Source organism: Taudactylus pleione, unplaced genomic scaffold, assembly GCF_031769625.1.
Source record: "Taudactylus pleione unplaced genomic scaffold, aTauple2 ptg000556l, whole genome shotgun sequence".
Lineage (NCBI taxonomy): Eukaryota > Metazoa > Chordata > Amphibia > Anura > Myobatrachidae > Taudactylus > Taudactylus pleione.
In genome coordinates this window covers 20,918,045-21,062,223 of record NW_028284958.1, presented here as the reverse complement: position 1 = coordinate 21,062,223, position 144,179 = coordinate 20,918,045, and the positions used below count along the sequence as shown (strand labels likewise).

Below are 144,179 nucleotides of genomic sequence, written 5' to 3'. Positions count from 1 at the left end.
TGCCCCTGCTGCGGCAGCTGCCGGCTCCGTGGGTCGCACGCAGGATCTCGCAATACTTGTGAGATCCCACACATGGTCAGTGGAGTCGGCCGGGAGAGAGAGACAGCGCATCAGCACTGGGCTGCTGCACTGTAGTCTCTAGCGGAGATCGCCAGAGAGAGGAGTTATCACTCCCCCGCTCCGGCCAATGAGATGTTAATACATCTCTTCATTAGTGCTTCCTGCTTGGCCTCAGTAAAGAGGTGAAGCAGGAAGCGTTATAGCTGCACGTTAAGTGCCGCTATAATACATCTCCCCCATAGGGAGATACACCCATCATCTATACCATTAAAACCACTGACAGGTGATGTGAATAAAACTGATTATCTTGTTGCAATGCCACCTGGCAAGGGGTGGGATATATTATTATTAGTTATTAGTGATCACTAAGGCTGCATAGATGTAGGCTGTGTTAGATGAAAAGTGTTAGATTATAAGTATAATTACAATTTGATAACTAAGTTGGAGTTATGCTGTAAATCATATTAGCCATATGTGCACCATGCAAAGACTGATGTGACTTCTCCTTCTCTGAATTTCACAGGTAAATTATCACTACTGCTCCCATCAGTTGCTGTTTTATTGATTGCCTCAGCACAGTTTTGAAAAATTTATACTAGGTAAATTATCACTACTGCTATATTAAGAGCAATTTCTATAAAGGAAGTTAGGAATGTATTGTGAATCTGTGATGGTCCACTGCCTTCACACAAATTGTTTATCTTAGACTTTATTGCGTCCCAATTTAGTGTGTGTTGAGCTCTGGGGGTGGGGTCCCAATCAGTGAGCACACAGAGACATGTTGTAACTTTAGTTATTACAGTAGTTCTCACAGGGCTCTATTTACTACAGTCCGCAGTTGTAATGCAGATTGTAGTGTGCATTGCGAATTCAGGCAATATCACAGGGATTTGGAGCCCCGCCCCCTGCGATTGCGGACCCCCCCGTGACCCTCCCTCCCTTAATAGCACTTACCTGCAGTCATCGGTGCTTCGGTGATGTCTTCCATGCCTCCGGTCAGCTGATATCCCATACTGCACTGGGACTCGATCACCTGATGACCGGGCCGCAGTGCAGCATGGGAGACCAGCTGACTGGAGGGGAGTGATCACCGGAGCCCCGACCACCAGTCCCTGGAGTCAGCGTGTGGTCTGTTTAGACCACACAGCTGATCACTGGGACCGGCTCCGGGCTCTGCTCTGCCTTTTAGAGCAGAGTAGGAGCCCGGTAACCGGGGGAGACCCTGGATAACACCACCTCCAGGTGGCGTTATTATCACAGGGCTTTTCCCAATATTTTTTTACAATTTATTTTTAGTAACTTTGGTCGGATCACATTTCCCATTACAATTATGGGAAATGCGATCTGCTTACTAAAAATAAGTTGGAGTAGAATTTTACGAATTATACTCCAATTGCCCTGTAATAACTATAGCTGATACTAAAATAATGTGAAAAGGGTGTGAAAACACCCTTTTTCACTTTATTTTAGTAAAAATAATGTTAATAAATAGAGCCCCATGGCTGCATGGACGTAGGCTTTGTTAGATGAAAAGTGTTATATTATAAGTGTAATTACAATTTGATAACTAAGTCAGAGTTACATCAGAGTTAAAGTGGAGGAAACTGAGGGAAAACAAACTCAAAACCAGACCACTTTCTGAACGACAACTAGCAACATATTTATGTGAATTACTAAAATCACCATCTTCTGCTTTATGAATATCCAGGAAACTCCTTACTGCACTCACTGCTTGGACATTGCAAGTACTCCCCTATCTGTGTGCTGCTCTTCTTGATTGATCTTTGTTGATCATAACACTTTGGACTGGATCAGCTCGGTACATTGTAATTTTTGTCTTCTTACTACATAAATTCTTGTTTGGATTGCCTTTTCCCATTGCGTCACAACTATCCACTTTAATCATTTGTTTAATAAGTAATTCCTGCACCCACTACTCACACACCTCTCTTAATATATCAGTTTTGGAGCTGCGCTCATACATTAGCAGCGCTGTTCTTTTATCTGTATTTTTGAACATTTAACAACTTTAATCCACACTGTCTCTATATCTCACAGCCTCCACTCCAGTTTACATCTCACTTATTACCTCGTCCACAGCATGAACACCCTTACTTCACACAACCCCCTTATTCTATGTCCACATAATCGTCTACCTTATCCATCCCTCTCCTCCCCTTCCTGTCTCCTCCGCTTGCTGTTCCCCCTTTTTTCTCTCATCAGTCTGCTTTCCAACCCTCTGCTTCTTTCCCCCGCCTTTCCTGTTCCTCCACTCTCAGCCACCTCCCTCCCTCCATGGCCTTGCTACCCCACCACTATGCCAACCTGGTTCTGCCTGTCATCTCCAGGACGGCCAAGAGAAATTCTGGGCCCGGGTACTGCAACATCCTGTGGGACCACAGCATGTTGGGGATGGCTGCACTAATTTGTGGGTGGGTCTAGCATGTGAGATGCACCCACTCATAGGAGCATGGCATAGCACCCAGCAGCTGGGACTAAAGTATTCACTACTGTATTAGGATGGCGGGACAGTCCCATAATATATCCATTTTTATCAGGATGTATTTAGATGCTAAAATGTAACACACAATAATTAAAGTGCTACCAACTGTATTTTGTACATCTCATGTAAATAACACAATCAAAATCTACTGTATTTTCTGTCATAGAGATAGATGTATGAAGGACTTAATTTTGACATAACATCAGGTCATCTTATACACACACATTCTGCAGCATATGTCCTAACCCACTGCTCCATGCTCCTTCCTCACTATCTTTCCCATCTGTATCGCCCCTGTATGTCTGCCCTTCCCCTTTAGAATGGGTGTGACAAAGGAGGAAATCCCGATCGTCCTAAAGGTAAGTATTTACTAACCTAACCTAGCCCCTCTAACCCTCCTTAGTCCCCCGGGGGGGGGTGCCTAATCCTGACCTCCCCCCGGGGGTGCCTAACCCTAACCCTCCCTCCACCTAGCCTAGCCTTAACCTCCCTGGGGGGGGTGCCTAACCCTAAGTCCCCCACAGGAGCCCTAAACCTAAAACACCCCCCCCCCGCGGCTGTCCGCTGCGGCGCCCGGCGTCCGCTTGATCGGGAGGCCGGGCGCCGGTCTCCCGATGTCGGGCAAATGACAGCGTCTAGATTTAGACGCCTGTCATTCGTCCCTAGTCGGGATAAAGCAGTCTGGATGCCGGCGGCTACCATCGGCTTCCAGACTACATCCTTTAGAATGTAAGCTCTTACGAGCAGAGCCATCGTCCCTCACGTTCTTCTCCTCCCCCTACTTATAGTATAATTTACTCCTAACTCCCCACAACGGCACCTAACACCTGGTTGCTCATGTCCTGCTGCTTGTGTTTTGCAGCTGAGTTTATAAACCATGTCCTTGTCCTACATTGTTTTGTATTACTGTTAACTGTTTTTCTTGTGTGCTCATTTATGTACTTTGTAAGGCGCTGCGGAACCTTTGTGGCGCCATATAAATAAAGGATAATAATAATAATTAGGCAGCAAGTGAAAACTCATTTTTGAAGTTGATGTGTGTGAAGCAGGAAAAATGGGCAAGTGTAAGGATCTGAGCCACATTGACAAAGCCCTCTCCAAAACAGCAGGTGGTGGTGTTTCTTGTATACCGTGGTTAGTACCTACCAAAACTTGTCAAAGGAAGGTGAACCAGCAACAGGTTCATGGGCGCATAAGGCTCATTGATGCTCATGAGGAATGAAGGCTAGACTGTCTGGACTAATCCCACAAAAAAGCTACTGTATCACACTGACAAAGTTAATGCTGGCTATAATAAAAATGTGACAGAATGCACAGTGCATTGCAGCTTGCTGCATTTGGGGCTGCGTAGCCACAGACCGATTAGAGTGCCCACGCTGACCCCTGTCCACCTCTGAAAGCTCCTACAATGGGCACGTGAGCATCAGAACTGCACCATGGAGCAATGGAAGGTGATCTCTGATGAATCACATTTTCTGTTACATCATGTGGACGGACGGGTGTGTGTGTGTCGTTTACCTGGGGAAGAGTTGGCACCAGGATGCACTATGGGAAGATGGAATTGGTATGAATCTCGGCAGCAGTGGAAATCCCGATCGTACTCCGGTAAGTATTAGCTAACCCTAAACCTAACCCACCCACCCCAGTGGCTATCCGCGCTCGGGATGCTGGGCCATCGAACTCCCAGCGTATGTCTAATGACAGGTGTCGGCATATCGATGCCTGTCTTTAGACCCTTGCTGGGATATGACAGTTGGGAATCCGGCTGTCTGGATTAGGTCCGCCAGCTTCCCGACTGCATACCGGGAAGATGGCAGCCGGCAGAGGCAGTGTGATGCTCTATGCAATGCTCGGATGGGAAACCTTGGGGCTTGACATTCATGTGGATGTTACTTTGACACATTCCACTGTAATTACACAGACCCAGGATTATCTGTATGGTTCGAGACAGCCATAGAGGTGGTGCAATGCTCCTCCCCTTTGTGCACGCTGCTGCTTTACAGTGGTGTGTACCATCTTCTCAGGGAAGAGTTTGTGAGCAAGTGTGACCAGGCACTTATGATTATCCACACCCCTCATTAGCATTGGGGGCTCGTGAGATGTCTCGGCAGCCCGGTCTGTAAACATTTGCTACTGTATATACACTCTTTATTAGCATGCATATAGCATTTACTCATCCTGTAACTCCTACCAGCTTTGGTGGGTATAAAGTCCTCATTATACTAAAGGCCCTTGCTGACTTCAGAACACACTAACATGCTTCTCGGCAGATGATGTCATCATGTTGATACCACAGTGTCGGTAGTTATGATGTTGGCATTGTTAAATATGGACAGGCAACTGGTTGACTTTCTCAGAGTGTCGACAAATAAAATGCCAACACTGTCAGAATGTCTACATTAGGGTTAGGCTGCGAGTAGGAAGGTTAGGCTGGCCGTACACCTACACGACCAGCATAAGATCTGATTCATCATACGATTTCCCTAGGCACTAGAGGGTGGGATAGTGTTTAGGGATAGTGAAGAAATATTTACTGGAACGCCTGAAGATCTGAGCTCTGACCCAGAAGTGACAGCAGGTACCTGCAAGTTACCGCTGGGCCACCTGGACTAAATGTCGACATTGACAATCCATCACTGTCTATATGACGAATTTCGACATTTTGTATCCAACCTGTGGAAGCTCAAAGAAGATGGCAGGATCTGGAGTATAGGAAAGTGTTATTTAAAATGTACTACAGAGTGTATAAAGCAAATAGTTAGGGTCTATTTTCTATAAACTCTACAAAAAAGAACTCCACACAAATGCCGTTCTCTTTTCTAAGTCTGTGAGTGTCTCCACCAGCATTGCTGCTTGTCTTTCAGAATATCCTTGATGTCTCCCAGAATTTTGATAAATCTACACTTTCACAGTTAAGTTTCCCTATTAACTTGTAATTTCATAGAACAAGACCTGTTTGTCTTCTAAAAACTCTAATAGTTTCAGCATCAGGCAATAATTATAACTCAACACTTTTACTGTAGAAAAATACTTGCACATAGTTTGCTTTATGAAGTTTCTAATGTGGGATTATGTTAGTGAGACATCCATGTTATTTCATACCTCCCAAATGTCTCGCTTCTGGTGGGACAGTCCCGCTATTCAGGCCATGGATGTCGTGAGACATCCATGTTATTCCATACCTCCCAACTGTCTCGCTTCTGGTGGGACTGTCCCGCGTCCCACCTGAGGGCCGCAGTGGGGGGGGAGTTGGGGGAAATTAATCTTGCACGGCATCTCTTCACTGTTCAGGGAGAGCCCTGGGGGCAGCCCAGCATCTCTGTGGATGTTGGTCTCGTCCCGGAGTGACGTAAAGGGGGCGTGTTGTGAGGCCATGCCCCTTTAATTCAAGGCCATGCCCCCTTTTCGGGAGCGCGTGCCAGTCCCCACCCCGGACATTACAAAGTTGGGAGGTATGTTATTCTGTAAGTAACATTAGTAATCCAATGGTGCTGCTTTAATCTCACAGGGTAATGGCAGGTGAATATCACGTGTCCTGTGTATCTCCTTATGGGGATTCTTTCCTATCTGCTGAGTTGAAATCATTCCCATTTTCCTCTCATTTTGACCCATGTAACTAACAGGTCTGCATTAAATACAAGCACAGAATATACAGCAGATTTAGGCACACTGTGGGGTAAATTTACTAAAGTGAGAGGTTTTTAGAAGTGAGTTTTAAAAGTGATGTTGCCCATAGCAACCAATCAAATTCTACTTAACATTTAACTAGCACCTTCTAGAAGATAATAGCTAGAATCTGAGTGGTTGCTATGGGCAACATCACTTTTAAAACTCAACTCTAAAAAAATCTCACTTTAGTAAATTTACCCCTGTGACTCTCCAGCTGTTGTACTACAAATTGCAGCAAAGTGCACACTAAAACCTTCAGTTTTACAATAGCCAGAGGTTGCTAACCTACAGTGAATAATGAAATCTTTTGTTTCTTTCATATTGTCTGCCCTTTTTATTGTTATTAAATAAAAGCTTAATATACATACATTTTAAGTTTACTAAGAAATAAATACAATAAAACAATACAATTTCATAATGCCATTGATTTAGTAGTAGTAAATGCTTTGGTTGACCACTAGATGTCCTTGTTTCTTATTTGTGACTAAAGTGTACTGAAACTTTCAGCCTGATATAGGTCCCGATTTAGCAAGGATCGCAACTATGATCGCTGCTGCGATTACGCACGGTCTCACTGCGATAGTATGCTAATCCATTGCGAATGCTATGCCGTCGCAGCACTACATAAGGACGCCCACCTTACCTTACACACATCCGTAATGTTTAGCAAGACTGCAAAACCATAGAGTACCATTGCAGCCTCACGCACACTTGCACAAGGTCAGACCTTACTCAGAAATTGCTATCTTTATCGCACGCAGTGAGTACACAAGCTGCGTATGGCATCGCAGTGGATAATTTATGCATGCCGCTGTAACAGAGTTCACACGCACTGGCATGCGTGCGTTTCGCCGATCCCCACCATCACCACTGCCAAACGGCACTCCCTGTCAATCACTCTGAGATGGGCCTACGCAGTCACTGCGATCTCTGTCCTGATCGCAGTGGTTGGTTTGCGCACTGCGATGCATACACATGTGCAGAACGCAACAATCGGCCAATTGTGTGCGTAATCGCAGTTGCGATCCTTACTGAGCCAGGCCCATAGCTATTTGTTAGCATCTCCTGGCTGAGGATTTTAGTTTGCAATTGGTTATATTGTTTATTTTCATGAGGAGGTATAATAAATGCTTTCTTTCGATGTCAAGCTGTAAAACCACATAAAAACCTCACCACAAACTAACCTGTCCTTATGGCAAGCCACTACTGTATACTGTGTGTGTACGTGTAAATATATATATATATATATATATACACACACAGCATGATTCCATATAACCTTTACTGAAACACTGGAATTAAGGAGACTAGCTGAAATCTTTGTAAACAACTGGAGTGCTGATATCTATCTATCTATCTATCTATCTATCTATCTATCTATCTATCTATCTATCTATCTATCAGGCTCATCATAATGTATTTTTTCAATGCATTTTTCAGTACTTCATAAAATATTATTTTCAACTACAACAGCCTATTTATTCTTGGGTGTGTCACTTTGGGCCTGATTCAGCATGGATCGCTATTGCCATTGCAGCTGCGATTCCGCACGGAGGTCTGCTGTGAAAATATGCTAATAAATGCAATCGCAAAGATGTCACACAGCCAGCATAGAGGCGCCCACTACCACTACATCCCAAACCCTAATACCTTGCAGCCCTGCGTATACATCGGGAACATCGAGTAACATCGGCCCCTCATGCAGAATTACAGCAGGTCTAACCTGCCACAGAAACTGCAAGTCTTGCTGAACGCAGTGAGTAAACAAGCTGCGCATGCCATCGCAGTGTCTAATTTATGCATGCCCATGCAACGGCGTTCAAACAGACTGACACAGCTGCACTTCTCCGACTACTCCCCCGTCACTCACTCTGCGATGGCTTTCTTTCTGCGTGAGAGATCGCAAAGTGATCGAAATACTGTGCTGCATGCGCAGTACGCATCATCGATCAATCTGCGTACGCGGTTGCAATAGCAATCCATGCTGAATCCGGCCCTTTATCCATTCAGGCATTTCACTTTAAAGAATAGAGTAGGTATAATAATGTATATCAGACAGAATTGTACGTCTCTCCAGCTCTTAATTTGGGCTTAATACCTTACAGCAACATGATATAGGGCCTGATTCACTACGGATCGCAATCCTGCAGTTCAACTGTGATAACAAGCCACGCCTCTGCAATCGCAATGTAAACTTAGCACTACATAAGGACGCCCACTTCACCATACGTACATCTGTAATACTTAGCTGAATAGCAAAACCATCTGTAACATCGAGTACCATCGGACCCATACGCACAGTTGCACAAGCCCTGACCTTACTCAGAAATTGCTAACAGCCACGCACGCTATGAAACCTAGCCATACGCAGTGGATAATTTATGCACTCCCCTGCAACGGTGTTCAAACGCACTGGCAGGCCTGCGTTCCCATGACCACCCCCCGTCACCACCCACAAACGGCACTTCCTGTTAATCACTCTGCTATGGGTCTGCGTAGCCTCTGCGATCGCATGCGCAGTGCGAATTAATCGGCCGATTGTGTGCGTATTAACTGCGATCCTTGCTGAACAGGCGCATAGGCTCCTCAGAAGAAGCTCCAAAAGAAATCCCTCTCGGAACACAAGTTATCTTCCGCACAGGCAGTGCAATTCCTCAAAGTGAAATGGATGATACAAAATTGTAATAATGTAAAACATTTCTATTTATCAACACACACACACACACACACACACACACACACACTGCCCTTACATTAGTACAGGTAAAACATAGCGGTTGGGTATGGATCCCGGCTGTCGTGATGCCAGCTGTCAGAATACCGACACCGGCATCCCAACAGTCACAATCCCGGCACTGAGAGATAAGTTCCCTACACCTAACCCTTACCCCTACCCTAACCCTCCCTCCCCGTACCCTAAACCTAACCCTCCCTCCTTAGTGCCTAATCCCTAACCGTAAAGCTAATCCCCGATATTTACCTTCGGGATGCCGGCAGTCGGGATTCGGGATGCCGGCAGTCGGGATTCCGGAGCCGGCATCTCAAAGCTGTCGGTAGTCTGGCGCTGGTATTTAGACTGTCGGCATCCCGTCTGCCAGGATGCTGACTACATCCCAAATATAGCTTATCTGAAAGGTTAGGGTTAGGCACCCCTAAGTGAGGGTTAGGGTTGGGGAGGGGGAATTAGGTTAGCATACTTACCTTAATAGACGATCAGGATTTCCATCTGTGTCGGGGTGTCACTGTCGGGATTTGAACCGCCGGCCATGTGATGGTAAATCGTATGTATTCCCTCTCCGTAGCCTAACCCTCCCACTGGCATATTAATAATAATCATAAACATAAGTCTGTGCGGATATATTTTTTGTTTTGTTTGAAACTGATGTGAATGTCTAAGGAGCCTATTTACGAAATAGGATTTGTGGGATATCCACAAATATTAAGTATCACCCCAATGTACCATGGAGGGACCACAATAGATATCACCATATCTCCCAGGGACCCTACATTTCCAACAGCAGCCGCAGGATAGGGCTGTAAAGCTGTCAGGTTTACCAAGCTCTAGAGCCCCTGTCTCAGCAACTCAGTAACAATACATTTAGGCGAATAAGTATCTGTTATTGCCGTGAATTACGATAGTAATTAATCTTTATTATTGGGGGGTAGCTGCATCTATTAATAAACATGTCCCATAGTATTCTCTGTAAAGTGCTGTGGACTATGAGGGCCTGATTCAGAGCCGGACGCTATGACAGAGCGCTCGCTCTGAATCAGGGCCGGCCTTCTGTGTTTTTAGAGCGGCCTCCTGGTCGCTCGCATAGCTGTGGGTGACCACCCACAGCTATAGCGAGCGGCCAGGAAGATGGTCGCGATGGTCAAGACCATCGCGACCATCGGGCTTGCGACGAGACCCTTGTGGTACGGTCTCGTTGCCGCAAGCCCTAGAGTGCTTTCGGCTCTAACAGAGCCGAAAGCACTCCCACTGACATCACTTGTGATGTCAGTGGGGCCAGCCCCAGACGGTAGGCGTTCCCATGGGAACGCCTCCATCTGGCCAGCCACGCCCCCGGCCCGTCCACCAAAGGGGGGCGTGCTGTCACTCAACATCGACAGCACACCCCCTTTGGTACGAGACCCGGAGAGACGGCTTGCCCGTCGCTATCCGGGTCTCGTGCATGCGCACAACGGTGCCGGCTCCGTCGTGCGCATGCGCACTGGGCCACCATCGACCCGCTTGCGAGCGGGTCTGAATCAGGCCCTGAGTGTGCTGTATATCGGTGTCCTATCACTGTCCCTTAGGCTGATCTGTTGCTAGAAGTTATTTACATTTCCAGAAAACTTCATCCGTTAGTGTAATCCTCCGAGACATGCAGAATATTGCCGACGTGTCGGAGCTGTCACTCACCTGTCACTTGTAATTACATCTTAGAAGTAGCTAAATCTTAGCAAGTTCTTTTCCTGCCAAAGTAGTCCCAGCAGCTGCTGCAGTGGCACATTATGAAACATGGATGATGTTGGCTCTTACTCAGCTGTAAATCTTTATCTAGTCTCTTAGGGGAAGTATAATCAAATATATTTTAATATATTATGTAAAACTAGATATAATGTGCAACTATTTTTCATTTTAAACACTCAGTTTTGTTTGCATGTGTTGGTTTGCTCCAAGGCATGACCTGGTTGTTATTGCGGCCACACTTCTTTATAGATGAAAACAGAGGTTCCCAAACTTTTTTGAATCACAGTGCTCTAGAGTAACAGCTTTGCTTTCACGGCACCATTAAGCCAAAAGTTTGTTATTGAGAAATTCAGAAAAATTTAGTAGTAAAGTGAAGTAAATTGTACTTACCTGTCATCCTTAGGCTCAGTTATATGGTCGGGGACAGGTTTGTACTTCTGTTTGTCCTCATATTTACATTACTTTGACCATAAATAATTTGCTTTGATTCTGGACCACCAACCTGAGGCACCCCTGTAAGTGTCCCGAGGCACCCCAGGGTGCCACGGCGCAGTTTGGGAGCCACTGGACTAAAGTGCTGCTATCTAATTAACACTTTAATCACTCTTTGGCTGATGCAGTGTAGCTGGTACTCCTGTTTGCGGAGCATATATTGTGTGAATTCAGTGTGCATGCTCCAAAACTGAGCATACGCAGATATAAGCGATGCAAAGTCATACACATGGTGATTGTATCTGCTCTTATGACCCAAGAGGCAGAACTATGGTGCAAAAGGGCGTTTTCAGTGACGGCCTGTTAATGCACATGCAGACCTGCAAGTGTAAATATAGCTCTTTGGGGGTGTATATTTTGCACCTAGTATAGGGCAGATGAAAGTGCATGCTGGAAGTGATAGCTAATAACCTTCCTGGCAAATATGCTACAGACACAGATCCGGGTGCATCTGCAGATACATACATCTCTCCATATGGGTGAATAGATGGCTTTTTGTGTGTGCACCCATTTCTTTTGAGCAATACGTCTCTTAATTTACTTCCAAGCACCAGCCCCTATATGTAAAAATGCATTAACCACAGTATATCACTATGCATAACATTATTTACTTGCAAAATCACTTTCGATGTTTGTCCATTCTTTCTTCCAGATTTGCTTCATTGGTTGGATGATGCTTGTGATTAGATTAAGATCTGGATTGATTTGGCCATTGTAGAATATTCACTTGTTGGTATTGTGCTTGGGATCTATGGCCCTCATTCAGACCCACTCGCAAGCGGGCGCACGTACGTTAGGCGTACGTACAAAAATATTTAAATTCAATGGCTCGCTCGTATTTTCGTTCGCATCTAAAAATCCTCCCCAAACTCAGACGACCCCTCCTCTAACTAACGAGCGTGCGAAATAGCGAGCGTACATCCCCGAAATGGCTTGAAGGGAACGCACGCACAAGTATAAACTGGAAGTGGCCTTGTCAGATGTCGATTACCTGCTCCTTTATTCTGCCTACCTCCCTCAATCGTATCATGCCAATCAATGTATCAATTAGCTTAATTGTTTTTTTTTTTTTTAACACAATGCATGAAACTTTACTCTTGTCCGTGTTTGTGTTTACCCGCAGAATACGTACGGCTTAAACATTCGCTTTTATTGCTCAAAAAACATGTTAGCCACAATTAAACAATTGTTCTATTGCTGTGGATCCCCGCATATTTCCCGGGGTTCATTTCTTTATTTAAATTTGCTTACGCATGTCACTGCATCAAGCCTATCATAACTCTCCAGAGATTTCTGGCCCTGTCGAACACATGACTCATACACTAACCAATAAAATTGCTCCTGTTATTTTCCAAAATACATTAGCCAATCAGAAATTTTTTGCACACTTTATCAAAAATGATTTTGATGAAAAACACCATTGCCATCATGAGAGCCTCCGCATTCACCAGGCGCGAGCTGCTGGTGCTAACGGAGGTGATGGATCGGCGTATCACCAGCCAGCCTCCACCCATCACCAACTGGCAGAATCGTTCCGCGTATGCGGAGGCACGGGCCCACCTGCGCTCCTTCGGCGTGGAGCCCAGGTGGTCTGACCTGCAACGACGAACGCCCCGCTTGCTGGCATGCTTTCGCATGCAGATAGAGGAAAGTAAGTGTTATGTATTGTGGTTTTCATGTTTGTCTTTGTGGGGCAAACTGCGTGTGCATGTTTTCATGTCTGTCCTATTTATTCATTCTCATATCTGCGTGTGCATGTTTTCATGTCTGTCCTATTTATTCATTCTCATATCTGCGTGTGCATGTTTTCATGTCTGTCCTATTTATTCATTCTCCTCATATCTGCATGGCCATGTTTTCCCTCTATTTCTGATTTATTCATTCTACTCATATTTGCATGTTTTTTGTTGGTGGTGGGTGATTTTAAAATGTTTTTTGGCCAGGATTTGGCCAGAAACTAACCACAATTTGTTTGACATCTTTTAGGGGGACAGCCAAGACTACGCCGTCACCGTCCGGACAGACGGTGGTCCCGCCCACTCTCACCAACCCCCAGCCAACACTCCACCCCAAATAATTCCCCTATTCCCCCCTCCTCCCCAGCCTTCCAAGACCCTCTCCCGGAACTGTCGGGCCTCCTTCCCCTCCGTCCCACTTCCCCCTCTCCTCCAACCACCCCTCTTCCAATTACCCCCTCCCCGGAGTCCGTGATAACCCCGCCCCATTCTTTGGGGAATGAAGGCGCCTCCGAGGATGAAGATGGAGGGACTTCCGGCTCTGCCGTTTTGGCTACCGGTATGTTTTTCTTTTGCATTTTTTTTAAGCACAAACTGTTTGTATGTAATCATGTGTCGTTCCTTTATTCGTGCTTTTTGGGTTGATTTTTGGTGATTTAGCAGTTTGCCTTTACCTCTTCCTGCTGATTTCAACATACACATATCACACCTGTGGGAATTTCTACATAGGCCTTGTAATTTTTGCAGAACCCCTTTTTTTTTTTTTTTTTGGTTTAGGAGTGATTTCGTTGTGTTTTTGTTTTTTTTAATGTGGATTCCCTATTGTTTTATTAATCCACACACTTTTCTCACCCACAGAGGAACAGAGGCGTCGGCAAGAGGTCGAAGAATGTGTGGCACACATGCGCCAACATCTAATTGGGGTGCTTGTGGCCCTTGACCGGCTGTCTGGCATCCTTCGGCAGTAGTTTTTTTTTTTTTTTTTCATTTTCAAAATAAATTGTTTATTTCTAATATACGTTCTGCCTCATTCGTTTTTTCAAACCCAAAGATAGTTTACCCTGACATAAGTAGACTGTTCCTGCAAGGATTTCCATTTTTTTAAGTTAGATTGTGTTTTGTATTTGTATGTAAAACACCCTCAAGAAACACATAACAGTAACAATGTAATTTCCCTTTTTGTGTGTAGTGTCAATTAGATATTTCTACATTTTACAGGTTCCTAGTTGGTGTGCAAGCGGCTTAGGCGAATCTTACAAAGCCAAATGATTGGACAGGCTTCCTTTTGGTGTGGGTTGGGAACCTGAAAACATATTTCATTTTTGCTCAACTGGCGTCAGTACTGGATTACCCCTTAGTCAAATGTAAGGTGTGTTAACCTGGTTACACTTGCTGGTAACGTCCAAAAAAAGGAAGAACATTTAACTCTCCAAACATTTATTCACAACATAACTGAGAAATCAAAGTGGTCACTCACAAAAAAAACACACAGTGATTATCTCAAATACAACACATACCAATAAAAAACAAACAAAAATAAACAAATCAAGAACTGGTTGACGAAGGACCATGCCAACATGATTCCACAAACATGGCGTTGCGATATGGGTTCCAGAATATATTCCCAAAATGACCTGATCCAGGTTTGGTAAGGGTAGCATGAAGTAGTGAGCATTGTAGTGCCAAAGATTATGTGAACAAACAGAAGATGGTGAAAAAAAGAAAACAAAATTAGATGTTCGCAAACAAACACAAACACATTAGGTATAAACACTGTTGTTTTGTTAAAACTTACCTAAAAAATCTGGCCACCACATCATCGCGTATGGCCCCCCCACATACTGACCTCCGACCAACCTCGGGGGGGCCATCCTCAGGTAAGGCATCCTCTGGCTGCATTGGGACACCACTCCTTATGGCGATGTTGTGAAATATCCCACACAGGACCACAATTTTCGACACCATATCCGGCAAATACATGAGCTCGCCACCAGAGCGGTGGAGGCATCGGAATCGGCCTTTTAAAAGGCCGATACAGCGCTCCACCACTTGCCTGGTGGCTGTAAGTGCGGAATTAAATGCACTTTGTGGGCCTGGTGTGGGAGCCAAATAAGGAGTGAGCAGCCAGGACATGCAAGGATATCCACTGTCTCCTATGGAAAAGAATAGACAACATCAGGAACACTGTGTATCAAGCTTAACATTGTTATGTACTCAAGGTCTCCACTTACCCAGAAGCCACGCATCACCAGCTTGTAGGTTGGTTAATTTGTGCCATATCCCTGATTGCCGGATGACGAAGGAGTCATGTGCACTTCCGGGTAATTTAGCATTCAGGGACAGGATCTGGAGGGAGGCATCACATACCACCATTACATTCAGGGAGTGATAGTGTTTCCTGTTTCGAAATATGGCCTCCAGCCGTGCTGGAGGCTGAAGTGGTATGTGAGTACCATCCACAACCCCTATGATGTGTGGGAAGGCAGCTATTTGGTAAAAATTGGCCTTGGCCACACTAAGGGCACCCATATCCAAAGGCATTTTAATAAAATGATGGAGGTGCTTGAAAAGTGCCTCCATCACTGCCCTCAGGATCCTGGAAAAGGAGGATTGGGAGATGCCCGCCACTATTCCCACCGTTGTTTGAAACGATCCTGAGGCACAGAAATGTAACACCGCCATAAATTGCGTAAGTGGTGGTATTGCTGTTGGACTGTCAATTTGCCGCTCAAGATCACTTTCTATTAATGAGAGAGTGTCTATGATGATTTTGGGAGGTAGACGGTAGCGTCTTAAAACCTCATCATCGGGCATTCCAAAAAGGGTGACACGTGTTCGAAATATCTGGGGCCTTGCATGCCTACGATGCCTACGCCTGGGACGAGATTGAGGTTGGTCGGCTTCCGGGAGCATGGCCAGAACAATCCGCCCCAGATCTACCTGAAATTCAAAGATTTCAAAGTAAGGCTTTTGAACCACCCCAAAACTATATTAAAACAACTTAGCTTGATGATACCATCCATTGCTGCTTACATGCCGGGGTGTTGTCATGATACGTCCAAACTGAAAATAAACACCAAAATTATTTGACACATTTCACTCTGTGCATTTTTGTTTATAAATTTTGTGCTAGACCAAAGTTAAAATATGCAAAACACCCATTTTGCAAAACAGCAAAACGACATTTCACACAGTACATCAAAATGGGTCGAAATGTTGGCACAAATAGCGAAAGAGAAACCACAAAAAAGTTAGAATGATTATTAAGCAGTTAAAAATGCGCTAATTTGTTCGCTAATACAAGTCACAAGAGTAACTACTAAAAATGCGCTAATTTGTTCGCTAATACAAGTCACAAGAGTAACTACTAAAAATGCGCTAATTTGTTCGCTAATACAAGTCACAAGAGTAACTACTAAAAATGCGCTAATTTGTTCGCTAATACAAGTCACAAGAGTAACTACTAAAAATGCGCTAATTTGTTCGCTAATACAAGTCACAAGAGTAACTACTAAAAATGCACTAATTAGTTTGCAAATACAAGATAAAAAATGGACTTACCAAGAGCAAATATATAAGAGTCAAAATCAAAAGGTCTTTTGGTTCGAAAATAATCAAAATCTAAAATAGAAGAAATTATGGATCCAAAATTTACAAAAAATAAGAAACACACTGAAACAACAATTGAACAAAAGTTAGACTTCACAAAACTTACCAAATCAAGAAACGAGGTCCCAAAAATATAAACCAACAAAGAGAACGGAAAATAAAAACGCGAATCTAACCAACAAACGAATCTCCAACCGCCAACTCCTTTCTACACAATCAATAAACTCCAGCCAAGATAACCTCCAACAATCCAAAAACGCCACCTCGACTTGAGACACACCAAGCCATAAATAGTGTTTTGTTTCCCGCACAAATTAAGGAGGGATCATAGGGCCGCATAATCAATGATGCGGCCGCAAAATAAGGACACATGTATAAATACGTCACGAAAACACATTAAAATTCTGGTGTATTTCTTGTTTGGACCTCAGACATGGCGACAGACCAGGGAAACAATGCCCAAGAGTCAGGCGGTAAGTCTTTCATGCATTTTGTATCAATGATTAATTTGAAACATAAGATTAGGCAAGTTGTGATTTTGTGAATTCTGAAAATTTACACAAATAGGTGAGGAGGATGACATGGAAGAGGCTGCTGGGCCCAGTATTCCGGCCAAAGCGGGCAAAAAAAAAAGGCAGCCACATTTCACAAGAAAGGAGATGGAGGTTTTGATCCAGAAGTGTGTGGACAACCTGCCACAGGCAGACAGGAATATGAGTCTAAGCCAGAAGTGGAGAATGTGGGAAGAGGTAGCCGTTGCTGTCAATAGGGTAGGTGATTATGTCCGTCTAGCCCGGGATGTCAAACGGCTATAAGTAAACCCTTGCCCCCCCTAAAAACAAACCCCATTTTAAACCAAAGGATAATGGCTTCCATTTTTCCCCACAGATGGGGCGACTTCAAATATCGCCTAAAGCAAAAACTCGCGGACAGGGCTAGGCATGCAAGGGGGACAGGTGGGGGTCCCACCCCTGTGTCATTGGAGTTGATGGATTTAGAAGAGCTGGCACAGGGGTGTGTGCAGCCTGTGGAGGTGTTTGGCGTGTCCAACATGGATACGGACATGCCAGACTTTGCGGCTCCTCATGTTGTCCCAAGTAAATCTTTGGATGTCATCAACTCTGAAATGTTATTGTGCCAATATGTAGATTGTAATGTGAGGCTTTTCTCTTTTTTCCTAACAGAGACACAGGCGGATGAGTCTGCTCCAGAGGGGAGCCTTGGCCGCAGAATTTCTGCTGGCTCTGCAGGGGAGGAACCAGTATATCCGGCTGAGGACCCTGCAGAAGCCAGTCCAGGGCAATCCCCCTCGCAGGCAGTGGCCCTCCTCACAGAACTCAATTTCAAATCGGATTCCCATACGGAGATTCTGCAGAGGATGGACGCCAGTCTGCTACGGGTGGCTGAGGCCCTGGAGCAAAATGCTGCGGCCAACGTGACCATTGGTCAGGCCCTGGCGGAAAATACCAGGGCCAACATCCGCATCGCCAATGCCCTGGAGCAGCTCGTTCGCCAGCACATGGTGGAGCTGACCTCCCTTCCTGCCGGAACATCAGGATCCTCCACCTCTGGCACAACATCAGCCAATCCTCCAAATGTGCCTAGCCCTGTGCCTAGTCCAGAGGCCACAACATCTGCCTCTGGACAGGCCATCCCGATGACATCCCGGACCCGGTCTGGCGCCCTCCCTCCCCCATCCAAACGGGTGAAAAAACGGTGACAGCAATGGTGACTTTTCCCACAATCCTTCTGTGCTTGGCTCATATTCCTTTCTGGTCAAAACTTCCCTCTCCTTTCTTGTGAAATGTTTTTATTTTTTTGTTGTATGTTTATGTCAACAGTTATGTTGGGCCAATTTGTTTGATTTTGGAACATTTTAAAATTTTGTTTTTTTGTTTGAGCAATACATTGGAAAATAAAAAATGACATTGGATTGTGAAATTATTGTACAAATGGGTAACATTTAATCCTGGGCCAAAAGGCAAAAACTCGCCCCCCCCAAAAAAAAGGTCTCTTTAAGGAACGTTTAAAAATTCATATAACTAGGCAAATTCAAGAGGCACAAATAAAATGGTGCGAAACTGAAAACATGATGACATTATTGTTACAATAGGCCCTAACCACCAAATTGCGGGCAAAATAAGCCCCCACAAATGTACGCAAATTGATTGTGTCATCCTGACATTAGCAGCTCTGAGTTCCACCTGCGTACGGTTTTGTGCTATCCCAAAAAACTGATTTCAAAACACATACCAAGCCGGTTCTCAATCCAACACTAATTGCTTTTCAGCCCTCCCGCGATTAATCGCAACAACATCGTGGAGTCCCGGGACGGAGGAGAAGGCCATCGCCAATGTGGTCGAGTAATCCAGACCCTAAGCTGTGCGAGCATTTGGAAGGGAAAGAGGATCATCCAGTGACGTAGGAGTCGGTCCGTACACATTTTACGCTCGCATCTGCTAATGTATGTACGCCCCAAAAACGCCTCGCCACGCCTGCGTTTTTCCATCTCCACCCTCGTCAACACCCTAAAACGCCCTGTTCTGTCAATCACATTTGACATGTCACTTCCTGTATGCTATTTTAGGAACGAGTCCAAAAAAACTCGCAATCTGCCGTACGCACATGCGCAGTGTTACACCGACGCATGCGCGGTTAGTCAACATCGGAACGCAACGAGCGTACTGCTGTTAACGAGCGGCTCTGAATGAGGGCCCATGTCTTTCTGAAAAGGGAACTGTCACCCAAGCTCTAGTTTCTAAAATATTTAAAAGGTTGTCTCCCTGTATTTTGCACCATCCATCCCTCCCTCCCTCCCTCATTAAGATTCCTACTCCCTGCTGAGGAAAAGCATCCTCACAATATGATGCTTCCACTCCTATATTTTACTGTTGAAATGGTGTTTGCTAAAGAATCTGCAGTGTGAGGATTGCACAGGGCCTTAACTAGGGGTATATGACTGGTGCCTCCGCACAGAGCGCAGGGCTCTGTGGGCGTTGTCGTCGCTGCCCCATGTCCCTTGCTTCTGGCTAGCAGGGTGTCTGTAATGGCACCCTGCACCAGTAACAATGACACAGCTGCTGCTGCTCTACTCTGTCAGTCCTTACATTGGCTACCTGTGTTTTATCAAATCCAATATAAAATACTTTTGCTAACATACAGGCCATAAACAACACGACTCCAGCATACTGTACACCTCTTCTCTCATCTCAAAATATCTCCCAACTTGATACCTCCATTCTGACCAAGATCTGTATCTCTCATCAACGCGCATTTCCTGCTCCCATTCACACTTACAGGACTTTTTTCAGGCTGCACCCACTCTGTTGAATCTCAACCCACGCATAACAAGACTTACCTCTAGACTCCAAAGGTTTAAGCGTTCCCTGAAAACTCACCTCTTTAAGCAAGCTTATACAAGTCCAGAGCCACCCACATAACCTCCATAGACTGTAACAAAGGTTCCAAAATTCCACCATTGCAGTCCACATTTTAAGGGTATCCATGCTTGAGCACAGGTGACTTAATTAGTACCTCAGTCAATTTGATTTAAACATCTGGACACAATCATGGACATCCTTAAAACCTGGATTGTAATGGCAGAGTTTGGGAACCTCTGGACTATGCTATCCAACAGGGGCGGATTGGACCAACAGGACAGTGGGTAAGTCCCGCTGGGCCGGTCCCATTGTTCCCTCCGCTGGGTCGGTTCACACTCACTGACTCGGCTCAAACTGTTGGCTGGAGCTGCGCTTCCAGTACTTATGTTCCACTGTGGAACACAAACTGGAAGTGGTCATATGCTCCAGATAGCGGGCACTTCCGGGTGCCACTAGCAGGGAGCGTCGGCTGCGTAATATTGTTCAGGGGGTGATAGCCTGATAGGCTAACCAGCCTACCCCCTTGGACAGTACAGCATCCGAAAGCAGGGTAGCCAATAGGACTCTCCTCTCCCCGCCCCCTTCCAGAATCCCCACCCCTTCCCCCCTCTCTCTCTTGTTCTGCCCAGCCGGTCTGTCAATGTCTCCCTTGCAGTGCATGCTGTGGCTGCAGCAGTGTGTCAGGACCATTCTCCCCGCACCCTTCCTGCCCCCAACATTAATATTATGCCCCACAGTGCACCTCTATCTCACACAATGCCTCCATAATAATTCATTATTCCCCCACTATGCTGCAATGCCCCTTATAATTAAATATTATGCCCCACAGTGCCCCTGTATATGGGATGTAGTTATTATACCTTCGCACGGCACCAGAATCCTGAATCCCAACCTGTGGGCAGTGCCGGAATCCAGACATCAGAGCTAATGCCGGAATCCTGACAACCGGCATCACGAACGTAACTATAGCGGGCCGGGTTATCTTATAGCCAAGAGGGGGGGTGTTGGTGGTGGGTTATGGTCAGGCTGCAGGGGGGGGGGGGGAGTTTAGTTTAGGCACCACAGGGGGGGGTGTTAGGGTTAGGCACTATAGGGGACAGGGTTAGGGTTCTGGGTGGGGAGTGTTAAGGTTTTGATGCAGGAAGGGAAGGGTTGGGGGTGTAGGGAGGAGGGTTACGATACTTTTCTAGCCCCTGTTAAGATTCTGAACACCGGAATGCCGCTGACGGTGTTTTGACAGCTGGCATCCCGACTGCTGGTTTCCCATACCCAACCCCTCTATATCACACAATGCCCCCATTTATATTTTCCCCCCACTATGCCGCACTGCCCCTTATTATATATGATGAACCACAGTGCCCACTCCAGTATAAAATATCAAGCCTCACAGTCAGGGCCACTATTGGGGGGACTGCCGGGACTGGAGGCCCAAGCCTGGACAGAGGGGATGGGGGCTGCTTGCCTTATTTGTCAGTCCCTTGCTCAGAAGTGTAACTGAGGGCCCCCCTGATCTGCTACAAGATGTGCGGTGCAGTCCAAATGTGCATGAGCCAAGCATTTCAGCAAGTACTTCAGACAGGTCAGTCTTTTGTGGGGGACTGGGGCAATTATATATGTTTTATTTTTTCCTGTGAGGGGCTAATGTGTTTGTTTTGTTTCTGTCGGGGGTAATGTGATTTTTTTTTTCCTATGTGGGACAATGTGTTTTATTTTTTCCTGTTTGGGGCCATTGTGTTTTATTTTCTTCTTATTGAAGCAATGTGTTTGTTTGTTTTTTTTTCCTGTGGGAGCAAATGTGTTTTATTGTTTTCTGCAGGGTCAAATGTGTTTGTTTTTTTTCCTGATGTTTTTAGTCTACGCATGCGCCTGAGTTGCACCGCGCATGTGTCCGGATGGTGTTCATACAGAGTTGCAGTACAAATTCAAATGGATGTGCCAAGACGTGTATTAGAAACGTGTTGGCCGTTCCTAGGCAATTACAGGAGGTTGGCTAATCAGACCCCAGTGTAACATAGCATGGGCGTGTTATTGGAGTGACATGGGAGTGTTATTGGAGTGACATGGGCATGTTATTGGAGTGACATGGGGGTGTTATTGGAGTGACACGGGCGTGTTATTGGAGTGACAGGGCGTGTTATTGGAGTGACACATGGGCGTGTTATTGGAGTGACCAATGGGCGTGTTATTGGAGTGACATTAGCGTGTTATTGGAGTGACAGGGCGTGTTATTGGAGTGACACATGGGCGTGTTATTGGAGTGACACATGGGCGTGTTATTGGAGTGACCAATGGGCGTGTTATTGGAGTGACCCATGGGCGTGTTATTGGAGTGACCCATGGGCGTGTTATTGGAGTGACGTGGGCATGTTAGTGGATTGACAGGGCGTGTTATTGGAGTGACATGGGCGTGTTATTGGAGTGACACATGGGCGTGTTATTGGAGTGACGTGGGCGTGTTATTGGAGTGACGTGGGCATGTTAGTGGATTGACAGGGTGTGTTATTGGAGTGACATGGGCGTGTTATTGGAGTGACATGGGCATGTTAGCGGAGTGACACATGGGCGTATTATTGGAGTGAAAGGGCGTGTTATTGGAGTGACATGGGCGTGTTATTGGAGTGACATGGGCATGTTAGTGGAGTGACACATGGGCGTGTTATTGGAGTGACACATGGGCGTGTTATTGGAGTGACACATGGGCGTGTTATTGGAGTGACACATGGGCGTGTTTCTGAAAGTGGTTGCTTATAGAGATGCTGAATTGCTCACTTTGGAGGCCTTACTTAAGTGGATGATCGGCACCTATCATAGGGCTGGTGAAAGTTTCAATGGTGCAACTGCTGGTGGCATCTAAACATGCACAAAGCATGATTGCAGCGTACTGGGCCTCTCAGTCCTTGCACATTCGGATGCACAACTGTATACCTGGAAAGGGCATTTTAACGGCATTAGCATAAAGTCGCAGACGCAACTGCAGCAAAAGACGGAAGGAAGGCCACAACTGCGTCCAACTCAGATTTACAGAATCAGGCCCTATTAGGAGGGATCCCACCCCCCTTAACAGACCCCGCCCCCATCAGGGCTGGTTCCATAACTTTCCTGGGCTGGTTTTCTATCCCAATCCAACTAGCTGCCCTTTATACAGCTCACACATAACATATGTCCTCTTCCTATACTCACACAACCAACTGACCCCATGACAAAATTACTGTGTGACTGGATCATAAAACTATCCCAGCAATTTGGTTGGACCATTTGAAATGTGCAGTCATTATCCTTGTGTATCGAATTCTTATTTCCCTATATTTTGTACGTTTGTGAGCAGGGCCCTTGTGCCTCTTTTTCTGTCTGTTATTACCCAGTCATGTCTTATTAATATTTTGTTCCCAATTGTAAAACACAACAGAATATGCTCACGCTATATAAATAACGGTTAATATATATGCAGAGCTCTTAATATGGTTGACTAGTGCCCATTCACTCCAGTCTCTGAGTCACTGAGCTCTGAAGCTCCTTCAAAGTTGGTCCTTCTTCAGCTTCCCTTACAAGTCTCCCTATTGCTCTGAAATTGAGTTTTGAGGGACAGCCTTGTCTAGACAGTGCCTGGGTGTTATGATACAGCATCCATTTCCTCACATTTGATTGAAGAGTGCCAGTGGCTGCGAGGCCATGCCCCTTCCCGAGGTCACGCCCCTTTCCCGAGGATAAGCCTCTTTTTCAGTGGCGCGTGGCACAGCCGCGCGCATGCCATCCCTCCCCGCACCGGGTGTCACTGCGTCGAGGGACGCCACTGAAGAGTGCTCACTGGTATAGCCAAGCACTTGGATATCCCAGCGTCTTGTGCCTTCAGACACCTTCTGAGGCATGAACACATTTTGGCATCACTGTTGCCTCCAAAGACGCAGCAGCGATGTAAACAGTGTACACCTCAGAATCAGGAGCATAGATTGTAATCTCCAGAGCTCTGCGTGCGCTATATTATCTGCAGAGCTCTGCGTGCGCAATATTATCTGCAGAGCTCTGCATGTGCTATATATAACTGTTAATATATAATGGATTGAGCCAATGGTCTAACTCTGCTAATCTAATAACCACAGGCAGGGAAGGGGCTGCTGATTTGTATGTATAAGAATACGCGCTTATGCTGTGCAAAGTTACTTGCCTGCAGCTCTTTGCTTTGATATTTGCTATACTGTGTTTTCTTTCAAATCAGCACCTTGTTTTTAATGATACATTTTACGTACACAATATTACTCTATATGCCTAGTTTTACATGAGGATACATATACATAGATGGCACACAGTCAAGGGTGTAACTAGGTATTTGAAGGCCCCATAGCAAAAGTTTTGTAAGGGCCCCTATGTACCACCGAATGGTGAAAAATGTAAATAACACATGTAACTTTGACTAGTAAGATGGGCTCCCCTCAGCCCTGGGCCCCATAGTAGCTGCACCCCTTACACCTATGGTAGTTACGCCCATGGCGGGAGCAATCCCATTCCTTCAGATGGAGTTTGCTCCTGCTCCCCCACTCTTTCTATATATGAAGGAGTCCCGGGTTGCGAAGAGGGATCCTTTTGGATCCCTCCACTCCTGTCCGGCTCCTTCTTCCGGACACCAGGGCATTGTGCGCCTGTGTGAAGCCCAGTCAGACTCAGCAGTGCTAAGTTTCACTGCTGCTAAAGGAGCAGTGAAGGGGGTCGCGGAGGGAGCTGACTTTCGGATCAGCTGTCTCCTCACCAAAGCAATGTTGAATTGCTCCGGTGAATATGTATTCACCATTGCTACTCGCAGCGAGTTGGATACTTAGTTATCGGGGGTCACCCAACCCGATAATTAACATGATGAAAAGACCCCTTATAACAAATTTTGGCCTGTCACTCTTACCCCTTCAGACCCTCCATTTTATCTGCAGTTTTCCATTAGGAAACAATGGATAATGCAAATTATTAATGTGATATGATGATTCTGTATGACAAGATGGGTACACACTTGTCCAATCCTTCGGGGATCCAACTCCAGACCAGACTGGTGACACAAGCCTACTGGAGACCTGGATGCAGATTCAACACCCAATATATGCCTCCAGCCATACCTGTCCAATTTTACAGCAAATCTCAGATCTGCATCTGCTAAAGCAATCTACTGAAAGAATTGCGTCACCGTACACACACTCTTCAATCTTTGGCAGACCAGCTGCAACTCACAGGCAAGGGCGTAGCTACAATAGGTGCAGAGAATGGGGCTGCCACATGCCCAGTCCTCCTCTGGGGCCTGGCCCTCTCCCTGCACTGTTACACTGCCATCTCCTGAGCCCCGGCTTATCTGTTCTCACCAGAGTGCTGAAGCAGGGCATCTGGGCCCAGAGTTGATCTAAGCTACAGCCATCTCTAGCTGCTGCCTGCATGCATTGTGATGTCACAATGCAGGTCACAGCCCTATATAAAGGATGCCCAGCTACTGGCAGCCATTTTGTGTTGACATTTTGTCCTACATTGATACTCTCTGCTCTGAATAGTTCCAGCTTTATTTAATGACTTCGGATAATGACTACTGATATGGGTTTTGGATTACATCTTCAAATAAGGTCCTGAACAACAACATCTTCAGTAAAAGAATCTGAATAACATCTTCAGGTAAGGACTATAAAACTAATTTTGGCCTGTCACCCTTACCCCTTCAGACAGTTGGGGTGCAGAGAATGGGGCTGCTACAGGCCCAGGCCTCCTCTGGGGCCTGGCCCTCTCCCTGCACCGAGTTACACTGCCATCTCCTGAGCCCTGGCTTATCTGTTCTCAACAGAGTGCTGCTGCAGGGTATCTGGGCCCAGAGCTGATCTAAGCTACAGCCATCTCTAGATGCTGCCTGCATACATTGTGATGTCACAATGCAGGTCACAGCCCTATATAAAGGATGCTCTGCTACTGGCAGCCATTTTGTGTTGACATTTATCCTGCAGTGATACACTCTGAGTAGTTCCTTCTTTATTTAAGGGACTTTGGATAATGACTAATATTATGGACTTTGGATTCCATATTCCAATAAGGTCCTAAACAGCAACATCTTCAGAAAAAGAATCTGAATAACATCGTCAGGTAAGGACTATGGGGACTATTCATCATCACTTAATTTCTGCAAAGGCAGGTGAAAATTAAAATTGGGGCTATTCATTATAAATGTAATGCAGGAGATAATCACTGTAAGTCACTGAGATATCTCCTGCTTACCTTTCAACCCCGATCTGTCCTGCTGTCCCAATACATTAGTATGGGGACCTAAATTCATCAAGCTCCGAAAATATAATATTTTCATAACTCTACTGCCAGGTGCGTAACTAGGTACAGTATTTGAAGGCCCCATAGCAAAAGTTTGTAAGGGCACCTATGTACCACCCAATGGTGAAAAATGTATATAACACATGTAGCTTTGAGAAGTAAGATGGGCCCCCCTCAGCCCTGGGCCCTATAGAAGCTGCATCCCTTGTACCTATGGTAGTTACGCCAGTGGCGGATCCGGGGGGGGGGGCGATTGGGGTGGTCGCCCCCCCCCACCCAGCACGCTGCTAGGGCAACTGACGGGATGCACACACGCACTGTCCCAGCAGTCTGACAGTTTGGGCAACCCCCGCTGAGCCTGCCTGCTGTAGCAGCTCACAGACAGGGCGCTCCGATGGCCTGGGGGGCACCATAGAAACCGGAAGTCTGATACTGTGATCGCGGCCACGATCCCACGATCACATAATTTTTATGGGCAGCTAAACCGTAGTGCTGTCACTCTGTTGTGTTTCCGTGTGTTTGGTCCCTCCCACGGGACCTGCCACCAATCGGCTGCATTCATTTTCAGGCCCACCCTTCCCCTTCTTTCTCCCGACGTTCCTATCTTTTCTCCTCTCTGTCCGGAGGCATTCTGCTTTGTAAAGATCGCGGTCGCCTCTCTCATTCTGCCCAAAAGTGATGGTCATGCCTGGGTTGGGACTGGAGATGGGAGGAGTCGGGACTAAACAATAAACCGCCCTTCCCTAAACGAAAAGTCTAGATCCGCCACTAAGTTACGCCCATGCACACAGTTATACATTGCATAAGCCTATTTCTGTTAATAACCATTTGTTACATGGAGTTTCATTGTACCTGCTGATTTGGTAACTATAAATAGTTTGAACCACTTTCCGTGACCTTTTGGCACCAGATTTGCTTTATAGGTAGGGTATAAATGGATCATATTGCACCGTGTAATTAAACTTGACAAAGAATCCAGTTGGATCCGAACAGTTGCATTAAAATAAAAAATAAAAAAATAAATATATATATATATAAGAAAACATTTTATACAGTATGTACTATTGAATCAGGCTGTAAATAATACAGTACAAACTTCAGTTACCTTATAGGCTGCCAGCCTTCCTTGATACCACTGCTGGAAGACATTTTAACATTAACTTTGCTTTGTTTTCTGTCTTTCATGTATTTGTACAGATTGTACATAAGTATTCTAAAACTTAACGACAAATATAAATAAAGAATTGTGTATATTCATAAAAAAAATACATATTTATGTATAGCCGTGCTTGTCAGCTCCATCACTATCATTTCTGGAGGTCAGACACTTTCAACAGCTGATTAAAAAGATTAGATTAATTCCATTATTTATCATCTTCTCATTTCAAAAATGCGCCCTGGGGAATTTCTGATAGTAAATGGAGAGACATCGTCCCATCTCTGCTGCCTTTTGTCTGAATGTAAAAGAGTATTAGGGCAGCACAGCTTGCTGCTGGCCATGTATGGCTCTGCAGGGGTGCTGTACTTCTACTGTCAGCTCTGATAGAATTAGCTGGGGTCTTACTATAGCCATTGAGCTGCAATAACTAAAACGCACATAAATCTTTTGAAGCATGGCACTGCGATTTATAAGTGCAATTTCCATGGCAAAATATCTTTTATTCAAGCTGAATATTTTCAAGATGATAGAATTGTCAGAGTAGGACAGAACAAATTATAACTAACATTAAAAAGTAAACATGATGCTGAAAATATCACTACAAGCCTTATGCGGGACATAGTATTTCAGAAAATATTGTGCAATTAGGGCCTGATTCAGAGCCGCTAGTAAGCGGCCGCTCGTTCGCTTTGCACATCTGCGCATGCGTATGGGTCGTAATGCGCATGCGCCAACCAGTCATTGCGGTCGGAAATTGAACGCTCGCAAAATAGCGAGCGCCTGCTAATTTGAGTGACAGGATGAGGCGTTTGTGGGTGGTAACAGGGGAAGGTGCTTGAAAACGGGGAGTGGTGATCCGAACGCAGGCGTGCCAAACTGTCAAAACGGGCGTTTTAAGGGTGTGCATAATTAACAAAGCAGCGTCATCGACCACGTCACTTGGTTGTTTCTTAGCCTGAACTGTTCGCATGATTGCGGTAGGATAAACCTACCACAAGCACTGCGAGCAGTTCAGATGCCAGTCGATGTACTCGATTAATCAAATAAATAGCGGAGATGACGTATGATGCGAGTGGCCAGGGGGCGTCTTTGCAAAATAGCGAGCACATGTTTCGTTCGCTCGCTCAGACATAGAGGCGTCAACAGACCGCAAAGAGCGAGCGCTCAATTTAAATAGCCGGCCCCTTTTTCTGAACGAGCGTGCGCAAATAGCGTCCAGCTCTGAATCAGGCCCTTAGTCCCTTATTGAGAGTGGTACCAAACCCCCTACCACAAAATAGCTTATAATGACCAAGTTCAGTGGCATTACTCCAGAAGGCCTAGTAAGTATCTGGGGTGTGCACATAAAGAATACCAGGGCCTGTAGTATCGAGTGCTCAGTTTTTGCAGTCCTGTCTGCATGCTGCATGTAGTTTTAGAGCAGCAGCATGCAGCCATTTACACAGGCTGCACAGCCCCCTTCTGGTGTGGCATGATCAGGTAAGGAACCCTGTGGGTGCAGAGGGGTTGTTGGAGACCTGTGAGGAAGGGACCTGCAATTGGAGACCTTGCCTCCAGGCCTCTATTTTTAAAACCAGTACCGGACTCAAGTCTGCCTGGGGTGTAATGCCACAGCCCGGGGACCCTTTCACTGGGTCTCCCCAACCAAAGCATTATCGCCCCAAGCCGGTCAGCCCAAGCCGTTGATCTCAGGGGAGATGGGGACCCAGGGGTCCTCCGTCTCCTGAGCATCCCAGGCTTAGACTGAAGGTCGGGGCTCTTCCCCGCAACCCTGGAGCGGAGAGGTACGGGGGTAATAGTGTTGAAAATAGTGATAGACTATTCATTTTTTACTGTGGAACTACAGGTGTCAACATGTCTGCCCGTTCCAGGAGGCGGCCGGCACCCATATCCCTGCTGTAAAGAAAATTGTTAAATAATGAAGTTCTGTCACTTACCCAGTCCATTCCATTAAATTAATACTGCTCATTATTGGTCATATTGGGAAATGTGGATGGGTGATTGGAATATTACTGCTTTTGCATAACCTGTTACTGTTGGGCAGTGTGTCACTGCTGCTAGCATGTGGTACATGTCTCTACCACTGTTCAGCGTGGCACTGCATATGTATTTATAAAGGAGGGGAATGCTAGGCATACCCTGGGGAATGTGACCTGACCCATATTCTGTCAGGCTTGCACAAGCCCCCCTTTTGTCAGCGCACAATGGGCCTGATTCAGAGCCACTCGCTGCTGGCGAGCACTCGCTCTGAATCAGGGCATTTTTTTTTTTTCCATGCCACTCGCAAAGCTGTGGGTGACCACCCACAGCTTGTGCGAGCGGCCTGGAGTCCCCCACGATTATCGCTACCATCGGGCTTGCAACGAGACCCTGTGGTTGGGTCTCTGTTCCCGCAAGCCCGAGTGGACTGCCTGCTCTAATAGAGCAGGAAGTCCACTACTGACCTCACTAGTGATGTCAGTAGGTCCACCCTCAAATGGCAGGGAGCGCCTATGTTTGCCTACGTTTGCCCAACCACCACCCCTACCCGCCTACAAAACGGGGCGAGCTGTCACTCACCATCGACAGCTGCCCCATCTTGTAGCGAGCCCCGCAGCGACTGAAGCTCAGTCGCTCATCAGGGCTCACGCATGCGCACGCCGGACGCGGTGAATGCTCAGACCATAAACATTGAGCCGCTTGCGAGCGGCTCTGAATGAGGCCCAATGTTGCTATTCGCAAACAATGTTGGGAGGTACTCTAACTAACAGGGCCTATTGTGTTCTTCCCATGTATGTGGTTAGTGCATGTTAGACACAATCTTGCTGAAATTTGTCAGGAACTTCTGAAATGCAAATGTATTTGATGTTTTTAAAAAGGAGCCTGATACAATAATATTATCTACATATCGGTTGTCTCTACTGAACTGTAGTTATAAAATGGTGTCAGCACCCATTATTCCCCATATACTGTAGCAAACAAAATACAGGTATTTATCTATTTAAATATTTCATTATATTTTTTTCGTAGTATCCTAGCAGAATGTAGACTTTTCTTTAAAAAAACAAGAAAAAACAAAGAAACATTATCAGCTTCACTTTAGTAAACAAACAATGAGGTTATTATTACCAGTGGTGGCTCCAGAGGTGGGGCTGTAGCACAGTCCAAAATTCAAATAGGGGAGCCACACCAACTGCCAGTGAATCCTGGCCAGTGATGTTTGGGGTGGCAGTTGGTGTGGCTTCCCTGTTTGAATTTTGGACTGCTTATCAGTCCCATCTCTGGAGCTGCCACTGGTTATTACTGATAATGCAAAGTTGTCCTAAAGGTGCCTGCACACTTGGCGATGTGGTCACGATGCAATATCGTGTCCGATTTCCCCTTGAACTCTCCCCAGCAGCTCCCCGGAAGTCGTGGGCACAATTTGGTGTTAAAAACTGTCCAATGTGACAAACTGTCCAATGTGACAAAAGTGCATCGTGACTGAGATTGCCAGATCTTGCCTACAGCACGACAGATCTGAAGATGCGATGTACGACCTGCGGGGACGCACATCGACATCGTGATCGTGACTGGACACTCACGATTTGGGCATATTTTACACGATTTGTCTTCACGATGCGTCGGAATCGGGCAAATCGTTAACTTATTCAAGTGAAACTCTGTAGTCATAAATTGAAGTTAAGAGACATTGGGGCAGATGTACAGTATCAAACCTTGGAGAGAGATAAAGAGGAGAGAGATAAAGTACAAACTAATCAGCTCCTAACTGTCATTTTACAGACTGTGGGGTCTATTTACTAAGCCTTGGATGGAGATAAAGTGAATGAAGATGAAGTTCAAACCAATCAGCTCCTAATGGTCATTTTCCACACACAGCCTGTAACATGGCAGTTAGGAGCTGATTGGTTGCGACTTTATCTCCAATCACTTTACGTCCATCCAAGGATTTGAAAAATGCCAGTTAGGAGCTGATTGATTGGTACTTTATCCCTCTCCAAGGTTTGATACATCTTCCCAATTCTATATTAGTTTTTCCCTACTTTAGATTTCTTGGGGTAAATTTACTAAGATTCATGTTGGTCCGAGATTGAAATCTCGGGTGAGTTAAGGCATTTTTTCTACTCGCAAATTTACTAACGGCAAATCTCGGGTGAGATTTCTCTCTTTTCACTGATAAACTCGGGTGAGATTGCAAACTCGAATAAACTCACCATCGGCCGAACTCGGAAGTACTTTTCATGAAAAAGATCCAACTCGGGAATTTACCAAGTTTCAAGATTACAATCTCGGGTGTAATTGTAGCAAACTCGCAGCTAAATTGAAGTTTCAAATAGACCACCTCCTGAGCTGCGAGTTTGGCAGAAACATGTGAGATTTGTGTATGTTTCTGCATGTAAACACTATCTAAAGGGTTAATATTAAATAAAAATGACATAGGGTCCCCCCCCCAAAAAAAGCATAACCAGCCCCGGACTGGTCAGACAGGTCAGACAGTCCTGGTTCCTAAAAATACGGGGAAAAAAACAAGTAGGGTTACCCCATATTTTAGGAACCAGCACTGGGCTGCTGAGCCTGTCCTGGTTTTAAAAATAGGGGAAAAAAATTGCGTAGGGGTCCCCCTATATTTAAAACAAGAACTGGACTCAAATCTGGCCGGGGTTTAATGCCATAGTCAGTGGCACTACCGGGTAGTGACCACATGCATTGCTACAGTCCGTTTGTTATTTTGCCAAGACTCGGGGATGCTACGGAGACCAGTGCAAGGACGGAGGTGAGTATAGGATCTTTTTTCACAGGTAACCCAGTGGATTTCTACATGGACAAGTGGACAGAACATCTGGCAGCAGGTAAGTATGTGTGAGCGTGGTAGGTATGTAATTAAATTGTGCAATCTATGGTGGGTGTGTCTTGTGGTTATTTAACTATTTTTTTATAGCGGGGATATGGGTGCCAGCCGCCTGCTGGCACTTGTAGTTCCACAAGTGCCAAAGGGCAGGTATGCTGGCACCTGTAGTTCCATGGTAAAAATCAATAGTTTATCACTATTTTCAACACTATTACCCCCGTACCCACAGCCCGGGGTGCGGGGAAAAACCCCGGGCTGCAGCCTAAGCCTGGGGTGCTTGAGGTGTGGGGAGACCCCTTTATTGAGGGGGTCCCCACCTCCCCTGAGATCCCCGGCTTCAGCTGACTGGCTTGGAGTGATAATGCTTTGGCTGGGGAGACCTGTTGAAAGGGTCCCCTGGCTGTGGCATTACATCCCGGCCAGATTTGAGTCCGGTGCTGGTTTTGAAAATAGGGGGACCCTACGCAATTTGTTCCCCTTATTTTTAAAACCAAGATAGGCTCAGCAGCCCAGTGCTGTTTCCTAAAATACGGGGTAACCCTTCTAGTTTTTTCCCCTTATTTTTAGGCACCAGAACTGGCTGAGCAGTCGGACTGGTTATGCTTTTTGGGGGGATCCCTACGTCATACTTACCTACCCTCCCGATTCGGCCGGGAGCCTCCCAAAAATCGGGTGCCGCTCCCGGCCCCCCAGAAAGGCAGGCAAGTCTTTCGGCCCCAGCGACTCACCTGCATTAACCCCGGCAGCGGGGGGCCGATGACGTGATTCGTGCTGAATCGCGTCATCGTAGCCCCGCCCCCTGTATCACAATGCCATTAATCTCGGCATTGTGAAGAGGGGGCGGGGCCACGATGACGCGATCGTGCTGTCACGCCCCCAAAAGACGTGTCATCCTCTGAACCACGCCCCCTTTCCCCGCAACACGCCGCCTTTTTGCCTGCTATACTCCCCCGTGTGGTTGCCGGACAGCTCCCTCCCGGAAGGAGGGAGCTCAGTGTCGGCAACCCTGCCCTACGTCATTTTTTCCCCACATTTAACCCTTTTTTTTACAGGTAGAACACACAAGCAGCCTTCACATATTTCACTGAAAACACTGCAAACTCGGATAAGTAATCTCTATCTAGACTTGCTACTCGGGTGAGAAATCTCGATCTGCTTCACCATCGCCCAACTTGATCACAGCTAAACTCACTTCTTAGTAAATTTGTGAGTTTCAGAGGCATCAAAACACCCAAATTTCGGCGATGCAAATCGAGTTTAAAAAAAACCAAACTCGATCAGACTCGATTCTTAGTAAATTTACCCCCTAGTGTCCGTAACAGTACAGGTTTTAAGGATATCTGTGATTGGGAACTGATGCCTTAATTAGTAAAGAGGCATCATGGGGTTTAAAATACAGAATAATAAAAATATCAGTAGCCTTCCCCTTCCCCAAGCTCACTAGGAAACATGTTTAACTACTACAAGCCAATCACTCATTTCTCTATGAATGTGCACTTAGACTGCCATGTTAGTTAGTATTAGCACTACCAGTATCGGACGTGTGGAGTTGAATGCACTGCATCTGCTTTTCACCATGGACACCTGAAAGTAGATTTGTAATTTGCTGCACCCGGTACACAGGTCACTGCGCCCTGTACTGGTTCAATGCGTGATAGGCTGGTTGTGATAAAACTTAGAGAGACATCAGGAAACTGGGGTCGGGTACAATAAAGTTCACATATTTCCCACGGGGAAAATGCAGTTAAGAGTCAGGGACAAGCCATTTAACCCCTGTGGCAAATATGTGAGAGGTCACTAATTTGTCACAGTGGGTTAAATGCAGAGATGCGTTAGGAACAAGCAAATGATCATACACTACAGTAGTCATAGATATGCCTTAGGGATTAATGCAGAAGAAGAGTCAAGATCAAGACAAGCGTTATACACATGAAATAATAAATATAACTGAATCCATTATAGCTGGAGCAAGGCTGTGAGCCTTACACTCTTGCAACGTGCAGCAGCCAGATTGAGGCTTCAGTAGAGAATCCAAATTCAAAAGTGTCGCTTCTCTGACCTCAGCAGTCACATGACCGCAAATTAAAATATTCCCATAGCTGCGCAGCTGTCCTTATAGAAAGAGGGAAGGGTACCAACATCCGAGTTATTGCAGACAGAGCCGACCCTAGCCAAATTAGTGCCCTTGGCAAGATTTTGGGTGGACCTCCCCCCTTGGTCACAGATCACAGCACCCCTCTCCCAGCACAGCACCCTTCATAGCACCCTTACCCCTATCCCAGCACAGCACCCCTTTCCCAGCACAGCACCCCTCTCCCAGCACAGTGCAGATCACAGCACTCATCACCCAACACAGCACACCACGCCTCACCCAACTCCCCAACCCTCTCCCAGCACAGCACCCATCACACCGCCCTTCACCCAGCACAGCACCCGCCTCTGCCAGCACAGCACGGTGTCAGCACCCCTCACCTGACCCAGCACCCCTATACCAGCACAACACCCCACCTCACCCAACACTCTGGCCTTCACCCAGCCCAGCATCTCTCTCCCAGCATATCAGAGATCACAGCACCCATCACCCCTCTCCCAGCACAGCATCTATCACCCAGCAACCCGGCCCTCACCCAGCACAGCATGATGGTACCCCTCACCTGAAACACGCCTGTCCAAGCACAGCATGCCCCCCCCTCACCTAACACCAGTGGCGTAACTAGGGTATTTGGAGCCCAGGGCAAATTTGAAAAGGGAGCCCCCCCCCCTACATCCCGAGATGTGCACGCACCTTCACCGCGCAGAAAAAAAATGGGCGTGGTCGCTTAAAATGGGGCGTGTCAACATGACACACCCCTTTATTTTCATGCTGAACATTCCTATCCATATGCACCTTAACCCCAGTAGTACCCCTTATACAGTACCCCCAGTATGCAGTTGTGGTCCCTCTTATGCAGGCCCATAGTAGTGCCCCTTATACAGTATCCCCAGTAGTGGTCCCCCTTATACAGCCCCCAATTAGTTCCCCTTACTCAGTACCCCCAGTAGTGGCCCCCCAAATGCAGTGCCCCACGTAGTGCTCCCCCTTATGCAGTGCCCCCAGTAGCACTCCCCACAATGCAGTGCGCCCAGTAGCGGTATCCCCTTATGCAGTGCCCTTTATATGGTGCCCCCAGTAGTAGTCCCCCCCTATGCAGTGCCCTTTATATAGTGCCCCCAGCAGTAGTCCCCCCCCCATGCAGTTTTCCCAGTAGTGGTCCCCTTATGCAGGCACCCTGTAGTGATCCCCCCTATAGTGGCCCTTCCTATTATTGCCCCCAGTAGTGGTCCCCCAAGCCCCTTTTATAATGCCCCCAGTGGTAGTTCCCCCCCAAGTAGTAGTCCCCAGTAGAGTAGCCCCCCGCAGTAGAGGTCCTCCCAATGGCGCCCCCAGTAGTAGCCACCCCTCCCCCAGTAGAGGTCCCCCCAGTAGTAGCCATCCCCATCCCCCGTTGTGCAGATAGGTTAAAAAATAAATAAATAAATAAATATATATATATATATATATAAAAATATACTTACCTGAATCTCTGCTCCTGGTCCTGCACGCGACGCCGCTCCCGCCTGGGCTGGCGCACTCAGCATTATGGGACAGACGTCATGACGTCAGTCCCATTACCCACTGCAGGAGCCGGACGGAAGTCTGGCTCTTGCAGTGGGTGCTGCAGCAGTCATTGAGAGTCTATCTGACTCTCATTGGCTGCTGTTTAACACACGAATCACCGCCAGCGCTGCTGGAAGCCTAGCGCCGCCAGTGCCAGAAGTCTAGCGCCGCCAGCGTCAGAAGCCTAGCGCTGCCAGCGGTGCTGGAAGCCTAGCGCCGGTCCTGTGTAAATGTGTAGCGCTGGCCGCACTCATTGCGGTCGGCGCTACACTGGCTAACTAGGGCGGGCCGGTACCGGGGCCGGCGGCGCCCCCCCGTGCCGCCGGTCCAACGGTGCCCAGGGCATGCACCCCGCTCGCCCTGCCCTAGTTACGCCACTGCCTAACACCCGACCCTCACCCAGCACAGTGTCAGCACCCACCATCACCCAGCACCCCTATACCAGCAGAGCACCCTTCTCCCAGCAATGAGCACCCCAGCCCTATCCCAGTTACAGACTTACTTTACTTGAGCGCAGCCTACAGAGCCGCCCAACTCAAGGTACAGCAAGCTGTGGGCAGCAGGCCTTGGGAAGCATACCCACTTTTCCTGCTTAGGATGGCAGGCCGCATCCTTGTGCATGCCACCGCAGAGTTGGCCTGGCACTTTCCACTAGCCGCCACCCAGGTGACCCGCCCCCGCAAACCACCACTGGCTGTCCTTACTGCTGCCCGCTCACTGTTTGCTGCTGCTGAGCCCGATCGGAGCTTTCAGCTGAGCTTCGATCGTGGCCGCTGCACAGCAGTAGTAGCAGCTGCCAGAGTCTCTGCCCAGGTGGCTGCAGGCTACCTGGCCGTGCCTGTCCCAAACCTCCGCCGGCCCTTGGCGGGCTTGGATGCCCTTAGACATTTCAAATGCCCAGGGCATTTGCTTAGTTTGACTATGTCTATTGCCGGCTCTGATTGCAGAGGAAGCCCACTATGAGAAGGGGGTGGAGAGAGCCGCAGGGACCCCCGCTGACAGACCCAGGAAATAACAGCTGGGTGCCATCTGGGATTCATAACAAATATTGCTAAAATATTAGAATAAATTGAAGACATTTAGACATAGTCAACTAATAAGATGTAGCTGCTGGTCATCATTATCATCATCATCATTATCATCATCATTTTGTAACTTGCACCAGAGGCTGAGTACCCACCAGTGATATTCCTACAAACAGATTTGCATCTGTTTGTCTACTTAGCATGGGATGCTTTGTGAGTTACCATACCCTTTATGTACTTTGGCCATGTCTACACAGTGCCTGCCCCCTTTGCAAATGGAGATGTAAATGGTAAATATGACTCAGTCGGCAGGTGTGGCAAAAGGTTGCCAAATTTGTTTAGTCCATAGTTACACTAGCCCTCGTGACTCAACCTGCCCTGCACAAGCATGGATACCCTTAAAACCTAGTATGTTAGGTGAGTTTGATCATTGGACTTGGGAGCACGCAGTGCCCCAAATTGTTGCAGTGGTGATGTCACCCAAAATTATTTTATCAGCGAAATACACAACTGCTGAACTTACAACCTTTGGTGGAAATCTAGTCGCTGTGATTGGGCCATTTATTATTCATATTCAGAATCCATTGACTTTAATGAAGACATACTGTAGGTTTTGTGTTTTTTTTTCTTTTAACTGAATTCATTACCAAGCATCTCTCTGACCCAATCATGCCCAACACGGACATAGACAATATTCTTTTTAAAACAAACAATATTTTTGTGCTAAGTCTTAAATGGTAGCGTGATCACCTCTGGTTGGGAAAGCATTAATAAGTTACAATTTTATTTGTAGCTGCCAGTCTCCATGTATTAACCTCCCCAGGCTTGTGAATATGAAGCATGGAAGAAGTGTAAGGTCAGGTCTGACTCTGCAGTGTCCTGCCAGCGAAGAGGAGAATGCTGAGGTTAGACTTCTGACGGTAACAGAGATATCATCCAGGACATAATTATCAGAGTGCAGATCTCTGCACCATTTCTTTCTGCACTGAGTAAGGGGGAGGGGGTTATAGGAACACTGAGATGAAAGATAACATTTTCTTTCATACGTTTCTGCCAAACATTTGAGAAATACACATATACATACATACATACATACATACGTATATAACTAGTCTAACAAGAAATTGCCTATTGCATTACAAATGAAGAAACAGGATGGATAAGGAGAAGTGGAGACTTGAGAGTGTATAGAGTACAGCTAAGCGTAGCTCCTTTGTCCTTGAGGTTGGGAACACTTTTGGCACAATGCAGAGCAGTAACTGAAATGGCCTTGGACTCAGGAGTTACAGAATGAGAAGTACAGATTTCCTACACAGAAACCGATATCAGGGAAATATGGTCATTTATCACATTCTTCTAAATTACAGAATTTGTAGATATCCAAGTAGCTCTCACGCAGGGGCATTGTAATAGTTTAGCTGCTAAAAAATGGATCAACTCCATCAAAGCCTCAAGAAAGAGACAGTCTTTTGGCTCCCTCTAAACTGAGCAGTGCAGAAAGGACAGAGGCCCTGTTTCAGAGCAGGACGCTCTGACAGAGCGCTCGCTCTGAATCAGGGCCGTTCTTCATTTTTAGAGCGGCCTCCTGGCCGCTCGTATAGCTGTGGGTGACCACCCACAGCTATAGTGAGCGGCCAGGAAGATGGTCACGATGGTCAAGACCATCGCGGTCTCGTTGCCGCAAGCCCTGTAGTGCTTTCGGCTCCATCATAGCCGAGAGCACTCCCACTGACATCACTTGTAATGTCAGTGGGTCCGGCCCCAGACGGTAGGCGTTCCCATGGGAACGCCTCCATTTGGGCAGCCATGCCCCCGGCACGCCCACCATGCCCACCTACTGTATTTTTAGAGCGGCCTCCTGGCCGCTCGAATAGCTGTGGGTGACAGAGCAAGAAGTCCACCCACTGACATCACTTGTGATGTCAGTGGGGCCGGCCCTAGACGGAGGGCGTTCCCATGGGAACACCTCCGTCTGGGCAGCCACGCCCCCTTTGGTAAGCGAGCTGGGAGACTCAACATCAACAGCACACTCCCTTTGTAGCGAGACCCGGAGCAACGGCGTGCCCGTCGCTATCTGGGTCTCGCGCATGCGCACGACGGAGCCGCCTCTGTCGTGCGCATGCGCACTGGGCCAACATCGACCCACTTGCGAGCGCTCAGCGCTCGCGAGCGGGTCTGAATCAGGCCCAGAGTTAAAAGATTGAGCTGTCTATTTACTAAGCCTTGGTTGGAGATAAACAGATATAACGTACCAGTCAATCAGCTCCTAACTGCCATGCCACAGGCTGTGTTTGAATTTGACAGTTTGGAGCTGGTTGGGTGGTACTTTTTCTCTGTCCACTTTATCTCCACCCAAGGCTTAGTAAATAGACTCTTAACCTTATGAGACATCCAACCCTGAAGGACTGCATGCACAATCTGCAGGATGTTTCGCTCATGTTTACAGGGAATTATGGTCAGAATCAGGCTCTAGGCTAGGGTGAACAACAGTTTAGCTGTAATGCACAATAGGGCTAGATGTGGGAAATACATTTGTCTCAGTCATCTATTGCCTTCCCTGCAATCCATAAATTCATCACAAAAGGAGGGTGGTTTCCAAGGCTAATGAGGGTGGCAATTTGGGGTCTCCATACCATAACCATCCTCACTTTAATGGAGCAGCTTTCTGAGCGATCTGGGATCCTTGATAAAATTGCCCAAGTTTCAGGATATTGTCAATCTGTAAATTCAATAGTGAAAAATTCCAAATTAAAGTCACAAGTTTATTTTGTAACAACTGGAACATATGTATACAGTAGCTCCAGGAAACATTATGAAACAGACCATTTCAAGACATAGAATGTATGAGACCGTACATGCACTAGATATCCCCTGAAGAAAATAGGTAGATGATGAGATTAGTCGGTTACATCATGGATGCTGTAGGGTTAAAACACTTCAATGAAAGTGAAAACTGAATTCAATAATTTAGTTATACCTCCCTACCTGATCACTTAATGCTGTTTACTGTCATTCCTGAGAGGACTGCACAGCCTGAAAAGTTTTATTGAAAATAGGTTTTTCATGTCTTCAAAAAAAACCCAAAAACCTTATATTCAGGGCATGTGTTTAATATACCCTATTTGTTCTCAGGCAGAAATAAAATACTAACCGTGAAAATAACGTTATTCTTCACTATGGGGCCTATTCATCATAACTTAACATTCTCTGGAGGTAATTAGGTAGAACTCGCATGGAGTTCTACCTAATTACCGGAGGAAATCATCATTCCTCCTCTCCATAAGTATCTATTCCCGAAAAGCTGTCAGTTTTGTGAAGAAAGCTTTTCTTGAAATAGTTTTCCCTGCATGCTCTAACTTACTGCAGCTGGAATCTGTGCTGCGCATGCTCTTACATTTGTAAAACCAGTGCATGCGCAGCACTACCTACAGCTGTGGTAATTTTGTGTGTGTGTCCCCAACCCCTCCTCCCCCTCTGAACACTTTCCCCCTGTCCAGCACTTACCTGCCCGCTGCAGCACCTCCGGCTTCGGTGGCTGTTCTGACACGTGTTCTCCCAGCAGACCACAGTACAGTTTAGAAAAAAAAAAAAAATTTTATACTGTTTTCTGCTGGGAGAACACATTGTCCGAGCAGCCACCGGAGTCAGAGGACGGACCAGAGCGCTGGAGGAAGAAGCCGAGGGACCTTACCTGCTATTCGCCACCTCACAGTGGCGGATAGTAACTCCATAAATTCTAATTTTGATGAATACCATAATTTCCATATCCCCATACTAATGTATGGGGAGTGTGGAAATTAATGCAGGGGGGACTTAACCAGGAGATATCAGTGATATCTCCTGTGTTAAGATACTTCATGCATACTTACCTACCTTTAAAAATCTCTTCCCGGGAGAAGCCCGGGTAAGAGAAGCAGCAGGGGTCCGATGGGGGCGGGGCCTAACGATTCGCGCCATTAAGCCCCGCCCCCTCATGGTAAAACTGCAGCGATTGGGTAAAATTGACATAGGGGGCGGGGCCAAATGCTGTGATTCATGCAGAATCACATCTTAAGCCCCACCCCCTTCATGGAGACCCGCGATCGTCGCGGGTATTCTCCTCATTCTGCCCACTTCACTAGGAAGTGGGCAGAATGCGGGAGAAATGCCTACCCTTCCGGGGGTGCGGGGGGTTACCCGAAAAATCAGGAGCCTCCCGCGAAAACCGGGAGGGTAGGCATGTATGACTTCATGAATACTAAAATAAAGGTATTTAAGGAAAATGTCCTTAAAAACATAATTTTAGTGTTGATGAATAGGCCCCTGATAGACATAAGAGGGAAGGAGGTAATCAATCAATGCAGTATTGTGTTAGGCTGAGCTCCATAATTACTGTATCTGTCCTTATATTTAATTACACCTTTTACATCCAAACTACTCTTTTGCTATTCAATTCCAGAGATGGTTTTCACCTCATGTTGGGAATGTGTGTGCAGCCTTATTGGTGAGCAGAGTATTGTACACACCAGCGGTTAAATTGTAGACAATGACCACTCAGGTAGCTTAACCAGGCTCTGTGGTTTGTTTTGTAGTAGTGAATTGACAGCCGTACTCACTTTTACAGATATATTTTGTAGCGGACCAGGAGTGCTGACACAGATCACCAGCCGGTGACTGTCCTCTCAGTATGGGTAGCGGTGCAGGGCTCTGGAACAATGAATCAAGTGGTAACGTTGTAGTTCTCTGAAGTTAAGAGCAGGACGCCCATCCTCCATGATATTGCTTATACACAATGGCAAGATGGCGCTGCGCATGCGCAGATACACTATCGGTGGCCATCTTGGGAAGGGAATGAAGTCTCTCTCTCGAGGAGCCATTTTATTGGAGTCTGCGCAGCAGCGCACTCAACTAACAACTGGCAAAATGATAACCCATCAGGTTTCCTCATGAATATAGCTTTTCTTAGGCCTATTACACATATAGAAACCATTGGGCAGCAGGAGGCGTCTTGTGTAAATAGACGCCACTGCTGGCTAATATATGATGTGCAGCTGCGTTCGAAGTTGCAGCATCGGATCACTATCCGTGACCATCAGTCATCTGAGTAATCCCCAGGTTATGTGGGATGGCTGGTGGATTTCACGCAGCTGAAGCCAGTGAAACTGCGTACAGTGACACAGCCACTGGCTTCAGCACATTCAGAAAATGGGGCCACTGCCTGGCGCTGCCCCTGCTCTGTCCCCAAACGGCCGCAGCCTGTCAGACTTCGCCGTGTGGTCACTGCGAGCATGCACACAGACGGAGATCTGCACATGTGCAGTACTGATCCTGCGCTTCGAAGTTATACATAAGCCATCGGGTTTGCATACAACTCTGAATCAGGGCCATTGTTCTCAATTGTAAAGACAATCTCTGTACGCACTGTACAAGACACATTTCAGACTACATTCAGGTGTATCCTGCTCTAAATGAGCACAGAGGCCCTGATTCAGAGCCGGACGCTCTGAAAGAGCGTTCGCTCTGAATCTGGGCATTTGTTTTTGTGCGGACTCCTGGCCGCTTGCATAGCTGTGGGTGACCACCCACAGCTATTGCAAGCGGCCAGGATGATGGTCGCGATGGTTAAGACCATCGCGACCATCGGGCTTGCGACGAGACCCTTGTGGTAGGGTCTCGTGGCCGCAAGCCCCAGAGAGCTTCTGGCTCTAATAAAGCCGGAAGCTCTCTCACTGACATCACTGGAGATGTCAGTTTGGCCGCCCACAAAGGCAGGCGTTCGCTTGGGAACGCCTCCGTTTGTGAAGCCACCCCCCGGCCATGCCTACAAAACGGGGCGAGCTATCGATCAACATCGACAGCCGCCCCTTTTGTAGTGAGCCATGGAGCGAGAGATTTTCACTCTCGCTCTGGGGCTTGCGCACGCGCAGTGCGGCCGCTGCGTGTGTGCAGAGCACACCATCGACCCGCTCGAGCGCATGCGAGCGGGTCTGAATCAGGCCCAGAGGTCACATATGGGTATATCAGGAGCAGTCTGACTTACAGAATGGAGATCAGTATAGCTTCCAATATCATGTGAGTTTCAGAAATCCTTGCAGAACAGAGGGAATGATTCAGCTGCAGACGGATATGCTAACATGTTGGCAGCTGCCTGTGATAGCTGTAATATGGTAATGCAGCAGGAGATGTTACGCCTCCTTTATGCATATAAACCAAAAGGAGAAAAAATTATTTCTTAATGAGGCTCTCACAGACTAGTGATCTGAACTATTTGACAATAATGATGTCAACTGAATTGGGGAATTATCATGCATATTTAAAATATAACTTTTATTAATTGTTTGCAATAAAAATTGTTGTCCGCAAAATATAATGTTATAATACAATCCAAATGTAACAAAAACAAATAATAATAAAATTGTGTTGCCACCGAATTTTCTATGTATGTATTGTATGCAGTTATATTTCCTTGAATTGGTAATATATCTGGGTGTCTGTAAAACAGCGGACATTGGGCCTGATTCAGACCCACTCGCGAGCGGCTGTCCACTCGCAAGTGGGTCGATGGTGTGCACTGCACATGCGCACGACGGAGGGAGCTCCGTCGTGCGAATGCGCGAGATGCGACGAGCGAAGGACTTTCCTTCGCTCGTTGTGTCTGATCAAAGGGGGCGTGCTGTCGATGTTGATTGACACAACGTTCCCAAGGGAACGCCTACCGTCAGAAGCCGGCCCCAATGACATCACTAGTGATGTCAGTGGGAGTGATTTTGGCTCTGATAGAGCCAAAATCACTCCTGGCCTTGCGGTTGAGAAACTCAACCGCAGGCTTCTGCTCGCACTGGCGATGGTCGCGATGGTCAAGATCATCGCGACCATCATCCTGCACGCTCGTATATGCTGTGGGTGGTGACCCACAGCTATATGAGCGTCCAGGAGGACGCTCCATATTTATGGAGGTGGGCCCTGATTCAGAGCGAGCGCTCTGGTCAGAGCGTCCGGCTCTGAATCAGGGCCATAATCACTACTCACTTGTCTTATAATGAATTAAATAACATCCCAAGGATCCATTGAATACTATCACTGTTTATCATAGTCATAATCATTCAAAAGGAATCGGTATGAAATACCGCCGGCCGCGGCAGGCCGACACTGGAACAGATCCCGGCAGCGGCAGACCGACAGCGCTGGAAATCCCGATCGTTCCTAGGTAAGTATTAACTAACCTAACCTACCCCCCTAACCCTCCCTCAGGGGTGCCTAACCTCCCCCCCAAGTGCCTAACCCTAATCCCCCCTCTAAGTGCCTAAACCTAAGTGCCTTCCCCGCTGCCTAAACCTAAGTCCCCCGGGTGGGTGGCTAATCCTAACCTCCCCCCGGGGGTGCCTAACCCTACCCTCCCTCCCCCTAGCCTAACCCTAACCTCCCAGGGGAGGGCCTAATCCTAAATCCCCCCCAGGAGCCCTAAACTAACCCTCCCCCATCGTGGCTGTCCGCTCGCGGCGCCCGGCATCCCTTCGATCGGGATGCTGGGCGCCAGTCTCTCGGCGTCAGGGAAATGAGCGGCGTCTACATCCAGACGCCAGGCATTTCACCCTCGCTGGGATATGACAGTCGGGAAGCCGACTGTCGGTATAAGGTCAGCCGGCTTCCCGATTGCATCCCATTCAAAAACGGGGCAAAAAAATGTATTTTTCACATATTAGTCCAATCTCATCACAAATTTCATAGATTTAGAGCTATACATTGCCCTGATGAGTGACACTTGTGTTTCACCAGAACAGCCCCGAGTAGTACTGATTATCACAGTCCCCTATATATCTGAACTGTCAAATATATATTATTGATGATAGTAATAGACTGCTTCTAATAGGCGTCCATAAGTAAATTCCTAACTCTCCCGTAATAGTCGAACCTCCTGCAGAGGTGGCATTAATAATAATAAGATCCCACTGGTAGACTAGTCTGGTATAGTCACATGATAAGTTCTCACAATTGTCAGACTTAGTTATTATATGATACATTAATGTGGCAAAATAAGCCCAAACTGTTCTGGCAATAAAGAACTGTGTACCAGATATATTAATTCTCCTGCTACTGCCGTCTGGAATCAATGGCTTTTGATGAGTACTTCAATGTGTATTAGGGATCAATTTTAATTATCTCTCATAATCCTCTTATTGTCTTGCATTACTGATCCAAGTTGCATCCATGGATGCAGCATTTGATCATCTGTGATCCCTTCGGCCAGCTAAGTGACCATGGGGTCATGCAAGCTGGCCACTGCAGATGAGTAAAAGAGGCCAGGAATAATCTCAGTCAGCGGACGGAGGTCCTGGCCTCTCCACTCCACCCCAACAGCGGTGACACGTCTCCGTTTTGGCAAACGGAGGCCGTCACTGCCCCCTCCTCACCCAGAAATGGCAGCAGACTATCAATCACTGGTATTCTGCTGCAGAACTGTGTGCGGGATTGCAGACCCGTACTGCAAATGCGCAGTACGGGTCAGGCGCATGCGCAGATTCCCAATAATCAGGAATCTGCATGATCTCTGTTACAGCTTCCGCAGCTGCATCACCTCCTGAAGTCACTCTGTAGACCAACATTGAAGACCATGTCTAGCAGGACTGTCATCAGGGGGTAATGCCAGGACTGGAGTTCCATTCCTGGAGAGAAGGTGGCCCACCTGCAGTGGCACTGTGTGGCTGTGATTAATCTCCCCTGCGGTTTGCTAAGCTTTGCTAGGATCAAAGAATGTGGATTGATTATGCTGTCTGCCACAGTCTGAATGTATCAAGTGCTGAGCGGCTCATTAGCCTGCCAGGCACTCTGCTAAGACCGCCCGGGGTGATTGCTGTAAGATGAGACAGTGAGTGAAATGATAATAATGCACACTGTTTAATGTCAAAATGTACCTTGCAAACACAGAGGGCTGACTCAAGCTGGGTACTCACTAGGAAGACAGACGGTGTAATGGTTAGCGCTACTGCCTCACAGCACTGAGGTCATGGGTTCGATTCCCACTAAGGCCCTAACTGTGTGGAGTTTGTGTATTCTCCCTGTGCATGCATGGGTTTCCTTTGGGTACTCCGGTTTCCTCCCACACTCCAAAAATATACTGGTAGTTTACTTGGCTCCCAACAAAATTGACCATAGTGTGTATGTGTGTGAGCATGTAGATTGTAAGCTCCACTGGGGCAGGGACAGATATGAATGGTAAGAAATTTTCTCTACAGCGCTGCAGAATATGTGTGCGCTATATAAATAACTGGTAATAATAATAAGACAGATCACCCATCCTGCTGATCCACCATCCTGACGATTGGTGCATACACATTTGCCTGATGTGTTGTGACTGATGTCACAACTGGGCTGTTGAACTGTAAGAAACTGACAGCCTCTGCAACAAGTGTTCACAGCACGAAGTCTATCACAGACATTTCATCTGCTCACACTAGCAGATGCACACATGATATATCAGGCGTTCAATTGAACGGCAATGTGTATCCAGCATTACACTGTATTTCATGTATGCGACTTTTGGAAAAGTGATATAACCAGGGCCGGCTCCAGGTGGAGCAGCGCCCTGTGCCAGTATCGGTTGGCGCCCTTAACCCCTGTAAAAGAGTTATGCCCTAATTTCCATAGACCACGCCCCCAGATGATGTTATTTGTGGGCACGCCTGTATGGCATACCATCCGTTTTACGTCAACAGCTGGGTTGCCCCCAGCCATCTCCCTGCACTGAATGGACGCTGCGCGCATGCAAAGCAGAGCTGTCATGGGTGGAACAGCGGGTCAGTGACGAAAAACAGGTCTGTCCCACTGAAATTGGGATGGTTGGGAGGACTGTGCCCTCTATGAGGTGGCACCCCTGTTTGAATGTACTAGTCGAACACCCCTGGAGCCAGCCCTGGATATAACTCAGCAATTTGGCAGAGATAAGAGTGTGACAGTGTGTGTATGAAGCCTGCCCCTCAGCCCCAGAACCTGTGAAATTCAACTCCTAAGGGGGTGAAAAGGGTTAAAATGTTTCCTCCTTCTGTGCAATGTTCTGACTGACTGACTGATCAACGCCCTGCCCAAACCCCTTGACCTAGAAACATGAAATTCGGGGAGTATACTCCTTCCATCTTGTAAGCACCCACTAAGCAGGGATTCTTCATAATTCGACCCCTTAAGGGGGTGAAAAGTGGTAAAATGTTTCCTCTTAAACAAGGTGATTGGATGACAAAGCAACATGTTCCAAGTGCTGTGGGACTGTAAGATCATTGGGGGCTATTCATAAAAGCTTGGAGAGATACAATTGTGAGATAAATTACCAGCCAATCAGCTCCTAACTGTCATTTTACAGGCTGTTTGAAAAATGGCAGTTAGGAGCTGATTGGTTGGTAGTTTATCCCTCACAATTTTATCTCTCTCCAAGCTTTCATGAATAGCCCCCATTGTCTGGGTCGAGTGGTGGCTTCAGAGGTGGAACTGCAGCGCAGTCCAAATTCAAATAGGAGAGCCACACCAACTGTCAGTGATGTTTGGCAGCATTTGGGGTGGCAGTTGGTGTGGCTCCCCTATTTGAATACTGGACTGCGCTGCAGTACCACCTCTGGAGTCGCCACTGCTTAGGACTTAATACTTTGACTAGGTTTCTTCCATTTGGATAATTCACTTACTTTGTATTAGTATTTTTCATTATATCGAACATGATAGGTGTGGCACTGCGTGCACGACCGAAAATGGGTGGGCCCGCTTTAATAGGATAGGCTACATAGCAGTCTGTGCACCGGGCACACAGTGACATTAGTGTGAGTGGTGGTATATATACCCACATATGGATGGATAGATAGATAGATAGATAGATAGATAGATAGATAGATAGATAGATAGATTGATCTTCTGATGTTCCCCACCATAAAACCCTCTTGTACATGACAGTCTACGATCTATATTACAACTGATAGAAGACAAAAAGAAATACAGTTCAGTGACATGTTCAAATAGTTTATGTAAAGTACAATAATATATATAACAAGAATCAAACATCAAAAATCAAAGTAACAAGAGGTGGAGAACAACATGGCATCACTTCTAACTCTGATATGTTTAATATATATATATCAAAAAACAATTTTAGTACCCATTGATTGTGCTTGTTTCTGTGCTCACACTCCATGGTACTTGAAGATATTACATTTTGTGCATGTTGTGAAAGCCCATGTACAGTACATACAGTACCTGTGACACTTGTACAAGTCATTAACTGTGCCATACAATGCCAGCAGTGATTTGTGCTATACAATGCCAGCAGTGATTTGTGCCATACATTGCCAGCAGTGATTTGTGCCATACAATGCCAGCAGTGATTTGTGCCATACATTGCCAGCAGTGATTTGTGCTATACAATGCCAGCAGTGATTTGTGCCATACAATGCCAGCAGTGATTTGTGCCATACAATGCCAGCAGTGATTTGTGCCATACAATGCCAGCAGGGATTTGTGCCATACAATGCCAGCAGGGATTTGTGCCATACAATGCCAGCAGTGATTTGTGCCATACATTGCCAGCAGTGATTTGTGCTATACAATGCCAGCAGTGATTTGTGCTATACAATGCCAGCAGTGATTTGTGCCATACAATGCCAGCAGTGATTTGTGCCATACAATGCCAGCAGGGATTTGTGCCATACAATGCCAGCAGGGATTTGTGCTATACAGAGCAGTGTGTTTTGTTACTGGGGCGTGGTCGCCTATTGTATACATTTGTTCTTTGTGACATCCATGCATAAACCGTTTTAACGTGGATGCAGTATTGTACACAGCTATGTGACAGTCCAAATCCATCCACTTGTGCAAATATACACCCATCACTATCAGAGTGCACTTGCACCAGCCCTATGCTTGGAGATCCATCTGACAGCAAACAGGTTTCTGTGTACACACAACTCTCTTAGCCTATAAGCGAATGCCCTGTTACCATCCAGTTACGCTCATTCAGCCACAAGTAGAGAGGTGACCACGATATGTGAAACTATGAATTGCCCATAGTTGTGTACGCCCGTTTGAGTAGTAATTCTCGTGTGCAGGTTTGATGAGGAAAGACCATTCTGAATAAAGGTTACATAACACCAATATGACCAGAGGTAATTTGCAACACAATAACCAGTGCAATTTTTGCATTTTCATTCTGTGTTGGTCTTGCCGTTAACTTTTTATTTATCTATCTAGATGACTTTGCTATAGTTATTGTTTCCAGAATACATGGAGTTTTTATTCGGAAGTTTCTAATTATATTTTTTTGTGACATACTGTATATATATTTTTTTACAAGGTTTGAAGAAGATATATACGACCAGGAACAAACATATATTTTCTTTATTGTTAAAAAAAACAATTGCTGTAAACAGCTAAAACAAAAGTCACCTAAGAACTACCTAAGAGCAGGGACACCGAGAAGGGGGGGGAGCGAGTACTATTTACCCGGGCTTCCTGAGGGGCCCGGGTCCGGCGCCGCCCCCCCTCCATTCTCTCTCCCTCACAGCAGCCCAGCACACAGCGTGGGCTGAACAGCAGTGGGAGACTGCCTGTGGGGGGGAGCGATCATAATGATCGCGCCCCACCTGGCTTTGCGCCGGGCTGAGGGGTTGACAGCGCCCCCCTCCCCAGCACTGCAAAAGTGTGTTGTTGTTTTTTTTTTGCTCAATGGGGCGTGGTCATGCCTCCCACGATTAGGCCATGCCCCCCTCTTCACCTGGGCCTGGCAGGGCTCTCTACGGCCCTGCCTAAGAGGCATAAAAGGGGGTCATTTATGATTAGAATCACTTCAAAAAAATATATTTATATATATTGTAGACACTATTGTAAAAGCTACAATTTTCCCTCTCTGTAGTGGCAAGGGCATATGAAACAAAGTTTGTAGAGGTCATTTGCAAAGGACAAAAATATCCACATCCATGTGCAGTCTTCGTGCGGGTCCCCTCCTCTCTCGTGGGTGGGTAGACTCTGGCACTGAGACAGAGTCAACTGCACATGTGCAGGAATACTTGCCTACTCTCCCAGAACCTGCAGTATTTTTTGGGTAGCCCCCCCGCACCCCCAGAATAGTAGACACTTCTCCTGCTCACTTCCTAGTGTAGTGGGCAGAATGGGGAGAATCTTACCATGATTCCGCGTTCTGTCTGGAGGGGGCAGGGCTTAATGACACATTTTTATGATATTCACATCATTTGGCCTCGTCCCCTATTCAAATGTAAGCGATTCCCTGCATTTCGGCATGAGGGGGCCTAATGACGCTATAGTCCGGCCCTCTCTCATCACTGCCCACCTGCATCTAGGGATGGAGTCTTCTCCTTGAGAGTAGGGATGGCCATCGGTGGGGTGTCCATCAATGATTGCCATTAATGGGTCCACAAACCATCTATAGTGAACCCCACCGCTGCTGTTAGGAACGGGGACCACGGGCCAATCAAAAAATTGGGCAGGGCTAAGCTCCATCCCGTCCAGACGAAAAAAAAAGTATCGGCTGCTACTCGTACATTAATGGCAAAGAACCATTGGCTCTCTGTCATCGATGTTAAAACTATATTCATCAGCCATAAACAATCAATGATTGTAAATCATTGATGGTTGATGGCCATACCTAATGGAGAGCAGACTTCAAATATCAGTAAGTGCACAGGTCTCCTGGAACATGGCACCCATTTTCTGATGATTTGTGTAGTGCCAAAGCAGGTCTTCAGAGAGAGGAGTATGATATATATATGAGTGCAGGGTGTTTGATGTGGGCCTCCTGGTAGCAGTAGCCGGTGGCGGCGCATGCGCAGTCACACTTTCAGGGTACTTTTTGCCAAAAATACCCTGAGAACTATGAGGAGAGGATACACAGGGACAGAGCTTTCTTGCAAGCTCTGTCCCTGTGTGCGATGTATTCAAATAAAGCATTGCGAACTTTCGGTAATATTATCACATCCCATCCACTTCTGAGATGCGGATTGTTATAAATATGCCCCTTAATCTGTGAATGTGTCTGAGTTGCACGGCGCATGCGACCCAATCTTGCACATACAGAGCCATAAGTACAGATAGGAACATATTTGCAGAAATAGAATGGGCATTCCTGGGAGGTAACAAGGGGGGTGGCTAAAAAGTCACATGGAGCCGTTGCATCTTACTGGAGTGTGGCTGCCATGTTGCACACAGAGATGCTTAACCTCTCACAGAGAAACTGTACCTGCCATACGGTTGGTGCAAGCTTCGATAGTACAACTAAAGACGCACCAGACAGTAATTCAGCATTTATAGACACTGCAAGTGGGCGTCTCAGTCCTTGCACATTCACACACATGAGTACACATCAGGGAAGGATTCTGTAGCGTTATTAGCATAAGGTCACAGACGCAAATGTGGTAAAAGATGTTAGAGAGGAGCTATCTGCCGCAAAGTACTTACTCCCCTAGCCTTCTCATCTCTTTCCCCCGAAAACTTAATTGCATTGTGCAGAGCAAAGGTAAGAGGAAGACACGGCATGCCTCCCAACATTCCCAGTCAGGACAAAGGAGCCGACTATTGAGGCAGTGGGACAGATTGGGACCATCCCACCTAAATCCAGACAGTGGGAGCTATGACTTAAGCGCACTTCTAGTTTCTAGAGCTATCTCCCAAGAATGAAGGGTAGATGTGCATCTTAGTGTACGCCAGGTAGACAACCAGGGAGTTTTCTGGTTTACATCAGGTGCACTTTATAAATGATCTCCTGTTTCTTTTACTGTAAATGACAGTGATAATGTAACTGGAAACCATGGCAATATCACTTGACAGCTTCTGTTCACGTACAGTAGCTCTAATTGGCCGTTCAGTTGTAGCAGCCACAGGTCCCTGCGTCTGCTTATATACAGCAACAGGGATTAACGCGAAATCATGACTACAGCCTATGTACAGAGGGGAACAAGGTGAGCAATAATATACTGTACAGTTAAATCAAACCGCATGAATTTCTGGGCAATCACAGTGTGACATGTCTTGTAGTGAAATAAAAAGCATGCACCAATATCATAAGTATGACTTGAGGAGAAGTCTTGAAAGGTCATGGATATATATAGAAAGCATCAGGAAAATGTTCTGTAGAGAATGGTCTGCAGCTTCCAAATAATTACACTAATGGGACTTTCAGAGAAAGATGTTATTTTCAAAGTCGAGTAACAAGGGTCACTTGTGAAAGTATATAAAGTAAAACAAAACAGCACCTCTTCATTGATGTTCCATCTGTTGCTGATGCTACATTAGCGAGGCTTTATTAAAGGAACATACATCAAAATCTGGAAGATATATAATCATTCCAGAATTGCTTTATGGGCAACCACATAGAGCTATCAAATTAATTTCTAGATGTATTCCGTATTTCTAATGGCTTGTTGGACTGATCGGTAGCAAATGGACAGATGCACATCTGGAGAATTATGGAGACCAGTATCTCTTAACCTATGCATCGGTTATCCAATGTAATTACTGGGTTTAACATATATTTAATAATTTTATGAGGAAAGTGTATTATATCGATTTAGAAGAGTGATTTATAGTGACAGTCTAGAAAAAGTGAGTAGCATTTGCTTCAGAAGACAGACTGTACAGTTGTTCCAGTAGATGTTGGCCCATCCATCGAGGTAAAGTATTTAATATTCATCTCAGAGTCTGCTAGTCGCTTGCTGTTCTTATCTTTCCTTGACAATAGACATCGTACTTTTCGGAGACAGTTACGCATGTCCTCCTTAAAGGATTGGGTGTACAGGCCATATACAAGAGGATCGGTGCATGTGTGAAGGAGACCAAAGAGAAACAAGCTATGATGAACATACTCGGGGGTCAGGAGGATCATTTCTGGCTGGAACCAGTACCATATTCCTAATAGATAATAAGGAGTCCAACAGACCATGAATGAAATGACAATAACCAATGTCATCTTCAATGTTTTCAGCCTTGCTTTTGAGATGAGGTCATTCTTACTCCTTGCAAGTTCTGGAAATAAAAACACATAAATTATAAAGTGTTTGCAGGTCAATGGACATATCATCCAGAGGGACTTAACTGCAGACAAATACATTCCCCATTGCTCCAAACTGATGTAATCACACAGTATGCTTAATAATTTAAAAGAACAGGTACTCCAGAATCACACTGCTGTCGTCTTCTGAACACTAAAATATCAAAAGCTACCGTAGTCTCTATGGATAGCTTTAATCCTTCCCTTAAAGCTCAACATACTCAGTGTTGACAACAGCGCCACCAAATATAATAGAGGCCATGAAAGGTACTGCATCTATTGCCTTCCAAAACAATTTTCATTTTGAAACACTGAGATAATTAATAAAAAGCAATATATGTTACAATACACTAGACCAGTGGTTCCCAAACTGTGCGCAGCGGCACCACTTGCAGGGGTGCCTCAGGTTGTTGGTCCAGCACCAAATCAAATTATTTATGGCCAATGTAATATAAATATGTGGACAAACAGAAGCGCAAACCTGTCATCCACTACATAAATGAACCTAAGGATGACGGGTAAGCACAATTTAATTCACTTTACTACTTCACTACATTTTTTTCTGAATTTCTCAATAACAAACTTTTGGCTTAGGGGTGTCGTGAAAACAATTCTGATGCACTAGGGCGCCATGATTCAAAAAAGTTTGGGAACCACTGTACTAGACCATTTATCTTATGCCAATTATTAGCATTTATTTATACAGTTCCACTGTAAAAAACAGCACTTTCCTGAGAATATTGAATCATTCACATCAGTATCTGCCTCTTTGGGGCTTATAACTGCCACTTTGGGGCATATAACATACTTGTCTACTTTCCCGGAAGTCGTGTGAGGCTCCTGATTTTTCAGGTAGCCCTCCCGCACCCCCGAAAGAGTAGGTATATCTCCCGCAACCTGCCCAATTCCTAGTTATTTTGTGGGTCCGTGAGGTGGGGTTAAATGACCCGAATCATCATTTAGCCCCACCCCCTCATTGCGGACCCACGAATCGCGGGCTTTTCTTGTAAAAGGGGCGGTGCCTAATGACACCTACAGTCTGCCCCCCCCTGAAACTGACAGCAGCTGCTCCCGGAGAGGATGTTAGGAAAGTCAGTAAGAATGGCTTATAGTCTAAGGAGGCTTTCTATAAAATCTGCCTGAATGTAGGCAGCTAAGTGATGCCCAGATCACAGACTGAGAGTAGTCTTAACGCTTTCAAGTGCTGTGCGAGCCAGCTTGCCGACTCCTGCATGCGCACTAGAGACAGAGCCTCAGACTTGGAGTTCCAGTTTCAGATTCAATTAAAAAGATAAAATAAAATAAAGTTATTTTGCTTAAAGAACGGTAATGAATAGGAAAACAAAACTGTAAAGAAAAAAAAAATATGAAAAATATTGTGTCTTCTGGGTACGGCAGTTACTCCGGCGCTGGAGAGGAGGGGGCCCGTGATGGAGACTGCACATGGGCCCCCTCCTCACTAGAGACGCCCCTGGGTATAGTGGTGACATACCAGCACATACCAGGTATGGTTGTTCCAGCAACTCCAGCTGTGTCTTCTGGGTACGGCAGCTATGTTATTATAACTTCCGGCTCATCTTGCAGCAGTTCCGTGGTGGGCTTCACTAACCCTTCCTCTAATGCCTAACGCTAACCTCCCCTCCCAAAGCCTAACCCTCCACCTAGTGCCTAACCCTAACCCTCCTCTCCAACCATCTAACCTTAATGCCGGGTACACACTTGATTGACCGGCAATAGTGTCGCTGTCCAGGGACACCCTGAACATTGCATGATTACCGGTACACATTACAGCGATGTAATGAAGGACTGAACGATCACTCGTTTCGTCCTTCGATAATATGCATGGCACCGCATGCGATATCATCCGGTTAGCCATGCAGCATGTACACTGAGCCATATGCCCGATTTGTCATTACGATATGGCCAAATCGGAACAATGTCGCTCCAGTGTGTACCCAGCTTAACCCTCTGCTGCTGCAGCCTAAACCTCCAGTCCGCGTAGAATGTAGACATCTCACATATTGACATTGTGAACATGTCAATATTCTGTAGATGCTGACACGTCGACGTTTCAACAGTGTCAACATTATGGTGTCGACATTATGATTGTCAACATTGTAAATGTCAACAAACAAGCAGGGGGCTTTCACAAATCGGCTGAAGCCCTAAATACCGCACAAACGTTTCCTTTTTTATACAGGATTTGAAGGCTTTCTGCCTTTGATTAAATACTGCTAAATATTTCCTACATACAGGTATATATTATCAGAAGCCAATTAACCTACCAGTATATTTTTGGTCTGCAAGAGGAAAATGGAGCATACAGAGGAAACCGGAATAAATATGGGAAGATCATACAAACTACACACACACAGACAGGACCTTGGTCAAAATGGAACCCATGCCCTAAGCAGTGTGAGACAACAATGTTAACTACTGTACCACTGCACTTTACAGTTCCAATAAGCCAGATGCTCCCCTATTGATATAAGTGTATATATTGTTTGTTTTTGTGAGTACATCTTCCAATTTCGAAGGGAAGTAAGTAAGCATGATGTGTCTTTCATCTGATGCACTAAGTTTCCTTGACCGACCCATGCGTCTACGGCACTCAACGTTGCCCGTTTCTTTGTGCTTCTTCAAAAGAGCTTGAACAGCACTTTCTTGAAACCCCAGTCTGCTTTGAAATCTTTCCCTGGGAGCGACCTTGCTGATGCAGTATAACTACCTTGTGTCTTGTTGCTGTGCTCAATCTTGCCATGGTGTATGACCTGTGATATGAAATTGTCTTCCACAGTCTCACCTTTGTAGCAGAATCTGGCTGTTCTTCACCCATTTTTAAGCCTCCTACCCAGCTGTTTCTGTATCAGTTAATGACTGTGTTTGAACCTAATGTGAAAATGATGATCATTGACCAAAGAGTGGTCACACCAAATAATGATTTGATTTAGGTTTCTCTTCTGTTTACTCACTATGCATTTTGTTAATTTGCAAAAATAAACACCTCTACTTTTGAAAGCATTCTTACTGTGCAGCAAAATATATTGCACAGCACGATACATACATATATATATATATATATATATATATATATATACATATACCGACCGCGGTCCGGCACTCCCTCTATCTATAATACTTAGCTGGGTGCCTTCACATTGTGGATATCAGCTACTATATATATATATATATATATATATATATACACACACACAAACATAGTGTATATATATTGTGATAGAAGCACTGGTGAAGTGCTAAGTGGAGTGTACATTTGTCCAATGTTTCTGACCTGTGTTTTTTAAACCCCCAGGAAAAGTCTGTGTCTGCTTTGTTGGAGTTTTGGTCTTTAAGTAAAGCCAGATAATGGGTCCTGGGGGGTGTGTATGTGAGAGAAAAGGGAGGGCTCCATCCACAGAGCCGTTTCAGGTGTTTGGGCCTTTCAGCCTGAGAGCAGGCTGATTAGTGATTGCACCTGGAAGAATCTCATATAAGCAGTGTCAGGGTTTGGCTCAGTGTCTCACACCTGGGGAGAACAAGAAGATAGGCTTGTTCAGAGACACTGTGATATACCTATTGTAAGTAATGTGTATATACCTAAGTTTGTGATGAGGGCAGTAGGCCCTACCACTGTTTGAGAGAATGAAGTTATTGTCTAGTTAGTGCCCAGATGGGCTAAGATTTTGGCAGGAAGGCCACGGTGCCACAAGACAGAGGCAATACTCACCACTTGATTACCTGGGTGTAGGTTGGTTGTCAGGTCCAGTCCAGATTTTGCAGTATGCTGGAATTCCCAACCAAGCAATCAGCACCACCTGTGAACTGGGCTTTGCTGCAAGCAGAGAACAGTAATCCTGACTCCGAACAAGCTGACCAGGCGATAGGCTGGGGGTGGTGGTTAGTGTTAGGGGTTCAAGGACTTGGAAGGTCCACAGATCTTATGCATGTTGTCTGTAAGTCAGAGTGGCAATCCTGGTACTGTTACTGCTTCATCTCGTATGATGTTTGTGACCTGCTGTAATTCCAGACATGATGCTTGTTGTGCAGTGGCTGCTAAACTGAAGTGAATAAACAATCCACTGTTTTACCATACTGCTGGATGTGATTCTTCCCGCCTTGTGACATTTGGTGGCTCGTATGGGAACCACACTTGCTGGACGCATCCTGCGCGGTGAGGACCTGCCAATGAATTCAGCACCAGATTCCCAGGGGAGCTGTAGCAGTCTGCTGTTTTCCGGCGCTTAGTGTGGTGCTGGGTGGAAGCCCAAGCTGCACAGCAGCTGGGTGGTCGGTCTTAAAATTTTTAATTTTGTGCTCTTTCCTGCAGTTGCATCAGCAGGGAGGGGTTAAATTATTTGCTTGTTGGAGTAAAATCCTAATTGGTTTGTGTGCTTGGTTAAAGTTGGGAAGGACAGCCCAGCAACAACTTGAGAGATTGTAAAGTGCAATTAAAGGGGAAGGTTTTTTTTTTCTCCTGAAGCACACACAGAAGAGTTCCTGTATAAGTGATTGTTTTAAAGTAACTTAAGAAAGGAGCTGTTTCCATATATCTCTTGTTTTCCCATATTAGTTAATGCATGAATGGGAACAACAACCCATTCAAGCATTAGTTAACAGTAGCTTATGAAAAGGGAAGCTAAGTTTAGATTTACTACAAAACCTGAAAACAGTATGGAAGAAATTCTCAGGGCTATCACAAATGTATAAAGAAAAACCAGATGGGTGCGCTAACTGTTCAATTGCTGTCTAATATAAAAACCTGCAGCTGATACCAAGGGCCTTCTGCATAACGCCCTCAAAACAGTGTAGAAAAAAAGAAATGAGGTATCTGCGCTGGTATTTATATGAATTTATAACACCTTTATGAATCAATTATAAAGTTTATTCAATAGTGAACTGCAGTTTAATAAAACATACACACATGTATCAAGTGTTGTTAAAAATAGTTACCATAAATGGTACAAACAGCCAAATACTTGAGATAATGTTTCAGAGAAATGTATCCAATGTTCCCAACAACTGGTTTATATAACCAGTGGATATATATAGCAATTCACACCATAATGCGTGCATACAGGCTGCCCAATGTTTGGAAATAAGGTTCTGTAGCTGAACAATGTCACAAGTTCCTCTTATATCCAAATAAGTGTATTCCGTATAATGATAATCCTTACCCCACAGAGGCTCACACAATGGAAATAAATGGCAATGATGTCAGCTGATTTGCGCCGTTGTGGTGATGGTTGCCCGCACTCTGGGTGTGAATCGAGGATCCGTTGGTATGTGGGTGCAAAGTAATGCACAAAGGGTGCCAAGGCTGAGCTGGATGTTGCCACCGATGTAACCCCCGCACACACCCCGGGCAAACGGGCAACAGCCCGCACGGAGATGGAAGCCGCAGCACAGGAGCTTCAGGACCCTCTCCTCCTGAGGCTCCTGTGCTGCGGCTTCCATCTCCGTTCGGGCTGTTGCCCGTCTGCCCGGGGTGTGTGCGGGGGTCACATCGGTGGCAACATCCAGCTCAGCCTTGGCACCCTTTGTGCATTACTTTGCACCCACATACCAACGGATCCTCGATTCACACCCAGAGTGCGGGCAACCATCACCACAACGGCGCAAATCAGCTGACATCATTGCCATTTATTTCCATTGTGTGAGCCTCTGTGGGGTAAGGATTATCATTATACGGAATACACTTATTTGGATATAAGAGGAACTTGTGACATTGTTCAGCTACAGAACCTTATTTCCAAACATTGGGCAGCCTGTATGCACGCATTATGGTGTGAATTGCTATATATATCCACTGGTTATATAAACCAGTTGTTGGGAACATTGGATACATTTCTCTGAAACATTATCTCAATTATTTGGCTGTTTGTACCATTTATGGTAACTATTTTTAACAACACTTGATACATGTGTGTATGTTTTATTGAACTGCAGTTCACTATTGAATAAACTTTATAATTGATTCATAAAGGTGTTATAAATTCATATAAATACCAGCGCAGATACCTCATTTCTTTTTTTCTTTTCTTCTATCACAAATGTGGCTGCAGGCCAGCAAGCCCACATACAATTGCTGCAATCCCAAATGCAGACTCAGCTGGAAAATAATAAGCTGATGCATACAGAGTTAGTGCAGCTCAGGAAAGCAGGTCACGAGCCAAAGGTGTTGCAGAAAATGACAGCAACTGATGATGTCGCCTCATATTTGCACATCTTTGAAAGGACTGCAACTCGCCTGGGTTGGCATAGGGAAGAATGGGTCAATAAGTTGACCCCATATTTAACCGGGGAAGCTCAGAAAACATATACTGACCTGCCTGAGCAGCAAGCCACTTCTTATAACCAACTGAAAAAAACTGTACTTGCTAGAATAGGAGTGACAGGAGCGAGCAATGCTCAAAGGTTCTATGTTTGGCAATTTTTCCCTTCAGAAGCACCCAGAATCCAGCTAGCAGAATTGTCCAGGCTGGGCAAGGCATGGTTAAAGCCAGAGGTAAATGTAGTGAGTCGAGTGGTGGAAATAGTAGCCATCGATCACTGTATACAGGGTTTGGATCGAGGAGTACAGAGGTGGGTTCTGCAAGCTGACCCCCATATCTTTGAGGAATTGGCTACAGTTATCGAGCGTTACTTCACACTGGGGAAATGACAAAAGTGCCTGACCGGGAGTCACGACCTGTACCCAAGCCATGCACCTAGGGTCTAACGGAAGCTATCACAAGAAACCCCGTGGGAAGCCTGGGCTTGTCGTCGTGATTGCCCAAAGCAGTCCGAACCGATGGAGTGCACGACAGGTAAAGTGGCTAGACCAGCTATCAGTATGTGCACCAGGCTTTCTTGTGGATACCGGTAGTGAACTTTCCATCATATCAAAAGGGCTAGTACCAAGAGAAGAGGATCAAGTATTACCACCTGTAAGGGTGCTTTGTGTGCATGAGGCCACGGAAGAGTATTCCCAAGTACAATTTCCGCTGATAGTTAACAGATGTGTCGTTCACATTGTGGCTGCAGTGCACTCAAAATCTCCATAACTCCTGATATTGGGATGGAATTTTCCCTTACTAAAAGAGATATTGGCCAGCCGGGCCAATGAAGAGCTACCAGTGACTAACTGTCATCGTGATCCGTCCACAGACCTCAGTCTCTCCCAGCATATTCAAGGCCAAGAGGTAAAAAGACTGAGTAACCGTTCCAGAGATGCAAACTCTGCTGACGTATCGTCTCGCTCCTTGACTAGGAAGATGGTGAAACCAGTAATGGTCACCGAACGAGCAGAGGACAGCTGTCCGGAAGATTTCTGGTTGCCTGTTGACAAGGACGTGTCTTTGCGGAAATTTGCACGAGATCAATTCAATTATAGTAATCTTGTATATGCTTTTCAAGGCATTGTAGGAATAAATGGAAAAATAGAGACTACCTTGCCTCCAGAAGGCACACCATATTTTATATTGAAGAATGATTTGTTGTATCGTGTAGCCTATGTACAAGGCAAAAAGGTGGAACAGTTATTAGTTCCCCCGAGTACAAGTACAATTGGAACTTAAGGCTGCTGACATGCATTTCTGGGGAGGGAATTTAGAGGAGGAGAAAACCCTCCAGTGAATACAATATAGACTCTATTGGCTTGGTATACAACAAAATAATCTATAGTCAGGAATGTCTCATCTGTCAGAAGACAGCTCCCAGACCCCAGTTTAGAGCTCCCTTGGTACCCCTACTGGTATTTTCTGTTCCATTTCAATGGATTAGAATGGATTTGATTGGTCCAATTTTTAAATCAGCTCAGGGTCACCAATACATACTAGTAATATTAGATTACGCTACTAGATATCCTGAAGCAATACCTCTAAGAAACATTTAAACCAGTACTATTGCTCGAGAGCTGGTAATGCTTTATACCCATGTGGGCATACCTAAGGAGGTTCTTTCTCACTGAGAAACCCCTTTTATGTCCAAATTAATTAAAGACCTATGTCGGTTGTTGGGGGTAGAAAGAATAACAACTTCGGTCTATCACCCCCAAACCGATGGTCTGGTAGAGAGATTCAACCAGACTCTCAAACAATTGATTAGAAGGGGCGTCAATCAAGATTGGGATTTACTGTTGCCCTATTTGATGTTTGCAATACGGGAAGTGCCACAGGCTTCTACCGGCTTTAGCCCATTTGAACTCCTGTATGGCAGACAACCCCGGGGAGTGCTAGACCTGTTAAAAGAAGGGTGGGAACAACAACCCATTCAAGAACCTAACGTGGTACAGTTTGTGACACAACTGTACAGCTGGTTAAGACAACTAAGTTAAACAGCATATGGACCAAGCCCAACAGCGACAAAAATGCAACTATATTGTAATTGCCGTAGTTTGGCCCTTCAACCCTTGGGACAAGGTGTTGGTTCTAGTTCCCACTGCTGAAAGCAAACTGTATGCTCATTGGCAGGGACCATATGAGGTTATCGAAAAAGTAGGGCTGGTTAATTATAAGGTCCAACAGGAAGGGAGACAAAAGTCTGAACAGATCTACTATATTAATATTAACCTGTTGAAACCACAGCGAGAGAGTATTATGCAAACATCAGGTGTTGCTATTAAAACTCAGAAATGTATAGTACCTACTGAAGAGAGGTTAAATGCTGACCAAGGGCCTGATTCAGAGCCGCTCGTAAGCGGCCGCTCGTTCGTTCCGACCGATGTTCGCACAACTGCGTATGCGTACGGATTTTAATACGCATGCGCGAACCAGTCAGTGCGGCCGAAAATCGTTTGTTCGCTAAATAGCGAATGCCTGCTGTTTTGAGTGACAGGAGGAGGCGTATGTGGGTGGTAACAGGGGAAGGTGCTTGAAAACTGGGAGTGGAAATCAGAATGCAGGCGTGCTTAAAGGTCAAAACGGACGTTTTATGGGTGTGCATAATTAATACAGCAGCGTCATTGACCACGTCACTTGGTTGATTTATAGTCAGAACTGCTCGCAAGATTGTGGTATGAAAAAACCAACCACAAGAATAGCGAGCAGTTCATACGCTGTTCGATGTTCTCGATTAATCTATTAAATAGCGGACATGACGTATGGTGCGAGCGGCCAGGGGGCGTCTTTTTCAAAATTACGACCGCAAGTTTTGTTCACTCGTTCAGACATAGAGGCGTGAACAGACCGCAAAGTGCGAACGGTTCATTTAAATAGCCACCCCTTTTTAATGAACGAGCGAGCGCAAATAGCGTCCGGCTCTGAATCAAGCCCTAAATCAGCAAGTTCTAGAATGGTTGGTCAAAATCAGGATGTGCTTTCCCCCATTACAGGCAGAACCCAAATCATAAAACATGACATTGTCACCCCACTTGGGGTTATTGTAAATCAAAGGCCTTATCGCATTCTTGAAGCCAGACGAGAAGCCGTAAAGCTAGAGGTAGAAGAAATGCCCCGGTTGGGAGTAATAGAAGAATCCAATAGTGAGTGGAACAATCCCATTGTATTATTGCCTCAGGGGCTTTGAGGTTCTGCAACGATTTTAGAACGTTGAATAAAGTTTCTAATTTGACTCTTATCCAATGCCACGAGTCGACCTAATTAGTTGAGCATTTGGCCAAAAGCCAATACCCGGCTACCTTAGACCTAACAGAGTTATTGGCAAATTCCCTTCACAGAGTCAGCTGTGGCTAAAACAGCGTTTTCAACGCCAGAAGAATTATTCCAATATCAGGCACTACCTTTTTGGCTTACATGGGGCCCCTGCGACCTTTCACCCTGTAATGAATAAGCTGTTAAAACCACATCAAGAGTATGCAGCTGCATACTTGGATGATATCGTGATCTTTAGTCACAGCTCTCAAAAGTAGAAGTCATGCTTAACTCCTTACGGGTTTGTGGGTTTTGCTGCCAATCCCAAGATATGTGCCATTGGTATGACAGAGGCTAAATACCTTGGGTATGTAGTTGGCCATGGGCAGGTACAGCCTCAAATTGATAAAGTGGAGTCTTTATCTTCATGGCCCAAACCAGAGAGGAAAATGCAGCTGAGAACCTTTTTAGGGCTAGTGGGCTATTATCGTAAATTTATTTGTGACTTTGCGCCCAGAACAGCTTCACTAACCGACTGTTTGAGGAAAAAAAGTCCAGATTAGATAGTCTGGACTATCTGATGCAGCTTGAAAAGATTTAAAAAGAGCCTTGGTTTCCGCTCCCGTGCTGCAAACGCCAGACTTAAAAAAAAAGTTTGTCCTTCAAGTTGATGCCTCCGGAACAGGGTTGGGAGCAGTATTGTCGCAGGAGGTAGAAGGAGAGGAGAGACTAATTCTGTACCTGAGCCGAAAAATTTTTTACCATGAGAAAAGACCTATGCGACAGTAGAACAGGAGTGTCTCGCAATTAAGTGGGCCATCGAGTCCCTGCGATCTGTTGGGCAGGGAATTCCTGTTGGTAACAGATCATGCACCTCTTCAGTGGATGCATACCAATAAAGAAGTAAATGCTAGGGTGACTCATTGGTTTCTGGCATTACAGCCATTTCAGTTTAAAGTACAACATAGGTCTGGAAAACTGCAAGGTAATGTTGATGCAGTCTCGAAAGTACACTCCTCAGATTTTCCCAGAGAGGCCCAGGGAAGGGGGAGAGTAGGAAAAGGATAGGAGGTTCGCAAGTACAGGCCCAATGCGAGATGGGCAAACAGGTGACTTCGCGTTGGAAATTGTCAGCTTCACCAAGGGGGTTGTCGCTTAGGTGGAGGGTATGTGGCAGGGAGGCCACGGTGTCACAAGACAGAGGCAATACTCCCCACTTTATTTCCTCTGTGTAGGCTGGATGTTAGGTCCAGTCCAGGATTTGAAGTGTGCTGGGGTTCCCAACCAAGCAATCAGCACCAACTGTGAGCTGGGCTTAAAGCTTTGCTGGAAGCAGAACACAATGCTCCTGATGCCGGACAAGCTGGCCAGGTGATAGGCTGAGGGTGGTGGATAGTGTTAGGATGTCAGGATCGGGAAGATCCACAGATTTTGTGCATGCTGTCTGTAAGTCAGAGTGGCAAACCTGGTACTGTTACTGCTTAATCTTGTATGATATCTGTGACCTGTGATAATTCCAGACTTGATGCTTGTTGTGCAGTGGCTGCTAAGCTGAAGTGACTAAACAAACTATATATATATATATATATATATATATATATAAGTGCGAAAGAATAAGACACTCAGGTATATATAAATTTGAAAAATCCTTTTTACGGGATTCAGTGCAAGAAACAAAATAAAATATATACAAACACTGCTCTTTGCAGTAAAATGTGTATAGGTAAAACACACTTAAGTAAAATTAAATAAAGATAAAAGAGCGCCTACTAGAGTAAAAATCAATTACAAAAGTGCCTAAATAAAGTGCATAAAAGAACAAGAGGATCCAGAGACTTATCTTAAAGGGAATGATCATTTGAATGTATATGAAAAAGAAGAGCATAAAACCTCACATAGTGTATACCGTATATAAAGAATGTCCAGTGGAGAGAATAATATACATATGCAAATAATTTAGGAACACTTAGTTCCCAGACACATATAACCTCCACATTAATTTTAACATGATATATTTAATAAAAAATTCGGACAACAGGCATACGGTAAGTAGCACACGTACAGGAATAAAAATAAAAACATGCTTATCTGTCGATATAGGTGGTCCCAACGTGTTTCATCTCATGACAGAGACTTCACACCAGTGGCGGAACTAGAGAGTGGTGGGCCCAGGTGCAAGAATATGCTTTGGGGCCCCCTATGCAGTGCCCCCAGTAGTGCCTCATAAACAGTGCCCCCAGTAGTGGTCTCACTATGCAGTGCCCCAGTAGTAGTCCCCCCTCTGCATTGCCCCCAGAAGTAGTCCCCCCTATGCAGTGCCCCCAGTAGTGCCCATTATACAGTGGTTCCCCCTACACAGTGCCCCCAGTAGTAGTCCCCCCTATGCATTGCCCCTAGTAGTAGTCCCCCCTATGCATTGCCCCTAGTAGTAGTCCCCCCTATGCATTGCCCCCAGTAGTAGTCCCCCCTATGCAGTGCCCCTAGTAGTCCCCCTATGCAGTGCCCCCAGTAGTAGTCCCCCCTATGCATTGCCCCCAGTAGTAATCCCCCAATGCATTGCCCTCAGTAGTAGTCCCCCCTATGCATTGCCCCCCGTAGTAGTCCCCCCTATACAGTGCCCCCAGTAGCGGGCCACCCCCCCTATACAGTGTCCCCAGTAGCGTCCCCCCATGCTGTGCCAGTGTCAGTTCCCATGCCCCCTTACACACACACATACACAAAAAAAATCAAACTTACCTGAATCCCTGCTCCTGCCGTGACCGCCGCTGTCCGCTCTTCCCGACCCGCTCTTTTGCACTATGGGAGAGACGTCATGACATCTCTCTCATCACCCGCTGCTGGGGGAGCCGGAAGGCGGAGCCAGGCCTGCCAAGAGTCTGGCACTGATGCTAACAGATTGACAGATCAGGCCAGACCAATAAGCATTTTGTAATATAATACATTAAAGCAAACTCAATTCTGTCACTAGATCTTAGTGCCTTGCATTATCATAAATACTTCATCAGCCCAGAAAATGCTTATTTAATTAAAGTAAGCATGTCAGCAAAGGATTAATAGAGCAGCATGTATGTTCTTTGATGACAGAAAAGAGACAATTAGGGGGGCATCCAATTAGACGCGATCAACAAAAAACGGGGATTTTCACCAATAACCCCCATTTTTCGCCGATGTTTTTTTCCACCCTATCCTATTATTTCATCCGAAATAATAGGATATTTTTCCCGAAAACACATAGGATCCCTGTGTGTTTTTCACCTTTTCAGGGGTAAAAAAAATAATTGCATTTATCGTGGATTATTTTTCGGGACACATCATGTCCCAAAACAAAAGCCCCAATAAGTGCCGGGATTGGGCGGACTTCGGTGCTAATTGGATAGCCCCGGGGGATCCATTACCACCCGAACAACGTTCGGGGCTAATTGGATCCCCCCTCAGTCCATGTTTAGAGCGAATACATTAATACAGAGAAAAGACCATGTACATCACAACGTATAAAGCACAGGGCAGAAACATGGACATCACTAGTTAGGTTGCATTCCAGGATATACTGACTATGCTCATAGTAGAATAAACTTGTTTAGGGTTGATAGATCTGCGTTTGGCTAACGCTGCACTGCAGAGCTGTAAAGCTGTAAAGCTCTGCTGCATGTCACCCTTGGCTAAGTTGGCTCAGCATACTGTAGGATCTCAACTGCTTACCTAAAACTCTGATCAAAGACAAGAAGCTCTTATCTCCCTAGTTGTGCGCTATAAAATAAATGAGGGTCCCCTGGCATCCTCTGAGCATGACACTAAAGGGCTATCACAGAGCCAATTAGCAGCTCGTCCCTGCATATGAAAGCTGGCATGGGCCATGAAGTGGGGAGTGCTCAGATAGTTGATGACAGCAGGGAAGCCCTGACATGCTGCACTTCGGTTGGGATAATAGGAAAGGATTTTCATGTTCTTATTCCCAAATGTTCACCTCTCAAATCTTAATATTACTGTAATTAAACTTTCATGAAATACAGTCTGTATTGTGTTTTCAGTTCTGACATAGTACACGTGTGACACTGCACTCCCCAGCCCTAGAAATATAACATATTACATATAATGGAGGCTGAATCACATTTGACAAGTACTCAGCTGCTGTAACAGGTCTGACAGCTATAGTGTATGTTACTTTGCTTCTGATTCTTCATCTTAGTGCTATTTAGGAATTTGGTAAACTAATGTGCAGAGTGCCTAGTCCTTGATGGACCTGGCATCATCCATACTATCAGGGGCATTTCTAAAGAGGAGGGGGCCCGTGTGCATTCTCCGACATGGGCCCCCTCCTCCCTTGCCGGCGGCAGCGCACTGAGATGTGCGCGACCCGGAGTTAGAGACTCTGGGCACTAAAGTGTGCCCAGAGTCTATAGAGTCTGCACAGGTCACCGGGAAAATGGCATGCGCAAACAACGGGAAAATGGCTGCTGCGGCCATTTTCTAGTCGTTTTACAGCGCCGGACCCCCGCGCCGACGTGGGACTCCAGAGAGGTAAGTACTATTATGGGTGTAGGGTATGTGGTGCGGGGCCGTGTTCCCCGCACACCCTACACCCATTATAGATACGCCCCTGCATACTATACTTGCCAACTCTCCCTGATTGTCAGGGAGACTCCCTGAAATAGTAGCAATCTCCCTGACTCTCTGAAGAGTCCCTGATTGCACCTTACCCCATTATGTAGCGGTTATAAAAATATTAAATTGAGATATATACATTCAAATGGGATCATTAGTATCATTTCCCTGCATTGGATATAAGGCACAATAATCCCTATGGCTACATGTATTTTCTGAAAAGTATCAGTGTGTTTTCATCAACAAGTAGATCTTACTAACTGCTTTTGGGCTCATTTACATTTGGATGTAAGCCAGCTTTATGGCACGCCTTTCTGGTATGGCTGTACACGCCTCTCTGGTATAGCTGTACACGCCTCTCTGGTATAGCTGTACACGCCCCTCTGATATAGCTGTACACGCCTCTCTGGTATAGCTGTACACGCCCCTCTGATATAGCTGTACACGCCTCTCTGGTATAGCTGTACACGCCTCTCTGGTATAGCTGTACACGCCTCTCTGGTATAGCTGTACACGCCTCTCTGGTATAGCTGTACACGCCTCTCTGGTATAGCTGTACACGCCCCTCTGGTATAGCTGTACACGCCTCTCTGGTATAGCTGTACACGCCTCTCTGATATAGCTGTACACGCCCCTCTGGTATAGCTGTATACGCCTCTCTGGTATAGCTGTACACGCCCCTCTGGTATAGCTGTATACGCCTCTCTGGTATAGCTGTACACGCCCCTCTGGTATAGCTGTACACGCCTCTCTGGTATAGCTGTACACGCCTCTCTGGTATAGCTGTACACGCCTCTCTGGTATAGCTGTACACGCCTCTCTGGTATAGCTGTACACGCCTTTACCGCCGCACTCATAGGTGTTGCTTTCACATTCTCCCTGAAATGCTTTTTCAAAAGTAGACTGTATGATCCATACTTTTACCAGGAATGTAGAGATCTGCTGATATAAGGGAACATGTGTATAATGAGCAGGTATACTACTGTCTTTTATATTATGTCTCCATAGGTGGTTCAAGAGAGGAGGGGGCCCATGTGCAGTCTTCGTGCAGCCCCTCCTCTCTCACTGGTGCACCACCAGCCACAGTCTACTGCGCATGCTCAAATCTCTAATAAAATGCTGCTAGTTTCTCTACTGCACATACTTTTACCAGTGATTTCTGCTGTGCTTGGAGGAGAGAGGAGTATAGTTATGGGTGCACAATGCACCAATTATTGATACGCCCATGTATGTCTCATTACAAGACCCTGGAATAGGGATGAAGCAAAATGCTAATGTTCTGTGTATATGTTTGGGGAAGGTGGAGGGTGCGCTAGTTTACACATTATGGGGCCTATTCGTCATGTTTTCGGACCCCGATAATTAACATCCTAACTCGCTGTGGCTGCGATATCAGCTGCCCCCGCGAGCGGCTTCACTTTTCGGAGCAGTGAATCCTTTCACTGCTCCTGTCGATGCAGTGACGGGAGTGCGCATGTGCGACCTACAGGTCACGCGTGTGCACAAGAGCCCCGACGTCCGGTGGAAGGAGCCGGACAGGGGCGAAGGGATCCGAAAGGATCCCTCTTCGCAACCCGGACCTTCTTATCATAGGGAAGGAGTGGGTTGCGATGCCGGAGCAGGAGCATTCGCCATCTGAAGCAGTCAACTCTGAAAATATTATATATTCGGAGCTTGATGAATACTGTCCCCATACCAGTGTATGGGGACCAGGGGTGGATTGGGCCGCCGGGAAGCCGGGCTGGTTCCCGCTGGGCCGGTCCCTTAGCTGCCTTAAGGGGCCGGCGGCCGCACCTCCCTCAACCCGGAAGCCCGGCTGCCGCGAACGGGGCTCAGCTCCGATCGCGCAGCGTTACAGGCTGCTTCCTGTATCTAATGTAAAATGGCCGCCGGGGGCAGTGGCGGATTGACCCCCCTAGCACAGGCAGTCCGCATCATGCACTGAGCTGAGCAGTCTGTGTTCAGCCTGTGCTGTGATCGGAGTCTGTGTAATGCGGAGCGCATTACACAGACTCCGATCACAGCACAGGCTGAACACAGACTGCTCAGCTCAGTGCACGATGCGGACTGTGCGGTAGCCGGAGGCTGGAGTTCTCCTCTGAACTCCAGCTTCCGGCTCTCCCCACAGGCACTATGGGAGAGACGTCATGACCGTCTCTCCCATGGTTCCGAGGAGCAGCCTGGCAGACCAGAGGGCGGAGGATGCAGGAGCGGGTTTAAGGTAAGTTTTTTTTTTTTTTGTGTGTGTGTCAGCGGCTATAAGGGCACTCCAGGGGGCATTGCTATAAGGGCACTCCAGGGGGCATCGCTATAAGGGCACTCCAGGGGGCATTGCTATAAGGCACTCCAGGGGGCATTACTATAAGGGCACTCCAGGGGGCATCACTATAAGGGCACTCCAGGGGGCATTACTATAAGGGCACTCCAGGGGGCATTACAATAAGGGCACTCCAGGGGGCATTACTACAAGGGCACTCCAGGGGGCATTACTACAAGGGCACTCCAGGGGCATTACAATAAGGGCACTCCAGGGGGCATTACTATAAGGGCACTCCAGGGGGCATTACTATAAGGGCACTCCAGGGGGCATTACTATATGGGCACTCCAGGGGGCACCACTATAAGGGCACTCCAGGGGCATTACTATAAGGGCACTCCAGGGGGCATTACTACAAGGGCACTCCAGGGGCATTACTATATGGGCACTCCAGGGGGCATCACTATATGGGCACTCCAGGGGGCATTACTATAAGGGCTCTCCAGGGGCATTACAATAAGGGCACTCCAGGGGGCATTACAATAAGGGCACGCCAGGGGGCATCACTATATGGGCACTCCAGGGGGCATCACTATAAGGGCTCTCCAGGGGTATTACTATAAGGGCACTCCAGGGGCATTACAATAAGGGCACTCCAGAGGGCATTACTATAAGGGCACTCCAGGGGGCATTACAATAAGGGGACTAAAGGGGGCATTACTATAAGGGCACTCCAGGTGGCATTACTATAAGGGCACTACAGGGGCATTATTAATAGGGTATTACCATATGGGCACTACAGGGGCATTACTATAAGGGCACTACAGGGGGCATTACTATAAGGGCACTACAGGGGCATTTTTAACAGGGTATTACCATATGGGCGCTACAGGGGCATTACTAATGGGGTATTACCATATGGGCGCTGCAGGGGCATTACTATGGGGTCATTTCCATATGGGGACTACTACAGGGGGATTACTATGGGGACTTTACTACGTTTAGAGTGCCACTCATCCATTTGCTAATTATATATATATATATATATATATATATATATATACATGGAATGCCACCACTCGGGATCCCGGCAGTCAAAATCCAGACTCCGCTCCTGGTTCCTAAAGCTAACCTCCCCACCCCTGTGCCCTAAACCTAACCCTTTTCGCTCAGTACCTAACCCTAACCCTCCCCCTGGTGCCTAGCATCTAACCCTCCCCCTAGTGCCTAGCCCCTAGCCCCCCCCCTAGTGCCTAGGCCCTAACCCTCCCCCTAGTGCCTAGGCCCTAACCCTCCCCCTAGTGCCTAGGCCCTAACCCTCCCCTTAGTGCCTAGCCCCTAACCCTCCCCTAGTGCCTAGCCCCTAACCCTCCCCTAGTGCCTAGCTCCTAACCCTCCCCCTAGTGCCTAGCCCCTAACCCTCCGCCTAGTGCCTAGCCCCTAACCCTCCCCCTAAACCTAAAAATGGTGTGGCACTCTTGACTGTATCTGTATTGGTGTTTCGCTGTATTTATCGCTGTGCATCATGCAAGGGGTTAGTAGTAGCCGCGACTGCATCCAATTTAGAATCAGGTACTATAATGAGGGAGTACCCTGTCCCCTCACCATACCCCGTCCTCTCAACTGAGCCTGTCCCATTAGGGCTGCTTCCAAAAATTTCCCGGGCTGGTTTTCCATCCCAATCCGCCCCTGATGGGGACAGTGGGCCATTCCACAAAAGGAAGGTAAGTAGCAGATATCTGTGATATCTTCTGCTTTACCTTCTTGATGAATGGCCTGATAACTTAATTTTCACAATTGCAGGTGAAAATGTGCATTTTCACCTGCTTTTGTGAAAATTAAGTGATGATGAATAGGCCCCAAAATCACTATGTTTAGTATAAATCAAGAAATGCCTGCTATGTTTTTGCCAATGCGTGACATTCTCAGAATAAAGCTAATCCATCTATGCTTTGACCAATTTTTTATTTTGTTTTACATTTTTAAATGCAGATGCAGCTGTATTGTAAGTTAAGTTTTACTACTCTGGGCTAATGTTACCAGGAGAGCTGAGTACAGGGGCGGTTGGGAACACCGGGAACTTGGCACCAATTTTAAAGAAACCGTATTACCGACATAAATAATATACCAAATTAGCAATTACAGTTTAATTAGATAAACTTGTTTGATCAGGGAAGTTCACATTTTGCCTTACACCAACACTTCTGTTACTATGTATTAGTTGCTATATGATGATGACATTGGCAACTTATATTCTTACACAAACAGGCATCTTCCGGACCATGTGATCTCCTACGTGAATAGTGAGTACCGACTGAAGTCACCATCTGCCCAGGGAGGACCAATTTCTTCAGAGGTTACCGTCGACAGGGGAGAGGTAAGTAATACAGCTACTTCTGTAGCTGCGCTACTAATTGCGGGGACAGCTGCTTTTCGGAGCAGCTGTCCCCGCACCAGAGCAATGATGAATTGCTATGGTGTAAAGTATCCCCGCTGCGAGTTGGATGCTTAATCATCGAGGGCCATATAAAAAGGCCCCAATGACACATAACACTGGTACTCTGGGGATATAAATACAACACTGACACATAACATATGGCACTCTGTAGATATTAATATGGCACTGACATATAACACATGGCACTCTAAGGATATAAATAAAACACTGACACATGACACACGGCTCTCTGAAGATATAAATATGGCACTGACATGCAGTGTACCACATGGCACTGAGGGTGTAAATACAACACTGACATATAATACTGGCACTCTGTGGATATAAAAATGACGCGGATATATTACACTGGCACTCTGAGGATACAAATACAACACTGACACAAAACACATGGCACTGACATACAGTATAACACATGGCACTGAGGATATAAATATGGCACTGACATACAGTATAACACATGGCACTCTGTGGATATAAATATGGCACTGACATACAGTATAGCACATGGCACTGAGGATATAAATATGGCACTGACATACAGTATAACATATGGCACTGAGGATATAAATATGGCACTGACATACAGTATAACACATGGCACTGAGTATATAAATATGGCACTGACATACAGTATAACACATGGCACTCTGTGGCTATAAAGCACTCTGTGGCCATCAGGGGGGGACTGACAGAACTATAGTCCCGGGCCTGGACAGAAAGGGGGCCCGGGTAGCAGCGGAGTGGACAAGTGCCGGCGGTATTTTACATTTGGAGCCGGCCGCAAGCTGATCGGAGCTTGCAGACCGGCAGCCAATCAGGAGCAGCCGCAGCTGCGGCTCCTGCTTGGCCGCCGGTCTGCAAGCTCTGATTGGCTTGCTGCCAGTGCTCTAGTCAAAGTGCCATTGCCTGCCCCCCGGGTCCCTCTCTCTCTCTCTGTCCGGGTACAACAACCGCCTGCCAGTGGGGAGAGGCTGTGCAAGGAAGACAGCAGCCGAGGAGAGAGGGAGCAGCAGCGGAGAAGCTATCTACAGCCACCGCGTGATGGTGCAGAGGAAGGACGGGCAGGAGCAGGAGAGGCTGGAGACTGACCAGGTACATAGACTCCAGCTCCCACACCCTCACCCTGCTCACACGCTCACCCTCACCCTACTCTCATCCTCACCCTGCTCTCACACCCACGCCCTGCTCACACCCTCACCCTGCTCATACACCCACACCCTGCTCTCACCCTCACCCTGCTCTCACACCCTCACACCCTGCTCTCACACCCTGCTCTCACCCTCACACCCTGATCTCACACCCTCACCCTGCTCACACCCTCACCCTGCTCTCACACCCACACCCTCACCCTGCTCTCACACTTTTAGCCTCCCTCCCACGGCTCACACCCTCACCCTGCTCACACCCCCACCCTCACCCTGCTCTCACACCCTCACCCTGCTCACACCCTCACCCTGCTCTCACACCCTCACCCTGCTCACACCCTCATCCTGCTCTCACACCCACACCCTGCTCACACCCTCACCCTGCTTTCACACCCACACCCTCACCCTGCTCTCACACCTTTACCCTCCATCCCACAGCTCACACCCTCACCCTCACGATGCTCACACCCTCACCATCACACTGTTCACCCACATTATCCACAGCGACGCTCACCTCTGACAAACTGCCCCCCCCCCACTTAAGGGGAGAGACCCTGCCTATTTTGTCAGTCCCAGGCCCCATAATTTCTGATGGCTGCCCTGGATATAAATATGGCACTGACATACAGTATAACACATGGCACTCTGTGGATATAAATATAGCACTGACATACAGTATAACACATGGCGCTCTGTGGATATAAATATAGCACTAACAAAGGCCTCCATGTTTGCGATTCAGGTAGGAATAATGTCGACTACAGAACACAGAATCACTGGATGTCTTAGTGCATTCAGGCCAGATACGATCCATGAATTCCCAGACAGATTCCGGACAGATGAACCCTTTGCTTGTGATAATCTTTGGTAATTCCTGGCAAAGGTGGGTGTTATAGACAGACACTTTGAAGGCTGTAACTTTGAACTGCTTTATAGAAAACATGTGAATTAAATCTTCTCACACTGCAGAACATGATGGAGAAATCCCTTGTAGTTCAGCACCTAGAGCATCTTTTTTCATGTTCTCTGAGGCCTCTCCTGACTGTGAAGAAAGATTCTCCACACTGTAGTCTTCCATTGTGACTTTTTAATGGTGATTTCAAAGTTGTCCACTGGCTGAGATCCATCTCATCTGAGGGTTATGTTTTCCCCATGCAAATGAGACAATTCACATCCAGAAGATAACTCTTGTTTAGCCATTGTGTCAGTCTCTTCTTTGGCAAAATGTGCACACTCTTGGTCTTGGGGGCACTATGATGAATCAGACAGATCCTCCAGGGTAAACAACTGATCTGGTGTTGTATCTATTTCTATTAAACCTTTGTGTGTGAGTTTAGTCATCTGCCGCTTGTGGTGAAGCACTTTTTCTGCTTTCTAAATGATCTCCAGACACAACCTAAAACTTAAACCTTAAACTGAAATGTTGCATTTAATGCTCTGTTCTGCTTGTTCACATATGTAAGTAATATGGTTAAGTGGACAGTGGGAACAACGGCAATTTGAAGGCCACTAACTAAATCTGTTTTTTTTTTATGTCCCTGTACAGGTTGGAAAATGCCTTTACAGAACAGAAGGTTCGCAAAGGATTATTTAAGGCAATTGTTTATTTATTTTTGGAAAGCACGCTTCCTGTTCCTGGTCCCTTTCTGGGATGAAAAAAATCCACTCCCAGCAAGCAGGCATGGCGCTCAAGAAAGAATTCCCAAGAAAGACACAATGCAAGACTTAATAAATCTGAAATGTTGCATTTAATGCTCTGTTCAGCTTGTTCACATATCTTATATGGTTAAGTGGACAGTGGGAACAATGGTAGTTTGAAGTCCACTAACTAACTCTGTTTTTTTTATGTCCCTGTACAGGTTGGGAAATGCCTTTATAGAAGGTTTGCAAAGGATTATTTAAGTCAATTGTTTATTTGTTTTTGGAAAGCACTCTTCCTGGCCCCTTCTGGGATGAGAAAATCAACTCCCAGCAGCAGCAGCAGCCGCCATGCTCAAGTGTTCTTCTGTGGCAAGGACTGATGTGAATGTACTATATCACATTTTTTTTGTAAATGCCTCCTTCCCATTCCCTTCTCCTTCATAAATTTAAAAAAAATTAAATTAAATTTACTACCAATCAACCGTCCCTGTCCCTGCCCTGCCTTCAACTACATACATACTCCAACTCCCTCAGGCCTCCGTTAAATAATAAAAGTGTTTCCTGATGTGTCATGTTTGAAGTTGACAACCACAGTAAATACTGAAGGAGTGCTAACAGGGGATGAATGATCCGTACAAGGTAAGCAGCTGTATACAAAGGTTAGTCAGACCTCAAAGTGGGAAAAACATACAACAGCAAAATTACAGCGCTAGAGGTGAAAATGGATTAAATGAGATATATTTAATAAATAAATAAGAAAAAATAATAAATAAAAACATGTGCATTGAATTCAATCATGAATTATAATTAAATAAAAACATCATCCGATCCACCATAAATAACTAGTCCATAGGTGCTTAAAGCCATGTAATCGTCCAATAATATTGGTGCTCAAATGCTGTATAGACCAAGCCAGATAATTACAAAGTCCAATGTCCAACATAAGTATGGGGTCCTAATTAGCAATGCTGGCAGGCTTTCACATAAGTCCGGTCCCCTCATCACAGGTATGGCGATGGGCTGATACAGCTGATTAGGCACGTAGATGAATCATGCAGCTGTCACTCCTTGGTTAAGAATAGGTGGTGGAGGACGTCACAACCAATCCTGATGCGTTTCGCTGTGACAAAACCACAGCTTTATCAAAGGTGATGGTATGGTTGTGAAGGAGCCTTCTTATAGTGTTTAATCCAAGATGGCTGCTGATTAGCAGCTGATACAACTTAGTATATGAAATAACGCGGCTTGATCGTTTGTAAGCGGCATAGCTTACAAACGATCAAGCCGCGTTATTTCATATATGTAACAACTTTTATTTTGGGTAAGTCTGTCTCCTTCTACTAAGATGTTTTATATAATTGAAACAATGTTTGATCTGTTGTTTATATACTAAGTTGTATCAGCTGCTAATCAGCAGCCATCTTGGATTAAACACTATAAGAAGGCTCCTTCACAACCATACCATCACCTTTGATAAGGCTGTGGTTTTGTCACAGTGAAACGCGTTAGAGATTGGTTGTGACATCCTCCACCACCTATTCTTAACCAAGGAGTGCCAGCTGCATGATTCATTTACGTGTCTAATCAGCTGTATCAGCCCATCGCCATACCTGTGACGAAGGGACCGGACTTATGCGAAAGCCTGCCAGCATTGCTAATTAGGACCCCATACTTATGTTGGACATTGAACTTGTAATTATCTCGCTTGGACTATACAGCATTTGAGCACCAATAATATTGGACTATTACATGCCTTTAAGCACCTATGGACTAGTTATTTATGGTGGATCGGATGATGTTTTTATTTCATTATAATTCATGATTGAAGTCGATGCACATGTTTTTATTTATTATTTTTTCTAATTGTATTTATTAAATATAACTCATTTAATCAATTTTCACCTCTAGCGCTGTAATTTTGCTGTTGCATTTTTGAAGTTGAACTGCCATGTGTTTGGGCCGTCCACTGCTGCAGTCAGCCAGCTATCTTGGTGCAAATTTTGGGCCTAATCTAGATGAAAAAAATCAATATTGCGAGCTGTGAGGTTGTCAAAATTGACTGGAAACGAGTGGAAATAAATGTTATTGAGGTTAATAATACTGTAGGAACAAAAAAGGCCCATTTTATGTGATTTTAGCTGTTTTTATGATTTTTTGAAGAAAAAATCCAGATCCAAAACCAAAACCGAAAAACAAAACACAGAGGTGAAGTTTTGGCAAAACCAATCCAGATCCAAAACCAGGGGAGATCCAGATCCAAAACCAAAAAAAACACGTCTCTAATAAATATGGCACTGACATACAACACTGGTACTCTGGGGATATAAATATCGCACTGACATATATAACTGGCACTGAGGATATAAATATCGCACTGACATATAACACTGGTACTCTGAGGATATAAATATGACACTGACAAATAACACTGGTAGTCTGAGGATATAAATATGACACTGACTATAACACTGGTACTCTGGGGATATAAATATGACACTGACATATATAACTGGTACTCTGGGGATATAAATATGACACTGACATATATAACTGGTACTCTGAGGATATAAATATGACACTGACATATAACACTGGTACTCTGAGGATATAAATATGACACTGACATATATAACTGGCACTCTGAGGATCTAAAACTGACACTGACATATATAACTGGCACTCTGAGGATCTAAAACTGACACTGACATATATAACTGGCACTCTGAGGATATAAATATGACACTGACATATATAACTGGTACTCTGAGGATATAAATATGACACTGACATATAACACTGGTACTCTGCGGATAAAAATATGACACTGACATTTAACACTGGCATTCTGAAGATATAAAAATTATGCTGACAAATAACACATGGCACTCTGAAAATATAAATATGACACTAACATATAATATTGTCAATCTGAGGATATAAATATGACACTGACATAAAACACTGGCACTCTGAGGATATACAATAAATATAAAAAATATATAAAACTGGCGCTCTGAGGATATAAATATGACACTGACATATTATCACATACAAATATGGGGTATTGCATTGCCCCTCCTTGCATAACAAAAGAAAAAATCAAAAACAATAGAAACCCAGGACTATCTGGAAGTAACAGGAGACTTCAGAAATTTAAACCAATGCCACTAAGATAAACTTATTGCCAATCAGTCTTCATTATAAAGCAGACTGGGGCACGCCCTACAGGCTTCCTCGCTGTGTCATTCCGATGCATCACTTCAGGTTTTTCCAGACCAGGGGAAGCGTTCGGAGCAGTGTGAGGAAAGACTCCCGGGGGGATACCCTGGCAATGTGCACCAGCCGGAGAAACAACATAGGGTCAGTTAGCAGGGGTTAAAGCTGGATTTTTATGGGGTGGGAGTTCTCCCCCATTAATGGCACAGAACCCGTTTTTTTTTCTCCCTGGCGCCGGGGCACAGAGCTTAGGTCCACCCTCCCATGCGACCCACGAAACCCTGCCCCCTGACTGTGATTGGAGTCAGAGGGATGACCATCAGTGTGCAAAACCATCAATTGTTTCATACCAGCAAGGTTAGCCACCAATGGTTCCATTGATGGTGACCATCGATGGTTAATCTACCAAGGTCATCCCTATTCATTAGGCCCCTCCCCCTAGTGGCTCAATGCTGTGATTCGAGGGTCAATCAGGAAGGGGCAGGGCCTAATGGAATCACATCATATTGGCCTCCCCATTGATCCGTAAATCGCAACATTTTGCTGTGAGGGGGCAGAGCTTATTAACATGGTGCCTGTTCTCACGTCTGTTAGCAGGGGTTTCTGGGTATTCAGAAAACCTCCTGTGTGCGCCACTGTAGGGTTGGAAACACCTGAACTGATCCCAATTACACCTGCTTACCATTATCTTTGAAGAAGCTTTAAACATTTACAGCCCTCTCACTGTCCTACTAATTCTCTTCTGTCTCAGCTTTGCCATCTCTACTTCACCTTTCCCAGTTTACTCTATGTATATGTACTTTTAATTTGATTCTTCTTTCATTTATTTATTAATTCATAATTATTATTTTTAATATTATTATTTGAAAAAAATATTTTTTTGTTCACTTAATTTTTAATTTAATTTTATAATGTTTAATCCATTACACAGTATTGGACTATAATAAATTCTTGGTAGCACATTTGTGGACATTTAATTTAAATACAATGTTTCTAATACATTGGCAGTGCCCTCGTTCTTTGTTCGTTGTACTCCTCTAATCAAATTGAGCAGCAAATAGCTATTTATTTCAAGCGCAAGAGTTTTCTCATATCCAGTTTAGTGGACAGAAAGTACTGTGCGGCAGCAAATACAAATTCACACATTTCCTAGTCTTGCCCCGAGCCATAGATATAAAGACATCCCACCTTTCTTGTGTTTCACCTGTTTGCCGATTTCCCAGAGGATGCGGGTGTAACACACAATCATGACGCCCAGCGGAGTGACAAACAGGGTGCAAAAAGTGAACATATTGTAAGCGGTCTCCTGCCAGCGCTGGGCAAAGCTCCCGTGTGTGGCGCACTGTGTGAAGTTGGCACCAGGGACAGTCCGCAGACGGAAGAGGAAGAGCTGAGAACACAACAATGAACTGGATTAAAACTTGCACAAGAAATCTGTAATTTTCTTGACATGAAATCCAACTAATACATTTACATGGATTGGGATGTGTTTACTCACAGGCCAACATATGCCATGCATTACATTTATTCTTCCTCTTATTTTAGGTGTGAGGTGGATCTTTTGCCATAGTTTGTCAGGTTAATTGAGAATTTGTCATGATTTGTTGGTGAATTTACACATTTTCCCATTGTCTATGTAGTTAAACTAGAATTTGTTCACCATTTTGTTTATTGCCAAACGTAATGGGCCTATTTATCAACTCACTTTAACAAAAAGTTGGCTGCCATCAGAGGGTGCATAGGGTACCTGAGTATATGGCCTGGACTGTCCAGGGAGCTCAGATTAGCCAGCAGTCCCTCAATGATCCTGGCCCTAAGCCTCTCAGAGTAACCACAAACCCCACAGCATGTAAAGAGTGCCTCTGTATTTGCAGTGGGTCATGGCAAGGGATCGGTATAAAATAGCAGTGAAGATCCCGACAGGTAAGTATGTAAACTATTACTAACCTAACCACCCCCCTAACCCTCCCTTAGGGGTGCCTAACCCTAACCTCCCCCCAAGTGCCTAACCCTAACCCCCCCTTTAAGTGCCTAAACTTATATCCCCCTTCCCCGCAGCCTAAACCTAAGTCTCCCAGGGGGGTGCCTAACCCTAACCTCCCCCCGGGGGTGCCTAACCCTGACCCAACCTTACCCTAGCCTAGCCCTCCCGGGGGGGTGCCTAACCCTAAGTCCCCCCCGGGAGCCCCTAACTCTCCGCACCCGGCTTACCTTCGATCGGTATACCGGGCATCGGGGTCCCGGCGTAGGTAAAATGTCAGGCATCAGGATTTCGATACCTTTCATTAGACCCTTACTGGGATTAGACAGTCGGGAAGCCGGCGGTCGCCATTTCGACAGTCAGCTTCCTGACTGCATCTCCATGGCAATACCCCACACATACACTTGGCCATGTCCCCAGTACCAGTCCTCATCAGATCTCCTGGCAACACTGTTAGGGCAGCTGAGAGATTCTCACTCCCACAGTGATTCTGGCCCAGAGCAGTAAGGGTCAACTTACTGTTTACCAGATTTGGAGCTCTATTCATTCATTATGATAATTATCGGGGACCCTCATAATTAACACTCCAACTCGATGTGAGCGCCATTGCAATTCATCATTCCTCCAGCGCAGAGACAGCTGATCCAAAAATCAGCCGTCTCCCCAAGTCTTTCACTGCTCCTTTAGTGGTGACCTACAGGTCGCGCAGGTGCACAAAAGACCCGGCGTCCGTCGGAAGGAGCCGGACAGGGGCTTCGCAACCCAGGACTCAGGAGGGAGCAGGTTGCGGGAGCAAACGCCATCTGAAGATGGTGAATGCTTCCGCAGTCAAGCTCCGAATATATTGTATTTTTGGAGCTTAATGAATTCTGTCCCCATACTAGTGTATGGAGACGGCGGGCCATTCCAGGAGAGAAAGGTAAGCAGGAGATATCTGTGATGATGAATAGACCCAGTGGACTTTCAATGTTGCTAATGTGGAAATCAATCTTTCAAAACAATTATTTAAAAATAATAAATAGATATTATAGCAATGTCAGGGACTCCAAAGTTAAAGGTACCCATATGGGGCACTAATCAGCAAAAGATGATATCTAAAGTTTGACATTCCCTCTAATGCACTTTAATGCTCTTTTAATTGGAGTTCATGGTTTTTCCATCCTCCATGGTGTGTTCCCATATCACATGTTTAGAATACTGAATTCAGCAATATGGATGTGTTCACATTTTAGTTTACATAAAATCAAAATTAACATAAAAACTTACTGAAACCATGTATCAAACTAATTTAACAACACGTTTTAAACAAATATTATTCATGCAAATACATGCTACTGTTTCTCTAAAGGGAATTACCAGAGCTCAAAAAACATCCAAATCCGCCTTTAGAACATGCAATCTACTGTACAAATGTCAGGCAGTAATATAGCCATGTAATGGAGAAAGAAGGGGTCTATTCACTAAGCCTTGGGGCTCTATTTACTACAATCCGCATTTACCGACTGAATTCGCATTGCGGATTTACTACAAATCCCTTGCAGGGACAGAAGTTGCGATAGAGCTCTGGGCCTGATTCAGAGCCGGACGCTATTTGCGCACGCTCGTTCAGAAAAAGGGGCCGGCTATTTAAATTGAGCGCTCGCTCTTTGCGGTCTGTTGACGCCTCTATGTCTGAGCGAGCTAATGAAACATGTGCTCGCTATGTTGTAAAGACGCCCTTTGGCCGCTCGCATCATACGTCATCTCCGCTATTTATTAGATTAATCGAGTACATCGAAAGGCGTATGAACTGCTCGCTATTCTTGTGGTAGCATTTTCCTACCGCAATCATGCGAGCAGTTCAGGCTAAAAGACAACCAAGTGACGTGGTCGATGACGCTGCTTTGTTAATTATGCACACCCTTAAAACGCCCGTTTTGACCGTTTGGCACGCCTGCGTTCGGATCTCCACTCCCCGTTTTCAAGCACCTTCCCCTGTTACCACCCGCAAACGCCTCATCCTGTCACTCAAATTAGCAGGCACTCGCTATTAAATCAGCACACGATTTCCGACCGCACTGACTGGTTGGCGCATGCGCATTATGACTAGGGGTGAGCGGGTTCGGATTTCTGAAATCCAAACCCCCCCGAGCCCCCCCGATCCAAGTCCGATCCGAGTCAGGCTCGACTTTTCCCGCCTAACTCGGATCTGAAATCGAGGCAAAACGTCATCATCCCGCCTTCCGAGTCTCTCGGGTTTTGGATCCTATATAAGGTACCCGCGTCGGCGCCATTTTCTCACTCGGCTGTGGACAGTGAAGAGGGAGGGTGGGAGTTAGGGCTGGCTGGGCAGTGTAGTGTAGTGTAGTGTAGTGCTGCTGTTGTCCACTACTTCAAAGTCCATAGGGGCTGGCTGTGTTGTGCTGTGCTGCTGTTGTTAATAGGGGCTGTGTCCACTACTTCAAAGTCCATAGGGGCTGGCTGGACTGTGTTGTGCAGTCAGTTCTCCATAGGGGCTGTGTCCACTCCAAAGTCCTGTGCAGTGTCCCAGTCCTAAAGGGGTGCTGTAGTGTTGTACAGGGGGTGCTCTGTCCATCAGGGGTGCTCCCCCCAAGTGCTAAAAAAATAATATATTTTCTGTGTTTGTGAATTGTGTGCGCAGTAGCCGCACGTGCATCAACAAAGTAGTGCCAAGCGTGCGCCTGTGTCATAAGTAAAGGGCCGGCTGGCTTGACCATTAAAGGGTGCTGTAACCCCCAAAGTACACTCCAGTCCAAACCAAAAAAAAAATTATTTTCTGTGTTTGTGAATTGTGTGCGCAGTAGCCGCACGTGCATCAACAAAGTAGTGCCAAGCGTGCGCCTGTGTCATAAGTAAAGGGCCGGCTGGCTTGACCGTTAAAGGGTGTTGTAACCCCCAAAGTACACTCCAGTCTAAACCAAAAAAATATATCTTTTCTGTGTTTGTGAATTGTGTGCGCAGTAGCCGCACGTGCATCAACAAAGTAGTGCCAAGCGTGCGCCTGTGTCATAAGTAAAGGGCCGGCTGGCTTGACCATTAAAGGGTGCTGTAACCCCCAAAGTACACTCCAGTCCAAACCAAAAAAAAAATTATTTTCTGTGTTTGTGAATTGTGTGCGCAGTAGCCGCACGTGCATCAACAAAGTAGTGCCAAGCGTGCGCCTGTGTCATAAGTAAAGGGCCGGCTGGCTTGACCGTTAAAGGGTGTTGTAACCCCCAAAGTACACTCCAGTCTAAACCAAAAAAATATATCTTTTCTGTGTTTGTGAATTGTGTGCGCAGTAGCCGCACGTGCATCAACAAAGTAGTGCCAAGCGTGCGCCTGTGTCATAAGTAAAGGGCCGGCTGGCTTGACCGTTAAAGGGTGCTGTAACCCCCAAAGTACACTCCAGTCCAAACCAAAAAAAAAATTATTTTCTGTGTTTGTGAATTGTGGGCCTGATTCAGACCCACTCGCGAGCGGCTGTCCACCCCCCTCTACAAAATGGGGCTAGCTGTCGATCAACATCGACAGCCGCCCCATTTGTAGCGAGCCACGGAGCGAGTGAATTTGTCACTTGCTACGGGGCTTGCACATACGCATTGCGCACGCTGCGCATGCACAATGCACAACCATCGACCCGCTTGTGAGTGCATACCGCTTGCGAGCGGGTCTGAATCAGGCCCACACTTCCATATGTCACACAGCGGGCCTGATTCAGTGCTAGATGCAGACACGACTGCACCTACTGCCGCAGCCACATCTGTGTCTTTATGCTCGCGTGCGCGAAGGCAGCTGTAGGATCCCGCAGCGATCACCATGCGAGGCCGCAGACCACGGAGGCCCATTGCAGATTAATTGACAGGAAGTGACCATTTGGGGGTGTTGACGGGGGGGTGGGGTGGTTAGGGAAATGCAGGCGTGCCTGGGCGTTTGAACGCCGTCTCATGGGCATGCATAAATTAGCCACTGCAAGTGCATGCCAAGCCCTGCGTGGCAGAAGAGCTCCCTAGGCTGTGGCAGGTCAGACCTTCCACAAGGGTAAAATGTCCGCCGATGTACTTCGATGTTACCGATATTTATGTGTGTCGCAGAGAGGATTTATTAGCAAAATGGGTGACAGCCCGCATTTGGGGGAGATAGCAGGGGGAGGCTAGAAAAACGCAGGCGTGTCGGGACAGTTTCCTGGGCATACCCTAGTGAGCCTCTGCAAATTCGTCCGCAGATGGAGAGGCCCCGGCACCTTAGGTGTGACAGCAAAGGCTTGCTCAGAGGTTCGATGTGCGACCAATTTTTCCGATGTTTTTGCTATTGTGCATAAGCGGCGGATGTGAGACGCCGGAGGAGGGCGTCTCTGTGCTTAAGATGGCAGCAGAATCATTAGCATATTGTCGCAAGTCCGCTGCGTGCGGGATTGCAGGAGCGATTGGCGTTGTGTGCATCTCTGAATCAGGCACTTGCTAGATGCTTTAACGAATTGTAAACAGATTTTACACTAAGCAGAAGTAGCACAGGAATCATTATTCTCTATTACTAAAATATGACTACGTTTATTTACACTGATCTATGTCCAGCAGATAAAGCACCAAAGATGCTGCATTGTCTCCTATCACTTATGTCAATTTTCACTGATTTCCAAAGCACTGCATTTAATAACACTGTATATAGGGCAGGGGTGTGCAATAAGCAGCCCTCCAGCTGCTGTTGAACTACAAATCCCAGCATGCCTTGCAACAGTTTTAGCATGGCCAAATAGCAAGACTGTGGCAGGGTATGCTGGGATTTGTAGCTCTGCAACATCTGGGGAGCTGCCTATTGCCCACCCCTAATATAGGGTATGATAATGGTGACTACAGTCACAGAGAGACATTGCTGATCTGTACCTGGGGAGATGCCAATAGCAGGCTGCCAATCCAGGCAGTCCATAGCATAATGCGGTTTCGTTGGCCGGCACTGGTGAAGCTGAGTGGGTACAGAATGGCCCACTGGCGGTCCAGGCTGATCACCACTAGCACTAAAGCTGCAGAGTACATGGCAAATAACTTTCCAAAGTTAAGGATCTTGCAGGAAAGTTCATCTGCATACCACTGCACCATCACATTCCACAGCGCATCCAATGGCATGACCAGAAAGGTGACCAGCAGGTCGGCCACAGAGAGACTGAGAAGAAGGATCCGGAGATGAGACTTGCATCGCTTCCTGCTGATGCTGCACAGTACAGCCACGTTACTACATGATGCCAATAGGAAAAAGCAACAGGTGACTCCCACACGTACTTTAGCAGCTGTTGTAAATGTAGGCTCTCTCCATGAGCCCGGAAATCCCAACGATGAGATGTTGGCATCGGGCAGGACCAGATGGCTCTGATTCACAATAGCTGGCAGCATCGCCATAGTCTAAAATATACATTTAAACAAGACAGAGTTAGAATGACATTGCTGACATTAATGTAAAAATTCACACATATAATATTACTTGTTTGACATTGTCATTGGATAGATCCAGCTGATCAGCACAAGTGCCCTATTAGGATCAATTAGTGCCGTTAGACAATGTCCCCATCAACATCTGTGTATCAATATGTGGCCAATTTGGTCTGAACTTCTGAAGCAATAGAATTGTTCCCACGAATTAGTGTTATGGGCAGCTTTTCTAATACATTCGACGTTAATTGTGGTTTCTGATCCTAAATGTGACACCAGTGAACAGGTTCATATTTTCATCTTTATCTTGGGAAATATTAGAGTTATCAGTACACTTAATTATGTGATTAAAGCACGTGCTTAATTTATTAATGACAAAAAAACTTAATAAAATGTCGGTTAAGTTGTATTGTCTTACACTTCCTTACATATTTACATCCGTTCTGGTGAATCTAAACATTCACCAGAAGTTGATGTGTGCTGAAATAGAAAACGGAGTTACTAAATACTATAGACACTGATATGTACGATCAGTGGCGTAACTTCATCCCAGGTGCCCGGAGGCAAGATAAATGTTGGTGCCCCCCCCAAATTAAAATGTACCACCCCCCCAGCACCTATGCCAGCCCCAGCTGCCGCCCCCCTATGCAGTTCCCCCAGTAGTGGTCCCCCTGTGCAGTGCCCTCTGTAGAGGTCCCCCTATGCAGTGCCGCCTATGTAGTGTCCCCCAGTAATGGACCTCCTATGCAGTACCTCCAGTAGTGGTCCCCCTTTGCAGTGCCCCAGTAGTAAGGGCCCCAGTAGTAAGCCCCCTGTAGTGCTCCCAGTAGTAAGCCCCCTGTAGTGCTCCCAGTAGTAAGCCCCCTGTAGTAAGCCCCCAGTAGTAAACTCCCAGTAATGCCCCCTGTAGTAAGCCCCCAGTAATGCCCCCTGTAGAAAGCCCCCAGTAATGCTCCCTGTAGTAAGCCCCCAGTAATTCCCCCTGTAGTAAGCCCCCAGTAATGCCCCCTGTAGTAAGCCCCCTATAGAAAGCCCCCAGTAATGCCCCCTGTAGTAAGCCCCTGTAATACCCCCTGTAGTAAGCCCCTGTAATGCCCCCAGTAGTAAGCTACCTGTAATGCCCCCTGTAGTAAGCTCCCGTACTGTCCCCTGTAGTGCTCCCAGTAATGCCCCCTGTATTAAGCCCCCAGTAATGCCCCCTGTAGTGAGCCCCCAGTAATGCCCCCTGTAGTAAGCCCCCAATAATGCCCCCTGTAGTGAGCCCCCAGTAATGCCCCCTGTATTGAGCCCCCAATAATGCCCCCTGAAGTGAGCCCCCAATAATTCCCCCTGTAGTGAGCCCCCCCCGCGAGCGCACACACATACAAACAAACAAAAAAAACAATACTACTTACCTGAAACCCCGCTCCAGTGCTGCTGCCTTCAGTCCCCAGCGCCCGCTCCTCAGAACTGTGCATTGTGCATTGCGGGACCCAGAAGCGGAGCTCAGGAGTGAGCTCCGTTCCTCCGGCTTCCGCTGGGGGGAAAGAAGGAGCCGGGCGCCCGCTGGTAACACACTCAGCGGTCGCCCGGGAAATATGGGGTTCGACCGCAACCCCGCATTGATGCCGCTGGAGGTGGAGCGCCGATTAGCGGTGCTCCATCTCCATAGCAGTGCCCGGAACGGCCCGGGGGGACAATGAAGCCAGGTGCCCCCTTAAGGGCTGGAGCCCGGCGGCAAATGACTCCATTGTCTCCGGGAGTTCCACCACTGTGTACCATCTAGGTCATAACCTTCCAGTTATGCAGAGTTTCCAGACTTTCTCCAAAATGTCAAAGAAATAGGTACAAGGTACAAGCTATAGTGATAATGAAATCAGCAAAGTAACTTTTTTAATCTTAACCAGCTCTAGTCACTTAACTGCCAAACTAAAATAAAGATGATCATTATGTTTTATAATATCCAAGTTCTGCTAACCAAATAACTCACCAGATCCAAGAGAGAATAGAGTGTGTAAATGAAGTCACTGGGCAATGACAGGCGCCAACTCCAGATCTCAGTGGTATAATGTTTGGTATATAAACTGGGTAAAGATTTATTACTCACGTAGTCTATTAGTGTTGAACATAGGCCCTGATTCAGCAGCATCTGCGATTACGCATGCGATTGGGTGATTATTGTGTTCTGCACATGCATATGCATTGCAGTGCGCAAACACCCCACTGTAGTGACTACACAGACCCATCGCAGAGCGATTGACAAGAAGTACCGTTTGGGGGAGGTGACCGGGGGGGGGAGGGGGATGTGGTTGTCGAAATGCAGGAGAGCTAGAGAGTTTGAATGTCGTTACAGGGGCGTGCATAAATTAGGTACTGCGATGCCATACGCAGCTTGTGTACTCACTGCGTGCGATGAGGTTAGTAATTCCTGAGTACGGTCAGAGCTTGTGCAAGTGTGCATGAGGCTCCAATAGTACTATATGTTACTGATGGTTTGCAGTCTTGCTGAGTATTATGGATGTGTGTTTAAATTAAGGTAAGGTAAGGTAAGGTAAGGTGGATCTCCTTATGTAGTGCTGAGATGTCATAGCGATCGCAGAGGATTAGTATATCTTCTCAGTGAGACTGCGTGCGTATATGCAGTAGCGATCCGTACTGTATCAGGCCCATAATGTGTTGCTGCACTTATGAAGTTTTTACCTGGCGGAAACTAGTGTTTCTTCTTATTTACTACTTAAATCAGCTTATCACACTTTACATGCAAGTGATCATTGGGTGAACATAAAATAGATACTGATTTAGATCATCTTAATTACCAAACGAATATTTCTGCTACAGACAGTATCTCCATATTCAATTCCAGGACTATTTCGCCTAAGTGGAAGCTCAATGCATTGTAATAGGCGGAAAAGTATCTCCTATAAATAGCAGGTGAAAAATAATGCAAAATCGTTATTTTGGGGTGCAAATGTGGGAAAATGACTCAGAACCTTGGGACAGCCCCCCAAAGGACAAATCAACAAAAAAAATAAAAAATTACCTCTGAGCAACCCAAAAAAGTACTTTCGTTTTGGGAGTGAAAAAGTAAAAAGTGGGGGGACAAGCATAAAAACTAGTGAAATAGACTTCTTGGGGGTCTGCAAGGATGGGTCAGGTGTCTTTAGAATTGCAGGTGCATGTAGCAAGTGCATTTTTAACGTTTTCTAAAAGTTCACTTTAGAAACATAATAATATGCTTTCATCCATTTTCAAACTTGACAGGACTACTTATTTTCACCCAAAAAATACTGCTTAATGCCATCTTCACAAACTTTGCAAAGACGCTAATAAGAAGCAATTTAAACTACTTAAGTACCACAAACACTTTTATTAGGGCTATTAGTACACATCTACATTCATTCCCTATGTTAGTGCAACTTATTTTGGGGTACAGACTGATTTCCCCAATTCTGACAGTACTTTCCGCCTGTTCCACATTCGACGATTTCCGTTTTCGTCTATTTAGGAATTGAATAGTGAGTAAAGCGGGGACACGCGCGTAAAGTTTCTGCCTCTGAAACAGGCGGAAAGTCCGACAGGCAAAACTTTTCGCCTCTAATTGAATATGGGCCTTATGCTGGGCATACACTATGCAATTATCTGTCAGATATCTGTCCAATCTGGCTGGTTGGAATGAAAATCTGGTTATGTATGGGAGCTAATGACAATCGACCATATAGTCTTAAACACTGGAAAATGGGCAAAAATGATTGGTCAAAGTGGTTAAATTCACTTGATTTAACCAATTTGCATGAATGACCATTTTTGGCTGTTTTTCAGTGTTTGTGAGAAAATGGTCGATTGTCATTGGCTCCCATACATTACCAGATTTTCATTCCAACCAGCCAGATTGGACAGATATCTGACAGATAATTGTATAGTGTATGCCCGGCAAAAGTAATGTCGTTTTGCAATTGTCCTTGCTATATGCTTTTTCACCAACAGGGGTCACCAGGCCTTTCTGAAATGAACTGCAGTTCTTGTTCCTGCCAGAGGTGCTGCTGTTTGGACTTTGCTGGAGATCAGGTGCCTGGTGATTGATTTATTAATTAGCAAGAATAGACTATTATTATTATTAAATGTTATTTATAGGGCGCCATAAGTGGTCCACAGCGCCGTCCATACATTAAAGGGTTCACAGAACATTACAATACAGTAACCAAATTATAAACACAGCACAAGTAACAATTAGCAACACAATTCTCCATACAAAATACAGCTGGGAAGGTGAAGGCTGTCACTTGTCAGATAGTTTTTTAGTCTGTCTGAGGCCAGCATTCATTGCTGGTCATTTAATGTTGGCTGCTTGGAGTTTTCAAACTACGGGCCATATTCAATTTGGGAGAGAAAAGTCCGTGTTGGACTTTTCGCTCCACATCGCAGGTTTTCCGGGGATAAAGTGCCCACTTTATCCTCATATTCAATTAAAAATCAACGAAAACGGGAGCCGGCGGAAAGGTAAGTATCGCCAAAAATCAGGAATTTTCAGGAAATATTCCCGGGACCCCCCTAAAGATGTCTAGATATGGAGGATCACTATGGGTACCCCCATTTTTACCTGGTGAAGGAAGTCAGGGTTTCTAATAGCTGCGGAAGGTGCATATTTGCGGCTATGAAGAAGGGGTGAAGAATAGCACTTATTAGCACTTCACCACATGAAAATGGGGGTAAGCATTTTTTTAAGTCCCTAAAATTATTTTTAAAAATTCAGCAAAAATGCACCTGCCGCTACTCCCGCTATGAAGAAAACGCCTGCCGCATACTTGGGAACCCCTCTGAATTTAATTTGGCTATTTTAGAAGTGTTTTCCCTATATTATGTTTTTTTACCCCCAAAATTAAAGTAAATTTTTTGGGGTGACCCGATTTTTTTTTTTTTTTTTTTACTTTTTATGACACAGTTTGTTTTTTTAATTATATACGGGGATAATTAAAACAGGCGAAAATGACATCATCGACGATAAATTCTCTTCGATTCCGACATTTTGCTCCAAATTGAATATGGCCCAATGTGTCCTGTCTGGACTGCTGTCTCTGTATTATGCTATGCACCATGTCAGTTCTGACTCCCTGTGCCTGAAACCTGCCACTATTCCCTGTGAGATTTCTGGACTATTGTTACTAGTTCATTATGTTCTGAAATTTGTTTAAGTACCATTTTATCATCTGCTACCTGCCATTTAACCTGGTACATCCTGGTAAGATTACATCCTGCTCCTTTATCTGTTAATTAAATTCAGCCCCACCCCCTGCGATCGCGGACCCCCCCTCCCTTAATTACACTTACCTGCATCGGTGATGTCCTCCATAGCTCTGCTCAGCTGACATCCCATTCTACTCCAATTGCCCTGTAATAACTATAGGTAATACTAAAATAATGTGAAAAGGGTGTGAAAACACCCTTTTTCACATTATTTTAGTAAAAATAATGTTGATAAATAGAACCCAAAGTACTAACCAATCAGCTTCCAATTTACATTTTGCAGGCTGTGTTTAAAAAATGATAGCTAGGAGCTGATTGGTTAGCGATTTATTTGTTACAATTTTACCTCTCTCCCAGCTTTGATACATAGGGCCCTAAGACCCCTATGTAGGAGCATGCTGTATGCTTCCAACAGTTCACTGCGGTCATTCACGCAGTGCAGTGAGTGTGCGCCTGTGGATTTTATCTGCTTTGCAGCATGTAAGATGCACAGAAGTTGGTGACTCATATCTCCAAAGGCCATTTTGTCTCACTATCATCCTTTAATATGGATGACATACATGTGGCATGTAACGCTTTGCAGAGCTGTTTATTAACTGATGCTGAGATAATGAAGAGGTTGGGAGCCATCTGCTACTAGTACAGTGTATGCTGTCACACAGCGTCACAGGGCTCTCCTTCCCAGATGCGTGGTCCTTATCCACATACCTGTAACCAGTATTGTATCTCATGGACATTCTGCAAATAATACAGTCAGGCACAGTTTGAAAATGGTACTAGATGCATCCACGGTAACTACTATTTATCATCGTGACTATATTGGAAGTGTAAACAATGTAAAATCTATAAGTTACAAAGGTAGGTGAATAAACTACTATATAACTTGCAAATAGTTGATTTTAGTATAACTTGCTCAGACACATTACACTTTCCAAAAGTTGATACTCAGTTGACTATAACTGCCTACCCTCCAACATGACACTTTCCACCAGGTACAAAATGCTCTGCTCCTGGACTTCCCACCTAATGTATGATTGCAGTCACCTGTGTTGAACTAGTTAACTGATGAGAAGGGTGTTTTATCACAGGTGACTGCAATCATAAATTAAGAGGGAAGTCCAGGAGCAGAGTATTTTGTACCTAATGTCCGCACTGCCGACACTGCTTTCACCCCCGCACTGAGAACACTACCGGCACTCCTGCATTGCCGACACCGCTGGCACCCCCGCACTGAGAACACTACCAGCACTCCTACACTTAGGACAGCGCCGCCACCCCCCAACTGCCGCCAGCACCCCCGAACTGCCGACACTGCTAGCACTCCTGCACTGAGACCACCGCTAGCATCCCGCACAGCCAGCACTGCAGGCACCCCCGCACTGAGGACAATGCCGGCACCCTCTGTCACAGCAAGTGCACCATTGGTGTATCCAGCCTGCACTGTATACAACCCGCAGTGTATTTGACCTGCACTGTATCCAGGGCCGGCCCTAGATCAAATTTTTTCATAAGTGAGTATATTTTTTGGTGCCCCCCTATGCAGTGCCCCCGGGAGTGGTCCCCCCTGTACAGTGCCCCTTGTGCCCCCAGTAGTAGCACCCCCTTGTAGTGCCCCCAGTAGTAGCCCCCCTTGTAGCGCCCCCAGTATTAGTCCCCCCTTGTAGTGCCCCCAGTAGCAATCCCCCCTTGTAGTGCCTCCAGTAGTAGTCCCCCCTTGTAGTGCTCCCAGTAGTTGACATCCCTTTGTAGTGCCCCCAGTAGTAGTCCCCCCTTGTAGTGCCCCCAGTAGTAATCCCCCTTGTAGTTCCCCCAGTAGTAGTCCCACCTTGTAGTGCCCCCAGTAGTAGCCCCCCTGGTAGTGCCCCCAGTAGTAGTCCCCCCTTGTAGTGCCCCCAGTAGTAGTCCCCCCTTGTAGTGCCCCCAGTAGTTGCCCCACTTTGTAGTGACACCAGTAGTAGTCCCCCCCAGTAGAGAAACACGTAATAAAAATAAAAAAAAACCCACTTACCTGAAACCCGCTCCTGCTTCTGCCGCCGCTATCAGCTCCTCCGTCCGTCCGCCTGCCCGCCCGCCCGCCCGGGCGGCTTTGATCAATGGGAGAGACGTCATGACGTCTCTCTCATTACCCACTGTGGGAGCCGGAAGATGGCTTCGGCAGTGGGTGCAGCAGCCGATGAGAATATGACAGACTCTCATTGGCTGCTAATTAGAACAAACACACAGCTGCCGTGTTTGTCACTGTGTAGTGCTGACTGAACTCCGTCCGGTCAGCGCTACACACGCGGTGCAGCTGTGTCACAGAGACACAGTCTGCCCGCGGCCCGCATGGTACGCAGCTGAGGCGCCCTCCACTATGTGGCGCCCTATTCAGCTGCAGGATTGCAGTTGCTAATGCGCACACAGTCGGCTGATTGTTTCACACTGCGCATGTGCACGCATTGCAGTGAGCAATCACGAAGCAGCCGCTGTGATCGGAACTGTGATTGCAGTGGCGGCAGACGCATCGCTGAGTGATAGACAGGAAGTGCTGTTTATGGGTGGTGACGGGGGGAGGAGGGGTCGGGCGAATGCAGGCGTGCCTGTGTGTTTCCACGGTGTCGTAGGGGTGTACATAAATTAGCCACTGCGATACCATACGCAGCCTGAGGCCTGCGCTGAAGTTAGCAGTTCCTGAGTGAGGTCTGACCTGACTTAACTGTTCGTACAGGTCAGATGTTACTCGATTGTAAATGTGTATCCTGCTAGGACCCTGCAGGATGAGACTTTCTCTGGGGCTATGCATGCTGGGAGGAAGTTTTCTGTTAGTTTAACATTAGGAACTGAACTAACTAACAAAGTAAAGGGTGTTCTTATGCACTCCAGAGTCCATGAGTCTTGCCTGATTTGCAGCACATCTACATTAATGTTACCGACTATTTCACTATGTTGGCCATGTATATGGATGTGAGTAATGGGAATTGGGCGTCTTTATGTCAGGATGCGATCGCAATGTGAATGCAATTATTTGCATATCACCGCTGATATTACCAACTGCGTTCATACGCGCACGCAGGGGGGGTTTCCGAGTACCTAGAAACCTCCCCTGCCCACCACTACATCGCAGCGCAGCTTAGCAATATTTTTTTTTTTTTGTAAAGAGATCGGAGTGAGTCGGCAGCTGTTCCTGGCTGAGCTGCCTGTAGGGGGAGCTGCAGCAGTAGCGCAGCTCCTCCCTCCAGTGGGAGGCTGAGAGCTCGTGTGTCGGATCCTCCTCAGTGACCGGTGCTCTCTTCTAGAGCCGCAGGTGGGTGTAATCTATTACATGTGGGGGGAGGGTGATTTTTAATAAGCCATGCCAGCGCTGTATTTATAAGGCTGCATTTGTGTCAAGTGAGAGGTGTGTTTGTGTCAGTGTGTATTTCAGTGTGTGACTATAGGCTTTGTCAGTGTGTGTGTGACTCTATGCTTTGTAAGTGTGTCTATGTGGGTGTGACTCTATGCTTTGTAAGTGTGTGTGTGGGTGTGACTCTAGGCTTTGTAAGTGTGTGTGTGTGTGACTCTATGCTTTGTAAGTGTGTGTGTGTGACTCTAGGCTTTGTCAGTGTGTGTGTGACTCTATGCTTTGTAAGTGTGTGCGACTCTAGGCTTTGTCAGTGTGTGTGTGTGACTCTATGCCTTGTAAGTGTGTGTGTGACTCTAGGCTTTGTAAGTGTGTGCGACTCTAGGCTTTGTCAGTGTGTGTGTGTGACTCTATGCCTTGTAAGTGTGTGTGTGTGTGACTCTAGGCTTTGTCAGTGTGTGTGTGACTCTAGGCTTTGTCAGTGTGTGTGTGTGACTCTATGCCTTGTAAGTGTGTGTGTGTGTGACTCTAGGCTTTGTCAGTGTGTGTGTGACTCTAGGCTTTGTCAGTGTGTGTGTGTGTGTGACTAGGCTTTGTCAGTGTGTGTGTGTGACTCTAGGCTTTGTCAGCGTGTGTGTGACTCTAGGCTTTGTCAGTGTGTGTGTGTGTCTAGGCTTTGGGTGTGACTATGCTTTGTAAGTGTGTGTGTGTGTGTGTGACTCTATGCTTTGTCAGTGTGTGTGTGTGTGTGACTCTAGGCTTTGTCAGTGTGTGTGTGTGTGTGTTTCTCAGTGCAGTTTGTGTGTCTGTCAGTGTGTTGGCTTTGTCAGTGCAGTGAGTGTGCGTCAGTGTGTATGTGTGTGTGTTGGCTTTGTCAGTGTGGGTGTGTAGTGTTAGGTGTGTGTGTAGGCACTGTCAGTGCAGTGAGTGTATGTGTCAGTGTGTGCATTTAGGCTTTGTCAGTGTGTGTGCGTGTATATGTCACTGTGTATGTTTGCAGTGCCGCCTTTTTTATTTCTTCGAGGAGCTGAAAAGCTCCATATAAATATAGTCAAGTAGACGGCACCAAATAAAGTTCAACAGCCGGGGTGCAGAGCGCTCAGTCTTGATCATACAATCAGATACAGGCAGCGCTCCTCGGGTACTCAATAATCCAAGTTTGTTAATCTATTACTGTGCAACGATTCAGATGCAATTATTACATATTTCATGAAGGCTTTGCCAAAATATGTAATAAATTCATCTGAAATGTTGCACAGTAATAGATTAACAAGATTGGATTATTGAGTACCCGAGGAGCGCTGCCTGTATGTGGTTAGATTTTTTGATATTGGTTTTGTAACCAAGTATTGGAAACCCCCATTTCAAAATCCTGCGTTTGCCACTGGCGTTGCGTGCGTATTAGCAGAATAGCTATCCTTGCTGAATCAGGCCCTGTATCCGACCAGCACTGTATCCAGCTCACACTGCGACCCGCACTGTATACGACTCAAACTGTTTGTGACCTGCACATTATCTGACTCGTACCGTATCCAACCTACACTGTATCCAACCCGCACTGTAACCTGCACTGTATCCAACCCGCAGGTTTGGAACGCTGGTTTTATGGTTGGGGAGATTTTGGAGAATTGCTCAATAAAAAGTCTGATTGATCACGTTACTACTTTGCAACACATTTTTAAACAGAAATAACTGCCGTGTATTTGTGCCGCTGCTCTGTTGCTTAGTTTAGCCAGCCAGCCTTTGCCCTATATTGGTGAACAATACAGTGAGCTGTGAGGTGGTCAAAATTGAGTGGAAATTACTGGAAATTAATGTTATTAATACTCTAGGGGCCTGAATCAGCAAGGAACGCAGTCGCTAAGTTACTACACAGGCCCATTCCAGACTGATTGACAGGAAGTGCCGTTTGGGGGTGGTGACGGGGGGGGGTCAGGTGAACACAGGCGTCCCAGTGCGTTTCAACGCCGTGGCATGCATAAATTATCAACTGCGATGGCCTATGCAGCCTGAGGCCTGATGGCGCGGGTGGTTGTTAGCAATTTCTGAGTAAGTACACAAAAAGAAGAAATACAAGTGCACAACTCAAATTAACTGATTATATATAAATAAATACATTTTGCACTGAATAGAGGTTTTTGGCATATTCTTGGCCAAGGTTATGAGCATACCCACCACATTCGCGTAACCTCTGTAGGGTAGGTCCCTAACATACTACGGTTCACTTCAAATCCAAAGTGCAGGACACCCCCAAACTAGCCCAACTATGCCACCCCAAGGCTTCGCTTTAATAGGAAAAGTGTAAAGGAAATAGTTAAGAGCAGCCGCAGCTGCATATAAGGAATAAAAATAAAAAAGTGAAATACATATATAAAAAACAGACAGTTAAGTGTTAAAATGTTTTGTAAAGGAAAATTCTGTTATAATGCGGTGCCCTGAAGCAGATTTTTATTCCTTATATGCTTCCCAACTGTGAAATCCCAGCAAGGGACTAATGATAGGCATCGAAATCCCAACGCCTATCATTATCCACCCACCGAAATCACGAGACCCGGCATACCGAACGAAGGTAAGCCGGGCGCCGGGGGCGGACAGCCACGTTTAGGTTTAGGCGCTCCCGAAGGGACTTAGGGTTAGACACCCTCCCCCCGAGAGTGTTAAGAAGATTAGGCTAGGGCAGTGATTTTCAACCTTTTCAACTCAAGGCACACTAAACAAGATTTTAAAATTGCCAAGGCATTAAACGGCTATGTGGTGTGCATGACCAATGAAAAAAACATAAACTTTGGCTCCCACATAAAAATATACACACATATTGGCCTCCACAGGAATAAAACACACTACATTGGCCTCCTCAGGAATAAAACACACTACATTGGCCTCCTCGGGAATAAAACACACTACATTGGCCTCCTCAGGAATAAAACACACTACATTGGCCCTCTCAGGAATAAAACACACTACATTGGACTCCACAGGAATAAAACACACTACATTGGCCTCCTCAGGAATAAATCACACTACATTGGCCTCCTCAGGAATAAAACACACTACATTGGCCTCCTCAGGAATAAAACACACTACATTGGCCTCCACAGGAATAAAACACACTACATTAGCCTCCTCAGGAATAAAACACACTACATTGGCCTCCACAGGAATAAAACACACTACATTGGCCTCCACAGGAATAAAACACACTACATTGGCCTCCTCAGGAATAAAACATACTGCATTGGCCCCCTCAGGAATAAAACACACTACATTGGCCTCCTCAGGAATAAAACACACTACATTGGCCTCCACAGGAATAAAACACACTACATTGGCCTCCACAGGAATAAAACACACATATTGGCCTCCTCAGGAATAAAACACACTACATTGGCCCTCTCAGGAATAAAACACACTACATTGACCTCCACAGGAATAAAACACACTACATTGGCCTCTTCAGGAATAAAACACACTACATTGGCCCTCCTAGGAATAAAACACACTACATTGGCCTCCTCAGGAATAAAACACACTACATTGGCCTCCACAGGAATAAAACACACATATTGGCCTCTACAGGAATAAAACACACTACATTGGACTCCTCAGGAATAAAACTCACTACATTGGCCTCCACAGGAATAAAACACACTACATTGCCTCTGCAGGAATAAAACACATTACAAGTGCGCTGAGTTGACCGGCCCGTACACTTGACAACCGTTCGCGGCACACTAGTGTGCCACAGCACAGTGGTTGAGAAACACTGGGCTAGGGAAAGGGGTATGTTAGGGTTAAGCACTCCCTGGGGGAGGTGGGGACAGGCACCCCCCCGGGAGGGTTAGGTTTAGCGTGCGGGAGGGGGGATTAGGTTTAGGCATCCCTGAGGGGAGGTTAGGGTTAAGCACCCCTAAGGGAGGGTTAGGACGGGATAGTTAAAATACTGACCCTGTCGAGAACTTCAGTCATCTGCCTTCCGGCGTCTGTATGACATGCCGCCGGGCTTATGTCTGGCGGTATGTCATACCGATACCGTTATGTTTACTCATAGTCTGCATTCACTCTGCATTAAACACTATGGGTATCCTGTCAAATTGGACTCACTTGCTACCCAAAAGTATGTAGGAAAAACACAAGCATATATTCAGTCGTGTGTATCTCAAAATACGTCGAGCTGCACAAAACTAGCATTAGCGGCAGGTGTAGGTCAGATGGAGTAACATTTCCCACGCAGCAGTATAGAGAAAGTGTAGAGATAGCATAGAACATAAAGATGAGGCTTGACAGTGTTGCAACTGCAAAAGTTACATTACCCTATTTGTACACTATATAGTAATGTAGTGTCACATATATAGCAAAGAATAGTTGTCCGAATGGAAATGTCACTTACAGAAAGTAATGCTAATAGATGTTGGCAATAGAGGTTATAAAACTGCAATGCTAATGATGTATTGTGTGTTGTGCTTGCCTTCAGACATACTGTATGCATTCTGAGTAAGCCTCAGTCTGCACAGACTCCCACCTCATGTGTCCTGTACCAATAACCAAACTATAGCTGCCCACGCACATAGAGATATTTTACCCGATTTGGCCGATTTCGACAACTCCTGAGGACAAATCGTGTAAAATATGGGCAAATTGTGACTTTCCACTCATGATCATGATACCGATGCGCGTCCCCACTCGTCGTACCTCGCATCTTCAGATCTGCCGTGCTGTAGGGCAGATTTGCCAATCTGGGACACAATGCACTGGATGCACGATAGATCTTAAGTCAGATTGGACATTTTTTTACTCCAAATGCCGGGGAGCTGCCTGGGGAGACCTCAGGGGAAATCATACACATCGTGGGATTGAGAACACATCGCTATGTGTGTGGGCAACTTAAGCATAGAAATGCTACATTGTGCCAGATTGTTTTTATAGTCACATTTGCACAAGGTGTTGCCCATTATCTAGAGTATTCTGTGTATGCCAGAAGGATGCAATCAGTAGGTGCCCAGCAAAGTTCCAGAGCTGAATGATATAAACATGTAGAAGTCTGTTTACAATTAGTAATTTGCTCTGACAACCACATAGAATAAAATATGTAAAAATGAATATACACAACACATATAGAACATCCAGGGTATATAAACATAATTACAGTTAGCATTAGTAGAACTAGTACACGGGGGACATTCATGACAACTGTCGCTAAGGTTTTATAAATACGCATTATTTTTGCCCACTAATTTAATCACACATTTTTAAAAAAAAAATTTTAACCCCTCAATAATGCAATTAAAACTCTATAGGCAGATGTGCAGTAAAAAATCTGTTCAAGTTTCCTATAATAAGTCACTTCTAGTTTACGGGAGTCTCAGCAGGGAACACATTATCCCTCATGCTTGTGTCATTTCCATTTAAACTTTGCAAACAAGCTGTGAGATGGCACTAGGGCCCTAAGCACTAGTCCCTTGTTACATCCTGAACATCTCCTGTATAGTGCCGCTTTCTATTTTACCTTGTCTGCAATAACTTCATTAGCAAAGCCGTGTCAGTAAGCGGTTCTCTAACAGTGGAACTGAAACTATTGAAATAATTTGCCTCTCTTATACATTGCTCCCTTGGGTGGTATAAAACTATTTTTTACAGTAGGTTATGAATACAAAGCGGGTCCCCTAATCTCACATCCAAATAGATAGAACCTGTGGCCTTCTATCAATATAACAATATCTCAAAAACATTCCACACCTAGACAGCTTTCTATCCCTAATTTCTGTCAGTGGGCCGGAAGCAAATTGCTTTACAAATCCTGAGAACATTAGGGGATTAAGGTACCATATGTCTGCTGAGGAGAATTATACCCCTGGTCCCCTGTCGGGTAAATACAAACCCCAGTATGGGGGGTGATTAGTGCATTACTATGGAGATGAGTAATACAATGGGAGCTCAAACTTGTCTTCATGACGTGTTTGGAAATAAAATATAGATTTTCCCACTTATTTTCACCACAGTATAAACTATTTGCTTCCGATAATTACAGATCTGATGAGGGCTGTGAAGAGAAAATTAATATTCATGACTTATCGTGAATAATTAGCATTCAAAGCAATATATTTCTAAGAGCTGAACTAGTATCTAATACTAGTTAGTAAAGGAAATTGAATTTAAGGAGAAATTATAGCAACGATTGGGTTCCTTCAATACATATCTAGTTGACGATAATTAAGCAATCAAGGGAGATGGTACAGTAAGTGCATCACACAGTACAAAGGAGAAGCCGTCACTGTTAAAAGCATTAATGGTTTATTGACTTTAGGGCAAAGGATTCCAAACTATTGTTAGAGGATGTAAAACATAACAGGGATGTTTTCTAGTCCCTGGTCAGACCTCAGATTTACAGGATTTGTCTCTCTCACTTTGTATGATTAATTATAATATTCTACTTTATATCTGAAAAAACTCTGAAAAATGTTATCATCATATATCCATATGTTTATGTACTTAAATGAATGGTATGTGTGTACAGTATGAACACTTAGGGCATCTTATACTCTATACCTATACACCGGTCATGCTTGCTCATACACTGCAATATGTTAAGCTTGCTGCCAAGTGCCTTGTGTGTGTGTGTACTGTATATATATATATATATATATATATATATATACATATATATAATGTAGAGTGTTAACATTAACTATATATCTTATCATTGATAAAGTCAATTACTGTGCACTCACCAAATCCTGCTCAACTCCCCTGGCGCTGCGTCCTCTCTGTAGGACTTGGGTCTGTTCCTGCACCCATATCTGAGTCCTCACATTCTCCTTACGCACACACACACTATATCCCTACTGATGCTTCTGTGAGATAGCTGAGCAATGAGCACTGAGTGTAGAGGGAGGGGAGTCAGAGCATTGTGCCAGTGACAGGAGACCTATTGAAGTGCATCTCTTAGCATAGTAAAGTGTGATTGCAAGCCACAAAGTTAAATTAGTGCCACAGGAAGAACATGTATCGGAAATGTGAAATAATATATATAAAACAATGTACAGTTGTGAAGTTTGCGTAATATGGTATCTTTGATGCATGATTTCAAATAAAAGATCCGTCACTAAAATGGGCTACTTTTTTCAGTATCTTCTATACATTGAATAAAATAAAGTTTCTGGTAGGAGTCTGTTGGTTCGGGCTAATCTCGTCATCTACAAGGCAATCTTTTATAAGACCTCGGTTAAAAAAGACTATCGCTGTAAATTCCTAATTGCACCTGTGCGAGGCCGGGATGGGATGCTAGTAGTAAATATGTATATATATACATGGATTTTGAGGCAGTTTTCACTATTCTATAGAGCATCTGTCGAGGAAAGTTTAGGTGTATGACAAAAGGGAGCCGAGCAGGGACGATTTTAGTGAAGCAAGTCAATGAAAAACGTATGTCCAAGTGCTTTCTTGGCTTACACTGCCTAAACCATTAAAGATATATCACAACGATGGACTTTATTTTATACAATGTAGAGATTGATACATATTATCCGGTTTCTCCAGAAAAATCAATGTAAGCCCTTTTTACTGATACAAAAATGTAAGTTCTTCCCTTTCTTTACATTTCTTATTTAATTTATGTAAAAAAACTATTCTTTAATTTCAAACGAGTCCATTTCCCGGTAAGAGTCTGCTTTGGCATGACCATAAATAAAGCACCGGGACGTGGCTGGAGTTGACCTAATTGGAAACTGTTTTTATCATGAACAACTTGACGTGGCCCTTTTGAATGCCACGTCAAACCTAAATCAGGAGGAAAATCGACTGTCTTCTACAAGGCAATCTTATAAGACCTTGGTTAAAACAGACTAATGCCGTTAATTCAAATTAGTCCAGTGCAAAGTTGGGACAGGTCGCTAGTTTGTGTTTTTGTTCGAAATCATTGTTGAGAGTGGTTTTGCTATAACCAAAACATAAGTGTTTTAATTCTGTTTTGAATTTCTTTAAATATTGATAAAAACTGCTAAAACATGTAATTTGGACCTTTTTTTGTTCCTATAATATTACTAACATCAATAGCATCCATTTCCAGTCAATTTTGACCACCTTAGAGCACATGAAATCACGAAGGAGGGACTTAAATGCTATCCAAATACGAAGATCCGTTTTATAGATGTAATACCCTGCTATGCAAGGGATTACTTATGACCAGGAGTATCTTGCTAAAGTTTATGCGCATGTCATTATACAGATAGACCACTGACTACAGTTCCCAGCAGCCTCTGCGCCTCCTCAAGAGGTCAGGAGGACATCACATGGGCTGTGTTGGCTGGTGTGAGAAGTGACCGTTGGAGGCAAGTGGCAGTTGGTGCAGGAGAGGTGTGAGGGAGGAGGTGAGGCAGTGTGTGCGCTGGTGTCAGGCAGGAGAGACACAGAGAGAGAGAGAGTGTTACATGCAATAAGAGACAGCAGCAGCAGAAATAAATATAAAGAGCAGAGAAGAGACAAGCGCATTGACCAGAGTAGCTGAGACTTGCAGAGCTGAGCAGTAACGTACTCACTGGATGTAAATCAGCAGTAATCAGGCCTAATACCTACAGACTAGGAGGCCTTGTTTACATGAGGGACTGTTTACGCTACAGGAAAAAGTTCTGCAAACAGAATCTAATGACCGTCCGCAGCATAAAGAAGACAATATGTGCACCACCCCAAGTCTGGTACCGAACTGATTACACTTGCAAATATACAGATGTATGGGGTTTACTAACGAGACTTTTGAAAAGATCTATACTTTATTTATGATGTCGATACTAACTTATGATGGTTACAGGTATTTATGGATCTGAATACTGTATAGCTGTAGCATCTTTTACATATTTTTTGAATTCTTAGGCATCTAATGTGTTTTATTTCTTTTTAATATATATATTTATTGAACATAGTATTAAGAAAGGGTTCTTACATGTTAACATTCCTTCAATATTGGTCTTGTGGTTGTGCTACACCTATAAGTTAATAATAAGTATTGAAAGAAAACCTGGCAGAACTTTTTAGGTTTCTATTAGCAGACAAACAATAGCCAGGAATTTATTAATAAAGAAACATAATTTAATATTCAATAGTGTCCCCAAATTCTGTGAGGCCTTACTGTCTGTACATTGTTGGTGAGATCTTTGCCTCTCTGCCTTGGGTGTGTCAGGAACTTCGGGTCAAGAAAAATTAAGAGAACATCAAGCTTCTTCAAGCAAGTTTCTGTTGCCAGCACCCAGTTTATTACCCTATTACCTGTGTGTTACAATTTGGCGTCACGAACAGGATCACGGAGTCCAAAGCAAAGATTTCCTAAAAACACAGACAAGATGGCCAATGAAGCATGTAAATCCGTTGGGAGCAGCACATTTTTTCAAAGTAGCTCAAGGCCAAGTGTCTTCACACCTATCACCATGCCATACTACTGTGGGGTGCCATGGCTACCTACCTACACAGGAGATGCTCACAGCACCGAAACAAGCACCTTAAGAGAATTCACAGCAAAAATAAAGTCCTTGTTTTGCCTGTACATGTTGAATGAGCAGCAACAGGTAGAGATCTTGATAGGACAGTTGAAAGGGTCTGCGCTTAAAGAGGTGACTTCCTGGCCCACTGAAGAGAAGAAGACAGCGGACCAGATCCTCAGCAGGCTTGCTACCATCTTTGACACAAGAACAGTGTCAGAGCTGAAAATGTTCTTCTATGCTCGAAAGCAACAACTGGGAGAGTCACTCCGCGACTATGCCCTCAGCCTGCAGGAAGCTCTCAGAGACATTCAGTATGCATACCCTGAAGAAGTGCATGATGAAGACAAAATTTTATTGGACCAGTTCATTGAAGGTGCAAGGGGCGAAGGTGTGAAGATCCTGCTGCGACTGTTGAGATTGCAGCAACCTGAGAGCCCATTCCGGGATTTCAAAGAGGCAGCAATTAAAGTTCTAGGCTTTAGCATTTCTTCAGAAGTCGTTCCACAAGAGTATTTTCCAGAGATGCTGAGATGTCAAGAGAAGTCTGATTTTCAGGAGTTTAGTTTTAAAGGAGCTACTTACCCATCTGCAGCGAGAGCAGTGACAGTGCAGTCTACACAGTCATGCATACCTGATTCCACTAGTGAGTTACAAGCTCAGCTGGTTGAACTGACACGCAGTGTGACAGAAGTATGTAAAGAACTGCAGAGTCTGAAGAGACAGCAGACACAGCTTCAGAAAACAATGGAATGGCACCAAGAGAAGAGACCAATGGACAGTTCCCAAAGGGACCCTCATAGACAAACATCTATGCATTCTTCCAAACATTTTGACACTCAAGGGAAATTCATTTGTGGACCCTGTGAAAGAAGTGGTCACATTAAGAGAGAATGTGAACAGCCAGACCGTTTAAACTCTGAAATTTCATGGTCACCCCGCTATGTGAGCCAAAGCCCAGTGGTTCAAGTTTGCATCAATGGAGTTAAAATGCCAGCACTCTTAGACACTGGTTCACAGGTGACCACAATACAAGCTAACCAGTTTGAGCAGCACTGGGCTGAGGAACAGATGCTTCCAGCAACTTCCAAGTTGATAATCCCGGTTGCCAGTAATGGGCAATGCATCCCTTGCAAAGGATACTGGGAAGCTGAAATTCAAATTGGAAAAACAGTGCTACCTCATCAAGGCTTCACCGTCACCAATGTCCAAGATTATGGTTTGCCTCCAGTGATAGTGGGCATGAATGTGCTGCGAAACTGCTGTGAGGAGCTTTTAGCGGCACTCAGAGGAGAACTGCAAACTGACTGGCTTCTGTAGAAACAAGGCCTTCAACCTGGGATAACCAAAAATAAGGCAGACATTATGCCTAGATTACCTACAAGAGAAGAATATGATGAGGCTAGACAAGAAGCAGTAGCAACGCCCATCTCCAGTGTCCAGGTTGTCCAGCAAAATGCTTTGATGTTAGGCATGAATCCTATAAATTTTATAGCATCCAGACCTAGAAGTCTTGAGCAACCCAAACAAGGAACCATATGGGGCCACCTGCAAGGCAAGAATAAAACAATAAAACATCTCAAAGGCTTACTGATAACTTCAAAATTCTCAACCAAGCAACAAGGGCAAAAAACGGATCCAGAACTTGTGAACCTATTGAGACAGCGAGAGAGGCTGTTTGTAGAGAAGGGACAGGTGTTTCGATGTGGTGTGGATCCCAAGACTCATTGTAGGATCTTTCAACTTGTTGTCTCAAAGCAAAATGCCCGTTTTGTGCTAGAAAAATATCATGACCAGTCAGGTCATTCTGGACGAAGAAGAATGGAATCAAGCATCTGGAAAAAGTTCTATTGGGTTGGCATGAGAGAAGACATCAAAATATGGTGCCAAAATTGTCCAACCTGTGCTGTCAGAAGAAACTTGTTGCCTCGATATGCCCCAAATCAGTGGTCTCAACCGGACTGTGTGGCTAAATCCCAAGGTGGACTGGAAGAGGTGCAAAAAAATCGATGTACAACAGGTGGGGGTGTTATATAACCAACAAGCAGACAAGGTGAATAGAGCTTTGAAAACAGAAAACCACCATGACCAGCTGAAGTTCTGTACAGCCTGCCCCAGAGAAAGCACAGAAAGAGTCATAGATTCATCCATGGCAGAGACGTTGGGGTCTCCTAGACAAAATCCTCTTGATCTCATTTTTCCAGGCTTCAGTCTGTCCTCCAGGAGCATAAGTTAATGTAACACAAGAGTCCCATATAGCTGTGGTTGATAGATCTATACAGTAATGTGAATATTAATGCAATTCATATGTAATTCTATGACTTTGTAATTTCCAGTGATATGACCAAAGTTCTTATGCTTATTGGAATATATTTGGTTGATGGCAATTTCCGTTGCGTGAGGACACGCATATTTTCAGCAGGGAAGTATGTAATACCCCGCTATGCAAGGGATTACTTATGACCAGGAGTATCTTGCTAAAGTTTATGCGCATGTCATTATACAGATAGACCAGTGACTACAGTTCCCAGCAGACTCTGCGCCTCCTCAAGAGGTCAGGAGGACATCACATGGGCTGTGTTGGCTGGTGTGAGAAGTGACCGTTGGAGGCAAGTGGCAGTTGGTGCAGGAGAGGTGTGAGGGAGGAGGTGAGGCAGTGTGTGCTGGTGTCAGGCAGGAGAGACACAGAGAGAGAGAGAGTGATACATGCAATAAGAGACAGCAGCAGCAGAAATAAATATAAAGAGCAGAGAAGAGACAACCGCATTGACCAGAGTAGCTGAGACTTGCAGAGCTGAGCAGTAACGTACTCACTGGATGTAAATCAGCAGTAATCAGGCCTAATACTTACCTACAGACTAGGAGGCCTTGTTTACATGAGGGACTGTTTACGCTACAGGAAAAAGTTCTGCAAACAGAATCTAATGACCGTCCGCAGCATAAAGAAGACAATATGTGCACCACCCCAAGTCTGGTACCGAACTGATTACACTTGCAAATGTACAGATGTATGGGTTTACTAACGAGACTTTTGAAAAGATCTATACTTTATTTATGATGTCGATACTAACTTATGATGGTTACAGGTATTTATGGATCTGAATACTGTATAGCTGTAGCATCTTTTACATATTTTTTGAATTCTTAGGCATCTAATGTGTTTTATTTCTTTTTAATATATATATTTATTGAACATAGTATTAAGAAAGGGTTCTTACATGTTAACATTCCTTCAATATTGGTCTTGTGGTTGTGCTACACCTATAAGTTAATAATAAGTATTGAAAGAAAACCTGGCAGAACTTTTTAGGTTTCTATTAGCAGACAAACAATAGCCAGGAATTTATTAATAAAGAAACATAATTTAATATTCAATAGTGTCCCCAAATTCTGTGAGGCCTTACTGTCTGTACATTGTTGGTGAGATCTTTGCCTCTCTGCCTTGGGTGTGTCAGGAACTTCGGGTCAAGAAAAATTAAGAGAACATCAAGCTTCTTCAAGCAAGTTTCTGTTGCCAGCACCCAGTTTATTACCCTATTACCTGTGTGTTACAATTTGGCGTCACGAACAGGATCACGGAGTCCAAAGCAAAGATTTCCTAAAAACACAGACAAGATGGCCAATGAAGCATGTAAATCCGTTGGGAGCAGCACATTTTTTCAAAGTAGCTCAAGGCCAAGTGTCTTCACATCTATCACCATGCCATACTACTGTGGGGTGCCATGGCTACCTACCTACACAGGAGATGCTCACAGCACCGAAACAAGCACCTTAAGAGAATTCACAGCAAAAATAAAGTCCTTGTTTTGCCTGTACATGTTGAATGAGCAGCAACAGGTAGAGATCTTGATAGGACAGTTGAAAGGGTCTGCGCTTAAAGAGGTGACTTCCTGGCCCACTGAAGAGAAGAAGACAGCGGACCAGATCCTCAGCAGGCTTGCTACCATCTTTGACACAAGAACAGTGTCAGAGCTGAAAATGTTCTTCTATGCTCGAAAGCAACAACTGGGAGAGTCACTCCGCGACTATGCCCTCAGCCTGCAGGAAGCTCTCAGAGACATTCAGTATGCATACCCTGAAGAAGTGCGTGATGAAGACAAAATTTTATTGGACCAGTTCATTGAAGGTGCAAGGGGCGAAGGTGTGAAGATCCTGCTGCGACTGTTGAGATTGCAGCAACCTAAGAGCCCATTCCGGGATTTCAAAGAGGCAGCAATTAAAGTTCTAGGCTTTAGCATTTCTTCAGAAGTCGTTCCACAAGAGTATTTTCCAGAGATGCTGAGATGTCAAGAGAAGTCTGATTTTCAGGAGTTTAGTTTTAAAGGAGCTACTTACCCATCTGCAGCGAGAGCAGTGACAGTGCAGTCTACACAGTCATGCATACCTGATTCCACTAGTGAGTTACAAGCTCAGCTGGTTGAACTGACACGCAGTGTAAAGAACTGCAGAGTCTGAAGAGACAGCAGACACAGCTTCAGAAAACAATGGAATGGCACCAAGAGAAGAGACCAATGGACAGTTCCCAAAGGGACCCTCATAGACAAACATCTATGCATTCTTCCAAACGTTTTGACACTCAAGGGAAATTCATTTGTGGACCCTGTGAAAGAAGTGGTCACATTAAGAGAGAATGTGAACAGCCAGACCGTTTAAACTCTGAAATTTCATGGTCACCCCGCTATGTGAGCCAAAGCCCAGTGGTTCAAGTTTGCATCAATGGAGTTAAAATGCCAGCGCTCTTAGACACTGGTTCACAGGTGACCACAATACAAGCTAACCAGTTTGAGCAGCACTGGGCTGAGGAACAGATGCTTCCAGCAACTTCCAAGTTGATAATCCCGGTTGCCAGTAATGGGCAATGCATCCCTTGCAAAGGATACTGGGAAGCTGAAATTCAAATTGGAAAAACAGTGCTACCTCATCAAGGCTTCACCATCACCAATGTCCAAGATTATGGTTTGCCTCCAGTGATAGTGGGCATGAATGTGCTGCGAAACTGCTGTGAGGAGCTTTTAGCGGCACTCAGAGGAGAACTGCAAACTGACTGGCTTCTGTAGAAACAAGGCCTTCAATCTGGGATAACCAAAAATAAGGCAGACATTATGCCTAGATTACCTACAAGAGAAGAATATGATGAGGCTAGACAAGAAGCAGTAGCAACGCCCATCTCCAGTGTCCAGGTTGTCCAGCAAAATGCTTTGATGTTAGGCATGAATCCTATAAATTTTATAGCATCCAGACCTAGAAGTCTTGAGCAACCCAAACAAGGAACCATATGGGGCCACCTGCAAGGCAAGAATAAAACAATAAAACATCTCAAAGGCTTACTGATAACTTCAAAATTCTCAACCAAGCAACAAGGGCAAAAAACGGATCCAGAACTGGTGAACCTATTGAGACAGCGAGAGAGGCTGTTTGTAGAGAAGGGACAGGTGTTTCGATGTGGTGTGGATCCCAAGACTCATTGTAGGATCTTTCAACTTGTTGTCTCAAAGCAAAGTGCCCATTTTGTGCTAGAAAAATATCATGACCAGTCAGGTCATTCTGGACGAAGAAGAATGGAATCAAGCATCTGGAAAAAGTTCTATTGGGTTGGCATGAGAGAAGACATCAAAATATGGTGCCAAAATTGTCCAACCTGTGCTGTCAGAAGAAACTTGTTGCCTCGATATGCCCCAAATCAGTGGTCTCAACCGGACTGTGTGGCTAAATCCCAAGGTGGACTGGAAGAGGTGCAAAAAAATCGATGTACAACAGGTGGGGGTGTTATATAACCAACAAGCAGACAAGGTGAATAGAGCTTTGAAAACAGAAAACCACCATGACCAGCTGAAGTTCTGTACAGCCTGCCCCAGAGAAAGCACAGAAAGAGTCATAGATTCATCCATGGCAGAGACGTTGGGGTCTCCTAGACAAAATCCTCTTGATCTCATTTTTCCAGGCTTCAGTCTGTCCTCCAGGAGCATAAGTTAATGTAACACAAGAGTCCCATATAGCTGTGGTTGATAGATCTATACAGTAATGTGAATATTAATGCAATTCATATGTAATTCTATGACTTTGTAATTTCCAGTGATATGACCAAAGTTCTTATGCTTATTGGAATATATTTGGTTGATGGCAATTTCCGTTGCGTGAGGACACGCATATTTTCAGCAGGGAAGTATGTAATACCCCGCTATGCAAGGGATTACTTATGACCAGGAGTATCTTGCTAAAGTTTATGCGCATGTCATTATACAGATAGACCAGTGACTACAGTTCCCAGCAGCCTCTGCGCCTCCTCAAGAGGTCAGGAGGACATCACATGGGCTGTGTTGGCTGGTGTGAGAAGTGACCGTTGGAGGCAAGTGGCAGTTGGTGCAGGAGAGGTGTGAGGGAGGAGGTGAGGCAGTGTGTGCTGGTGTCAGGCAGGAGAGACACACAGAGAGAGAGAGTGATACATGCAATAAGAGACTGCAGCAGCAGAAATAAATATAAAGAGCAGAGAAGAGACAACCGCATTGACCAGAGTAGCTGAGACTTGCAGAGCTGAGCAGTAACGTACTCACTGGATGTAAATCAGCAGTAATCAGGCCTAATACTTACCTACAGACTAGGAGGCCTTGTTTACATGAGGGACTGTTTACGCTACAGGAAAAAGTTCTGCAAACAGAATCTAATGACCGTCCGTAGCATAAAGAAGACAATATGTGCACCACCCCAAGTCTGGTACCGAACTGATTACACTTGCAAATATACAGATGTATGGGTTTACTAACGAGACTTTTGAAAAGATCTATACTTTATTTATGATGTCGATACTAACTTATGATGGTTACAGGTATTTATGGATCTGAATACTGTATAGCTGTAGCATCTTTTACATATTTTTTGAATTCTTAGGCATCTAATGTGTTTTATTTCTTTTTAATATATATATTTATTGAGCATAGTATTAAGAAAGGGTTCTTACATGTTAACATTCCTTCAATATTGGTCTTGTGGTTGTGCTACACCTATAAGTTAATAATAAGTATTGAAAGAAAACCTGGCAGAACTTTTTAGGTTTCTATTAGCAGACAAACAATAGCCAGGAATTTATTAATAAAGAAACATAATTTAATATTCGATAGTGTCCCCAAATTCTGTGAGGCCTTACTGTCTGTACATTGTTGGTGAGATCTTTGCCTCTCTGCCTTGGGTGTGTCAGGAACTTCGGGTCAAGAAAAATTAAGAGAACATCAAGCTTCTTCAAGCAAGTTTCTGTTGCCAGCACCCAGTTTATTACCCTATTACCTGTGTGTTACATAGATACAAGTTCCGAACTTGCGAGAAGACCCAAGATGGGACTGGTTCTACTCTGAACACCTAAGAGATCCAAGCCAGGACTTGGTTCGACTCAGAGCCCCAAAGTTCAGGTTTGTTTGGTTTTCAACAAAACCTCCACATAAAATATATGGAAAATGCCAGATCCACATACAAAACATTAAAAAAGCCAAATCCACATGAAAAACATAAAAAAACATTGAAAAGGCCAAATTCACATAAACATTGTAAAAGTATGATCCACATAAAACACATTTTGTAAAATGCTTTTAGAAAGAAGTCAAATTGTACTTACCTTCCATCTTTATGTTCAATTATAAGTGTCAAACATAGGCCCTGATTCATAAGCGAGCGCTCGCTCTGAATCAGGGCGGCCCCTTTTATTTAAAAATCCGGCCTCCTGGCCGCTCGGTAAGCTGTGGGTGACCACCCACAGCTTTTGCAAGCAGCCAGGTGATGGTCGCGATGGTCACGACCATCGCGCCCATCGGGCTTGCGACAAGACCCTTGTGGTAGGGACTCGTCTGCCGCAAGCCCCAGTGAGCTTCCAGCTCTAATAGAGACGGAAGCTCACTACTGACAACACTCGTGATGTCAGTAGGGCCGCCCACAAAAGTCAGCCACCACCCCCCCTTCCCGCCTACAAAATGGAGTGAGCTGTCGATCAACATCGACAGTTGCCCCGTTTGTAGCGAGCCCCGGAGCAAGTGAATTTCTTACTCGCTCCGGGGCTTGCGCACGCGCAGGTAACTTGGGTAACATAGGTAACTACAATTTCAACATTTCTGCAGACTATTGCATCTTAAGTACTGCTTTCAAAAATATTTGTCTAAGTTACTACAACATTGCACCAGATATCGGGCATCTGCTATTGGCACAAAAGTGCATTGTGACATATTATTTTAGATACATTGTCAAAAACTACTATTCCACCACAAAGTAATGCTCCCTCCCTCCTTTCCCTGTCACCTCTCCTCACATCCATCCTCATCTCACTAAACTCTCTCCCTGCCCAGCACCTCCAATTTCCCTTCCTAGCTCAGGAGCCCACACCATCACTATACTCTCTTAATCTCTGTCCTCCAAATTAATCTCATCTCCACACTAGAGCAACCCTGATAATCTAATTTGCATCTCTCTCACTAACCTGGTCTCTCTCTTCTGTGCCCTCTGAAATACCAGATCTGTCTGTAGCAATCTGGTCCCACCCATGGCCTTTTCATCTCCAACTCCCTGAATCTCCTAGCCATCACAGAAATCTGGATCACCCCCTCTGATACCACTTATCCCATTGGTCTCACTTCTGGGGGGCCTCAAATATTCCCACACCCAGGGGTCGCTATGGTGGTGGTGTTGGGTTCCTTCTATTTTCTACCAATTCATACCCACAGAAGAGTCCCTTTCATTCTCTATATTCGAGGTTCATGCTATTCGCTTCTTCCAACCTGTTTACCTTAGAGTAGCTGTCATTTATCATCCCTCTGGCCCTAGCTCCAAATTCCTTCATAACTTTGCTTGCTGCCCCCCCCCTCCCACTTCCTCTCTTTAGACCTTCCCTCCCTCATCTTAGATTAATTCAATATCCTCACAGAAACTTCCGGCCTCTATACCCCTTACCCTCAGATCATCACTTGGTCTCTCCCAATTGACCACCTCACTCTCCCATGTGAGTGGACACTCACTCAATCTGGTCTTCACTCACCATTGTAACATTGCTGATTACATCAATTTCCTGTTTCCCATCTCTGACCATCATCTTCTCTCTTTTAACTTATCCCTCACTCCCTGTTCACCTCTAACTCCCAAGACTACCATCACTAAGCGTGACAATGAAGCTGTCAACACCATATCGTCATTCTCCCTACTCCACTCACTTCTATCCATCATTGTATTTCTCTCTCCTGCCATGATCAATCTGTTTCCCTATACAATGCCTCCCTTACAGTACTTCTGATCTTGACTCTCTTGCTCTGGCGATCAATACTCAACCTCGCAGATCCACACCTCAACCCTGGCCCTCTAAATGCACCAGATACCTGCAAAAGTGTTTAGAAACTGCAGAGTGACAGTGGAGGAAACTGCTCTCCAATGCAGACTTCCTCCATTTCAAATTTATGCTCTCAACCTACAGTGCTGCCCTCTCCTTCTCAAAACAGATGTATTTCAAGAAACTTTTCTCCTCCCAGGTGTCTTCACCATTTTCAACTCCCTCCTCTGTTGCCCCCTCGCCTCCCCTTCTCGCTCTCTCCCCTTGACTTTACCAACAAATTCTCATATCAAATTGACTACATTCATCAGGAGACACATCACATCCCACCAAATCCACTCTCCCTCATTCTTTTTCTAACTTACCTATTCTGACTTCTTTCTCCCCAGTAGCTGGAGATGAAGTAATGCCCCCCCCTCAATTCCACTAAATGTAGGTGTCCCTCAAGGTTCTGTTATTGGACCTCTCCCATTCTCGCTTTATACATCCTCTTTAGATGAGCTCATCCGCTCTTTTGGCCTCCATGCTGAAGACACTCAGATCTACCTTTCCTTCCCATCTCTACTCACTTGTACCTCCAACTGTCTCTCTGCTATCTCTTCCTGGATGTCCCAGTGCTTTCTTAAACTCAACAACATGTTTAAGACTTGAGCTGATCTTCTTTCCACCCTCCTGAATAACCTCACCCCCCACAATTCTATTGACAGCACCACCATCTCCTCTAGCCCACAAGTGCGCTGTCTTGAAGTTATCCTTGACTCTCACCTCTATTTCAAACCACACATTCAGTACCTCTCGCAGTCCTGATGTTTCCAACACAGAAATATCTCCAGGATCAGACCTTTTCTCACCCTGGAGGCAACTAAGACCCTAATTCACTTGCTGGTCATCTCCATATTGAACTACTGTAACTTCCTCCTATCTGGCCTCCCTGACTCCAACCTTGTTCCACTCCAATATATCCTCAATACTGCTGCTTGGCTCATCTTTCTCTCCAAACATACTACATCTGCCTCCCCTCTCCTACAAGCCCTACACTGGCTCCCGTTCCTCTTCAGAACCCAATTCAAGCTTCTCACACTCGCTTACAAAGTCCTTACCCAATCCTCTCCTATTTACATCTCTGACTTTATCTCCCTTCACACTCAGCCTACCCACTTCACTCCGTAAATGCATGCCAGCTCTCCTGCCAACTGATTTCTTCCTCCCACTCCTACCTCCAACATTTTTGCCCTGCTGCTCACTACCTCTGGAACTCTTTCCCTCTCTCTATCAGAATCTCCTACTATCTATAAAACTTCAAAGCCATCCAGCTCTCATCATAACGAACTGCCCATGCTCCTTGTTCACTGTCACCACCAGAATGTAAGCTTTTACTAGCAGGACACTCCTCTCTTTGAAATGTGGGCGCCCCCATGTGTACAGGTGTTATTATAGAGGGGATAGGACATGCAGTACACTCCTGCCTATATATGGGAGACACTGTATATTTTGCCATCCCTGGACGGTGGCACGTAGATTGAAATAAATAATTGGGTTCACAGATTGCCGATTCAGACCAAAAGGTGATCGAAACTGGAAAATAAGGTTGTCCAACATGCTGGATTTCATAGACCAATCAGGGCGGTAGATCGCTAGTGTATGGTAATGATCACCGATTTGGCAACCACTACTAGTAAACTGATGAGCCTTTCACGCTTGGCAGATGTTATTTGCTGAAAAACGTTTTAATGAATTGCAGATCAATCTGTAATGTATGGGTGCATATTGGCCAATGGGAGAATCGTGAAATCACTGACTTGTTAGGGGCAAAAGGATTACCAGGTTATGACATTAAACCTGCACGTTATCAGAGAGTCTTTTATGGAATACGAGACTTTTGGGCAGATAGCCGCATTGGCTGCAGTTCCCCAGTAACATCTGCCACCCCCCCAGTGGGACAGAGAGCCTTCTGGCAGTGGCTTCCTTTAAGAAGTGCTATCTCCTAATCACAGCCAGACAAGCAGCCCCAGGGAGAGGCGCTTTCTTCCCCTGGGACTTCCAGTCCAGTTCGCCTTTAGCAGAAAGATAGAGCACTTCTGTCTTTCTGTAAGTCCTATTCAGCTTCAAGGGGCTGCACCAGTCGCGGGCCCTACCAGATGCACTGACCATGCGCAAGACATCTGGCTGGTGCCAAAGAGAGCAAGGGCTGGACCTCTCCTCAGACTGCAGCACATGGGAGAACAGGGAAAGTCAGTGGCCACACAAGCATGTCATATACTACTGCACTATTAAACTGTTGTACAGGTATTTCCCCAGGCAGCATAAAACTAACTAGCCTATATGTTACATCATACTTGCTGACTTTTAGTTTCTCCTCTCTGGGAGATACCTGGAGAGGAGATGCAGATTACCACTAGGGGGATGGGGCCGCGCTCCTTACGTCATTAAGCTACGCCCCTGTTGTGACAAAATGTTACAAATTGCAGTTTCTCTGGGGAGAGGACATGGCTAAAATACTGTGAATCAGTCATATTGGCCTAACCCTCTGTACGGACCCGCAATTCCCAGAATTATTTACCCTAGGAAGTGGGCAGGATGCCGGAGATCCACCTACTCTTTTGCAAGTCTCCCGCACCTTCCAGGAGAGTAGGTAAGTATGTGTTACATTTACTTTGATAAAGTTATAGTTTAATTTAGATTCACTTTACTATATGCCAGAACGTTAGCCATCATATGGGCAGCTGTAAATATTCATAAGTTTTAATGAGAGTGTGAATATCTCCTGTACTGGTAGAAGCCTAATTAATGGGCTACTGGGAAATCCTCTGTGGCATCAACACATTTTCAATCAATCCAGCACATAAGGACATGCAGTGAATAAGAAATAGAATATGGTGTGTAATGTTTTCCAATTAGTGAGTAGAAATAATAAAGCAGGGTTCCCCAAACTTACTGGCATAAGTGTATTCATGACTTTATTTTATCAGTGACATTGGGCTCTATTTACTACAATCCGCATATTGAATGCGGATTGTAGTGTGATATTACCGAGTGAATTCGCATTGCGAATTCAGGCAATATCACAGGGATTTACTATAAATCCCTTGCAGGGACAGAGCTTGCGATAAAGCTCTGTCCCTGCGGATCCCATCCGCACTCTAGTCGCGGTATTTTCAGAAAAAATACCGCGACTAAGAGCCCGCGCATGCACCGACCGACCACCGCTACTACCCCCCCACCGATGCTAAGCCCCGCCCCCTGGCGCTAAGCCACGCCCCCACGATTGCGGACCCCCGTGACCCCCCCTCCCCCGCGACCCCCCCCCTCCCTTCATTACACTTATCTGCATCCTCCTGGCCTCCGGTGATCTTCTCCGGGCTTCCCGATCAGGTGATCTCCCATACTGCACTGGGGCCCGATCACCTGATGACCGGGCCCCAGTGTACTATGGGAGACCAGCTGACCGGAGAGGAACCATCACCGGAGGCCCGATCATCGGTCCCTGGATTCAGGTAAGTAAAAAAAAAAATTTTAATTTTTTTTTTCTTTTTTTTACAGCAATCAGTCTGCTTAGACCACATAGCTGATTACTGATACCGGCTCCCAGCTCTGCTCTCCCCGTTAGAGCAGAGTGGGAGCCCGGTAACCGGGGGAGACCTTGGATACCGCCACCTCCAGGTGGCGTTATTATCACAGGGCTTCCCCCGGTATTTTTTTACAATTTATTTTTAGTAACTATGGTCGGATCACATTTCCCATTACAATTATGGGAAATGCGATCTGCTTTACTAAAAATAAGTGATACTGGGGGTTGGAGTAGAATTTTACTAATTCTACTCCAATTGCCCTGTAATAACTACAGGTGAAACTAAAATAATGTGAAAAGGGTGTGAAAACACCCTTTTTCACTTTATTTTAGTAAAAATAATGTTAATAAATAGAGCCCATTGTACTCAGTATCTGAATGATCACGTGCAGTTTTGTCCACAGCAGCAGCAGCTAAATCTATTAATACCTAAGGGATTTTTGAGTGGGAGGGATACAGTTTAATAACTGAGTTATCTCAAACAAAATATTCAAGTACTCAAGTAACTTAAGTATTTTCTTTACTCAGCTCCAGTTACCTGGGACTGTTCCTCTTGAATTATTTACTGCTGTATAGGTTTCCTACTAAAAGATTATTTCAAATTAAGAATGCTCAATAAGACATAGGTAAACTTCCTGCCTAATATTGTGTGATACCCCCAAACTCAGGGCATCACTTCATCATTTATATTTCTGTTTTAATATAAACTATTTCTTGAAGGAACAGGGGAGTCACAACACCAGACTAACCCCTCCCACCCCACACACACATAAGGCCCCCATACATGCTGCAATTCAAAGTTGGTAAGATGAGTTGTACGATTGCCTTTGAAATTCTTCCCTTGAAATTTTTCACAAGATGTGGTCAAATGGTGTACGATTGATCATTACGATCATAGGATAAGATGCATAAAAGTGTATCACATTGTACTTAAAATATGGTAGATCTCTCTGCAAAACCATCTGATCTGTGATCCAACTAGAGGACAGCGGGGACGCGCATCGGGGTCGCAGGACACACAAAATACTCCTATTTTCACACGATTGGTCTGTACAACCCGTCCAAACTGTCCATATCGTATAAAAAATCATCCCGTGTATGGGCACCTATTATACACAGACACCTGCTGCAGCTGTGGGGGAGGAGGGAGGAGTCTCAAGACTGCCATGAAAGAGATAGGAAGTGGAGGGAAGGGAACTACCTAAGCAAAGCCCTGAGAGATGGCAGTCAGAGAGCCCTGAGCTGACAGAGGAGATCCCCAGGAGTGGGAGAGCGACCTGACAGATTTTGGAGGATCAGGTCTGTGATGATAAATGCTGCCCTGCACCCCTCACAGAGAGTAAAGGGGCCTATCCATAAGCAGATAAATTGAACGATTGAACGATATATCGTTCAGTGGTTCAATTTATCTGCTATGGATAGGCCCTGAACGATGACAGATGTGCACTCACGCAGCTGATAAATTGAATCTTTCATCTCTCCAACATGTTGGTCAATTATCGCATATCGCTGCCAGATATTAGAAATATTGTGCAGTTTATATGCGGTAAACAATGAATGACGAAAGATATTAGCAGCAGCTACAGAGCTCTGCAGAGAAAAAAATCCACTCCCTGAATGATGTCATCCGATATTGTTCATTGTTCGTCGTTTGCCAAAATCTGTCATGTACAGCCACCGGAATTTTCAATAGATATCTTTTGTCTTTCATCTTTCAGAAACACATCTGCTAATGGATAGGCCCCTTAACAGAGGCAGACTGCCACTGGTGACAGAGACTACATATGCAGCACTGGCAATTACTACAAACTAAGTGCTTCTGTGACAACACTGAGGACAGACAATAATGGCTGACAGGCTATGCACTCATACAGGCAGCACATACAGCTCTAACAGTAACTCCAGGAATACCATCCACTGACAACTACAGTCACCTAATGCTGAATTACTACCTACTGTAATGAGCTAACTGGATGCTACTTTTCAATCAACTCCATTAAATGAATAAGTGCACCATCGTAGCATGGCCACGCGCATAGAGAGACTCATAATGGTTAACTAGAATGTGTGGGAAGGTAAATTAAAATTGTTGTTTCATGTAAATTGCAATATCCTATACCCCTATTTAGGGTTGTGTATTGTGAGCCATTAGGGAAAGCTTTTGGTGATGGTAATAATGAGAATATATTGTATTTTACTGCTTTACTTTGTGATATTAAATTGTATGTACTGTTGATAACACAGGAATATGTGGACTGTACACGTTCCGACAGCAATTCACGAATATATGCATGGTTGTGTATTTCACTATTTCTTGTATTGCCAATTAAGAGTATATAGAAATAATTGAGAATATATAAATTAGTTGTGTGAGTTGCAGAAGACCGTATTTGTCAAATGGCTTCAGCCTAGAGCAGATAAGGCCTACCCTTTCCTCTTTAAAGTAGGCAAATCCTGTGTCTGATGCAGCAGCCACATTGTTTAATGGTTTAACAATAAGAATTGTAGGTTTAAAATGTAGTTTTTAGCATGTACAGACTAGTAGACAGCAAGTCTCAGTTTTTATAAACAAAGACAGTTAAAATCAAGATAGCCTTTGGCTGCCATAAGCAGGAGCTGAAGGCTAAAGGGGCCTACATGGGAACAAACAGATAACACAGCATAAGTGTCAATATTATGATTAAGACATATAAACAATTAGGGTCTAGTACGTATGAATATTAAATAAATTAATATTCGCCATTTTGGATGTATTAGAGATATGGACGAGTTATAGTATAAAGTATTGTGCAGAGACAGGGGGGAGGACAGTCGGGGAGCACTTGGAGGAAGGAGGAGAGAGCACACAATAAGGGGTCTGCTGGTGCTGTTGCCGTACGTATGTAAGAAATTGGCTGACGGATGCTGCACTTGGTGTCACAAATTTATTTTACAAGTATTCCCTACTGCTGCTAATATAACTTACCGTATATATACTCGAGTATAAGCCGAGTTTTTCAGCACATTCTTTGTGCTGAAAAAGTACCCCCTCGGCTTATACTCGAGTGAAGTGTAGCGCTGACCGGACGGAGTTCGGTCAGCGCTACACAGCACAAACACACAGCAGCCGGAGCCAGCAGCTGTGTGTTTGTTGTAATCAGCAGCCGCTGAGAGTCTGTCAGACTCTCAGCAGCTGCTGCTGCTTCCACTGCGGGAGCCATCTTCCGGCTCCCGCAGTGGGTAATGGGAGGGACGTTATGAGTAATGATGCCTCTCCCATGCAAAGCGGCCGGAGGAGCTGTTAGCGGCAGGACCAGGAGCGGGAGTTTCAGATAAGTGATTTTTTTAAAATTCTTATTACGTCTCTCTCTACTGGGGGCACTACCAGGGGGCGATTACTACAGGGGGCACGAAAAGGGGGGATTACCACTGGGGGAACTACCAGGGGGGGATTACTACAGGGGGCACTACCAGAGGGGATTACTGCAGGGGGCACTAAAAGGGGGGATTTCCACTGGGGGCACTACCAGGGGCAGATTACTACAGGGGGCACTAAAAGGGGGGATTACCACTGGGGGAACTACCAGGGGGGGATTACTACAGGGGATTACTACAGGGGGCACTAAAATGGGGGATTACCACTGGGGGTACTACCAGGGGGGGATTACTACAGGGGGCACTAAAAGGGGGGATTACCACTGGGGGTACTACCAGGGGGGGATTACTACTGGAGGCACTGAAAGGGAGGATTACCACTGGGGGCACTACCAGGAGGGATTACTACTGGGGGCACAACCAGGGGGAATTACTACTGGGGGCACTACCAGCTGCTGCCATTTTCCACCCTAGGCTTATACTTGAGTCAATAAGTTTTCCCAGTTTTTTGTGGTAAAAGTAGGTACCTCGGCTTATATTCGGGTCAACTTATATTCGAGTATATACGGTAAGTGTTTTTGTTGTAACTCTGCATTGGCAAAATACATGTATAATTACGCTGTCTTTAAGTAAAAGCATTGTCATTTATTTTTTAATCTGTATTTGTGTGGATTATTTAATTTTTTCTTATAACAAGTAAGGTTTATAAATAGTCTAGAACATATAGCATTATCAATTTTGGAGCCCAGCAGTGAGATACACCAGTTATACGGTAAGTGTTTTTGTTGTAACTCTGCATTGGCAAAATACATGTATAATTACGCTGTCTTTAAGTAAAAGCATTGTCATTTATTTTTTAATCTGTATTTGTGTGGATTATTTAATTTTTTCTTATAACAAGTAAGGTTTATAAATAGTCTAGAACATATAGCATTATCAATTTTGGAGCCCAGCAGTGAGATACACCAGTTAACGCCCGCTGTAGGTCGGTGAGTGAGGGAGGGAGGGAGGGAGAGAGTCTGCATGGGCAGTAAGTTGTTTTACTCATAAATTTATTTTTTAAGTGCGATATTGTTTTTTCCTCTCCTTTTACTCCCTCGGTCTTTGATACAGTGGTAAGTTAAACTGTGCTGTATTAAATGAGTGTTTTGGATTTGTGTATTCTTGTTAGAAGTTTTTTCCCCATTATTTTAATAGTATGATAATAAGTGTAGTTTTTCAGCCGGTTAGAAAATGGAGCTGGGAGCAGAAGATTCTCCCCTACTTCACAGTCTGGGCAGTGTGCCAGTAGATAAGAGAAAGTTATTCTGTCTTGCGCAACACTTTCCACTGAAATATGTTAAGTGTAAAATATTGCTATTTTTTTATTTACTAATTGAGTGATTGTTTTTGCATTATTTGTTTGTTGGTATATGGATTTCTTCTATTTCTTTTTCTGCTCACTCTGATAAAAAATGTGCAAACCAGTTTTTATTTTCTTTCCCTCGCTGTTTTGTATGAGAAAGTGGCGTATGTTTGGTTGAGAGGCGTATGTTTGGTTGATTGGCTGATCTTTACGACAGCAGAATTTGGTCAGAATTCTACCCGGGTATTGCTTACGGCTTCCGCTTGGAGTTAGAATTAGGAAAGGGTCTTTTGTCACTACTAAAAAACACACACTATAAGGCAGTAGATAGCAGTGTTTGTAACATGTGTGAGTGATCCATCAAAATAAGGTTGCACATACTTTCTCACCTTTCCTCCTTCGTATTCTTTTCCTTTGGTGGAAACCCCTGATTGGGTGGTTAAAGTAGATGTGTTTTAATTGTGTGTATTTTGCTGTCTTAGATTTAGCAGACAGTTTGATTAATATAGATTAGTTTCTGCTGATGTGTTATGATATATTGTAAATTCGACGTGTCTATTCCTGAATTTGAAATATTATTTTAAGATTTGTTTTGTGTCAGATACATGTTTAGGTTTTTTGTTGTTATTAAGTAATTATTTAGGGGTTGAGGTAATAGGCATTGGTGACATAGGTGGTTTTTTTGGGATTTTCTTTATTGTCTTTTTTGAAAGGTGTATAGAGACATGAATCTGGTTATGTGGAAGTTGCAGGAGTAATATTATAGACAAAGGGAGAAGTCCATGTGGCTAGATAGTGTGAAATCAATCTGAAGATATTTTTAAAAAAAAACAAGATAATATTGATGTGAAGGTGCTAAACCCTGATAACGAAGTCAGGGGGGCACAAGGTAGAAGTGTAGTTACAGGTGGTGTAACTGAAGTACTAAATCTGATAAACGAAGACAGATAGTAAGTAAAAGGTGTAGCCTGCAATAATGCTACAGAGTACGGGGGAAGGGCGTATGAAGCTCCTGGATGGTAATGATTGTTTGAAGATGGTGAAGGAATTGGTTTGGTGAAACGGAAAACTGATACCAGGGTGGTGTACCGCAAATTGTATTGCATCTCACTAACACGCTTGTACTTAGGAATAAATGGTATGTTTCTCATTGCAAGTGTAAGGCTTATTTGAGACTAGAAAGAGTGTTCCCATTTCAAGGTCAAGAGATTAGCTATTTGAGAGAAAAAAAATTAGTTTTATTTTTGCAGCAGAAAAAAAAAAGAGAAAGACATTTCTTTTGTATGGCATTGAGTGAGTTGCCAAGAGTTAAAGGGGTAGTCATTAAAAAAAATTGTTTAGAGCTTGGAAGCAGAGGATGGAGAATGAGATTAGCATAATGCGGGATCTAGGGATAATAATAAAAAATGCATATGTGATTAGGAATGACAAGTATGTATGCAATTATGGAAGACTTGTATGTATGAGAATGTGAAATTTGTTTATGAATGATATGAATATGTCCAAAATGGTCACCAGAAGCACCAGAACCTTTACCAATGTCTGGCAAATTTAATTTGTCTGTTTTAAGAAGCTTTTAGAGCAACAATTATTTTATCCAAACTGGCCAAATTTATTTAATCAAACAATTGTAATTTCTCACAGTGTAGCAATAAGAAGCTACGCAATGACACCTACAGTGTGGTATGGCAGTCAGCCAATGGCACCCCCTGCCTTCACACCTCTCCTTCTTCTTCCTCCCCCTGCCCTCCTTCCCCAAACCCTTACCTATTTCCTATAGAAATGTTATTATTTCTCCTGTTTTGTCTCTTTATTCTATTTTATTCAAGAGTTATACCTCAGGGACTGCTGTCTCAGAAGATGACAGTGCGGATGTAACGGTTGAGCTTATTGCTGTATCTATGCTTGCTTTTCTTAATCAACAACAATACCAAGATTTGTATCTCACAGACTATTGTCCCTGAAAACGCTGACTTAATGTCTAGACTTACTGTTATAACTATGCCTGCTTATTCTAATCAACAACTTGTTTATGACCACTCCTCAGAAGTGAATTGTTAAATCTGATTCAGCTGAGTCAATTGATGACCATTACTGATGTCCGTGTCCCTTCTGAAACTAATCTCACTATCATTAACAGGTTCAATGTGTCCTGGATACCTTGTATTTATCTAACCATTTATTGTTTGTGAGTACTTCACAGTTTCCTGATAAAGTGACCCAGATGTTGTCACAGAAATCTGTCAACATGTGCAGCATCATTTGCAGTGCAGGAATTTGTGTCCAGATAAAGTATCCCATGTGTTGTTGAAGGTGTCAGAGGTACACATTTTACAGGAAAGGTATTCCAAGCAATGTGTCAATATATGGGTATAAAAAGCTAAATTAAATGTGTAAACACTAACATTGAGTACAAGTTCGATAAGGTGGGTGTGGGGACTGCCATGAGTTGACTGGGGGCTTTCCCTCTGGTTTTGTATAGCATTCGCACCACTCCAAAGCAGCCACTTAACCTGTGCCTTATGAGCTACTTTTTGGAAAACTGCCTATCCTTATTGTAAGTCCAGCAACAGACTTGTCACTGTTATATGATTTAACTACAGACTATGTTATACAATTCTCACAGCATCTGAAGACTTTACAAGAAAAGCAAGGAAAGCTTATGAAGAGACTCCCAGAGGGACCTTGTCATGGAGTCCAGCCTGGAAACTATGTAATGGTGAGAAATTTCTTATGTTCTGGTTGTCTCATAGATTGATGGCAAGGCCCATTCCAGGTTCTGCTAACAACCTCGACGTAGCTGAAAAGGACAATTGGATTCACGTATCTCACTGCAAGCAGGTTTCCGACCTTATAAGCAAGAGAAGACACAGATAAAGACATTGACTGTGATTTAAATTTAACAAACTTATTTGACGATGGCCCTGATCAAAGTCACAGTTCAGACCAAGATGAGGCTCACAGAATCGGGAAATATCTTTAGTGATGTTTCTGCGGATTGTGGACAAAGAAAAGAAAGATAGCTATTGGTGATCAAGTCTTTGTGTATCCATTGATTGAAGCAGTTATTTTTGTTGCATTTTTAAACTTTCTATTTTTTCTAGTGAATAAGAGCTGTCAAGGACTGGTGGCATGATTGTAAGGGACAGGGTATTGACGGTCATAAAAGATGCACACACTCATTTTACTACTGATACTCCCAAGTATAGGTACGGATCAGAGGATGGTCAAAAGACCAAGGTAAAAAAAAAAATTCTTTTGTAAAAATAATTAGAAGGTTTAAAAAAGAAAAATGCACGAAAGTAACAAAATACAGGTAAATAAGGACTCATACTGGTACTGGATATAAAATACATATGGTGAAGTATCGGGAAAAGAAGAGTCATTACGGTGAGGAAAAGGTATGGAGGTTTGCCTCACAATTCAAAAATGTATTGGTTTAAATCAGAGAAGAGGTATATACAATGGTGCAAAGACAGCACCTCTATACAAACTGACACTTCTTCCCCGGACACCTATAATGAGCTCATGGGAAGAACAATAAGGATTATTGTTGGGTATGTAGTCACCATGTCATTCAGGGAATGTTGTGCTAATGTCTATCTCATTGCACTAAAATCAAACAACACTTCACTCAATATGTGGAACTCGTACACTTGAACCTTATAATGTCACAGGTTCCCTACATTTAAAATTAACAAGGTATAAAAGGTATGATCAGGACAACATCATGTGTATTAACAAAATGGTACAGGAGTTGAAGGTACTGTAGTTATTTGGGAACCAGTGTCTGTAATACAATTTTGCAAAGAGGGCCTTTCAGAGTTAAACTTGTTTAGGGATATTTTAGAAATGATTAAATACACAAAACCTAATAATGAAGAATGCATGAGTGCATTAATAAACTGTGTAATGACAGAAGGAATGTTGGGATACAATAAAACGTACAGTCATCGTATTGCAGAATGTGACAAGCAAGAAGAAAGCGTGGATGAAAAGGGTGCACGTTGTAATGTTCCTTGTAATGCTTTTCTAACACATTGTCTAATAAACCATGACACTACCACAGGGGTTATGTTATATGTGTGGGCATAGAGCTTATAAATGGTTACCGGTAAATTATTTTAGAATAGGTCTTATAAAAACAATTCTACCCGATACTGTGGTAATACAACATAAAGGTCTAAAAGAGACATATGAAATAAATGCTGTGTAAGATGGTTAGAGAGCTTTAAGCAATAAAACACTGAATTAAATGCAGCACACACTACCTTACAGCTGCAACTTCAGGATATTGTGTCACATTACACACAGTATATGAGTTAAAGTGTTGTACATACATCACAAATTCTTCTGATGCAGAAGAAATAAAATAAAGGTTAAATGAAGTTACTCGGGTTAAAAATAAGTTTGCTGCACAAATAAACCTGATGGTGTGATTCCCAACAGCTGGTTCACCTGGTTGAACCCCAGTACCTGGTTCGCATGGGTTGGAAATTGGTTAAGCGATATGATGCACATATTGGGAAGATTAATATTTTTTGTCATGATAACGTTGTTGATTTTCTATATTATAGTGAAATGCTTCAAGAAGGTTTTCCAATGCATTAAGAAGAAATCAGACGATGCAATTTATGAGAGATGTGAACTTTCTTCTGAGTTTTGCCGAAGTTCAGAGGATGGAGCTGATAACACAGGAATATGTGGACTGTACACGTTCCGTCAGCAATTCACGAATATATGCATGCTTGTGTATTTCACTATTTCTTGTATTGCAATGAAGAGTATATAGAAATAATTGAGAATATATAAATTAGTTGTGTGAGTTGCAGAAGACTGTATTTGTCGAATAGCTTCAGCCTAGAGCGGATAAGGCCTACCCATTCCTCTTTAAAGTGGGCAAATCCTGTGTCTGATGCAGCAGCCACATTGTTTAATGGTTTAACGATAAGAATTGTAGGTTTAAAATGTCAGTTTTTAGCATGTACAGACTAGTAGACAGCAAGTCTCAGTTTTTATAATCAAAAAGTGTCATGTCTCATTAAAATAGAAATCGTTGCTGTTTCCATATGCAATATTGTGCACGAGTGTAACTCACACTATAGCCCGATTGTCCTTATTGCTGCTGGCAAGCTGTCCCTATACGCAGGGCGTCCCCATGCTTTCCATGAGCCACACAATCTGTGTGTGATATTTACACTTGGCTCCTGTGCATCCTGTGTCACCGGACGGGACTTCAGTCGCCTGACAACCCAGCTGGTCTTCTTATGATAGTTGGGTTAGTCCTGCACTGATCCCCTCTACATGTTTCTCCACCTACACAAAATCGGCGGCTTCCTCAGGAGGTGTCATTGCTGTTTTAAAAAAACTAATCTGCACACTCTAACCCTGCTAACTATTTGGTCTGCAGTCCGCACTGATATTATTGACTTTCTTGATTCCAATGAGACATGATTATGGGAATGAATATCCTGAATATAAGCCTATAATTGTGTGACTAAACTGCATATGGAAACAGCACCGATTTCTATTTTAATGAGGCATGAATCCGTGGATCAAACACTCTGAATATAAACTCATGTGTGTGATTAATTACACACAGTAACAGGTGCTGCTGTGATTATCTTTTCAACAAACTTCAAGTTGCAACATCTTATCCCAAATGCAATTCTAGGTATTGCTAATATTTGATCACTGGAGGATGCATTGTTTTTAACCATTATATTCCAAATGGTCAGTATATATCACAAATGACTGAGACTGGACATTCTTTTTTGAAAAATAGAGATTATCACTATTAAGCATTAGAAAAAAGATTTTTTATTATATTTTATGTATTATGTGTCTTTTTGTTTTTACTGTGTTGATTAAAATGTGTTTTTTCTAACAACAGTATTGGATAGATTTGTATATTTCATTAGAAGACTATTTATGTCCAAGATCAAGTGCTCTAAGCGCCGATCATTTTGTGAGTTTTTTTATTTTAGAATCTGTATTTGTGTGGATTCTTTCATTTCTTCTTATAACAAGTAAGGTTTATAAATAGTATAGAACATATCGCGTTATCACTGTAATTTCTAGTGCATATTTTGGTATCATCTAGAATGTGTGTTTTAATGTTTAACAAAACTATTACATTGATGCTGGTCTAACTGTATTTAAAGCAAACAGGTTTTAGTACTTAGGAAGTGATCCAGTCAAATAAAACTGAATTTCCTTTATTAATCTGTATAATTCTTGAGTCTGGGGTCAGGTTGCCTTCACCTTTCTGCCAAGGAAGAAAGAACCTGTTACGTTTGAAGGAACCTACCCAAAATACCGGATAACAAAGTTGGGTGTCACATTTTGGCGTCACGAACAGGATTTGCAGAGTCCAAAGCGAAGGAAGAACCCAAATACAAGAAGTTACCCACAGGATGTCGACGGACACACAAGTTGCAGGAGACAGAGGTGAGACAAGTTGATGAAATATTGGTAAACCAATTTATAGAGGGGACCAGCGGAGAAAATGTCAAATCCCATTTACGACTTCTGAGGATGCAAATTCCAGATAGCAGCTTCTTTAAAATCTAGAAAGTAACTATCAAAGTGGTGGGACCCAATCAGACTCACAAGATGCCAAGATATCAGGAGAGGAAACATCCACTAGAAACGTATTACTTGGGGGTAGTAGAAACCCTAATGCCAAAGACGGACATTATTCAAAATGCACAAACTGAGGTGCCTGATCATATCCTTGCATTAAAAGTATAATCGAAGAGCTCACTTGGGGAATGGCTGAAATGAGTACGAAGCTTCAGAAATTGATCAAGCGGCAGCCACTGGAGCCTGAAACTAAATGGCGAAATGAGTGGCAAAGACCTTCGCATGATTGGTGGGAATCTCTTCAAGAGAGCAGACTAAGGCCCACTGATCATTTTGACCCACAAGGATTGCCCAATTGTCGAACGTGTGATCATTGTGGCCATGTGGAATGTGGCTGCAACCACGAAAAATGTTTAAACACCCATGCCCCATGGCTGGAGACCAACCCTCGGAAGGGAGCAAATAGAATAGGTACATTCTTGGAAGAAAGGCAGCCCAGGGATGTAGAACTGATTCCAGTACATCAGAACCCGATTCAAGGGATTGCTATGCCCATTTCAACAGACCTTGAAACCCAAGATAGCACAACCAAAGTTTTGGGTACAGTCATATGGTTCAACGTGCATCAAGGTTTTTGTTCATAAACCGGAATGACACTAAGGAAAATGTATTCATACATTATACTGCCATCAAGAAGAATAACCCTAGTAAGTACCTCCACAGTGTGGGAGAAGGAGAGGTGGTCAGGTTGAATATTTATTGTCCAAGGAGAGAAGGGTGTACAGGCAGATAATGTGACTGGACCTGGTAATGTTCCAGATCAAGGCAGCAAATATGCAGCAGATTGTGGGAATACCTGGCATTACCAAATCCACAGAAGGTACTATCGAGAGGGGTCCAATCAGCTTTGTCCTTACCGGAGGCGCTACTATCCCTCAAAATTAATGTGGAAGCCAAATAACCACAGAAGACAGTACCCGTGTGACTCATTACAAGATGAAGTGTTAGAGAGAACAGTTGGCCAAGATGCAGAGCAACAAGATATGTCAGTGACACTGAACATGCACAGAGTATCTAGACCCCCATTTTTTCAAGAACCACCTCATAAGAGTCAACCTAAAGTAGATGACAATCAACCAAAGCTATGGACAGCAGGTCCAAAGGAAGACACAGAGAATTACAGACTCCCCCTTGGCAGAGAGGTTGGGTTCTCCCATAGCCAAGCCCATTAATAACTCTATAAATTGTCTTATGAGTGAGTATTGGCCTGTTACAACAGGCATGAAAATTCCTGGTAAACAAGTGTCTGCTTCCGTGCCAGAAATGTTAGAATGTAGTGTACTAGAACCCAGTTTCATACCAAGAAGGTCAGAAAGAAGTACAAGAGGGGTTCCGCCTCTCAGATACTGATTTTGATGAGCTATTATTTGTTAATTTTACTGTTGTAATGGTAATTGAATGTAATAGGTAAATAACTGTTAGAGTTTGGTAATGGACTAGTTCTGGACGAAAAAAAAACTAAAGAGATTTAGATGCATGAGGACATGCATCATTCCAGCAGGGCATCACTTCATCATTTATATTTCTGTTTTAATATAAACTGCTTTCTTGAAGGAACAGGGGAGTCACACACCGCACTGACCCCTCCCACCCACACACATGCACACCTGATGCAGCTGAGGTGGAGGAGGGAGGAGCCTCAATACTGCCATGAGAGAGAGAGGAAGTGGAGGGAAGGGAACTACCTATGCAAGTCCTGAGAGATGACAGTCAGAGAGCCCTGAGCTGACAGAGGAGATCCCCAGGACTGGGAGAGCGACCTGACAGATTTTTGAGGATCAGGTCTGTGATGATAAATGCTGCCCTGCACCCCTCACAGAGAGTAAAGGGGCCTATCCATTAGCAGATAAATTGAATGAATGGAGATTCCCAGGAGTGGGAGAGGGATCTGACAGATTTAGGAGGATCAGGTCTGTGATGATAATAATGCCCTGCACCCCTCACAGAGAGTAACAGAGTCAGACTGCCACTGGTGACAGAGGCTACATATGCTGCACTGGCAACTACCACAAACTAAATACTTCTGAGACAAAACTGAGGACAGACAATAATGGCTGACAGACAGGGCCGGATTTACCATAATGTATCCTAGGCACCCGCCTAGGGCCCGTTGGGTCCTAACGGGCCCGTGGTCACTCCCTCTCCCCCTCCGAAAATGTGCTGCTTTTTGTTTCAACTTCTACTGCACCGGCCGGGGAGAGGTAACGCACAGACAGTATATATCACTCAGCAGCAGCACGATCAGGGCTCTGTCTTTAACATGCTGGGGAGGAGGACTCGGAGGCGGAGTTACAGTCCTTCAGCTGGCAGCCCGGGGAATCAGTGTCACTCGCCCCTGTATCGCGGTATCTCCAAACAATAACACCCCTGTGATGTGCAGTGTGAGCTGGCACAGTGAGTTCAGCCAGTCTCCTCAGCTTCCCCCTCCCCAGCATTATAGCCAGATCCTCTCAGCAGAATGCCTTCCCCCCACAGCCTGCACTGCTGTAGCCAGCCCCTGCAGTCACAGTAAGTGCTGCCTGCTTCCTGCATTGTAGCCGCTCCCCCATGTAGCCAGCCTCCCCAGCAGCACGCGCTGATCTAGTCAGCAGCAGTTTACTCCAATCAACCCCCTCCCTGCAGCCTGCGCTGCTGTAGCCAGCACCTGCTCCTCACTCAGTGTGTGAGTGCTGCCAGCCCCCCTCCCCACCACAGTGTAGCCATCCTCCCATCTCCCTCTGCAGTGTGGCCAGCCTCCCCTCCCCACCACAGTGTAGCCAGCCTCCCCCCCCCCTTCTGCAGTGTGGCCAGCCTCCTCCGACTACTTCCCCAGCCTGGGTAAGTTTACCTTAAAAAAAATTCTTATACTGTTAATTAACACTGCTTTCTCTACCTGTGTGTATATATATATATATATATATATATATATATAGTATATGTGTGTATATATATATATATATATATATTTATTTGCTGGGTCACTACCTATTATTCTTCTCCCTTTCCTTCTGTCTCACCATGTTCTTCCCCTTCTCCTCCTATCTCCCAAAGATCGCCCCGCTCTTCCCGTCCACCTCTACTTGTTCCCCTTTCCTCCTGTCTCCTTCTGTTTAGCCCACTCTCCTCCAGTCCACCTCTGTTCATACACACATGCGTGCACACTCCTTTCATACATATATGTGTATACACAGTTGGCTATATATATATATTTATTACAGGATGATATACAAATATATATATGTGATCTAGTAACACTGTAGTAACTGTGCATATACCATCAGGTGCATAAATATTGGGACATTGACAGAATTTTCATATTTTGACCTCTATTCACCACCACAATGGCTTTGAAATGAAACAAACAAGATGTGCTTTAACTGCAGACTTTCAGATTTAATTTGAGGGTAATTACATCCAAATCAGGTGAACGGTCTAGGAATTACAACGGTTTCTATATGTGCCTCCCACTTTTTAAGGGGCCAAAAGTAATGGGACTATCAACTCAAAAGCTATTCATGGACAGGTGTGGGCTATTCCCTCGTTATTTCATTATCAATTAAGCAGGTAAAAGGTCTGGAGTTGATTCTAGGTGTGACATTTGCATTTGGAATCAGTTGCTGTCGACTCTCAATATGAGATCCAAAGAGCTGTCAATATCAGTGAAGCAAGCCATCATTAGGCTAAAAAATCAAAACAAACCCATCAGAGAGATATCAAAAACATTAGGTGTGGCCAAATCAACTGTTTGGAACATTCTTAAAAAGAAAGAACACACCGGAGAGCTCAGCAACACCAAAAGACCCGGAAGACCACGGAAAACAACTGTGGTGGATCACAGAAGAATTATTTCCCTGGTGAAGAGAAACCCCTTCACAACAGTTGGACAAATCAAGAACACTCTCCAGGAGGTAGGTGTATATGTGCCAAAGTCAACAATCAAGAGAAGACTTCACAAGAGTGAATATAGAGGGTTCACCACAAGATGTAAACCATTGGTGAGCCTCAAATACAGGAAGACCAGATTAGCGTTTGCCAAACAACATCTAAAAAAGCCATTACAGTTCTGGAACAACATCCTATGGACAGATGAGACAAAGATCAACTTGTACCAGAGTGATGGGAAAAGAGGTATGGAGAATGAAAAGAACTGCTCATGATCCAAAACATACCACCTCATCAGTGAAGCATGGTGGTGGTAGTGTCATGGCGTGGGCATGTTAGGCTGCCAATGGAACTGGTTCCCTTGGATTTATTGATGATGTGACTGCTGACAAAAGCAGCAGAATGAATTCTGAAGTGTTTCAGGCAATATTATATGCTCATATTCAGTCAAATGCTTCAGAACTCATTGGATGGCGCTTCACAGTGCAAATTGACAATGACCCGAAGCATACTGCAAAAGCAACCAAAGAATTTTTTAAGGCTAAAAAGTGGAATGTTATGCAATGGCCAAGTCAATCCCCTGACCTGAATCCGATTGAGCATGCATTTCACTTGATGAAGACAAAACTGAAGGGAAAATGCCCCAAGAACAAGCAGGAACTGAAGACATTTGCAGTAGAAGCCTGGCAGAGCATCACCAGGGATGAAACCCAGCGTCTGGTGATGTCTATGCGTTCCAGACTTCAGGCTGTAATTGCCTGCAAAGGATTTGCAACAAAGTATTAAAAAGTGAAAGTTAGATTTAGGATTGTTTAGTTTGTCCCATTACTTTTGGCCCCTTAAAAAGTGGGAGGCACATATAGAAACCGTTGTAATTCCTACACCGTTCACCTGATTTGGATGTCATTACCCTCAAATTAAATCTGAAAGTCTGCAGTTAAAGCGCATCTTGTTTGTTTCATTTCAAAGCCATTGTGGTGGTGAATAGAGGCCAAAATATGAAAATTCTGTCAATGTCCCAATATTTATGCACCTGACTGTATATGCACAGTTACTACAGTGTTACTAGATCACATATATATATTTGTATATCATCCTGTAATAAATATATATATGTAACCAGCTGTGTATACACATATATGTATGAAAGAAGTGTGCATCTAAGGACCTCATTCAGAGTCGGTCGTTGCGGCCGCACGGTCGTACGCCACCGATGTTCGCTAAGCTGCGCATGTGTAAAGTTCGCAATGCGCGTGCGCAAACTAGCTGCTATGATCAGAAATTTCTCTCTCCTTGAACACAGCCAGGTCGGTAGTTTGAGTGACAGAATGAGGCGTTTGTGGGTGGTAACAGGGGAAGGTGCTTGAAAACGGGGAGTGGAGATCCGAACGCAGGCATGCCTAATTATGCGAACGGCGTTTTATGGGAGTGCATAATTAACAAAGTAGTGTCATGGCACACGTGACATGGGTGGTTTGTACACTGACCTGATCGTAGTGCTTAAGAGAGGGTATGGTCAACCTTAAGCTCTACGACCAGTTCCGATGGTTACCGATGGTCACGATTAATCCTTATATGGCCGGAGATGACGTGTAATGCGTACGAGAAGGGGGCGTTTTTTTCGTCTTACGGCCACATCCTCCCCTTGGTCGGCCAGCTAACGATCCGATCTTAAGGACGCAACTTGCGAGTGCATCATTTGCATATCCGGCCCCTTTTCCCTTACGATCGTGTGGCCGCAACGACCGACTCTGAATGAGGTCCTAAATCCGGCTCTGCTGACAGGCTATGTATTCATACAGGCACCATATACAGCTTTAACCAGTAATGCCAGGAATACCCTCAGCTGACAACACTGAGGACAGACAGTAAGGCTGACAGGCTATGAACTCAAACAGGCAGCACATACAGCTCTAACCAGTAACTCCAGGAATACCCTCCACTGACCACTGCAGTCACCTAATGCTGAATTACTACCTACTGTAATGAGCTAACTGGATGCTACTATTCAATCAACTCCATAGTAATGAATAAGTGCACCATCGTAGCAGGGCCGTAGCTAGGGCGGTGCGGTCGGTGCCTCCGCACAGAGCGCAACATTGCTGAGGGCAGAAGCACCGGCCGCCCACCATCTCATGTGTCATAATATTTACTATTTCTGTCTTCTTTAATCTCTTCTTTGGCGCCGGGCGACCGCTGCTGTGCATCTGCAGCGCCCAGCACAGAGGAGGCAGACAGCCGCAGCCTCCCCGCTTCCTTCTGTCGTCCCGGCAACCTATTGGGAGAAGAGAGACATCATGACATTTCCCCGCCCAAAGCTCCCAGAGTTCAGTGAGGAGCTGCTGGCTGCTGTGTGGTGGGGCTGGCTGGCAAGGAGCGGCGTGGTGCTGTGTGTACCGGCAGCGGCGCCAGCGGAGTTTGTGGACACTGGGCTGGATAACAGGACCGAGGACCTGCCAGGTGAGGTCCAGTCCAAACAGAGACTGGACCCATTCTGCAAACAAAATGCTTATGCATCTTTATCTAATATTTCCTCTCCCGTTATTTTTATTGGGAAAATAGGACATTTTTTATCCCTGTTTTGGCATTTTTGGGCTCATCACATTTCATCTTCAATATCAGTCATTTTTCTGTGCAGTACCCACATAAGTCATAGGTTATTTTTTCACTAGAGAAGAAGGCATCTACACTATGATAAAACACCTAATTATATATTTGTATGTTTAATTTTAGTCAGGTTTAGCTAAAAGATTTATTTGTTGAACTATTCATATCCTGGACTACGAAAGTAACATTGGCAAAACCACTGTAACTAGAAAAAAAGCGAATTTATCACAGGCCAATAGTCAGGCCATGTAATATATCCTATGTGACCTAGTCATAGCAGATTCATAAAATAGACTAAAAATGGATTTGATGTCTGTATTATAAGGAATTATATTGTTCATTATAAAATACACAATAACAGATCCAGGGAGCTAATCTGTATGCCAATTATAATGTTATGATAGACTTTGTGATGTTAAATTGTCACCGTCTTCATTATCAACATTTATTATTAACATTAATAGTTAGCACCAGCCTGTTCTGTTGCGCTATACAATTAGCAACAAAACAGTAATAGAACAAGAGTAAAGACTGGGTAGAAACATACAAAGAGGAAGGAGGGCCCTGCTTGCAAGTTTATAATTCATTATGGTGGTGGGGGGATTCATTTATTTCCTTTCTTCAAACTTCACTAAAATTGTACATAACTATTGTATATTGTTTTAAGTACCATGTAGAAAACAAAAACACTGCCATAACAAGGAGTCCCATCATAATGTAACTTATTTCAGGGCCGTAACTAGGGTAGTGCGACCAGTGCCATGGCACAGGGCACCGTAGGGCAGGGGGCACTGTTTGGGCCTGTCAATTTTCCTGTTTATTATCATTCTCACTTGTAGCTTCCTGTTCTTTTATCCCCAGCATCTCCCGGCTGTCCCTATCTCTTCCCTGGCCCTTCCCCATGAAGCCATGGCCCTTTTTCAGATGCACTCTCTTATGTCCCTATTTAAATAATGGGGGGGGGGGGCGCCAATGCTCTCTTTGGCACAGGACACCAAAAAGTCTAGCTACGGCTCTGCTTCGTAGCATGGCCATGCGCATAGACTCATAATGGTGAATTAGAATGTGTGGGAAGGTAAATTAAAATTGTTGCTTCAGGTAAATTGCAATGTCCTATACCCCTATTTAGGGCCGTGTATTGTGAGCCATTAGGGGAAGCTTTTGGTGATAGTAATAATGAGAATATATATAGAAGTATTTTACTGCTTAACTTTGTGATATTAAATTGTATTTACTGTCATTTCTTGTGAATATTTGGTATCATCCAGAGTGTATGTTTTAATGTTTAACAAACCTATTAGATTGATGCTAGCCTATCTGTATTTAAAGCAAACCAGTTTTATTACTTAGGAAGTAGGGATGTGCAAGCTCGGATAGGTTTGAATTTTCCAGCCAAGTTCGGATTTTTCCTGCCAAAAAACGGGTCTCAGAAAGAGGCAAAACGTCATTTTTCATGGACAAACATCATCTTCCATGGACTTTTGTCCAGGACTGATGATGTTTGTCCATGAAAGATGACGTTTTGCCTCTTTCTGAGACCTGTTTTTTTGGCGGGAAAAAAACAAACTTGGTGGGAAAATTCCAACCTATCTGAGACTGCACATGCCTATTAGGAAGCGATCCAGTCAAATAAAACTGAATTTTCCTTTATTAACCTGTGTAATTCTTGGGTCTGGGGTCAGGTTACCTTCACCTCTCTGCGAAGGAAGAAAGACCCTGTTATGTTTGAAGGAACCTCCCCGAAATACAGGATAACAAAGGTGGGTTTCACAATTGTGTAATGTCACCTTTGTGCCACCAAAACAGCTCTGACTAGTCGAGGCAAAGACTCCATAAGACCTGTGGTATTTGGCATTAGGAGCAGATTAGGAAATTAGGAACAGATCCTTTAAGTCCTGTAAGGTGTGAGGTGGGGCCTCAGTGGCTCGGACTTGTTTTTCCAGCACATCCCACAGATGATCGATTGGATTGAGAGCTGGGAAATTTAAGGGCCAAATCAACACTTTAAACTCTTTGTTATGCTCCTCAAACCATTCCTGAACAATTTTTGTAGCGTGGCAGGGCGCATTATCCTGCTGAAAGAGGTCACTGCCAGCAGGGAGTAACGTTGCCATAAAGGGGTGTGTCACGGCCAGGGTATTTCAGCATGGCGCTAGGCGAGTGTTACCTGTGAGGTCATTGTGGCGCGGGCTGTCTGGTGGCAGAGCTGGTGTCTGGCGGGGGGCTTTGGCTGCGCGCGTTGTTGTGCGGGCCTGTTGTCGCTCTGCGCTGGTAAGGCCTGGCGGCGTCTCCATTCCGTTTGGCATGGGCGCCGCCATCTTGCCTTCTAGCCATGTGATGCGGCTGGCCAATCCTGGTGAGTCACATGTTCCCTCCGACCAGTAACAGCACGGCATGGGGTATTTAGGAAGGGTCAGTGCCTTCCTTCTTTGCCAGTGCAACGTGTATCTCAGCCTAGCTGAGAGGGAGTTCTCTGTGCTTACCTGTTCCTGTGAATTCGCTGTCTGCCAGTCTGCCTGTCAGCTCCTAGCTCCCACTGGACTACCCCGCTTCCTCCATCACCCTTGCCCATACCTGAGTGCCTGAGCCTGCTGACATCCTGCGCTTCTGTTCACTACCTGCAAACCTGGCTTGATTATTTTTCAGTTCACTACCTGCAAACCTGGCTTGATTATTTTCAGTTTCACTACCTGCACACCTGGACAGCTCTAATTATTTCTACTTGGACATTAACCCTTCTACTCCCACCACAGAACTCTTGTGCACATTTATATATTCCTGGACTTTTATTTACTGGCATTATATGTCTACTCAAGCACTTATTAAAAATCCTAGTTTTATTTTCAAATCTGCTTCTGTGTTCGCTCCTGCTACCACCCCGAGTCCACAAACAACCCAGAACATCACAGTAGTTTGCACTGGCCCCATGAAGCCGGCCACGGATCAGGAGTCAGGAGTGGATTTGTTTCGGTGCATTTCTGGTCGATTAGAAAATCTGGAAAACATGCAGCATCAGATGGCTCAATTTCTGCAAGAGATGTCCAAGCGACAGGATAGTTTGCAAACTTCCTTTTCTACCCCTGAAGTACCAGCATCTACATCCGCATCAGCGTCTGGGAATACAGGAGGCAGATCATCTCCCCGCTTACATCTTCCTTTACCAAATAAATTTGACGGCAATCCTAAACTCTGCCGAGGATTCCTAAATCAGTGTGACATACATTTTACCCTGCAGCCTGACAACTTTCCAACTGCAAGAACTAAAGTGGCTTATATAGTCTCTCTGTTATCCGGCCAGGCCTTGGAATGGGCTTCCCCACTCTGGGAGCGCTCAGATCCACTGCTGGATAATTACGCAGGCTTTGTGTCATCCTTCAGGAGGATTTTCGATGAACCTGGGCGTACTGTATCAGCATCATCAAACATCATGACACTGAGACAAGGGGTCCGTCCTGTCAGTCAATATGCCGTGCAATTTCAAATTTTAGCATCAGAGCTCAAATGGAATGAGGAAGCCCTCACCTCGGCCTTCTGGCATGGGTTGTCAGACCGACTAAAGGATGATCTAGTCACTCGAGAGCTTCCTACTAATCTGAATGACATGATTTCATTGTATATCAAAGTTGACCTACGCTTCAGGGAACGTCAGGCTGAAAAAAACAGAACTGACCGGCAAAGGTCATTTACCCCCTCCATTTCTACCTGTCCCATTCCTTCTCCCACTGAAGAGGAGCCTATGCAGGTGAATCATACACACCTCTCCAAAGAAGAACATCAGAGAAGAATGCAAAAGAACCTCTGTCTGTACTGCGGAGAGTCTGGTCACCTGCTGATCTCCTGCCCCCGTAAATCGGGAAATGCCAAATCCTAACTGACCCTGGAGACATCAAGTTAGGAGTTATGAACCCGTCTCCAAAAATTAAAGATTTCACGATTACCCTAGCCTTGGATCTTAAACCCAAACCTGTCTTTGCTACTGCTCTAATCGACTCAGGAGCAGCCGGAAATTTCATAACGTCTAGTTTCATTGATAAATTTCAGATACCTTCTTTGTCTCTCAACCATGCTATCTCTCTGACCTCGATAGACGGACGCCCTCTGACTAACGGGATAGTCACCAAAGAGACTCAACCTGTATTGGTCCGAATTGGGGCACTTCATTCTGAGTCCTTAAAATTCCTGGTGATATCAGAGGCCTCTCAAGAAATTGTTCTTGGTCTACCCTGGTTACGTAAACATAATCCCAGGATTGATTGGAGTTCTATGCAGATTCTGTCATGGGGTATGGACTGTCAGAAATCCTGTCTTCCAAAAATTCGACCTGTGAGAAAGACAGTTTCATTAGTTTCTTCTGCCATTCCCAAGGAATATCAGATGTTTGCCGACGTTTTCTCTGAACAACAAGCAAATATCTTACCCCCTCATAGGGAATGGGACTGTCCAATTGAATTGATACCTGATAAGATGCCACCTCGTGGTCGTACCTATCCGCTGTCCTTGCCTGAGACTCAAGCCATGACCGAGTACATCCGGGACAACCTGGCAAAGGGGTTCATCCGCCCCTCTACTTCACCTGCCGGAGCTGGGTTTTTCTTCGTTGGCAAGAAGGACGGTGGTCTAAGACCATGTATCGATTATCGAGGCCTTAATGACATTACTGTAAAAAATCGATACCCTCTTCCCCTGATTACTGAGTTGTTTGATAGGGTCAAGGGCTCTGTCATTTTTTCTAAATTAGATCTAAGAGGGGCTTACAACCTCATTCGTATCCGAGCTGGCGATGAATGGAAGACCGCTTTTAATACCAGAGATGGACATTTCGAGTATTTAGTAATGCCTTTTGGATTGTGTAACGCCCCTGCTGTCTTTCAAAGTTTCGTTAATGAGATTTTCCGGGATCTGTTATATGTTTCGGTTGTTGTCTATCTGGATGACATACTGATTTTTTCACCCTCTGTGGCTAAACATCAAGAACATGTTAAGGAAGTCCTGACCCGTTTGAGAGAAAACCACCTTTACTGCAAACTGGAGAAGTGCGTCTTTGGAGTGCCCAGTGTACCTTTTCTCGGCTATGTAATATCTGGCTCCAGTTTAGAAATGGACCACAAGAAGGTACAAGCAATTCTGGATTGGACCCGATCTCAGACACTGAAGGCCATCCAGAGATTGTTGGGCTTCGCCAATTATTATAGACGCTTCATTAAGGGATTTTCTACACTGCTGGCTCCCATTACAGCATTGACCCGCAAAGGTGCTAATCCTGCCCAATGGTCACCTGAGGCAGAGTCTGCCTTTCATCTTCTAAAACAGGCCTTCATCTCAGCACCAGTTCTTCGACAACCAGATCTGGACAGGCCTTTTTTGTTGGAAGTAGATGCATCATCTGAAACTGTGGGAGCAGTCTTGTCTCACCGTTATGAGGACAACCGAGTCCATCCGTGTGGGTTCTTTTCTAAAAAATTCTCACCTGCCGAAAGGAACTACGCCATAGGTGAGCAAGAACTACTAGCTGTAAAGTTGGCATTGAAAGAATGGAGATATTTGCTAGAAGGCGCCAAGTTTCCATTTACTGTATTTACGGACCATAGAAATCTCCTATTTCTCAAAAACCTCCAATGTGTGAGTCCTCGTTTGGCCCGCTGGGCAATATTCTTTGCCAGGTTTCAGTTCACCCTGACCTTTCGGTCTGGAGCACTTAATCAGAAGGCTGATGCCCTATCGAGATCTCTCCTCTGTGATGATCAATCTGAAAATCAAAGCAATACCCCTGTCTTGGAATCAAGAGTTTTCGCCGCATTACAACTTCAGCCTCCTACGGGAAAATCATTTGTGGCCCCGGAATTAAGGAAGCAGCTTCTCACTTGGGCACATTTCTCTCGCTTCGCAGGGCACTCAGGCACTCGGAAGACCTTGGAGTTCCTGAAAAGACACTATTGGTGACCTTCTATGAAGGCAGACACAATGGAGTTTATCTCTTCCTGCTCCTCCTGTGCCCAGCATAAATCATCACGACAAGCTCCAGCTGGGGAATTGCTTCCATTACCTACTCCATCACGTCCATGGACGCATCTCTCCATGGATTTCGTCACATACCTGCCAGTCTCTCAAGGTTTCAACACTATCTGGGTTGTAATAGACCGATTTTCTAAGATGGTCCACTATATACCATTGAAGAAGTTACCTTCTGCCCCTGACCTGGCACAGTTGTTTGTCCAACACATATTTCGTCTACACGGCCTTCCTGCTGAAATTGTCTCTGACCGTGGTGTGCAGTTTACTGCAAAATTCTGGAGGGCTTTGTGTTCTGTTCTTCAAGTGAAGTTAAACTTTTCCACGGCCTACCATCCGCAAAGCAACGGCTCCACCGAGAGAGTTAATCAAGATCTAGAGACTTTCTTAAGAATTTTTATGTCATCTTCCCAGGACAATTGGGCTGCCTTGCTGCCGTGGGCTGAGTTTGCACATAATGCTTCCTACCACTCGTCAACTAACCAAACACCATTTCAGGTTGTATATGGCCTTCATCCTCGTGTTCCCGAATTCCGAAGCCTGCCTGTTTTCGATGTTCCGGCCGTGGAGGACACGGTGCGGAATTTTGCTGCCATCTGGACTCAAGTACGGTCTGATTTGTTGAAGGCATCCTCTCGCTATAAGACCCAGGCCGATAAGAAGCATAGAATAGTTCCACGCATGCAAGTTGGAAGCCAGGTCTGGTTATCCACCCGGAATCTTCGTCTGAGGGTTCCTTCTATGAAATTTGCAACACGCTTCATCAGTCCCTTCTCCATAACAGAAGTCATTAATCCAGTGGCCTATCGTCTACAGTTACCCCCATACCTAAAAATCCCTAATTCCTTCCATATTTCCTTATTGAAGCCCCTGGTCCTGAATAAATTCCATAGTGCTCTACCTGCTTCTCCTCGAGTCCAGACAGAGAGAGGAGTTGAGTTTGAGGTCACCCAGATCTTGGACTCTCGTCTACGCAGAGGTCATCTACAGTATTTGCTGGACTGGAAAGGTTACGGTCCAGAGGAACGTTGCTGGACCGATGCTCGTGATGTCCACGCTCCCACGCTCATCAGGAGATTCCATTCTGTCCATCCGGAGAAGCCTGGTGAGTGTCCTGAGGCCACCCCAAAAGGGGGGGGTACTGTCACGGCCAGGGTATTTCAGCATGGCGCTAGGCGAGTGTTACCTGTGAGGTCATTGTGGCGCGGGCTGTCTGGTGGCGGAGCTGGTGTCTGGCGGGGGGCTTTGGCTGCACGCGTTATTGTGTGGGCCTGTTGTCACTCTGCGCTGGTAAGGCCTGGTGGCGTCTCCATTCCGTTTGGCATGGGCGCCGCCATCTTGCCTTCTAGCCATGTGATGCGGCTGGCCAATCCTGGTGAGTCACATGTTCCCTCCGGCCAGTAACAGCACGGCATGGGGTATTTAGGAAGGGTCAGTGCCTTCCTTCTTTGCCAGTGCAACGTGTATCTCAGCCTAGCTGAGAGGGAGTTCTCTGTGCTTACCTGTTCCTGTGAATTCGCTGTCTGCCAGTCTGCCTGTCAGCTCCTAGCTCCCACTGGACTACCCCGCTTCCTCCATCACCCTTGCCCATACCTGAGTGCCTGAGCCGGCTGACATCCTGCGCTTCTGTTCACTACCTGCAAACCTGGCTTGATTATTTTTCAGTTCACTACCTGCAAACCTGGACAGCTCTAATTATTTCTACTTGGACATTAACCCTTCTACTCCCACCACAGAACTCTTGTGCACATTTATATATTCCTGGACTTTTATTTACTGCCATTATATGTCTACTCAAGCACTTATTAAAAATCCTAGTTTTATTTTCAAATCTGCTTCTGTGTTCGCTCCTGCTACCACCCCGGGTTCACAAACAACCCAGAACATCACAGGGTGTACTTGGGCTGCAACAATGTTTAGGTAGTTGGTACATGTCAAAGTAACATCCACATGAATGCCAGGACCCAGGGATTCCCAGTATTGCCCAGAGCATCACACTGCCTCCACCAGCTTGCCTTCTTCCCATAGTGCCATATCTTACTCAGCTAAACAATGTACATGCACCTGGCCATTCATATGAAATAAAAAAACCTCAGTTATCAGGTCACCTTCTTCCATTGCTGCATTGTCCAGTTCTGTTGCTCACGTATGCATTGTAGATGCTTTCGCAGTGGACAGGGGTCAGCATGGCCCTGTCGCTGGTTTACTGGTTGTTCTTGGACCACTTTCGGTAGGTACTGGCCACTGCATACTGGGAACACCCCACAAGACCTGCTGTTTTAGAGATGCTCTGACCCAGTCATCTAGCCATCACAATTTGGCTCATGTCAAAATTGCCCAGATGATCCTTACACTTGCCCATGTTTCTTTCTTCCAACACTTCAACTTTCAAAAATGGAGTGTTCATCAGCTGCCTAATATGTAATGAGATTATCAATGTTATTCACTTCACCTGACAGTAGTTTTAATGCTATGGATGATGGGAGTATGTCACTTTATATGCCGCTCTTTGCCAACATAAGCTAACTACAGGTGTCACTCACCTGCTGATAATAAACATAGAAATGAGATTAGTACGGATATCTGCAATACATTTTGTGTACCTTCTGAAGAAATGGATGTATCAGTTGGAGAAATAGGTCAAGGCTATTGCATCAGTTTGTCAGTGACCAACCAGGACTCTGTATTAACATCCATCTTTAAAGGGTATCAATACTGTCTTGAATACCATGTCTGATAGGTATTACAATCTGAGGTTACACAAGCCGGAACAAAGCTTTCTCACTCTGCATTAGATCCTTCAGACAGTACACAATATCAGATCACAGACCCTGCTCTAACCAATTTGGTGCCCTATGTAAGATTTTGGTTGGTGCCTCCTAGCAGATAATCCCACCCCCAAGCATCAGTCTGATTTGGCTAAACCGCAGCTGCATGTGTGTAATCCAGGAGCCCGCCCATGAAATCAGTGCTGTGCTTTCTGATTTACCAGCAGTAGAAGACTGGTTGACATCCCTACCCTGATTTGGATGGTTAATTGTGGCAAAAGCAATGATGCTCAACTTGGGCAAACAGAAGTGCAACAGTAATAACACACCATAACAACTGAAAGATAGCAGGAATATCCCCAGAGCCGACCCTAGGCATAGACAAACTAAGCAAATGTCTAGGGCAGACGGTGGCTTGTGGTTAGTGCTGGGCCGGCTTTGAAGCGTCACTGCGCATGGACAGAGACTCATTTAGGACTTTAAGTTATGGGCACGGGAGGGCTGCTGCACCATGGGCCTTTGCGGAGCTCGGAGTAGTGAGTCACACCTCATGGGCTCCACCTCCAGCAATCAACACACACAGCTGCGGCCTGCCAGTCTGAGACGAGAAAAGCGGGTCTGCCACCTGTGGCTTGCTGTACCTTTAGTCGAACAACTCTGCAGGCTGTGCTTAAACCCTTCACTGTTTGTTTATTATATATGTACCTCACTTTTTATTTTCATTCTTTATATGCATCAGTAGCTGCTCCTAACTATCTCTTTCACACTGCACTTTTCTTACTATGGCGGTGCCCTGGGGTGGCTTAGCTGGGCTAGTTTGGGGGTGTCCTGCGCTATGGATTTGAATCGTAGTATGTTAGGGACCTACCCTACAGAGGTTACCTGGATATGGTGGGTAGGCCCATAACCTTGGCCAAGATTATGCTAAAAACCTCTATTGATTGCAAAATTGTATTGCATTTATATATTATTAATAATTTGGAGTTGTGCATCTGAGATTTGTCTGTTTTTGTGCCTGCAATTTGTCCCATCAGGTAGCACCTCCCATTATATATATATTCAGGGTGTGCAGTCCAGAAATCTTTCCCATATGTGCTTAAATAAAGTAAGTTTGGAACCGTGCTGTGGTGCTTACTGCTGGGAGAAGGGTGCTCTGCTGGGATAGGGGTGGTGGGTGCTGATACTGTGCTGGGATAGGGGGGTGCTGTGTTGGCTGAGGGCCCCTTCTGCAAGGCCACACCCCTTTTCAGGATCCGACAGGGAAGGGGGCACCACACAAAATCTTGCCTAGGGCACTCATTTGGCTAGGACCGGCTCTGAATATCCCTATATATTGGGGGGTGAAGGGGGTGATTTAAACTGAATAAGAAGTTGACTGGCTGAGAATTACAGGGTTATTTTTCTGGAAATATAGGTTCAGGAACTGTGGGAAGAGCAACTGTCGGTGGAGCTATATAGAAAAACAATTATATATATATATATATATATATATATATATATTTAGAGGAGAAGGCACTCAAAAGGACCTTAAAAATAAAACTTCTCTTATGGAAAATACATTTGACCCAGGACATTACATGAAAGTTAATGAGAGTAGCAGTAATTCCGCACTCA

The 144,179-nt window shown here is 45.0% G+C and overlaps 1 protein-coding gene and 2 pseudogenes across 1 annotated transcript; 2 read left to right on the top strand and 1 right to left on the bottom strand.

The window, feature by feature from the left end:
• Positions 1 to 52,407: 52,407 nt before the first annotated feature.
• Positions 52,408 to 100,456, bottom strand: LOC148481952 (gonadotropin-releasing hormone II receptor-like). The gene is made up of 4 exons (XM_088452877.1): positions 100,375 to 100,456; positions 84,571 to 85,083; positions 78,916 to 79,117; positions 52,408 to 52,811 (listed from the first exon to the last, which is right to left on the bottom strand). Exons 2-4 carry the CDS (start codon positions 85,078 to 85,080, stop codon positions 52,408 to 52,410), a joined length of 1,116 nt encoding a protein of 371 aa, XP_088309003.1. The 5' UTR covers positions 85,081 to 85,083; positions 100,375 to 100,456.
• A 2,522-nt stretch (positions 100,457 to 102,978) lies between these two features.
• LOC148481951 (uncharacterized) lies at positions 102,979 to 105,349 on the top strand (annotated as a pseudogene).
• Positions 105,350 to 106,728: 1,379 nt separating this feature from the next.
• On the top strand, positions 106,729 to 109,086 carry LOC148481950 (uncharacterized; annotated as a pseudogene).
• The last annotated feature ends 35,093 nt before the right edge of the window (positions 109,087 to 144,179 follow it).

Excerpts from the sequence above, each read along its gene's own strand:
- LOC148481952 (XM_088452877.1), bottom strand. The coding sequence starts at position 85,080 with ATGGCGATGCTGCCAGCTATTGTGAATCAGAGCCATCTGGTCCTGCCC. Across the intron at positions 79,118-84,570 it reads TGCTATTGGCATCTCCCCAG|CTCTTCCTCTTCCGTCTGCG; the intron begins GTACAGATCAGC and ends TTGTGTTCTCAG. Across the intron at positions 52,812-78,915 it reads ACAGGTGAAACACAAGAAAG|AACTTGCAAGGAGTAAGAAT; the intron begins GTGGGATGTCTT and ends TTTTATTTCCAG.